Source organism: Catharus ustulatus, chromosome 6 (genome assembly GCF_009819885.2).
Source record: "Catharus ustulatus isolate bCatUst1 chromosome 6, bCatUst1.pri.v2, whole genome shotgun sequence".
NCBI lineage: Eukaryota > Metazoa > Chordata > Aves > Passeriformes > Turdidae > Catharus > Catharus ustulatus.
In genome coordinates, this window is record NC_046226.1 from 58,433,459 (window position 1) to 58,577,637 (window position 144,179).

Sequence of the window (144,179 nt, forward strand, 5' to 3'; positions counted from 1 at the left end):
ATGATGACACTGTAATAGAAGAATGAAAAGGAATGCTGGACTCGAAGCATTCCTTAAGGTATAAGATTGCCTGTTTGAACTGTGAGTTGGAAAAAACGTCCTGGAAAAAAATAGCAATAGAGGTAGTATCTCAACAATAGCTTCTGAGGAAACTTGAAAATTTGGAATGGTGATGGAGAAAGTACAGGGTTAAGGGATAAATGCTGAACAGCTGTATCAGAAGCAGCAGGGAAAAGATTGGAAGAACTGTGAAGGCAGCATGAGAAGAAACTCAGGCTTGCAGAAGCCCAAGTGTGAACCTAATTTTCACCCATAAAGATCATCCTGTCTCTCTTTCTTTATGTTGCTAGCCAGGCAATGAATTTTTAATTTCCTTGTTACAATGGCAGGTTTATTACAAATTACACATTTTGTGACTGTGCATCACTTTGAACAGGGTAGAATTTTTTGCTTCACAGGCGTAGCAATGTGAGAAAAATAGAACTGAACTTGTGAGATAGCCAAAGTATCTTCTGATTTATGGGGCTATGATATGGAAACGGGATCCTAAATTGAACTGAAGAAATTGTTCCAGTGACTAGGGTGGTGTAGTTATATGAAATTGTTTTCATTAGGTAGTCAGTAGGAAAGATAGATATGTTTGTCTCACATAAAATACCTCTGTATGGCACATATTTCCTTTGGGATTGACCTTAGCATTTTCATCTAGAGGTATCAGATCAGTACTTCTCCTACTGAAATACATTTTTCCCCATTCAGTAAAATACTACATCTCTGACAAGTATAGGCTGAAGAAGCCTGGGAAAATATCAGTGTGGTTATGATGAAGGTAGGAAGACTTTGAATTGAGTCCATATACTTCTTGTAAGAAGAGATTTTAAACCACGTCTATAGTTATCTGTGGTTCTCTCAAATTTGGAATAACTGCTGATAATTTTGTTCTTATGAACTAGGCTCAAAAATAAAAGCTTCATCTGATTTTATTAGTGAGAGTTTCACTGTAAGGGATAGAGTTGGGACATGGTTAACCATTATCTTCTTATTGAAAAGATAATGTATGAAGTTTACTCATCCTGCAGAATAGAGAGGGGGAAAGTGGATTTGTGAATCTTGTGCGAATTTGTACAACTGTCATTAGCATACAGAAAAAATTTTCATACATAAATTTTATATCCTATGGTTAACTATAAACAAAACTCAACAAACTATTTTCATAAAGCCCAACAACAAAGGGAATAAGTTAAAGGGAAGGAAAATTGGAGCAATGAATTTTAACGATTAAAAGAAAACCTAGATCCATGTCAAGAGAAGGAAGACATCCAAAGCAAAAAGCAAAAGGAAGGCAGGAATTTGACCAGCCATGGGGGAAGTAGGTGGGCAGGCATTATTTTCTGTTAGAACATTCTCTGTTTAAAATAATTTTTGAGCTCTTGAAAAGCTGATTGGTCTTCTGCTATTCTTGGTCTGGAAATGTTGCGAGTTTCAAGAAACTGCAATGTGGGCATCAGAACTCTTTGTAAATTGCCTCCCAAGCACAGCATTCATCTGTTAATTCCTATGAAAATTAGTTTATTAGTTTTAGTTTAGTTTAGTTTACTAGTTTTGATTCAGCTCCTATAAAAGAAGAAGCTGAAAAAATTATTTCAAAACACTTACAAGAAGACAATGTGACAGTGATAGCTGTTTAGATCCTCTTTTTTTCACTGCTCTTCTTGTCCTGCCAGCAGTTAAAATCTGGTGCTTCTGTGTGACCTCAGATAGCACCCTATTTTAATGATTTGTCCATTTCAACTAGAGACCAACCACAAAATCTAGGTCACTTTTAAAATATAAGGAACAGGAAGAGAGATCATTCGTTTATATTTGGGCTAGTTCTGTCAGATATCTCAGAATAAATTGCTATATGTCTCAATCACTTTCAATTGCTACATTGTCTTGTGAGGAAGACAGCATAGTATGAGCTATAGATAGAAAAGTTTTGAGCTCTGTATGTGAAGGTATCATTGATTTCAGTCCAAGAAAGGAAGGTGTTATGAGCCCTGTCCAATACACATAGGGATTTAAATCATCTTTATCAATGTAGTAACTGGGGTTTTAAGAAAAATTATTTAGGATAAAATTAATAATAACTGTCTGCTTCATTTCTGTTTAAGGCACTGTTTGTTTAGGGACAGATTATTGTGCTTGGTCAAACAGAACATATTTGGCCTGGTAATTTTTGTGTAATTGTGCATATCAACTGCATGCTCTGTGTCCATGGATAAACAATTATGACACTCAGCCAAATAATACCATTCTATATAAATCAGAATTGTGAGAACATGCTATAGACCTAAATCTTCTGAGCAGTCTATGTATGCTGGTGCTCAGTAAATCAATCCAAGCATCTCTGTGATGATAGAAATCTGTGTTATTGAGTCAAATTTCATCCAGGTGTTTTCTGTGACACTAATGAAGATTACTCCAAAAAATTAGAAGAAGGTATGTTTTAGTGAGTATGATGCAGAGGAAACTTGTATTTGGACTTGCAATGACGAAAATTGGCTTCTTTTAGATTACAGCACTCAGTTTCATATTTAAGATTAAAACCAAAGTTTCATAAAAATTGTAAATTTTAGTTATATATATTTATATGGTTTGAAAGTTCAGTTCTTGCCTAATAAATTTACAACATGGAAGGACAAAACATACTACTTTTAAGGTAAAGGAGTTGCCTGAAGTTTGTTCATGGAGCTTTAACATGAGTGTTCCACTGCAGGTTTGAGAGAAGTTCAGTTGACTGTGAAGTCACTGAGTGTGTTGAACAGAATGATAAGAGGATGGAATTAACTTACAGCTTGTCTTACTTTCATAGTAATGAGAATAGTAAATGATGCATAGCTGAAACAATTTTAAATTCCACCCATTTCATTTTTTCCACTATTCTTAAAATTGTCATACAAAGGATGCATTTTAACTGAGATTTATACATTGTATTCCAACACTTTTAGGAAAAAAATAAAATAAGGTGTATCTGACACCAGTTAGTGCAATATATTTTAGCGAGTTCCATCAGGTTGTATTTATTGATCTCAGGCCTGCAAAGCTATTGACTACTCTCCCTTTATTAAAAGTCAAGGAAGACATGGAATTTTTTGGCGAAGTAAGTACTGTAATATTGGGGCAATAGTGGATGATTTATGAAACATGATCTGCACTCATTATGGGTGCTCATATTCTAACAAACTGATTCAAGTACCAGAAATTTTAGTCACCACTGACTCTATTTTTTGAATTTTAACTTCTGTGGCATGTACTGAAAGAAAACAGAACAAATCTATTTCTGTATTCCAAACTTACATGTGGAAGAAGCAGTGTTTGGGAAATTTGGAAAATTATCAGGAAAGTGAGATCAACACATATGACATGACAAATACATGCCTGTATCTCTGCCTGCTGAGAACTTCATCTTCCATTCTATATTGTCTTTCTCTTGTTCTCTTTTCCTCCTCCCATTCAGTGACTGCTGCTGCAGCTCTCTGGGCTTTGAGAAACCTTTGATCTAGGTAATTTTTCTCTCCTATTTGTAAATTACCTGCAAGGTATCGTCATGAGAAAATCCTGATAAAGTCACTCACAAGTCATCAGGTGGTGATTATAAGAGTTTTTATAAAAGGGCTGAGGAATTACACAGATAAAATGGGCCACTGTGGTCATCCTTGCTGACCTTGTGTTCCAGAATTTAGTCTCCAAATATCTATGCATCAAGGTTTACAATGTGCAACCAAGTAAATCTTTCAGAATCTTAAATCCTGAATTTTTGTCCTAGAGCATAGAAAGATTATGACATCTTTGGACAGAATTTGTTGCATCTCAGCCACATACACACATCTATTATGAAAATTAATTGTAACAGTAGGAAAGGAATATTATCTATATGACAAGGTATAGAACCATTTTGTTGTGGTATTAATATTGTTCAGCTTTCCTACATGCACATATGACTTGCAAATATGCTTTATCTTCCTCAGTCACACTAAGTCCTCCCTCTCTGTCTCCCTTCCTGTGTCTGCCTTCAAATAATTGTTTATTCATGTACCCATTCATCCTCTTATTTGTTTGGAAGTAGACTGTCAAAAGTATTATCAGAACATGTGGACACAGAGGATTGAAAGTGTGAGAACCTAAGATTGATTATGTGGAGGACTAATGAAAATGATAGCATTTCACTAGGAAAGTTTTTTGTATTTCCTCTGAAAGGTAAGCAAGACTGTTAATGAAATAACCTTATGTAGAATATGTGTTTCTGTTGGAGTTCCAAAGTTACTGTGTCAAATTTGAAAGCTGAATACTAAAGTGGGGGGGGAAGAAGTGTGACTCTCAGTTTGTTCATAATTGTGATGTTGCTACTGAACTTCCATAGCATTCACATAATGGACATTTCAAATGGATACTTGGCACTGTGTTTCCATCCCTTTTGCTTGAGTAAGACTTGATCTGTCTTTTTTTTTATTTTTCTTAACTCTCGTGCTAGATGTTACATATTGCTTGTCTGCTATCAATCCTCAATAGAAAAAGATACATAGATAAAGTGTATGCATGTATATATGAATACTCTGATGTTATTGGATTATCCTTTGGTACAAACTCACTATATAAAGGAGCACACAACCAACTTCAGCTTCAAATTCTTACAACAGATTTTCTAGTCCTTCCCACTGGTACCTATGCAAATGATCACACAAAATTTATTGTATGGCATCTGGAAAAACCTCAGCTTATTTCCTTACACATAATTGCTCCTAACCTTAGTAGGAATCTTGTGACTTCAAGGGAACCTGAACCATGAGAAGCTTCTAGTCAAGATGTAGCTGTTACTTAGGGGAATGTTTTTCAACTATTCTTGAAATTGTCAAGAATTTTAAGTACAAGGGACATTTTAACAAATTTGTCTTCTCATCTCAAGTTGATTTTTATATTGAGTTGACATAAATTGGATTTAAATTGCTGCTCCTTATTAAGTAACAAATAAAATCTTACTCAAGGTCAGGCAAAAAATTGTAAGATAATCAAGTGCATGCAGGAAGCACCTTATCAGCTCACCATGAGTTCCTACCCAGTGCATTTTTAGGATATATTTTTAAAAGCTTTTTGCTCCTTTTTCTTTTTTCTGAGAAAAAAAATTTGGATGAGCCAATGAGAACAGTCATGCCCAGGGACATTAAGATTTTGCTAACTGGATCAAAACTAGGAAGTAATTTAATTCTGTGCTGTTAGTCACCTAGTACATGGCTAGAGCTCATCATATTTAACTACATCAGCATGCTGATGAATTGCTCTCATTTAAGTAACATCACAGCAGTTAATAGTCCATCAGAAAAGCATAATAACAGTATAAGAATACAATAAATAACAAGAGTGCATTTGATTGGCCAGGAATGAATATCTGCTACTTAGAGAATAGGAATTTGCTTATAGTGCAATTTTTGAGAAATAATCCAGCATTAATTGCACAAATTGGGTTTTCCCAGCAGATCAGAAAAATTAATGTAAATAAAAAATAAGGGTCAGTTTGATAAGTGTTTCACAATCAAGTTAAAACAACTCTTTTGGTATAATTATACATAATCTGTTTTGGCTAGAACAATTTAATTAAGTGACTCTACACTGAAAGAGAAAAATAAGTGCACTGTTCATCTGGAACACTTATTGAAAGTGATAGCATGATACCATTAAGAAACTCAACAAGACAATCTAAAATCATGCATTAAGAGGAGCAGAAGTCTGAACATCTGTTTCCTGCTATTGAATTCACAAAAGGGGCTTTGCTGTGCAGGGAATAAGTGAACAAACAACAGTTGGAGAAGGTTATCTCTGACATTTAACAAAACGTTGAAGTATCACAAAAATGACATAAGGTGAGAATGAAATGTCTGAAATAATAGTGTGCTAAAAGTTAGCTTGGCAAATTAAGCACAGATAACAAGAACAATCCTCTACTTGTCACTCTTTAAAATGTGTAATATGAATGATCAGTTTATGAACAGCATACTTTTTTATTCAAGATGAACAAGGTGGCATGAAATGGTTTTGGGAAAAATATGCAATAAAGAAAGTTCTACAAAATATTTCTTTAGCCAAAAAAAAAAAAAAATAGTGACAATTAAAAGATGTGTCTGTAAATGTTTAAAAATTCCAGAGGTAATAGTCAAACTAAGGAGTTTTATCTTGGATGTGACATAGTCTTTTCTTCCCATTTCTACAACTACGAGTCTTGGAAAGGAGAGCAATAATAAAAGAGAAATTGAACCAAGAATCAACTCGCTGCCAAGGGCTGTAATACAATATCTCAGCATTTCAAGGGTAAATCATGCGTTTGCCGTCCCTCTGAAAAAAACTAAAGTATTAAACTTCCATTCAGTCCAATGCAGACTGCGGAAGGATAGGAAATCAGTGTCAGAGAGGGGAAAAAAAAAAATAAGAAAGGGGGCGGGGGGGAGAGGGGAAGTGTAAAAACAAACAAAAAACCCACCAAAACCAAACAAAATAAGCAAACAAAAATCAAAAGCGGGTTTCCCAAAGAGAGCATCGAGCTGAGCGGACAGAAGTATGAGGAGAGGCAGCGCGGTGCTGCCCGCTCAGCTGTGCTCGGGGGGACGGCGGCGCTGCCGGAGGGAGAGGGCAGCGAGCGCGACCCCGGGAGGCGGCGCCGGGAGCCCTGCCTGCCTGCCCGGGCCAAGGTGGGAGCCCTGCCTGCCTGCTTCCCCCTCCCTGCCAAGGTGGGAGCCCTGCCTGCCTGCTATCCCCTCCCTGCCAAGGTGGGACCCCTGCCTGCCTGCTATCCCCTCCCTGCCAAGGTGGGAGCCCTGCCTGCCTGCCCTCCCCAGCCAAGGTGGGAGCCCTGCCTGCCTGCTATCCCCTCCCTGCCAAGGTGGGACCCCTGCCTGCCTGCCCGGGCCAAGGTGGGAGCCCTGCCTGCCTGCTTCCCCCTCCCTGCCAAGGTGGGAGCCCTGCCTGCCTGCCCGGGCCAAGGTGGGAGCCCTGCCTGCTATCCCCTCCCTGCCAAGGTGGGAGCCCTGCCTGCTATCCCCTCCCTGCCAAGGTGGGAGCCCTGCCTGCCTGCTTCCCCCTCCCTGCCAAGGTGGGAGCCCTGCCTTCCTGCCCTCCCAGCCAAGGTGGGAGCCTTGCCTTCCTGCCCTCCCAGCCAAGGTGGGAGCCCTGCCTGTCTCTACCTTCCTGCCCTGCCCGGCCCAGCAGCGGGGTCGCTGCCGGCCGTACGGCGGAGCTCGCCACGCGGGCTCCTTTAAATTGAGGGCGTTTTGTGTGTCTCGCCGGCTGCTCTCAAGTTTAAAGGGAAAGGGGCCAGAGCGAGGCGGGAAGGTGATCTTTGCCCGGCGGCTCTTCAGTGGGGAGTAGGTGCCTTTTTTTCCTTCCTTCCTCCCTCCTGTCCCGGGGAGGCTGCGGGGTACGTCGGGGGCGCAGCACGGCGGGAGAGGTTGCTGCCGCAGTCTGGGGGGTTTGTGGGGTTTTGGTGAGGATTTTTTTTCCCTCCCGCTCTCTGACCGTGGGAGTTGGAAAGCATGGCGGTGGCGGAATGAGTGTGCGTGGGTGTGTGGCGGAGGTCCACGTGTGGTTCTCCCGGGGCTCAGCGCGGTGAGGCTGCGGGCTGCTGGCGGGCTGCTCCGGGAATCGCGCGGAGGGCCCGGGGGCCGCGGCGGGTTTGCTTGATCCTGCCCCCGAGGGGCAGACCTGCGAGCAGCACTTCCAGCACTCATGGCAAAGCCATTAGTTCAGCCTCACTACGGAGGGGCCTCGAGGAGGACAAACGCATCGGACTCCGCGGCGGCTGAGAGCGGGGCGGGTAAGAGGGGACGGGGGGTGGCTTTTACTCGCTGTGCTCTCACCCCTAGCCCCAACCTCTGGTTGATTTTTGTGGCTTCTCTAGGCAGCCCTGGCGTGGTGGTAGTGCGAGAGGAGGAGGAGGGCGGGTTTGTTTGTCCGCAGCGCCCGCGGGAAATGCGAGAGCATCCGTGTGAGGCTGCGGCAGCCGCGGGCGGGAGGCGCCGAGCTCCGCTGCAGCCCCGGCGCTTCCAGCTCCCCCTCCGCCGCCCCCAGAGACAGCGGGACCAGACCCCACTTGTACCAAAAGCCGCCCTTTCAGGGCTCTTCGATTCCTCTTCAAGCTCTAGATTTAAATCTGCGAGGACAGAGTTTCACTTTTAAGAAGGCTCTGTTTCTTCACTACCGCTGTACGTGTAAGGAATTAAGGTTGCCATCCTTATCTAGGATTGTTATGTGCGTCCTGGTGCAAGTGGTGTCATCTGAGCCTGCTGTCTCTGCGCGCTCCTAGGGGAGTTCCTGGGACACCAGGATGGATGCATTGCAGGCTCCCCAGTGCGGTTTCAACATACTTCTGGCATTACTTTGCAATGAAAAATGAACGAAGTATTATTGGTTTTCCATGTACATTAAATTATGGATTTTTTGTTTCATTGTGAAGTAGATGCTGTGCCAAGTGTAACAGTTTTATGAGGGTTTTGTGACGTGGATTGTGATTTAATAGGAAGTTTCTAAATAGGACATTAATAAATTCATATTGTATGGTGCCATAGCCATCTGATCAGGATTATTCTGTCCTTGTTGGAACCATGATCAAACCTATATGAAGGTGGTGAAGTGCTGAAGAGTCAATACTATCCTCAAGTTCTAGCTTAATTTAGTCACTTTATTTTTTTTGGTCTATCCTTAATTTGGTCACTTTATTTATTTTGCCTACAGTTTTATTTAAATTGGCACACTTACTATTCACAGTACCTCTTCAACTTCACTTTACACCTCTCAGTTAAACTTAATACTAATTTCAGGACTGGATTTAGAAATTAATATCGTAATTAAAAGCAAAGCTGATGATTGGAAGTCAGCTTGTAGTACTGTCTGCATAGTGTCCTTACAGCAAGAGACACTTCTACTCCTTGTGAGTTGTGATATGTCATTTTAAATATGTGTTTCTTTTTCTAACTGGTGGGGGCTGAAACTTCTTTTGTACTAATTTTTAATGGCTATTTTGCTTAGACAAGCAGAAAAACATATACTAAGAGCCAGGCAGAGAAGAATCAACTTCAAAGGTTTTGGACAGTGTTAGGAATTAGGCTCAGTTTCCAGAAGTTACAATTTTATGAACTAGTAGATAATGAATGTTCCTAAAGTTTTGTTTTTGTCTGTGTAAGAAAGACTTTCTGCTTTCCTTTTGGTAAGGGAGACATTATCAAGGCAATAAAATTGTTTCCACTAGTCATAGTCCTGAAAATGTGTAGGTTTCCAATGATTAGAACAGATTTTTAAGTGCAGTTAGCTTTGTTCTGGTCTGGCCTCAGACCAAAGGCGTTACAGGTATAAAGTATCGATAAGTTGTTGTGCCAGGTTCTCCATCCTCCTCTCACAGTACTGCACACATTTGTAATGTATACTCATAATGTAAAAGGCAAAGGCTTCTTGTGATTAAAACTTACTCTATCCACTGATAGATCCCATTTTGATGTAAGCCACGAAAAATTCTAATTGATTAATGAGTTTCAGATGGTGGTTCCCCTTCAGTGCCCCTCCCCCTGCTCCTAATGTACAGTATGCTCCAAGTTAATCTGGGAAAACTCCAGAAACTTTGGACTAAATTGGTTGTGGTATAGTTTATAAGGATAATAAAATATCTAGAAAAATGAAATTTTCTTGTAAAGATATGCTTGCTGCATTTGTCAGCTTATGCTTTACCTGCTTGTTTATAGTAGTGAGAGAAGTTAAGATTACATGTGAGGTACCTGTACGATAATGCAGACAAGAATGACCTGTTTCTTACAGAACAGAAAGCTCTGCAAATAGTTCTTGAAGAGAAAATATGCAAGGTAGTAGCAGAACGACTTTAAAAATTACTGTGTTTCTTTTTACCTATGTAAAAGGGCAAAATAAGAGTGGTTACTCTTCTGTAATAAACTGGAAATTGAAGATGGTAAAGATTGACTAACATGTAACAGTAACAACTCTGGTTTTTTTTCTTACTGCTTCTTTTAGTCCATTTTTAGGATTTCAAGAAAGGGAGCTTTCACAGTTTCATTTGGGAAAGTCATTCCACTGTCTAGCAGATCTCACCACAGGGAACAGTTTCCTGACTTTAAAAAATCAGAATTGTTGTGTTATTTTTGTGACTCTCAAAGGAAGGCATTCATATATCTTTTTTCCTTCTTTCTGCATATATGTGTGTGTATACACACATGTATATATATGAGTGTAGGTGTAGAAAAGCAAGAGTAGCCTTTAGTCTGTGAACTGATGTTACTCTATCTGAATCTGAAAAATATGTCAACACTGATACAGGAAAACTGTAAAAAGTTTTAAAATGCTAATGTATTTATCCTTGTTTGTGTGATATCTGTAAAACTGGCACTTGATGATGTGATGGTGGTGATTGTAATATGGGTCCCAAATTGTGGGCAGCTTCATTTCTACTTGCACAATTATGCATTTTATTCTGCAACTTAATCTGTTTATGAACATTGAAACTTACGCCTTTTGTGCACTCAACTTGCTTTTACAGTTAGTGAATGCTTCACACAGTCCACTTAAACTCTAGTAAAATTTCAAAAGTTCTGTTCTTTTCCATCTGCTTGAGGTGATTAGAACTAGCAGGGAGATCCAGCAGAGACCCTTGCCAGATGTACTCATGAGCTCTGTTCTGGCTTTTGATTCTCTGTCTCCTCTCCTTCCAGGCTGGCTGCTTTCCAATAGCATTACCTTCTCTCTAAGACAGCAGGAGATTGTCTGCATTTGTAGCTGATACCCCTCTGTCAAAGCCATTGTACAGTCTAGTGTTCAAGTTCCAGTTCCTTCAGAGAAAAACTTGCTGATCTTGTCTAAGTTGCTGTCTATTTTCTCTATCACTGACAGTAAAGCAGTTACACAGTTGTGTGTATGAGGTTTAGTTTCTTCTACAATTTGTGACTAATATGCTTCCTCAGTTACAACAGATCTCACTGCAGAAGCTTAAAGCCTGTGTATTTAATCCTGTGAAGATTTATGAAAAAGAGTCTTTGAACCAGGGTCTGAAGCAGAGTTATGCCATCTTCTGTTCCAGTTGTTCCAGCTCTGTAGAGCAGCTGGGCGACTGAACTGGCATATGTGCAGTCCTGGATGGTTCTGGCTTGGCTGCCAACTGCACAGAGCCAGTCAACACACCTCCTGGCTAGGCAATAGTGCCTGGGTGGGCCAAACCTGATGTTTGTGCACAGTGTCCCTGTCAAGCTGTTGTGGTGCAAAGGGCACACCATGTAGGACCTTTGCATCAGAGGTGATTTGATTGATCACTGTAGAAAGTTCTGCATTTGGTTTGTGATTTTTTTCCCTCCATAGACACTTTTAACCTATTTTAATTCTTTTCTAACTGAATACAAAGAAAAATGCTTGTTTCACTGGATACTTAATTTCTATATCAATTCTTGAGTCAAGTCATAAAGAGAAAGCGGCTCAGGAAGACTTCTTCATTTCTGACCTGGAAAGACTATATGTAGGAGCAAGCTGAAAGAAACAGTTAAAGACCCTTTTTGTTTGAGAATTAATGCATGGTGTAATTGGGAACCAGGTTGAAGTGGCTGTGAAACTCATGTGGTACAAAGAGCATGGCTTAGACAGCTGCTACTCAGTGTAAGCTGTTATTTATATATGTTGGAACTGGATGGGTAATTTGGAGTGAATATGATTAGGTAGCAGGGTGGAGCACATGTGTTTTCTTTGTATGTATATCTATGCATACATGCAAGCTTTTATATATACTTTTTTTTCTATACAGAATATTTTTTCCTCCCTTTTTATACTTGGTTGAAGAAAATTATCACAATTTTACAGGTAAGGAGAGTGGTTGGAATAGGAAAGGCAATTGAATCTGGGGATCTGCAACTGTGCATCCTGTTTTACTTTCTAGATTAAACAGTCTTTGCCCCCTGTGTTTTTTTAGTACAGTGTATCATTCTCGATTTGTTTTTTCCTACCCATTAACCCCAACAAAAGCCAATAGAAACACAGATGATCACTTGTTTGATTCTCATTGCTTTCACCTGATGATCTGATAACATCAGATAGTGTAAGGTTATGCTGCTGGCCAAACACAAGCAGTGAACTGCAATACACAGATAACTGAATGCACTACTGTAAAGCAAAATAAGAACTTCACTGTTCAGTAGGAGCAAGCAGAAAGAAATAGGACCTTTTAGTGTGTTGAATCTGATACACATTTCTGGGTGTGCTGTAAACCATCCCACACTGAATTCTTCATCTAGACAATAAGGCTAAGAATTTGAGATGCCACCCTCTTATTGAGAGAGGTCGAAAAAAGGGTTGTGCCACATTCATGTGAACTGTAACAAAACAGGATGAAAAGTTGTCAAAGACAGTTCCTTGTCTACGTTCTGAATGGTAGGGGCAAGCAGTTGCTTTAAAGCATTTAGAGGTAAGTTTTGAAAATGCTTCTGCATATCACGTCAGCCTCAACAGTTTATAGGGAAGTGTAACATTCTATAAAATATTTGACATGTTTGTGTTGGCTAGTTTTAGACAACTGTTTATATGATGGTTTGATGTTACTGTTAGAATGTAGTAAGATTAGGAAACCAAATATTTTTTTGGCTACTTCGTTCATACTTTGTCTGCCAAAAGGAAAGGATGAAATAGTTGTTGGAGCGAGAGGCTTGCCTCAGCTGTGGTGATGTATTCTTGAAAGCTGCTGTCTACCTCTGATTCAAGTTAGTCCATTCCTCTGACCACGTTCCTCATTGATAAATTGTCAACAAATTTTTCTTCACTAAAAGTTCACTAAAAAATAAATATATTAAGGCATTTTAAAGAAAATATTTGAAGGTATCTGAGTAATGAAACCAGGGCCTGGCCTTCACCACAGGAATAATCTTCAAACAAATCTTGAAGGTGCTCAGGACTCAGTTGCTGTCACCTTCACATACCTATCTCATTTTGGCTTCTTCATTAAGCCCAGCTAGTATGTAATGAAGTTCTAATATGTATGTTCTAGTACAATTGATGAAGCAGATGAACTTTTCACTGAAATTTGGTTACTTCAGTAATGAAGTATTGCAAAGGCTTGAGTTGAATTTAATAGGTTCAGTAGTGATCAGTATTTACATGAAGAATAATTCAGAGCTTGAAAGTTTCTGATGCTTGTAGTTTGATAACTGCGAGTTTGATCTCCAATATCCCTTATAGAGTCTGTGACAGGAGATGCTCTGCTCCTTGGAAACTGAGTTTTAATGTCTAAGGTAAGTATTTTGTGGATTTTACTGACATTTAGGGCAGTTTTCCAGAAAAGTATTTGATAAGTGAAAAATTTGGGACATTTTTGAAAATTAAATCAAAGAAAACTTACACAGAGGTAATGTTGGCTTGTATGCAATTTAGCTGTAATTCTTCAGGTTCTTCATCAGTATTAACTTTCTCATTCCCCAGTCCTCACTTTGCATGCCCATTTCACAAATTAGTGCATACATTATTTTGATTCAGGGCTACTATTTCAAGCAGACCTAGTCTGAGTATAGAGATGCATGAGTAATTTTCATCTTCTAGAGACTTTTGTCACCTGTCTGTCTGACTTTTTTATCTTTCTAATTTCTCATTCTGAGAATGTGTCTTATGAAAACTACCTTAAACTCAGAATATCCTTCTTGTCTCTTTTTTTCTTACTACCACAGTTACTAAGAAACTGAAGCACCCTTGCATTGTCCAAAAATCTTTGTTTTCTCACTTTTCTTCTCTGAATGAGTCTCAAAGGTTCTTGGCACTTTACACTGCCTGATTGCTGTTAGGTCAGTATGAAATATATTTAAAGACAGTGCTGTATTTTAGAGGTAAACTGAAATAACGTCCCTACTCCCCCAGTTCTCTACTCTGCAGTGCTTCTTCCACGGAGTGATGTGGAAACCCAGACTGCTTCCATGTAGCTGTTAAAGAAACCTTCCTTCTGTTTTGTCTTGTCTTAAATGTAACTTTGAGACCATAGAATTACTTCAACCCCACCAGTGTCAGCAAACTGTATTGTATCTGGCTGACTGTCAGGCATATCATAATGTTGGTGATTAGTTAGCCACAGGTTCCCATAGGGAACTTCATGTACATGGTCTTGGAAGTGATTAAGTAGGGTGGAAGAAAAGGGTATTGCCTGTTGTTTTCTTCTCTACACATCCCAACTCAGTGTATGCGCCAATTTTTACTTTTCTAGCAGGGCTGACCCTGCGTAGAGTTTCATGATTAATATTGCTCTGTGCATCCATGAAATATCAAATAATAATAAATTTAGGTTGGAAGGGACCTCCAAGTGTCATCCAGTCTAACCCCTTCCACGAAACGTGTATGAGCTGTGAAATTACTCCCAGTGAAGAGGTGCAGGGTCTAACTGGTTCCTTTGGTAAAGTAGTTCTACTTCTTCTGTTGTGTTTTTCCAATTTGTAAGTAAAGAGAAACAAATTGCAGGATTTTCCTAAATTTTAAAATATATACACTCAGGAATAAGAACTCTCTCTTCTTTTTTTTTTTTTTTTCTTTTTTTTCCCTTTTTTTTTCTTTTTAATTGAATTTTACCACTACCATTGCAGAGGTAATTCAAGAGAACAAACTAATTTTGGTTCTGACTCTCCTCACTGTGTCATAATCTTTTAGTTATTTAGTTTTAATTATGTCTTGCCTCTCTTTCTATCTAAAATGAAACAGTGATTTGAAAGACTTATTCATGTGGTTCTGAGTGTCTTAGAGGAACTTTAAATATACTGTCATTGAAATTCCTTAGCTGTTGGTAGCTTCTAGTTTGAATCAATCTATTTTGAGAGTGACATTCCAGATTGATTTTTGCAGAGCTTACAGTCCAAGTCCTCTCCCTCCTCTCCGTTGCTGCCTGCCCTAAATGAGCAGGTATGATTTGAATTTAATTAACCAGGAAGCCATAAATCCAAGCTGACATTTTTACAAAGTCAGTTTCACAACAGAGCTGTGCATAAGTTAAGTACTTCAGTCTGGTTTAAACTCTTCTGCTTTCAAAGAAACTTTGACACATAAGGATTTTTTTGGTTAGAAAAATGTGAAATCTACTCATAATACAGAAATGTGTTTGTACAAGAGAATAAGTCTTTATGTGCATTTTACTTCTCCCCAAGTGAAAAAATTGTCTAATTTCAGTAAGAAATGTATTTGTAGTGAAAGCTGTGCCTAAATCAAGGGCAAGCTAAATTTCAGAAGTGAGGTACTGTCAACAAGAGTTTGTGCAGATCTTTTTGCGAACATGAAGTTTACTTACACAGAGTATGGTAAAAAATGCTGGAGTATTTTAATTCAAGTATCCCAAATACCATTACATTCATTTGGAAAAGTCAATTACAGCACAATTTTATGGAAAGGCATTTTTTTTACATTAAGTCAATATTTTCCTTTTTTGACGAAGAAATTGTTTTCAATATTTTTGTTATTCGGACCATAATGTATAGTACAAAAAATCGTTTAGTTTTTCTGCTGCTGTTTTTAAGTCACAAGTATCTCTTACGTCATATGAAAGGTATGCAAAGGACAGAAAGATACTGTTTGCAGATTATCATAAACTGAAGCCACTTGATATGTCTTACTACAACTGGAGAGGATCAGCCAGTTGACAATAGGCAAAGGACTATTCTTTATGGGTCTCACATTCACTTAATGTCTGTCTAGTGCCATCTGAACAACACCTTGTGTCTGCTGATTAGTGTAGGCTACAGCCTACAAGGCAAGGAGGTGTTTCAGCTCATTGCTACAAGTTTCAGAGAGGAAAAGATAACATGCTTTAGCATGCTTCTGCCACAGCTGGGCAACCAGCTCTTCAGATACAGAGATATAGGTCCAGTGGTTCTAACAACAGTGGCTCCTGTGACTGACAACACCTCATGTGTTACACATTGGTTGTCTCACCTGAAACTAACGTTTCAGTAGGTCATCACTGAAGCAGAGGAGAATGTGGGAATTGGCAAGTATGAGTGACCAACACTAGCTGTTCTACTGCTTTCTGAAGAAATAATGGTATTCAGTCTATATATTTGGTGTAGTTTTTCTTTAATAATTTTGAAGCTGTAGACTAGACTGTTTCCATTTGGTTACAGCATTTGTCAATTGTTAATAAGTTTGATATAGGAATGGTACTTGGTTGTTGCCATGTTTTTCCTGGACATGATTCAAAAATCTCTGAAGCTCTTCAATTAATCTGAATGGGTATTGGGTCAGGCACCATAGTGAATTATTAGCTTAGTGTAAGGTGTTTATTTTAATTTGATTTTAATAAATCCTTGCAGAATATTTTTTTGCGTTGACAACATGTAGCCTGGTAAATACAAATGAAGTTAACATTCATCTGTATTATTTAATCACTTGCAAAAAAAAAATTAGCGACACAAAGTTTCAGTCATTGGTGTTTGCAACTATGTGCTAGGTCCACATATGTTTGTCTGATATCTGATTTCTTAGACTCGTAATTTCTGTTGTCATTTTTGCATCACAGAACGGTTCCATTTGGAAGAGATCTTAAATATACCTCATTCCAACCCCTTCCCTTACCATGGCAGAGATACCTTCCCTGGACCAGGTTACTCAAAGACCTGTCCAACCTGGCCTTGAACACTTACAGAGATGGGGATTATATTCTGGATGGGATTATTTTCTACAACTCTAAAACTGGTATAATGAAGAACTTTTTTTTTTTTCTTTTTATGTAATTAAACAGGTACGGCAAGCAGATAAGCAATGTGTACTGCCCTGAGCCCGAAGGCACGTGGGCCCGGCCTCTCCGACATGCATCAGTACAGTCAGTGGCTTGCAAGTAGACATGAGGCCAACTTGCTGCCCATGAAGGAGGATTTGGCCCTGTGGCTCACAAACCTACTGGGTAAGGTACAGTAAGATGGAACGCAGATACTGGGCAGTATGAGAACTCCTTATACTGTTAGCTGGGAATTCAGATTTCTTTGCACTTCAAAAATAAATTTATGATTACATAGCTGCCGCCATATAGCACAAATATTACCAAGGTCAGGAAAGCTAAGGAGTAATTTGCCTCCATTGTATGAGTAGCATAACTGAACATTATACATTCCGTGTTTAGTTTTCTTTCAGATTTCCTTTTAACTTTCTTTTTTTTTTTTTTTTTGCATACATTTTCTGTACTTAAACTGTTAAACTGAATGGTGCTAATTGCTACCTTCACCTATGTCTTCCATTTTTATTGATAGGTCTCCTACAGAGCATGGTGTACTGACTGTCTTGAACAGAAGGAACTATTAAATAGGTTTTCTCTGACCAAGCAGTCTAGCAATTGCTGCCTGTTATAGATAATAAATGAATCAAGCTGAATTAAAAAGATTTAAGATGCAATTTTTATTTTTGCAACCGAAATGTGGTCCTCAATAGCCACAATCAAAAAGGACAGCACTGAGCCTGGGATTGGCGCTGGGTGAACACACATGCTGATCCGACCTCTATTGCATCGGATCCCCCTGTGTTCACAACTGCTGTCCTGGGCATTCTGTTTTTATACAGTTTTTCTGACCTGGAGCAAAAGTGCTCTTTTCCTGTCGTGGATTCCCATATTCATGTAGTCTTCTTTCTCTGCAGTGAACTGGACAAAACCATTTCTGGGCAGCGATGAATTTTGATGTGTGCAGATTTTGGTTTATGGGAACTGGGTATTAAAGTGTAGTTTTTCCTGAAGACCCTGATTATCTTGACTGATGATGATTATTGAGTACTCATGGCTGTGGAGTTTCCTGGACTGTCCCATAAGGAGTCACCTCCGTTGGGGCTGGTTCTATTAACTTGTTAATTGCGGCTTTGTTAGCAACTGCAGCGCTGGAATTCTATGAAGCAATCTTTTCTCCTTGCTGTGGCTCAGTGCTCCTAAACTTACTTTATTAAATTCTTTATTTATACAAACAAGATTCATCTTTCATAAAAACCAAATTACTTTATAACATATATCACACTGCCCAAGGCAATGCTTGCTAGGGCTTGTGGTAGTCTGTTCATAGAGGGGTTTCACCTAGCATAGCTGGGACCTGGGGATTACTGGTTGCTGCTGTACATCTTTGTGTGTGACAACAAACCTTGTTGCTGTCAGAAGAGGACACAAACCAAAATCGAGGAAAAAATATTAGGTACATATAAAAAAGAGCAAATGAGATTGTAACTGGCAGGAAGGAGAGAGACAATACCTTGAGATGTACGAATTATTCAAGAAGGTGGAATTAGAAACTATGAGCTAGGAAATAGTATGTTGTTTACTGAGGACACTCAGGGAAAAATGACTTTTGTGTGATTTCTGTAAATACAGATGATACTACCAAAGAAATAGATGACTTACACCATACCTCATCCTAAGGGTATTACATGCCAGTAATTCCACTCATTAAATAAAGAGAAAAAAAATATTGCAGAAGCTATGTTTACATGAAACTGTAGTTGATGGGATTTTGAAGGAAAATTTGGATGAGTACTTTTAAACTTGGTGTGTATGGTCTTGGAGGATTTATTTAATTGTAAAAAAAATTCTTAAAATCTATTCTACTGAGACATGGGCAGTGTCTTGTCATGGTAAATACTGTAGTTAAACTATCTCAGTGTATTATACACTAAGAGAGTATATTCAGTGTCTTTCATCAGCTCATTCTATATTGCTCTATTTCCTCTTTTTTAAGAGAAAGAAAAGGAAATATCACTTATGTTATGACAGAGATGTTCAATAAGCACAATGCCATCAGAACACAATCTTTTGCAGGTAGACAATATCCATTTTTGAGTTAAGTTATGAATCCACAACTGCAAAAGTGGCAGGTGTTTTAAATTGCATATTTGTGTGGTACTTCCATTTAATTTAATATGCTTTGAATATAAAATTGTCTATGCAAAACCAGAACAAAATTCAAAAACTTTTCTTTCCAATTGCCACAAGACAGTAATCCAAGTGACTGGTTTTCTAATTGGAAGCTGCACATTTCATTAAGGATTCAATATATTGTTTAAACGTTTTAAACAATGAAGTTTTAGTGATCCACTCTAAAACAAATAGAAGCTTGTTTGCGGTTTGTAACAGTGTTGTCTCAGTGATAAGTTTAGGAATGAGGTCACTCTTTGAGCAAGAAAGTAGCAACCAGCAGGAGGTTCCGAAATGCCAACTGTAATTAAATATCTGATTTTTCATATGGACACCAAGTTCTGCACTGCAGATCTAAATGGGCACAACCTTCTTTTAATTAAGCAGTATGTACAGTTGATTTGCTTAATGCATTCCCCCACACCTTCTTGCACCAAGCTCTCCTTTTCTCAGAGTTTGTGCTGATGAATTGAAATTATAGTGATTTGCTAGACTGCTTTGAATTCCTGTGTAGACATTGTTAGTAAAATTAATAATTCGATTAAGTTAAAAATCACATTCAAAATAGTGTGAATTAGAATAACTATTATTCATAAGAGTGTATTAACTCAGAATTCAGATTTTGTTTAATTACTGCATAATTTGGATAAACTTTAAATAGAGAAGGGATGTGTGATATATAGATCTTTATATGCATGGATGTGCAAGTAACAGGGAGCAGATTATACTGAGTGTATCCACATCCTCGTTTGCTCTGTCTGTATCTTGTGTGGTTTCATTGTAAGTGGCCTTATGGCAGTTTTCTTGCAACAAGAGTTCTCAATTTATAAAGGAAATTAATATGCATTTCATTAAACTTTTGCCATTTTGGTTCATGTTTTGTATCATCTATATTTTTGTCATTCATCGGTACTAGCACTCAACAAGGGCACACAATCTTCTCAAAGAAATTTCTGCTGTGGGGTGAGCCTCTGCTCATGAGAACAGCCAATGACCTGGGACCTTATTGACACCTACCTCACTAAAAGAGGGACCCATCCCCATCTGCTCATGTTCCGAGAATCCTGAGCCCCCCTGTCCCTGCCCTGCTTGGAGCTGGGCACTGCTGCCCCAGCCCCGCCGCTCCTCCGGCGCTGCTCTGGGTTTCTCTGTGCTGTAGCCCTGCACCTCCTACCCTGCTGGGACCTCCTGCACTTCCAACTACTGAGTTCTGATACATCTCATCCATCAGCCCAGGAACTTTTTGCTCATTCCTGCAGTTCCAGCTTAGTGCTCCTCAGAGTCCTGCAGGGACCGACTGCCCCAGGGCTGTGTGAAGCAAAGCCTCTCCTCCATCCTTTACGACCTTGGCCAAAAAGGCCGTCATGGGATCCCTGGTTCTGTTTGTTCCATAGTTGTTGTTTGCCTTGTTATACATACAAGTAAAGAACTGGTACTCCTGTCCTCATACCTTTGCCCGAGAACCCTTTAATTTCAAAATTACACTAATTTGGTGGGAGGGGTTTTACATTCCCCAAACTAAGGGAGGCTCCTGCCTTCCCTAGCAGACGCCTGTCTTTCAAACCTAGACAAATGTTACTGGACATGTAAATGGTGATGGTTTTGCAGCAGCATAGCCTGATGTGGGTTCAAATCAAACTGGAAAACATTATTGGGATATTGCACTTTATAATAGAAATTAATATGATATATGTGATATCAGACAGAAAGTAGGCATAGGTAGAATTTGACCTTACCCAATTGATAAATTAGAAAAGTGAGATACAGGGTGCAGCTGGAAAATAATATTGAAAGAATTTTTAATCCTGAGACTTTGGATATTTAATTTAGCATGAACATTGTTGTGGGGGTTATTGTTTAATAATTACTAGCACTTTTGTGTCCACTTTGCTAATTATTTTTGGAACCATGTCAGAGAAGCTCAGAGCTTCTGAGAGGACAGTTTGTCATTACAGCTCCATTGCTGAATAGATTTTAGCTGTCTATACTCTGGGGGATGGAAAAAGGACATTGCAGATGAAATTCATGTGTCAGACAGGATTAACTCATACAATATTGTACATCAGAGCATTTTCAAAGTGGGACATGTCAGTGTTGTGGTTTGTCTGCTGGAAAGGAAGATTATAGCCATAGATGTTGTTTCATGTCCTTGCTTCTCTCTGTTGAGTTTAGATCTCTCAACCAAGAGTGGCAGTGACAAGATGTGTTAACCTAGTTGACTTGCAAATCATAATGAACTGAGCCTTATTTAGGTATAGAACCAATGAAGCATTTGGGAATGCTTTCTCTGCTGACAAACTCCAAATTTTGTATATACTTTACATTAGTACAATGTTCTTGTGGGTACTGCAAAGTTCTATTCCACCCTGAGCAAGCTGCATATGGGAATTAGCACACTTGGGCCACAGAACTCTTCTAGCAGAGGCAAAATGGCAATTTGAAGGGTTTGCATGTCTGATTTACTCTCTAGTATTGTCATGGTTTTTTTGTGTGTCTGCAGAAGGGAAATGGCAGACCTGAGGATGAGTGGACCTCCTCACCAGCCTGTAGTTTAGGACAGCTACAGAGAGATGGTTTCCCTGTTTCCTCTTTGGCAGTTTTGTGGACCTTTAATCTTTTTCCCCATTCCCTGAGTTTATCTACAAGCTGCAGAGGGTTATATTGTCTTTTTATTCCATCTGGCTTCATTTAGCATGTGGGACTGACTACACCTCAGGTGTATGCTGTGCTCCAAGGTTTCAGTCCTGAGACCTCTTCTTAACACGAAGAGGGCTTCAGAAGCTTATAGCTGAGAGGGCAGGGAATGCAAGACGCTGAGGAATTGGACATGTAAACACTGAATATTATTTGATGCATGTAAAAGTTGTTTGGGTGCAAAAGTGAAGGAGGCTTGGAGGAAAGGAACAGGGATGAGGATGTTAGGAGAGGCATCAAGTTGAAGACAAAGCTAGATGTTCGAAAGTTTGCTGAAGGAGGTGTAAAGTTTGAGGTTGGAGAATAGTAAATCTTCTGCAAAGAAAACTGTCTTTGATTCTGAATTAAATCTGTGTCAGCTTAGTACTCTTGCTCACCTTGTTGCCTAAGCATTCTGTAACAGAACATGTATTTTTAACATCAGTTTCTTCAGACTGAGCTAGCAGGAAATACAGTTTTTTAATGTATGAGTACCAAATGAGTATCAAGACATTCTAAGTACTGATACCTCCAGTGATTCTGCTGGCACTGATATAGTTTGTTACTTAGTTGAGTTGGTTTATCATTTTCTTTATCAGCATGTCTTTTGGAATTTTTTATATGTCCCATTTCAAGTAAGTAATAATGTCTCAATGCTCACAAAATTATTTCTCCTACTGTCAACTATTGTAGGGAACAGAGTAACCTTGCCAGAAAAGAACAGTTTTGTATGTGCATAGTCATTGACCTTGGTTTTCTTTATTTTTAATCTCATTTTGTTTTCTTGGGTTTAGGTGCCATGTGAATTGAGAGGGTCAGGAGCAATTGTTTCAGTACTGCGTCAGTATTGTAGATGTCTGAGAGATTCACTTGAGCGAAATATTTCTAGTTATAAACTACTAGTTTTGTGTTACTACGATTAAAATAAGTCCATCAACAAGTTGTGAAGCTGGAGTCAGTCCTGCACTGTAGTAATTACATCAAGAGTAATAGAGGAGTCAACTAGATTTGGGTACTTAGGTCTTTCAGTCCCTCTGTTCTTCTGAAGGCTCTGGTTGTCTGAGACCTGTAAGGAAAGCTGTATATTCAACCCTTTGGGCATACACCCAAGGCATGAACTCTCTTCTGTTATTTTTTCGTGGACCTCCAGTCCGGTTTTATTAGGTCCCGCAGGACTGGGTGATCTTACAGACAGTTGTGCGCAGTTTGCAAGTGGTAGGTGTTCAGGTTCAGCTGTTTGACTTTTAAAACTGGTGGTTGTGGTAAAAGAGAGGTTAGGCAGTACTTGAGAGGTTTCTGAAAACTTTCGTATTTCTGGATTTTCTTCTTATACTTTGTTTTTTTAATTATACTTAATGTTATTGCCATTCTATAAAAACATTGCAACTGCTTTCTTGTACTTATAGGGGGAGTTGCACATTTTTAATGGAGTTTGATGTTTTTTCCATACAAATACAGGTTATGAACATTACTCTTACTTGAATCAATGCATTTCTACTGTTAAATATGTCAGCGTGTCTGTTTTAGCAAAGAAGTGCTACCTTATGAAGCCATAAAATACAGTGAATTGAAAGCTGACACCTAATATACTTTTCATTGGAGACAGATGTTCAATGCAAAACTCATTCTTCGAGATTTCAAAAGGCAAATGGAACTCAAATAATCCAGTTTAGTGAAAAATATGCAGTGACTAAACTGCTAATGCAATTCGGTACTTAAAATAATATAAATGTATTGTTAAATAGCAGAAGGAGGTAATTGAATTTTTCTATATCTTTGTAAAAAAATCCCCTTAAATAAGTTTTATAACATTCTATTATTATGAAGTTATGCGTATATAAATCATAGGACAGAAGAGATACATAGAATGTGGGGGGAGGTTTTATTTGCCTTTGTGAAAAATTTTGTCGCAATTTAAAATAAAAAATTTTAGTCTGTTAAAGATATTTGAAATAAATTTTTTAGAAAAGAAGGAGTGTATTATAAACAGTAATACTCAAGCAGTTCCTGTAGCATAGGTTTTTTTAAAATTTAGTTATCTAGTGGTTTTAGAGCATTTTATAAAAATGTTGATGGGGAAAGTGGGAGAATATGTAGGCTAGAACGGTGGCAAAGTCTTTTGAGATGCTGAGCTGTTCAGGTTTTCTTATGTCTGGGCTATTATAGTTTCATTCCTGGCTTGGTTTGATCTGGAGATATGGCAAAAGTATTATCAGTTAAGCATAAGCTAACTCTGCATGTCTGCAGTGCTACTACTGTTCTTTTGCCTGGAGAAATCATTTATGTATACAGGAGCTATAAAGTGGGCTGCATAGCAAATAGAATTAAGTGGGAATGAAAAATGGAAAAACTTCACGTTAAAAAGATATTTCTGAAGTAAATGTGTGTTAGGAAAAACAAGTTTAGCTTCAATGAAAAATAGAAGTCAGCTCTATCTGAAGATGATTTACTGCAACAAGCTATCTTACCAAACTGAAAAGACTTCACATTTTGGGTTTTGCCCAAAAGATGCTAAAGTATCTCAAAGTTTTCAGACAAGGACCTAGAGAAATCAGCTTTCCTATAACATTTTTAAAGTCATACTGCTTTATAATTCTGCTAACTTCAGTATTGTGACATGGAGTATCAGGTCACAATGTGTCAGCAAGAAGTTCAGAACTAATTTATATACTTAATTTTTTGTTACTTTTAAATGTTATTTTCCCCTTCTTAGCCAAAAGATACAGGAGAGCTTTACTTTTCCTATTTAGTTTGACAAAAAACTGCAATGAACCTGTTCTAAACAGATTAGTATTTTCAGTTTCAAGACATTTAATGGAAGCAGGAGTGGACCTGGATGGGATGAGGAAACAGTCTCACTTCAATTTTTAAATTTTTTTTTTTGTTTGGTTGGTTGTGGGTTTTGTTGTTGGGTTTTTTGGGGTGTTTTTTGTTTGTTTTTGTTGTTGTTTTGGCACATTAGACTATTGTTGCTAATGCATGCTGTGTAACAATCTATGAAAAATGAGTTAATAGTGCTATTTCCTAAATGGCATATGAAAATACTGGGGGGGGGAAAATTTTATCTTAATTGGAAGAATAAGAATTATTCTTTGATGTTCTCTTGATATGAGTGGAAGTTAAAAGGGCTGAAAAATACAACTGCTTGTCAACATAGTGTTCAAAGTAAAGGCAAATTTTTCAACCAAAATGTGAAAATGAGAAACATTCAATAAGAAATTGGAATATTTTTACTGAAATTTATGTTAAGATCCTGGAAGTTTAGTCTAGGATGGTAAATAATTCCCTTCTCATCTAGGGTCAGCATGCAATCTCATCATGGAACACGTAATCCCCTCTTCCAGAGGGATGTAATTACACTGTTATGGAAGCTTGTCTGGCGTGATGTAGAAGGGAACTGAAGTGCTGTGTCATATAGTGTGATATAAAAATTGAAATATTTTGAAAGCAGAATATTTTAGTTTTGTTCTTTTAGTGAAAATTTCAATCTGTGTGGTAAGTAGATACATAACATGAAATTTTACTTTATTTTGTTATGTACCTAACTTTACTTCTGAAAAAGAATTTTCATAGGAGCATTGCAGTCTCTCTTGTCTACTTCTTTCAGGATCAAGATTTAAGTCTTCTGAAAATATACCACCCTTTCCTTTTTGACATGGTTTTTATGTCTGTTAGAAAATAAACTCTTAGCAATTCATGCTATAACTACACATACACACTGGTGTAAACCATTTACCTGCAGTACTCTCTCTTTTAAAACATTATGTTAAAACACTGCATCTTCATAAGTAAAGTGAAATATCTGGAGTTGGATATACTAGAACTATTTTTCAAATATCACATACCTTCTGAAAGAAAGCGGGTTTTTTTTCATAATTTGCTGTATATCTAGCAGTAAAGAAGTATTAAGGTTATTCACAAAGTAGTCAAAGTAATGCAAGTTTTTGAATTAAAGCTTATTTCAAAATGTTGTCCAGATTTCTTTGGATTTCTCTTTTTACACAAATGCAGTCCATAGCATTGCATGCTTTCTGCCACATTAACTTTCTTTTTGATGTTCAGGTAGAGAAATAACAGCAGAAACCTTTATGGAGAAATTGGATAATGGCGCCTTGCTTTGCCGGTTAGCTGAGACCCTGCAGGAGAAATTTAAGGAAAACAGCTTTGATGCAAACAAGCCTGGCAAAGTAAGTGTTTGTCAACACTCTAGCATTTAATATCAGTATCTGATGTATCCGACCGTTTTTGTGCTGAGGGTTTTTTTGGACAGTTAAGGGATTTCATATGTGGAGATTCTGCAAATGGGTGGGGAGGTAATTGTTCTTTGTAGAAAAATTACAATATGAAATTGGGGGAATAATGCTTAATTGGTATTTATTAAAGTATCTATGCAAAGCAGTTACTCAAAAAAGTACAGTAATTTCACGACTATAAGGCGCATCAGATTATAAGGCGCACTTCCAGGTGTCGGCAAATTTCCCAACTTTGTCCATATATAAGGAACACCGGACTATAAGGCACGCTTTTTTTTTTTTTTGCAGTGAGGATCCGCATGCAACAAAGTAACGAATTAGTAACAGAATCGCGCGATTGCGAGGTTTACTGGCAGGTGCTCAATTTGCAAACATTTTTCACAGATTAGTGTAGCCTTTAAACGCAGCCCCAGGCGCCCTCCCCGTTCTGCGGGCCCCGGCACTCCTGCCTGCCCCCGGCACAGGCTGGAGCGGCTCAGCTCATGGCTCGGCTCCCGCGGCTGCCGTGCCTCATGTCTTGCACTTCTGGGTTGGCAAATTTCCCAATTTTGTAAGGCGTACTTCTGGGTTTAGATCAAAATTTTAGTCAAAAGGGTGCGCCTTATAGTTGTGAAATTACTGTATTTGTAATATGTGGGGCATAAGAATAAACCATATCTAGCTGTGGGATGTGGTAGGTAAGAGCGAAAATATGATCCTTGTATTTGTTTTCAAGGGGAGTATTAAGTATCTGTGGGGAGGTGTCTTTTCCTCCAAAAACAGCTCTAGGGAGACCAGTAATAAAACTCTATAGTTAGTTTTGGTGCCTTGAGTTTAAAGACCCTGTTGCTGTAACTGGAAGTGGTTTCAGTAAAGAGTTAAGGGAATGATATGGAAAATGTGAAACTTAGAAGATACCTAGGAGTTTTGGAAGGACCACTTTAAACACTTGTTTGAACACAACCTTGCTTTAATTTAAACTATTCTCATGGGACAATCTTACTGGGAAACATTCAAGAGCACAACAAGCTCATTTCTTGGAGAAGTAGAATTAGATGGTTGTCACATTTAACACATTCAATGTGAAACTGTTCTTAATTTTCTAGTTGCATTCAGGTACATCTTCCTTGAAAGCTAAAATAGGAAAATGAAGAGCAGGTTAAAAAGAGACCAAGAACAGAAATCACATAATGCATCTTCTATTCTTGATGTTTCATAATTTGTCTGTAGCAGAAATTAGGGCATGGTATAAATTTTATCAGAAGATTGTCACTTCTCAGACCACCTGTCAGTTACACCTGTGTAAGTTGTTTTTCTTGGTTCCAAGTTCATAATTGTTGTTGTAGATGAAATTGTCATGTTTCCTAGTTCAAATTGCAATCAGGTCTTCTTTAGTAAAAGTATTGGGTGACTTTGGAGTTCCTCTTTATAATATTGTCTTGCTTGTCTTCACCTAAGTGTCATGGTAGTTTTCAAGTGAGAAAACAGGGCAGTCTTTTTGATTGAGCCTAGGAACTAGGTAGGCAGAAGGAAGGGTTATTTGTACTGTTTTTTGTGTTCTAAGTTACATTAGAAGCAAATTAGACATTTGGAGTCCCATATGTGGTCATTATTTAGATTTGTTGGTCTTTATTTGTCAGGCTGGCACAACTGACAATACGTTTAAAGGGAAAAAATCTACCTCACTGGTATTTTCTCAATGTATGTTATTTCGTACTTAGTACAGTAAGAATTCAAAGTAGTGGCAAAATAGATTTGTATCACTGTATATTATTAGGGAACTATTCATCCTTTCAGATTTTAATTCCCTGTGTAGCACTCTTGGGCAATAGGATTAGTCTTCATGGTGAAAAATCTGACTTTGGGATACCAAGAACATTTTTGAGGCGATAACTGTATAAAATTTAGCATAGAAAGAATTCTACCATCTTCCCCTGAAAATTTTTTAATATATTTCATTAATAATATATGTGGAATTTTGAAGCCATTTGGCTCTTGCTCTGCACAGGAAAACAAACACATTCTTTCACTGAGATGCCCTGATGACTTCATTGGCAGCTGGGAGAAGCCACTGATTTTTATTGAGTTCAGCCTATTATCTATCAAAATAGATAAACTTTTCTATCCATATATGTAACTTCTAATTGTTTTAGGTAGAAGCAGCTGATATAAAATGAGCCAGAAGGATCAGAAGGATTGCTTGCTATGCCAGCTTGCATCTGAGTGAGGAAGACAGGATAAAGATATGGTTAATGGAGGGAGTGTGTGTAACCTTACTAAGGCCTTCCACAAGCTTGAAGATCTGGTCTGTTTTCGTAAGCAAAGCTTTTCCTTGTATGTGAACTTGTTCCTGTGGATCCATGGGTTTAGTTTTGTCTTAAAGAAAGATGATATATTCTGCTGTGATTGAGATGTGCTACTAATCACAAAGTCATCGTGCAGCTCTTTGGGGCTGTGTGCCCCGTTTAGCAACTATAGCAACAGATTAAAGAAGGCATTAAAAACTAATATTGCATGCACTGACTCATCAGGTTTTTTACCATGATTCCCTAAATTCATATTGCAATACTCTACAAAATAGCAAAGGTTAAATCCTAATCCTTGCTGATTTAATAACTTGTACAATAAGTTTCAAGTCAATGTCAGTTTTGCAGTTGGTTTGTTAACTAAACTGTATCATTCCCTTTCTTATTAGTGAGCATTGAACTTCAGATTTCAGGAACCCCCTAGGTGACCATCAGCTATTTTGAGTGTGGAGTAAATTGAGAAAACAGAGGTCAAAAAGTTCCCAAAATACTGTGTTTTCCAGATCTGGAAGGAAGATTGTCATGTTGATATCAACACTTCTTTTTGTGTCGTGTGGAAACACTTGTGGATACCGGTGAAATTTTCAAAATACATAGGAAACTACTGGTAATGTGACTTGGGAATAGAGTTTTAAGAGACTGAAAAGGACATTAAATTGTGTGTGATGCAAAAGTAGTATTCTTTCCTTTAAAGTCAGAGGCAGGCCAAAAATGCATAACTTTTTATGCATGAAGGAGATAATGGAGTGTCTTTTCATGAGTGACTGGATAGGTTATGATGCTTGAGTGTGGAAAGAGGGATGTATGATGGAACTTGCAAAATCAGGAATGATGTGATGAATGGTCAGTTTCTATACAAAAACCAAGGGATATTGAATGCAGCTGGTGGAAGCCAAACAAGAGAAAGGGAGGCCTTGTTTTACAAACAAGCTGAAAAATTCTAATCAAGGAGTGTTTAAATTGACCTGGGTTCAAGTAAATACTGAACAAGGTACTGCAAGAGAGATCTCTTGGAAGGCTGAATACATCCTTCCTCACAGATGAGGAAGTCCTCATAGCTGAAAATTATTAGAACTTGAGAAAACGTAAGAGTCACTCATGTTCTGTGCGTTACTGTTTCTTGGGAATGAATAAGCTTCTGGCTGTGCCAGTGGACAAAGGGAAATCTATCACTAGAGTCAAACTTCAAAGAAATTATTTTAAATTATATTTGTGGTTTTTGTTTCTGCATAAAGCCTTTTTAGGACTGAATCCCTGCATCTAAAAATGCCACCTGGGCCACACTCTGCTTTGGTATTTGTTTTTTAGGAGAATGATGTGGAATCTAGAGTACAGGAGTTTGGCAGCCTCTGGTGCCCTTTATGCAGTCTCTGCATGTTGCTGTTGTGACCTTAATGCCATAATAAGTGCCTTTGGATATCATAATAGGCACTCTGTGTCTGCCATGACTCTAGCTACTTTGCTGTTTGATTGGTTAATCATTCAGTAATAAGATATGAAAAGCATTTCAGTTTCTAAATAGAAAGCATTTAAATTTTTTTCATTTCAGAAGATGTTAGATTCTAGGAATCTTTAGCAAGTCCCAGAAGACAATGTTCTTTATTGCTAAGCAGCTAAACCACGCTTCAAAACCTGATTGTTCTGAAGGCATTGATGTTGTATCTGATCCTTTGCTAAAAACAGAAAATTTTTGAGTTTTAGATGAAAATGGATTTTTTAAACAGGGAGGGTAGTGTGACTATATATTATATTTTCTAAGAAGTAATTTTTTCTTCTTTCTGGAGAATTTTTGAGTCATAAATCTTATAACGTACATTTACAAAATGACAAGGAGATGACTGGTATCAATTTTAATAAATGTTCAATATTTGTATGGTAGTAAATTGTTGAAACTACCTGTGCTGCTGCCAATGGATTATTGTCTTGAAACTACAGATTTATTGCTATAGCAGCACTTATTCCATAAAAGTAATTAGTGTTGCACGATGCCATTTTGTAATTTTCTCCCATTGAGTTGCATTTCTTCTCCATGGTCTCCTGTCAGTATTTTACCTTTCCTGACAGATATTTAATTTGAGAATTTCACAGCTGTACAAACAAATCCAGGACATCAAGACATGTGCGATATGCACAGAGCCCATGTTTGATTTGATTTGGCTTAGTTTAGAAAAATTATTAATAAAGATTTTTAAATAAACATAAATAAATTGTGTTAATTGTTGTTACCATTTTTGTTGGCAGGGCACAGTCTGCCCACCATCCTTGAAGCTGCTGATATATTTACGAACACTCCATTTAAAACAATGTCCTCATGAAGCAGGTTGAAGTTGAATTGTCTTTGAGAGTCATGTTATGCATTTTAAGAGTTACAATTAAAAGAATCTGTACCAATTATTCAGAATTAGATCTGGAATCTGGATCGTGCTCATAGGCCCCACATGGCCAAGCTGTAAGTCTGATTTAATCAACATGGTGGTTTTAATTATACTGTAGGCTTCAGTTTCTCAGGATTATCTGTGTCCTATAGATGGGATGAATGTATGGTATTCTGCAAACTTGGTGCCTTGAACCCATCTGCCTAGTGTAAAGAGATGTCAACTGCATTGAAGCCATGTTCAGGTGTCCTCTGTAAGTTATAAATCTACCTCTCCAGTTGAGAATTTCATGATTGAGGCTGCATGAGTTGTTAAGCTATGAACAGATCCTTTGTGGTCTGGAGCAGAAATTTGCTTCTCTACACACTTGTACTTTCTTTACTTTTCTTTTACAATAAAAGCTTATGGAGCCTATTTCTAATCATACATGTTATAGATATGGCTCTTGGTTACTTGGAAGGATAAAAAAACTACAGCATTGTCTTTTTGTGTATTACTCTTTCTGGTGGAAGACTGATGTGGATGTGAGAGGAGAAGAATGATCTTGCAAAAAAATTCACAAGGGCTAATTCATCTAGAAGGAATAATTTCCATACGACTGTAAAGCTGCTTGTTAGAGAACTCTTTGTATGTTTCTCAGACATGTCAATAGCTTGCTCATTCACTTGGGTTGCTACCAGGTTTCTTGCATATACCGTTGGATTTGTCTGCAACAGGTAACATACAAAAACCTTCTATGTCTCAACAAACACTCCTACAACTGAAGTTTATGCTTGCAGGATTGCATGGTAGGATAGAGTGCTGTTGCATTAGACTATGAAAGCAGATTTCTGAACAATTATAGAATATTATGCGTTTGTCTGCTTGGCATGTTCCAGGTGAATGCATTGAAGAACTGGTTAAAAAGGTCTTAAATGCACTTTAAGCTATGCACTGTGTTGTAAGCAGAGTGTGCAGTCCTGGAGGGAGCACCAAGACACCATGTGTCTCTGGATTGTTCTTCTTATTGATACTTCTTGTCCTTGGGAAGGCGTGGTTTGTTCCCTTGTTCCGCTGAAGCACCATGTGTGTGAACTGACCTTGCTCTTTTCAGTGAACCCGAGGCAGGGATTCTCCAACTCTCTCTGCTCCTGTTTAACATTGCAGAAATAACCAGAATTTGCATCACAAGTCAGGGCAGATTTAAATATTTAACTACTTGGTTGCTCCAACTTTGGAAAACATAATGATTCAGACTGCAAATCAGGTCATGAGGACCTGATCATTCCTATTACTTATTTTGTTAAGTACTTGAAACAAACTATAGACATCTTTGTAACAGATCTTCCTATTTGGCTTTTTATTTAGACTACCAGGAATAGACTGGAACAGAAATGTAACAGAGACTTGCATGGAAATTACCTTATAACTTGAAAAAAACAATATAATTTAGACCAACTGTCTTCAGCATACTGTGCAATTCTTAGGTCTAAGTTATTTGTAGTAGTTCTTTGGGAGTAATGAATAAGGAGGAGCTACAGATTTAGATGCTATTACCAAAAGTGAGTCTTGAATTTAAATATAAGCCAGAATTTCTGAAACAATGAGACTGGTGAACATAAGGGATGATTGCAATGCAGAAGGAGAAAACAAAAGTCTCTTTGAGGCATAGACATAAATTTATAGGTATAATTATGTTTGTTTATTTAAATATATGTTCCAATTTGTGCTTGTTTATAAAAATCAGTTCCAAATGTGTCAAGTATGCAGTAGAGCTTTGCTCTTAACTTGAGGCTGATTTCAGGCTGATTTAGAAATTTGGCTGTATAGATAAACACTCCACCATGTTTTTCAAATCATGAAAGTTTTAAAGTTCTGCACCTGTTTATAATTCCCTGTGTTCTAGAAATTTCTGTGTGGTTTTTAATTGGAAAATGTACAGAAATTCACATTCTTTATCACAAAGACAAAGATACAATTTTTTCTTAAAAATTAACATCCAGAACTTTGGAGCATCAGATTTACCTTCAGTGAGGTACATGCTAAATTCTTCCTGAATGTTTTCAGCATCTGCATAAAAATTTTCTCTGTTAAACATCTGGAAACTCAAAAAGCAAACAGATAAAGCATCTCAAAAAGTTCTGTACTTCTTTAGATGTTTAGTTACTTCAGTCTTCTTTGGCAATTGTCTCATGGGAGGCAAAGCACTGTTTGGAGCTAATCTTACAGAAAGGTTTGGAAAACTCTCACCTTACCTTGTACTTCAGAAGGCCACAAAATGTGAGGTTGATCACTGGGAGAAAACCAGGTGGAAGAGGAGGTATAATGGTAATACAGTTGTATACTCATCATTATTTTTTAAATAGCTTTTTGAATAGCTTCTTACATTTGTTATTTAGACTGACAGTGAAAGGCTATTTACTATAATTCCATAAATGAAACTAATATGTTATTTGACCACACTATGAGTGAAATTAGGGAACCACTTTTCTATATGAAATTTTAGGACCTGTATCACAGCATCAAAGTATAACTAGGTTGGAAGAGACCTCTAAGATCATCAAGTCCAACCCATGCCCTAACATCTCAATTAGACCATGGCATGAAGTGCCACATCCAATCTTTTTTTAAATCCATCTACAGATGGTGACTCCACCACCTCCCCAGGCAAAGCATTCCAATACTTTATTATTCTTTCTGTAAAAAACTTCTTCCTAGTATCCAACCTATAGCTCCCCTGGCGCAGCTTAAGACTGTGTGCTCTCATTCTGTCGGTTGCTGCCTGGTGAAAGAGACCAACCCCCAGCTGACCACAGCCACCTTTCAGGGAACTGTAGAGAGTGATGACGTCACCCCTGAGTCTCCTTTTCTCCAGTCTAAACAACTCCCAGCTCCATCAGCCATTCCTCACAGGGCTTGAGTTCCAAGCCCCTCACCAGCCTTATTGCTCTCCTCTAGACGAGCTCAAGCATCTCAACATCCTTCCTAAACTGAGAGCCCAGAACTGGACACAGCACTCAAGGTCTGACCTCACCAGTGCCAAGTACAGGGGAACAATGACCTCCCTGCTCCTGCTAGCAACACTTTGCCTGATACAGGCCATGTGCCATTGGCCTTCTTGGCCACCAGGGCACACTGCTGGCTCATGCTCAGTTGGTTGTATCAGCATCCCCAGGTCCCTTTCCACCTGGGCGCTGTCCAGCCACACCATCCCCAGCCTATAACACTGCAGGGGGTTATTGTGGCCAAAATGCAGGACTTGGCACCTGGAGTTATTAATGTCATCCTATTGGATTCCATCCATCCATCCATCCATCCAACCATTCCGGGTCTCTTTGCAGAGCCCTCCTGCCTTCCAGCAGATCAACACATGCTCCCAGCTTAGTGTCATCTACAAATTTATTAATGAAGGACTCTATGCCCTCGTCTAGGTCATCAATGAAATTATTGAACAGAACAGGCCCCAGCACTGACCCCTGAGGGACACCACTGGTGACAGATTCCCAGCTGGATGCAGCACCATTCACCACCACTCTCTGGGCCTGGCCATCCATCCAGTTCTTAACCCAGCAAAGAGTGCTCCTGTCCAAGCCATGGGCTACCAGCTTTTTCTGGAGTATTCTGTGGGAGACAGTGTCAAAGGCCTTGCTGAAGTTCAAATAGACAATGTCCACAGCCTTTCCTGCATCTACCAGGCAGGTCACCTTGTCTTAAAAGGAGATCAGGTTGGTCAAACATGACCTACCCTATCTAAATGAATGTTGGCTGGGTCTTGACCATCCTGTCAATATAAACTGCTCTATAACCTTACCAGGTACTGAGGTCAGGCTAACTGGTCTATAATTACCAGGATCCTCCTTCCTACCCTTTTCATCAATGAGTGTCACATTGACGAGCTTCCAGTCATCTACAACTCACCAGTGAGCCAGGACTATTGGTAAATGATGAAGAGCGGCTTCGCAAGCTCATCTGGCAGCTCCCTCATCAGCCTAGGATGGATCGCATTTGGTCCCATAGATTTATAAACATCCAAGCAGCTCAGCAGTTCTCTGACTGCCTCCTCCCAAATCCATGCTCCCTGACACCATCTTCCAACCCAGGAGGACAGCTGTCCTGAGGACAAACTATCTTCACACTAAACACTGAGGCAAAGAAGACGTTAAGCAGTTCTGCCTTCTCCTCATCTGCAGTTACTTAGTTCCTTCAAGTCTTAAGTTAGAATTTTTTTAAGCATTGTCCTTAGCTTCACTTTTTCTGGAATAATTAGGGGGTAAGGTGATTTTGAAATTGCTGTGTCTAGAATTAGTTGCTTTTGCGAAAATTTAGTATTTTTTACACTTTATTTTGATAATCATGTCCCCTTTAAGAATGTGAGGTTTGATAAAAAATAATTGTGGGGTTAATAAAATGCTTTTCAAAATACGTCCCATGAAAATCCACCCAGATTTCACCAGTATCTCATGGAAATACTTTAATATCTCATGGAATTGTTGCTGATAATTGGCATGTTTATTCACAAATCATACTGTGTGACAATGCCACAAAAAAATTGCAATTCTCCTGTTAATTGCCTCCCCCTAATTTTTTTTCTCATTCAATTGTAATAAAAATTAGGGAAATTCAGAAACTAGGATTCTTTTGTCTTCTTCAACTCACTCTTTGCTAATTCAGCTCTGAGTTCTGAGGTTGTGTTGGGGAAAAGCTCAGGATAATCTACCAAGGATAAAGTGTAATTCCTCTCTGAAAGAGCAACTGTGAGAAATACCCCATTCTGTTCTAAGCAATTATTGAAGAAACCTGTTATAAAATGCCAATTTAAAAATTCCCCATCTAAATGTTTATTCTGAAACCCAGAGATTTAAGGAAAAAACACAGACTGTGTATTGGAAGTGAATGAGTTCCTGAAGGTAGGCTGAAGTCAGTTAGCCTGACCTCAGTACCTGGTAAGGTTATAAAACAGTTTATACTGAGCGCCATCACACAGCACTTACAGGATGGCCAGAGTATCAGACCCAGCCAGCACGGGTTTCGGTGGGGTAGGTCATGTTTGACCAACCTGATCTCCTTTTAAGACAAGGTGACCCACCTGGCAAATGCAGGAAAGGCTGTGGATGTTGTGTACCTGGACTTCAGCAAAGCCTTTGGCACTGTCTCCCACAGCAAACTCCTGGAAAAGCTGGTAGCCCATGGCTTGGATAGGAGCACTCTTTGCTGGGTTAAGAACTGGCTGGGTGGCCGGGCCCAGAGAGTGGTGGTGAACGGTGCTGCATCCAGCTGGGAATCTGTCACCAGTGGTGTCCCTCAGGGGTCTGTGCTGGGGCTTGTTCTGTTCAATATTTTCATTGATGACATGGATGAGGGTATAGTAAATTTGCAGATGACACTAAGCTGGGAGCATGTGTTGATCTGCTGGAAGGTAGGAGGGCTCTGCAGAGAGACCTGGAACAGTTGGATGGATGGGCAGAATCCAATAGGATGACATTAATAACTCCAAGTTTCGAGTCCTGCATTTTGGCCACAATAACCCCTGCAGTGTTATAGGCTGGGGAGGGTGTGGCTGGACAGTGCCCAGGCAGAAAGGGACCTGGGGGTGCTGATACAGCCAACTGAACGTGAACCAGCAGTGTGCCCTGGTGGCCAAGAAGGCCAATGGCATCCTGGCCTGTGTCAGGAATGGTGTGGCCAGCAGGAGCAGGGAGGTCACTCTGCCCCTCTACTCAGCACTGGTGAGGCCACACCTCGAGTGCTGTGTCCAGTTCTGTCCCCCTCAGTTTAGGAAGGACTTTGAGATGCTTGAGCACGTCCTGAGGAGGGCAACAAGGCTGGTGAGGGGCTTGGAACATAAGTCCTATGAGGAATGGCTGATGGAGCTGGGAGTTGTTTAACCTGGAGAAAAGGAGACTCAGAGGTGACCTTATCACTCTACAACTTCCTGAAAGGTGGCTGTATTCAGGTGGAGGTTGGTCGCTTTCACCAGGCAGCAACTGACAGAATGAGAGCACACAGTCTTAAGCTGTGCCAGAGGAGCTATAGGTTGGATACCAGGAAGAAGTTTTTTACAGAAAGAATAATAAAGTATTGGAATACTTTGCCTGGGGAGGTGGTGGAGTCACCATCTGTAGATGGATTTAAAGAAAGATTGGATGTGGCACTTCGTGCCATGGTCTAATTGAGGTGTTAGGGCATTGTCCTGTTTTCAAGAACAGGTGTCTGCTAAGAAAGGCAGGAGCCTCTCTTTGAAATGGAGAATGTAAACCCCCTCCCTCCAAATTATTAGAATTTTGAAATTCGAAGATATGGGAATAGGAATAACAGTTTTTTACTACAAAAATTAAAATAGAAATACAGTACTACAAAGAAATAAACTCCAAACCCTGACAAAGTCAGAGTACAACCTGACACCCTGTCAGGCAGGGTGTTGGTGGCAGTCCCATTCCATGGTGACTGCATCCTCCTGCAGTGACAGATGTGGCTCAGTTGGAGCAGTGCTCCTGTACAAGGTGCAGTTTCCCTCTGGAGGTCCAGTGGGGATGTGGAAAGGTCTGGTTTTCCTCTGGGATCCAGTGGAAAAATGGTCTACCTTGGTGTTGCAAATCTCAGTTTTTATCTTGGTAGGACTGGCTTGGCTCCTCCCCCTTTGCTGGAGCATCTCCCAAAGGGATGAAGTCATTTTATCAGTCATGCAGTGAGACTCCATTGGCCATTAGCAGAAAATGACTCCCTGGAGGAAGGATGGGTTGTGAAAAGATAAAGAACACTGCCCCACCTGGTTTTAACAGATGGTGATAGAATAGATACTTGTGGTCACATCCTGTATTGCAACCCAAAACAGGCATGGGTTGGACTAGATGATCTTGGAGGTCTCTTCCAACCTAGTTATTCTGTGATTCTGCGAATCCCTGTTTTCATGGGTGCTGTAGGGAGGTCTTTGCCTTCACTTACCCTAGTGTCTCTCTCTTATTGTCTCGGTTGATAAAATCTTAATACGCTTGAAAGAAATTTAATTGAAGTGTCCTCTTGAATGCACTCTATTTGTAGTCACTCTATTTAATGCTATTATAGCATTAGAAAAAAACAAATCACCATTGATATTTGCATTTGGCCTGCTAGCATTTTCACAGATTAGAATTAATGGCTTCTAATTTTTGGTGCATACATGCCTGGAGTTTGCAAGTTACTACTTCAGGATTTTGAAAGACTGTTGATAAAAGTGAACTTGTTAGTAGGCATGAATATGTTACAGACATAAATGTCTAGAAGTTTTAAAAGACATAGACCTTCCCAAGTCTCTGGACTACAGTGACCTAATCCCACCCTCTATTATACAAATTGAGCAGGAAGGAATAGCATCTGTTTAGGTCTCTGTTGTGATACTCCATGAGTTTTGCTCTTGAGTGCAAAATTTCTAGTTGTAGATCTCTGTGTTTTACCCAGAGTTGGCCTCTCAGAGATGAACTTCTAGCTCTGATAGACATTGGGGTTTTACCTCCACGAGTTGAAATGCACATGTCCCTTGACTACATTTAAATTGCTTATTAGTCAAATAATGAAATGTGCTTAAGGTGGTGAATGAAGCTTCTGCCTTGCTGCTTTCTGACAATATTTACTTCTGGGTATCACAGTTGCACAGTGTACTGTCTGTGGATTGAATAGTCTCTTATATTCCTTGGCTTTCTGCCACACTACTAGAAGTAAAAGCTGCATTGTTTCTGTGAAACCAGTTTTTCATTACTATTAACACTGTCTTTTTTAGAATACCAATCTTGCTGTATGATGAGTAAGCTGTGTCTTGGACAGAGCACCTAGAAGAAAAAAGACATGAAAAAATGCTTAACTTTTTGAATTATATTGTTAAATTAAATTTATTTTCTATATATGTTTACTGTTAAGAAGCTACAGCTAATACCACATGGGAGAATATGTTCTACTTTGTAACTTAATAAGATGGTTAAAACATTCATTTTGTCCTGTGTTTATTTGAATGTTGTAGTCTGTATATTTCTATAAAGCCTTTAGGGTGCTAATTATTTTATTGGCATATTGTAAATCTGTTAGGGATTCCAAAGTATTCACAAATGCTTTCTTAGAATCTAGGAAGTTAATAATGAGTGATTTTTGGCTTTTGATGATCTCTGCCGTTATTATATAGGGTAAAAATCTGGTCAACACATGATCTGTAAACATGAATTACAATCTCCTATTCAATTAAAATGCCATGATTTGACAAGGTAAAGTCTGTATTTCACTGAAGGACATTGTTTTGCTACTTGTTAAGTGAATTGCTTAGGGGTGCTTTCTTTCTTGTAAGTTCAATGTTATTTTTCGTTAATCTAGAAGCTGTTTTTAGTTCTATGTCTGTGGAAAAGTTTGACCTCTTTTGGTGTCTCCTAAGCCTTCAAAACTTTCTTGTTGAGTTTTTGTATTCTAAATTTTCCTTGGGATTTAACTTCTATTTTGCAACTTTAGGAAGTCTGAGGGGTTCTATTTCTTTTCTTAGTTTTTTTTGGTTTTGGTTTTGTTTTTCAGTGGGAAAAGCTTAATTTTAAACTCTATGTATGTATTTCCATATTCTGTTTTTGCATGTGCGTTTAGCACATTCTTTTGACCATTGACCAGTTAAGAACACTTGAGCAAAATGAGGAAAGAATTGAAGGGGGAAAAGGATTGGTACTGGCCACAGAGCTAAGTTAAAAAGCAAATGGTAGAAAGTTTTGAAATAGATACATGTTCTATCTAGCCGATATAATCACATTTCAATATGAATTTATGCTCACATAACGCTAAATGGCCTAGAAAGACACCACTGCAGTTACTGCATAGCATAATTTCCCCCATGCACCTCCCATTTTGGTTAATGTAGGTCATAAGGAGATAAAAGCAAATTTTTCCTAACTGTACCTAGCTAACTGTAACTCTCCTTCATAGCAGACAAATTGCTTATTTTTTTCATCTTATTTAAGAATAAGTGACAGTTCAAAATATCCTGAAATCATCCTTTCAAAGAGGGAAATATGACGAACAATCTTCAAAATGTGACTCAAGTCTAAGTCTACTATAAATAAATGGGGATTTTTGCATGTGTTCATGAACTCATTTTGAAAAAGCAGTACAAAAAATACATTTTTCCGTGTGATTTCAGAACATCAATGTAAGAGAGTCCCTTTTGGATTTAGAAGTGAACCTGACAGCATTTTTCCAGGATTGAATCATATGTTTCACTAGCACTTTCACATCCTGTATTAATCCACATGCATGCACGTCAACAAGACAAGATGGTAAAAGGAGTGTGACTGGGGAATTGTTTTCCTGATACTTGATAGGAGTAATTGCAGCCACTGCTGCTTCAAAGCAACTGTGGTTATACTATACTATGTCAACAAAAGTCAGTTTTGCCATGTGGAAACCTAATTATTTCAGAATGATCTGTTAGAAAGCACTTTTGAAATAATCAGGCCATTTATACAACTCAGTAAAAAATATTTGTGCAAGAAACCTTTCTTGAATAAAAGCTTTCATGTGTTATAGTTTGAGCAGTAAAGTGAAAGTTTTGGAAATATTAAAAAAAAAAGTAGACTTCTGTTTAAGAGGTGGTAGGAAAATTTAGTAGGTGATCAGAAAATATGAGTATTTCCCCATGATTTGTGTGATAAACCTGGCAGGGCTATTACTGAATAGAAAAGAGGGTGGGGATTTTTGCTGTTCTCTTCAGTAAGAGCCTAAAATTGTGGGAAATGGGATGAAACTTTAATATATTTTAGTGAGATCATGTGATGTCATGGATATTTGTCTGTGTAGTATTTGCTCCAGAAAACAACTCGAAGCTTTTGTGGTCTTTTTAGTCATTAAATTATGTAGTTGTTGTTTGCAATGATGTCTTGTTTTCACATATGACTGTTGGTCACTTCTGAGCTGTTTAGGACGTCTGTTGTTCAAACATTTTTTCTGTCACTCTGAAATTAAAGAACATCACAAATTTGCCTAGTTAAGTATGACATTCTTTACCTAGACTCTTACTATTTGCTGTGTAGCTCTTACTACCAAATTGTGCTTTTGACAGACACTGTAATCCTTATAACTGTAAAGGAATGTTGTAAGTTCCATGAACGTATAAGCTTCGTAGTGAAGCTAGGTTAAATGATGTGTTTAAAAGTCTTAGTTGTCAAGACATAGAATTGTAATTTATGGATGGTCATGTGTATGAAATTTCAGGTGATTACTGACACATAAACCATCTGTTCTGAATTGCACTTCTTGAAAGAAATTCTACATTCGGTCACTGCAATATTCATAAATCAAAAGATACAAAATATTTGGAACCAGAGTTATTAATGTGTTGTTAGTACCAGGGACCTAGTACACAAGGGTCACTAGAGGTTTTCTGCATTCCTGCCAGGTATTGCAATGCCTTCCCAATGGCTCCTTAAAAGAGAGGCTGTGCAGGTTCTCCTGGCTATCTCCTCACTGCTAGCTGCTTTTGTACTGCTGCAGGTTCTGTGCCACACAACAGGTCTTGGTCCCCAGGACAAATGCTGGAGGCTTACTCGTGCTGCTGGGCTCAGGGCCAAGAAGAGCAGATGGGTTGTGCCCACACTGAGCCCAAATCTCCACTGATTGCCAGATGGCAGCCACCAGTCATACACACAATAAATTTTTTTGTGTGTTGTTTGGTTTGGGTTTTTGTTTGGTGGTGGTTTTTTTGTTGTTTTGGGTTTTTTTGTAGTTCAGTAAGTGTAATCTAAGTGGTTTATTACAGACTTCCAGAACAGTGTTCAATATTCTCAGCAAGATTTGAAAGAATATTGGCTATTTATTATGGTTGTGTCAGCACAAAGCAGTTTAAAGGTACAGAATTGTCCAGAGCTGGAGAGCTGTGTGGAAGCAAACAAACCCAGTATGATGTCACCAGCCCTTCTGAGCTGTTCCTGGCATCAGAAACAGGTGGGTTTTTTTTCTTGGAGAAGACTCAATAGTTTTCTGCAAAGGCAAGCCTGAGAGCAAAGTAACACGTGGACACTGTGGAAAAATCCAGAGATGAGAACTGAAGAGGGAACTGAGAGATAACATTTGATTTGACACTGCAGGTCTGCTCTTACACATGAAGTAACTGTATCCATATCTCCTTTCCATTCTCACTGGAGTTTTTGTGCACAAGTCTGCAAATGCCAGGAATACTGGAGCTGACTTCTTAGCATCTTGTTTCTGTCACAGTGCTGTTCATCCATAATAGATCATCCAGAATTTGTGCTTTTAATTTGACATAATAAATCAAAAATTGCAAAGAGTATAGTAGTGTCAGATATAGTTTATTTGGTCCCCTTATGCTGACTATTAACTCAGTTGATTCAACATCCATGTATCACTTCAGATAATCTGGTCCAATCAGATATGATATGGGAAACGAATTTCATTCTGTTTGATTTTCATGTTGTTAAAACAATTTAAAGCTACTGGTAATTTGATTCACTGAGATTATGATCAAGTATGATGTATGTATAATGGATGTTTTATGTAAATAGATTGACAGAATGCTATGAAATTACACCTTTTTGCACCTATCAACAAGACAGAGTTAATTATAATCTACTGAGTGTTTCTGATTCCACTGAAACGCTAAAAAACACAGATAAGTTATCAAGACTTGAGGGAATCAAAATACCTTCATAATTGTGACCAGCCTCCCCTGGGACCCTGACCTGCACTCTCTGTCCATGGCCCAGAACCTCCCTTTTACCCCAGCCCTTTTTCTTGCCAGAGCTGTGCTGTGAACAGATCATCTCTAGCCTGGCTGCCTGCTTTCTGGTTTTCATGGCTAGGGCCTCAGTCAGTGTCTGTTTGAAGCCCTGAGTCCAGCCTTGTCTTTGGGTGTTTCTGACTTGCCTTCCCTGGGCATGCTACACCTGACATGGCTCTTCCTCCTCTAACACAGCAATTGTCTAAAGCTCATATGTTTTATTGGGTGCTCTGGGACTGCACCACTGTCAGTGAGGCCTGCCACTGCCTGTGCTGGGGTCACCCTTTGATCCTGAATTATCTTCCCTCGCAGAGCAGCCCAGCTCTTGCTGCTCTCTGCCAGTCCTGTATCCCTGCCCACATTGCATGCTTCTCTTTTGCACTGAAAGAGGTAAGGTTGGGTTGAACCTTCTCTTGGGAATAATTTTGAAGAAGGGACTTCTTTAAGGTTTCTGCAATGTTTTGTATAAGATTTTCATGAAAAATCACGAAACAGAAGTCCTGTTATGACAGCTTTCCTCTGCGGCCTGGACTAGCTGACCTTCTTCAACAGGCTTCCAGAAGTTTGTATGACTCCTTTTAAAAGAAGTGGGTGTACTTTTAAGACTATTAGATTTGTCTAGTTAAAATCTCCTGGGAAAGGGTATAGGGAGAGATCTGTGAGGAACTGAGCATTTTCCCCACTTTTTTCCCCTTTTTTTCCCCTCCAGAGGAATAGAAAGGGGGCAGAAATAATAACAAGGAAACATAAATTGTGTAATTAGAGTAAGAATCATGGGGGAATGAAAGCTAGATGGTGACTTGAGGATTTAAATGCATAAATCTATGAGACATATTTATGTGTCTAAGACAATCCATTAGTCCCCACTGTCACATTGATAAGTACCATGGTGTTTATGCCTGCAGTTGTTCTATTTTCAGTTTATTTGGCTTATTGATTAGATAACAGTGAGTAGCTCTGTGCACATAGACGTATTCTGCCATTACATTGCTCCCTCTAATCTGTGCTCAAAACTGATATTATTATGTTGCTAGAAACTGTGGTTAAGGGGTAGCCTACTCCGTGTCTTTTTTCCCCCTCTCCCCATTTCCAGAAATTTTAAGGTAGGAATGAAAATTAGTATTTTCAGTTTTTTACCTCACAGCTCACTTTTGATTGACTAACTACTGACTCCAGAACAGAGGTAAACATTTCATAAAACAGTATTGGCAAAACAGTGCATTCAAATCAACATAAAGTTTGAATTCCTCCATGATTTAGAGATTTGTAAAGTTACACAGCAACAATGTTTTGTTTCTGTCCTCACTTGGCCACTATTTTTTATTTGAGGAAAAGAAGCCTTAAGTGAGAATTAAATGCTAAAGGGCTTCTTTTTAATGTGTCTCAGTAAATGTACCAATGCAGGCAGGAGGATTGCTGTGGTAGTTACTCTTTTTGGTACAGATATTGATGATGTATCAGTATCATCCAGTCTGATATTGAGATCACGCAAATAGAGCTACTTTGGTACAGTGAGAGCCTGTCTCTATAGACCTTGACTTTGCACCTATTTGATTTACACTTCTGTGTTGTACACTGGGGACTTCTGGGTGTTGTTAAATAGGAGAGAGTGACCTTGCTGAAGTGTTGTACTCTTTGGGCCTCAAGACCCATTCCTTTATGCTATGATTACCTCCTAACATAGAACTGAATGCAATTCACCCTTAATTGTGAGAAAGTTCATTTCCTAGTTTAAAGTCTGTCTTTATAGTTTTTTAGGTTTTTTTAGTTCAGTGAACTGGACAAAGCACTAAATCCAAAGCCTGTAGTTATTAATACTTCTAAGAAGTAGCTAATGTTGGTTCAGCTCTGAACTTCATTGAGTGGACTTTTGGAAAGACTTTTTGGCTGGGAACTTCATGCTGTTAAATTTACTTCACGTGCTTCTTTGCTTGGAATTCTTTAATGACCAAGGAAATAAGTTGGTGAGAGTTAACCATCTGTGTAAAACTTGTCGTAATACTCAAGTATTATGCTAACATGTATCATTTAGCTAAACAAAGAATTCCTGTTTTTCAGACCTTACCAGTTCGGAAAATTCCATGCAAAGCCAATGCTCCTTCTGGGTCTTTTTTTGCACGGGACAACACAGCAAATTTCTTATCCTGGTGCAGAGATGTAGGTGTGGATGATACCTGCCTGTTTGAATCAGAAGGTTTGGGTATGTATTTCTTTATTCTTTATGTAGTAGTTGGTAATTTAAAATAACTTTTCCTTTGTGTTTAGCCTTGAAAGACAGAAAGGCTCTAAATCTGACCTGTGTTTGTGTTAATTCTGCCACTAGAATGAACAAATAAGTTACACATCACATAATACTCATTTAAGTTAATTTTAAGAGGAACTTAAATGAGAGGAAAATCTTGCTATGTTTTCTTGCACACAAATTATTTTTCACCCTACACATACTTTTCTGAGCACGGCATGCTGTTCCTTAGTTCAATGTATAAGATGGTGTTTTCTGTTTGGAAGAGTAGGATACAAGTGCATGCACAGTTCTGTCTGCAGACATTTGGCTATTTGTGGAGAGTTAACAAATTGCACAGGAGGTAAGAAGATACAAAAAATTTCTCTTTCCTATGCTGACCATTTTTTCCAGATGGTTCCCTTGTGCAGTTCTGAACAAAAATTATCCAATACTACTGCTTCAGGATGTTTAATGAAAAGAATTGTACTGCTTAGGAAATCACTGTTCGAATACCACATATTCTGCATTGTTCTAACTCTTCACTCTTCCAAGGAAAACTTACGAATCTCAACTTCAGAGTTTTAAGCCAAATCTCATGAAATTATGGGAGTCCAATGTTTGTTATCTGAAATCAGATGAAAGTGTAAAAAATCAGCCATGATGGCAGATCAGTTTCTGTGGAAGACAAATGAACACACAGTGCTGAATGAAGAAGCCTCTTTGTTCTGTTGCTCAGAAAACCTTTGCCCTGCTGAAGCTCTTACATGTACTGTGACTGATCTATTCCCATTCTTTTACAGTCTTGTTCTACTTCTGTTTGGGGTTTTTTTTCATTTTTCTGGGAGTTTTTTTAATTGCATTATTTTATATGTCTGGGAGAAAATGCTTGGCAGAGGACAGATTAGTATCTAAAAGGTGACAAACAGTAAGTTGAATATATGTATTGACTCTATTATGTAAATTAAATCTTTAAGATTAAATTCTTATTTGATATGGTAAATCATGTGGAAGATGAACAACAATTGTAGTTTCAATTATTTGAAATGGTGAAGAAGTTCGACATTTATCTAGGACCAAGAAGCTTGTAAACACCAGGAGATGCAGACCTCCAGTGCCTGAGGCAGAAGAACCTCTGGTTAACAGAATATTTCAAGGTATTTGAAGTTAGTGTTGCTATGGTAAGCCCAGCCATTTGCCATTGTTCCACAGATTTGCTGTGCAGTTTTAAGAAACTAGATCTTGTTAGGAGATGGAATTGACATAACTGGAATACTGGTGTTTCCTGATAAGTTAATTTTCACACATACACACTGCCTTGCCTGCCATAGTAAAACACAGAGTGCAAATACACCTTGAAAGGTGTTTTCCAGAGGACTTCCTCACTCAGAAAACTGAAGTGAAATATGACTGACTGCGCAAACCTGTGCTCTATTTTGTTTGATTAGTGACTGATTTTCTTCACTGATTAAAAACTAGGTCCTGTTTTTTTTCTTCCCTTATCATATTATGTACTAGTACAAAAGATTTATGGTGCTTGAAATAGGATTAGGACTTGATAATATTTTGATCCATTTTTATGAACTTGAGGGTGTGGTAATCATGCCATTTAAAAAAAATAGATAAAATCAGTAGCTATAATTCTTCCTCAGTTCAAGCATGAACTCAAAGTTTTGCTTTCTTTTGAGATTTTCCTAATGCATTAAAAATAATGATAAATCTTAACACTTGCCAATCTAAAGCTTTTATGTTCCTCTCTCTCCCACAAATCACTTCACCAATGCATAGGAAGCAAAAATTCAACAAAGGTAAGTAACATCAAAGGTTCTTTTCAAAGTAATGAGAAATGTGTGTGAATGACATTGTCTTTGCACTGCCTCATTGAATTCTTCATTTATTATGATTATTTATGGTGAAATTATGGTTATATGGTGTAAATTGTTAGTGATAAAGCAGGTTTTTTCTGTCTGTATTGGAGAACCTTATTGTATCAATGTTCTAAATCAACTGGATTTTTATCCTCATATTTTTACTCTTATTATGCCTGCTTTATGGTATGCAAATACTGTGTTATTTAATTAAAGAAACGTAGTGATATTTTCCTCATGCTACTATATCATATTAAACATTCCTGAGGTCTTTTTATAAGAGTGATTTTAAAGATTCACTGCATTAAAATACTCAAACCATGGATTTGTGGCAGTACTGACTTAAAAAAAAAGTACCAAGTATATTAGAGATCTGCAAAATGAAATCTTTACTAGCTGAGAAATTATTCATTGCTATTATTTCTCATTACTTGAAAATACTATCTCATCGTTATGAGTTCTGAAGAAGTCTTTGAAATCATGCAAGTATAATTGCACACAAATGCATCCAGCACTCCCAACTTTTTATCACTGAGACTGAAGTGATACAAAGGTATTCCTCACTGGAAGTGGAACTGTCTCAGATCGGATAGGGGCAGCCCATGCCTGATAAACATGCAGGTAAGTGATGTTAATGGGAATGTTGAGTATTCTTAGAGCCTTCCTTCTACAAAGGGTTAACATTTCAGGGCTGATCCAGACAAGCAGGTGAGCAGACCTATTGATTTTGGTACTGTTCTTCACTTGTGCACTAATTTAGCAATTTATGTAATTATTTAAAGTTAAGCACAGTTCCAATTGCTTTATTGGATTTGGGCTATTCAGCTGAGCTAAACAAGGAAACAAGATTGAAGTCTTCAAAATAAATAGAAGGAAAAGTAAATAGAATTAAAACTAGAGGTGCTTGACATACTAGTAGATATGATTACGCTGTCTCATCACTAATTACTTTAATATCATTGGAAGAGGACATTAGAGAGCTCAAAAGTTTGAAGACTTGTACTCCTATTTTGTTAGTAGTCTGTAATATACTAACTGAATAATACTAATACTTACTGAATGTTGTAATGTTTTAACAGGTTAAAATGAAAAAAAATTGAAAATATAGTTAAATCCTGTTAAGATTTTTAACACAGCCAGAGCTGTCTGTTAGCAATTTATCTCTAAGTGCAGAGACATGACAGGAAAGTCTCCAAGTCAATGCCTTTGCAAAGAAAAAGAGGCTGGGGTACCTCATGTATAAGCTACAGCTCATACATGAGCATCTATAAAAATTATAGCAACACAGTACATAGGGATAATCTTGAGTGCTTCAAAATAGAGGGACACCATGTGTGCTCCCTGCACTGGTTACCAAATCTAGCATGCTTGTCATATTTTTTTTTTAAAGTTAGTGTATTTAAAGGAGGAGGAATTAGCTTTGTTACTACCAAACAATCCAAATTTTGATCATCTATGCAAATCTTGAGGTACAGTGTCATTGAATGGTCATCCTAGATGTATCAGACAATGTAGGAGTCTGAACATGATGCACTGACTCTTTGTAGTGTAAGGATATTAATACTGCCTTTAACTCCTCTGTTCCTATAAGTACACTTTGTAAATTTCCCTGCACAGGTTTTAGCGCAGCAGATCCCCATAGTTATGGTAATTTTATATATGGAAGCATTCTAGGTGGAGATATTTGTAATTTTGCTCATGCCTGAGGGGTATAATACTCAAAGACAGCTTTTGGACAAATAAGAATGGTAAGATTTCCTATGATTGCTTTAGTTAAGTGAACATAAGTTAAATGAACATGGTTAAGTGAGTAAAAGTTCTGAACTCTTCATGGTAATGGAGTGTTGTTGGATGATTATAGGATTTGGAACCAATGAATATTCTGCACCTCTTCCATGATAAAATCTACCCAGCAAGAAAATGGTTTGCCACTGAGTGTGCCAGCATGCTGATATGTCGTTAGTTTTGGCAGTTGTTGGATGCTGTTGATGATAAATGTTTTGTGCTTGTGTATTCTATGCTCCTGTACACACAGTATGACGTGGACTTCTTTTGATGCAACTGATTGATTAGAGTTTCATGGACACGTTTCCTAAATAAAAGCATTTAGTATTTTAGTGGAAATAGTAAACTGAAACACTAATACTTCTGATCTATCTTCTAACATTGTAGGTTTAAAGGTTATTTTAAAAAATACTCCAATGTTGCTTGCTTAAAATATTTTATACATGTAGAAAAATATTTGTAGTTAATCTGATTTCGAGATGCAAGTTTTTTCTGTTCTTTTATATTGACACATCTAGATGTTGTAACACCATGTTAAAATTTACATGAAGTTGCATCAGAATAAGGTTTTGTCCCATCTTTCACAACTCTTTACTAAACTACTCATAATATTACTGAATATGTCTCATTTTGAGGACTATAGAAGCATCCTGGACTTTTTGTTACCACTGGATTTGCATGTTAAACTAATGAATTTCATTAAAATATTAGTGTTTAGATGATCTTTATAATCCTTCCAGATGAATTCTTTACTATCCTTAGCTCTAGTATGTTTGACATCCTAATTGTTTTGAAACTCCCATAAGTGATTGAGCTGAAATGGGGCAGGGAGTGTGGGGGAAGCACAAGTGTGTCATAGCATAACTCTGATGCAGAAGCAAGGGTAAGTTTGGGAGAAGTTAACAGTGTGTTGACAAGGCAATGTTGGGGTTTTTTTAAGAACAAAAAGCTTTCTGTAGGATCAGAATAAAAATTGAAGGAAAAAGTGAGAGACAATAGAAAGTATCAAAGGACCAACCTTTTGGAATACTTTCCCTAAACTAGTGTGAGTTCTGATGGCATTTAGAAGTCTGTGATGATAAATACTAAGGCACTTGGTAAAACTCTGCTTCTAGTTGGCTAAGGAATGCTTTAGAAACATAAATCATATTTGCTTTTTATGATTCAGCTATGCCTGATATCTTAATCTTAAAAAAAAAGTTTATGTTAGAATGAGGACTGACTTCTTTAAAAATGGTTTATAAAAGTGTTAGGAGCCAAGATTCGAAACTTGGCAGGAAGTTGAGAGAAGTTTATTTCTGTATTGCGATTGGATATTCTACTAATTTAAAAAAAAAAAAAAACAAAAAACCAACCCACAAAACCACAAACAAAACAAAAAACCTGAATGTTATTGTGAACTCTCAGTTTAAATGTGTTCAATAAACACATGGACTCCATGTGCAATATGTGTTATGTCTCCTCACAGTCCCAGGTTCTAACAGTGCTGAAAGCAGAGGCTCTTCCCCTCTGCTTCTCCTGGTAGCATCCAGGCACTAAGGGAAGGATATGAAAAAGTATGGTGAACAGTAGGTAGGAAAGAAATGGAAGTGCATGGAAGAAGTAGAAAGGTTGAGTGAACAAAAGAGGAATACCTGTAAAAAGAGAATGGGACAGCAACAAGATGGGAGCAGTGCAAAGAAATGTTATTGCCAGAGAGAAGCAAGGATAAAAACTACCAGGAACTGAAAAGGAATTATTATTAACAAGGAGTGGCTGGATGTAGCATGTAAAGATGAAGGCAATGAGGACAGCAAATAAGAAGCATTTAGAGAGATGAGATGCAAAGCAAAAAGGCAGGACACCTAAAATAAGCCAGACTTGTTTGCACTATTTCTCTATCCTCCCATCGCATTCTGGTCAAGCAAATGCCATCAGTGAGATTCTCTGGAAAGATGGCTATTTCCATTCATTTTATGCAGGAGATCTGCATAACATTTATTGGTCTCTGAAGTCCCCAAATGCATATGCTGTATAGTCCTCAGGAATGCTAATATTTTCTTGTTAGAAGCACTGTCTTATGAGATGACCTGATGTTTGTTTTTGTGGTGGTTATTGCCTGCACACGTCTTCATCATCTTACAATGATTTCATATTCCACATTTTCAGTGTGAAATGCATGAAATGTATTATGTTGAGTCAGACTTGATAAAGGTCTATGAATTTTATTTGAGTAGATAATGTTTTTACTTTTTAAATAAAATTTTCTTCTAGCTGTATTTATGGATCTTTTTTGCAAATAGTAATAGTTGAACATCTCTTTTTCCTCCATTCCAAAGTCATTCAGATGTCCTTATTTATGAATTACAATTGAGTCTTTTTGACTATTCCAAACCCAGTTTACTCCATTTATATTTTGGGGTGTGCCTTACTTCTTAAAATCAAGTTTCATTTTGGGGCTGTCACAACCAGCTTAAAACCAGAATAGCAGAATACACTTCCAGGGTATGAATGTAACACTTCAAAAATACTGATTACTAGTAAAGGTAAATATTTGATGTCATTACTGTTTGTAGGAAGGAAGAATATTGAAAATAGCTGAATATCCAAGTGTTCTTCAGTTATATTCTCAGTAACAGATGGCTGAAGAATAAATATATTTTTCCTAGTGCAGTGTTTGTTTAGTTTTCATGCTCTGCAGTTTCACTTCTGGAAATATATTTGGATCAGGTTAGAGGACAAATTCATACCTCTCAAAGGGCTGCACAGACACTAGGAAAAGATATTGGGATGAGTATTCAACTCTCATCACTTACACTTATTCCTGTCAGTGGAGCTGCAAACTGAAGTCTCAGAAGCTGGAGGTCTACCCAGGGTGTTAGTTACCTAGAGATGTTCATGTCTGTGGCTTCCCCTTTTCAGTCTCATACATGCATAGAACAAAGTAATTGCTTTCAGAGTTTAACTAGACATTAAAATATCTTTTTCAGGGAATGGCATTTTTTCTTCATGCATTTGAGTTAGGTGAGTTTAGATTACCAAAAGTTTATATAGCTGATGTCTTGACCTTAACTCATTAAAAACAAATTTATTTTGATGTTGTTCATTTTTTTTTCTGATTTATACAAATAGTCATACAATTATTTTTTGGTCTCAATTTAACCTAAAGTGTAAGGTGCAATTTTTTTTATTGTGGAAATTTTAAAAACCTGATTTTTACCCACACCATGAGGGCTTTACTCTAGTAGGTGTTTCTGAAGAGTACATCACAATGTATTCATAATTACTTTTTTCTTCTATTTTTCTTTTCTTGGAGGTTTTGGGAGGTTGATTATGCAAACAGCCACAGACCTTTCTTCATTTATTGATTTTGGATTTTGCTTATATGCTTTGCTGGACTTCTTTACAGAACATTACTTATTCTGAATCGTGGGGGGGAAACCATGTTGGTTTATGCTGGTATTTCATAATTGTTTTAACTTGCCCCTGTAAGCAAGGGTAGCTGAGGTTCTTGCTAATAGATTCCTTTGAGTAGGAATGAGAGTGAAATCACACTGAATGACTGGTATTTATATATATATATATATGGCAGGTTTATTTTAAATCAATTTGGTTACAATGGAAAGGAGGTATGTAGCCATGTTGGTTATTATCACCTATAGAAATGCAACAAAGTATGAGGATATCACTTAAGAAAACACAGAGGAAAAAGAGAGAAAGGAGAAGAATAGAGAGTGAAGTAAGACTTAATTGTTGCAATTTCAGTGTCTCTTGTTTGAGCTGATGGTCACAGTCTTGATCCATCGAGGGTGGGGTAAGCCCATGAAGCACCAACTTCAATAACATACAGTCAGGTTCAGGTGAGAACATCCAGGTACTGCCCCTGAGACAAGGGATTTTATGGTTTGTTTCAACACTGCAGATCTCTGATGGAAGGCCTCAGAAATTTGTCTGGGCACACTTTGGGGGGCTTTGATGGTTTATGACACTTTGCTCATGACAGGTGCCTGTCACATCCATGTAGCTGAACCAGTTACCCCCATCAGAAGGGATGTATGCCTTCAGGCCCATGTGGAAGTGTGAGTGTCCCAATACCTTCCACGGTGGGGAATTTTACACCTGAGCCAGTTAGGTAGGACATTGCCATGATAAAAAGCACAATTCCACTTTGCAGAATCTGCTTCTTATGAGCCTTTTCCCTCACTTGGCTCAAAACCCAGCTTGCTGCTAAACAGGAGTTGGTTTGTCGTGGTCATCCTCCAGTGGTGGGTGCACACCCCCTGTGTGCCTGGACTGCTCTTACACAGTTGAGACATTTCACCACCACACACCCAAAAACTCTCCCCTCTCCTTCCAATAGGGAGTGCAAACCTTCCCATAGCAAAGCACCTGCTGCTTTTGCAAATGGGTGGTTGGGGCATTAACCTCTAACATTTCAGTCTCTCAAAATAATGAGAAGACCATGCTATGTCACAGGTACTTCTGAATCAGCAAAAAACTATTCTCTGTGGAATGCAGGCATGCAGACTTGCATTATATGTATGTATGTATAAAGAAGAAACTTCTTAGTCTGTTTGGGATTTTTATACTGTGAAGAACTGATTCCTAAAGCATTCTAATTTCATATTGACTGTAAGAGTAGATTTCAAAAAAATTCGGGACCAAATTTATAGTGAGGTATATCTTTGTTAATGCAACTTTGTTGTTTCTTAAATTTAAATTGGCTAAGAAAAATAGTGTAATTCTCTTAGTTTGAAGAAAGAAAAGGATCACTCTAATGTTATTTTTTACTTTCTACTAATCGAAGTGTTGTGCCAGATCTCTTGATTATTTTTAAATAGTTATTAACTGCTTGCAGATTGCCAATTACCCCAGATCATTGTTTAGTAATTTAGATAACTAAATGAAATTTCTGAACTGCCTGAACTCTGAGAACCACTCATCAATCCCATCCTTTTTATTCCAGTAAAATTCTACTGCAAGCCAAAGAAAACAAACTTTTATTGGAGTCAAGAATTACAGTTGTTGATGGTTAGGTTCCATTCCATCACTAAGATCTTTAAAATACCTTTTATTTATCAATGTTTTCCATCTTCATTTTGCTTTTCTAGTACTTCATAAGCAGCCAAGAGAAGTGTGTCTTTGTTTGCTGGAACTTGGAAGAATTGCAGCAAGGTAGGTGAAAATACTTGAAGACTGATGAAATATTTGCGTTCTTGACAGCAGGGGCTCTTGACAGACATATTAAATCAGCACATCTCAAGCTAACTTTTGGACTCATTAGGTTTGAATAGAATGTCTTGATGTCATTCTTGAGGGCAGGTGTTAACAAATATTACAAAATCTCTGTACCTCAATGAAGATATTTTTGGCTATCCTTGTATTAGCAGAGGAAGGGTTTGATTTTTTTTTTCTATAAAGCTGTGAGCCATTTCTCCTTCTAAAGTCAGATCTCTATAAACAACTGCAATTTAATTAAGTTTAGTGGTAATAAGCTGATCTTCACGTAACCTAAATCTGACCAAGGTGCTTCTAGCTGTGCTTGACCTTGATGTCTTTGACATCAAGACAAAGGCTTTTGCTAAACAATCAAAATTACAGTAACTAGAATGTGATTTTTCCCCCTTTTTGCAGATGCAGATTTAACCAGCATAGTGCATAAGATTTACTGAAAAATACATGAGTCACAGCGCTGCTGCCCAGTCTTGTATGTAAAGTGCAGTTACATTCATCTATATGTGTCAAATTGGAGTGCCTTGCTGTTCAGATAGTTTCATTAATTTCAGAGGAATTCCTTGTAGTAACAATTAAGGTGAAGGAGACCCCTATTTATTCCTAGTTTAAGAACTAGTATTGACTGTGTTAAAATTGCATCAAGTGTATTCATGTTTTGCAAACGAACTCACATGGAAAACTAGAAATTTGTCTCATGGTCAAGTTTCAGAAAAACCCTTACTGTCAGTGGAAGCTTACATAGGAACAGTAATGACCAAAAAAATAGTGATTTCAGGTTTTCAATTATTTTGTTATCTCTAGAACTTGGGCTCAAATGGCAGATTGTTTTAACTTCCCACAAAGAAGAGAGCAATTTGATCTGCAGGTGCATAAAGAAATTAATTCTAATGAATCGTAATTTACCTGAGCAAACAAACTCTGCTTTCAAGACAGCTTGGAGATAGACCTACCAGCACCCAAAGACTATGCCTGGGGCATAACTGTCAGGGTATCTGCCCCAGCTGGCTACTTTGTAGTATCCAACTTCCTCAGGTATGCATGTTTGTGGTTAGGCAACGTTGGATTCTGCTAAAGTTGGTGGAGTTAGATTAACCTAATTTTGCAGTGAGATTTGATGTCTCAATAGATTTATAGGAGAATGAAAATAAAATCTTATCCTTTATATTTGTCTTAAGCTTCCATGTCTCAGATGCTTTCTGTTCCAGACATGAAAAGAAGTACTGAACAAGTAAATAACCCATGTTTTCATTTATTATGCATTCTATCCCTTTACCCTTAAAATATTTGTATTTTATTTTTTATTTATATTACATAAATATTACCATGTATCATTCATGATTATTTTATATATTGTGTTTCTGTTTCTGTTTTTATATTCTTTTATTTTAATTTTATGTATAGTCTAGGAGTCAAATAACACATCTGTCAACTTTTCCCTGCTCTAGTATCTCTTCAAAAACAAACAAACACCCATTTATGATCTTGTACACTTCCAAGGTACACAAAAACTGAAGTAGAATTTCAGGTTAATACAAACCTAAACTTTTTTATTTAATGCAAATAGACTTGTGATCGAGGCACAAGTAAGGAACAATGAGGATTGCTTGAGGAGGCGTTAAACTGAGCTCTGTTCTTGAACTTGTATTCAACAAGTAGTCTCTGGAAGAGGGGAGACAGGTGATAATTTACCTCTGCTTTAGTAATTCTTTTAGCAGGTTATCTCATAATGTCCTCTTAGACAAATTAGGGACAGATGGTCTTCATGGATGGACTGCACAGTGAGTGGGAAACTGGTGTAGCCACTCGGCTCAAAGAGTGGCGGTTCAAAGATACTAGTAAAAATATAATTGCCTGATAAAGTATCCTGAATTTCATTTTTTTATGAAAACAAAGTTCTGGGATCATCTGCAAAACTTGAGTAGTTAAAATGAGCCCTTCTGTCACTGGCAGATGTTATGTTGATACAGTGAGATTTATGAAAGAGGGAAGTCTCCTAGAGAGTGGAATTGACCATTGATAATGTACAGGACTATTGCAGTGGGTTGCATAGGTCCAACATCCTCCCTAAGTATTTGAAGGTCAGAGATTTTACAATGGAAAATGGCTAAATTATTTTTTCTGCACAAAGAATGAAGTTCTTGGGTTACTGTTAAACTCTGCAGGGTTTAAACAACCCTTACTGGTCTTTTGGAATTACTGTTGAGCAATTTCAAGGTCTTTCTGCTATTGTATTCAATTTTACCTTGATAAAAATGGAAAATAGTGCTCTTAGAAGTCTAACAGAGATCATGTTACAGTCCAGTGCTGCTTCATGGGTAGTTGTGAGAAGCCAGGCTAAAAAGAAGCAGAAGAGGAAATGCTCAGCATACCTTCCCAGAATTTGCACCTCTACTCCTCTCAGAAAAGATGTGGTTTTTACAGTTTCAGCTTTCCAGCAACCTTGCTTCAGGTTCATACAGCATTTGGGAAAAAGCGTGTGTGTGTGTGTATGTGTGTGTGTGTGTGTGCGCACGTGTGTGTTTGTTGTTGGTTTTATTTTTCAACTCTTCATCAGAGGGATTCAGAATACTGGAAATACAGGAAACTTTAAAAATCTGTCACAAAGACAGAATGTAGAAACTATGAAAAGTAGTAGAAGCAAAGGAGCAACATTTCTTACAGTGGAAGAGTTTTATTTGATGAGTAAGGCTGTATGCAGGAGTAGGCTTAGAGCCCAGTGGGAACTAAGTGATTTGCAGCCTGTCAGCATCTGCAGACAGACAGGAAGTAAACAGATTGTATGTAAGTGCTTGCTTCAATGTTGGCTGACTTTTCATTAGGCAGACTGCACCAGTTAGAAGCCAATACAAGCACAGATTTGATTCTTAGTTTACTTTCTATTAATTTACTAGGCAGTAGTGTGACTAAATTAAATATTACCAGAAAAAAATAAAAGCTAGTATATGCGCTTATATATTTTCTGTGCACATTTGTAAGACAATAAGGTATTTAGCTTGAATTTTCATTACATGTATTTGCTACTACTCAATATTTTAGTGTCCAGATCTTTACCTAGATAAGTCAGTATAGTTCTGCATCTGAATTATGGACTTTTCTGCTGCAGAAGAAAATATTATTTCATTTGTGCAAGTAGTTTGTTATGAGAAGTCTACCTGGCATGATAACTTTTCCAAGCTGAAGTCATTCTCTGAAAAAGGAACTCCAGGTGTTTTTCTGGGGTTTGTTCAGTGTTGGCAGATAAAAAAACCCCAAAAAGCCAGAAGGAGATTATCAGAAATTAGGAAAATTACTGTGCTTTTAGACTTCTGACTTCTGTCCAAGCTCTGCTGCTTGCTGTGAGATACTGACTCAACCACTTGCATAAAGCTTTCAAAAGATCTTTCAAAAGGACCTCGCTCTTCAAGTACTCTCTTTTGAGTTTATCCATGCTGAAGTTGCATGTATTTTTTTCTAGCTATTGCTACAAGCGTGTTGCCACTGTAAACAGAGATCTGATGACTGACTGTCAAAAATCAATTAGTAAAAACACTAACCACTTCTGAAGAGTAGTGGTCATTTCTCAGTTTACTAATCTATAAATTCAGTACAAGAGCTGAGACCACAAAACCCCTTAATCACTTTTCATTTGGATTTCTTTGAAAAATTCTAACACAAAATATAAGTTGTCAAGTAATTTGAAAAAGTGCTGTTTGGAAAGAAAAAAAAAATTTTAAAAAGTGCAAATGTACTAAACTTGACTCTATACTGCATGGTATAGCAATTTTTGGGTCTAGTGTTCATAAATTATTCACCAATAGATATGCTATCAGACAGAGAAGCTGAAAAAATACCTGTATTTCCTGTAAATCTGATTGACTGAGAGACTGCATCTAAATAATTTTTTTCTAACAATTTGAAATTATGGCAATAATGGTTGGTGTATTTTATACATGTTTATTAATGCGTTCATCATTCTGTTATTGCACACAACATAGAAATTCTTTCCAATGTTTTGTTTTGAAATACATAATACTTTATATGGACCAGTAATTTATTATTTGCATGTTTCCAAAAGGTTTGGTGTGGAACCTCCTGGATTAATAAAATTGGAAAAAGAGATTGAACAAGAGGAAACACTTTCAGCTCCCCTTCCATCTCCTTCACCATCACCCACAAAGTCTCCTGCGAAAAAGAGCACAGGGAAACTGTTGGATGATGCTGTAAGTTGTGGGAGGAAGCCTCTTCCTATCTCATTGATTCTGATATTCATTTACTTGCAAAACACTCAAGATTGAGTTTAACATCTCACTCTATTAAACAACTATAGACTTACAGAGTTATTTGTTTTTTGACCACAATTATTTATGTCTGAAGCTTGGGGAAAAAAAGTCACACTGTGTAGGAGCTCTGCAGCTAGCTTTCTGCTTAGGGCCACATTCCCTTCTTATTACTCTTTTACTCCTTATTCACCGACTCCCACTCGGTGCTTTGTCTGAGGAAGGACTGAGTCAGGACAAGATTTGGCTCATACTGACTTGTATTGAATGTTAACAAACTGTTCTAAATATTTCAGCCTAATTTTTAAGCTCTTCTGCATGATTCTCACAAAGTAAAAAAACAAGCATTGTTTTCCTCATTGTTAGAATCTTGCTTTGAATTTCATTAAACTTGTTGCAGCATACTGAGTATTCATGTTTCTGGTGCAAACCTATAGGGGTTCATTTGAAATAGCTGGAATCAGATGAAAAGGATACGTTTTGAGACTATGAAGAGGTTAAACTGGAAAAGTACAAATCCAGCCTGTAAAAAGAACCAGTTACCATAGTAACTACTACATTGCAAGGTAGATGTGCCACCTGGGAGTTACAAAGCACTTCTTGAAAAATCCATGTGCCACTTTCCTTTTACAAAGAGCAGATGGAATATAATGTTCATTCCTTTTATTAAAACACTTTTATTTGATGCATATAATTACATTTAAAATTTTCTGGTTTGTATTTCTTCCTTAACTTTGCAAAAGCACTTGTGTTTCAACAGAATTGAGAAAGAGCAGTTACATGTAGAAGGAGGCTGGCAAAATGCGTATCATGTGGAAATTGAACAGAGAGTATGTAGGTTTTCTCTAACCGCCTGCTTTAATTTAGAAAGCAGTACTGATAGAAACAGAATGGAATTCATTCAACTGGATTCCTGACCCGCACTGCCCCAGACACTCACACCATAAAATAGCAGCAGTTGCTCATATGGTCCAGACACAAAATAAAATATAATACAATTCCTCCCTCTGCTTTCTTATTTGATTTCCAAATTCCACTCAATACTTCTGTGTCCTTTGGGACAGTAAGGCAATGGAACCCTCAATAGCAGGATCAGCAGTGAGGATCTTATTATTCTCTGTTTTACACCAGAATAAATCTGTTGGCTTTCATTCCCCACAAGTTGAAGATGGGTCTATTTTGCTTACACACTTCACAACAACCTTGAACTTGTTTAGGCCCAGCTACTCTAGGTTTTTTGTTCCTTACATGAACTCTGGTGGACAAAGCATTATGTTCCTACTACCCATTTTCAGCTATTAGGGTGATAAATGCCATAGGATATTATGTCAGGAATCCCTGATTATTGAAAGTATTCAGACAACCATTGCCAAAAAGCTCCCTAAGCACAATTCCAGTCTTGGTACCACATTCCAAGAAATACAGGAATGTATCTTTTTCATCCCCAGCACCTGCACTTGGATTTAAGTCATCAACCACAAATTTAATGTAAGTTATTCCTATTATACATTGACTATCTAAATAGTTTATTCACCAGAAATGGAGGTTCTCATCCATGTTGATAAAAATCACTTGAGTAATTGATCTTTAAATTCCAAATGTCATTCATTCAAACTGAGGACACCTCATCTGATACTTGAGAAACACTTTTTGTGTTTAAAACACATGTAGAGTTCCTCTGTTAAGTGTTGTTTTAATTATTTTTCTTCATAAAAATATTATGCCCTGATTAAAAAAAAATAGAAATCTTAAGAATACTTATAAAAAACCCTCCACAAGGTAATAAAATTATTCAGATAAAGGCATTGAACCATTTCAGAAATAATTGTAAAGCTTTTAAATCACTCAACAGGGCTAGTTTCAAAAGTATAGAGACAATAATTGGTTACCTTGTAAGTTCTTTTTGGTGTATTAACATACTGTAACTTAATCCTTAAAAGAGATCTGAAAAACGTTAATGCTTCAGAAGCCTTATCTATTCATGATAAACAAAACACTTTATTAGAATGCTACAGCTTTGGCCAGGCATTTTTTTCTTTTTATTAAACAATTTAAGACCTTAATTTGTTAGCTATTCTGAAAAATATCCTTTCCTGGGCCTCAGACCATTTTTACAGGCCTTGGTTTACAAACTGGATATGAAAATGTCTTTGGAATATTGCTTGGAATATTGATTGTTTGACAAACATCTTCAAGTTCCTCTGGCATTTTTGCATTGTTTGATGCTGACATACAAGGTACGTACTTTGTCCAAGAAAACCACAGTGTATGAAAATGCTGCACCTATTCTTGCTGCTCCTATATAGAAGTGCAATTTGAATGTCAAGTAAGAGTTTCACAGCCAGATCTGCTTTTTTGATATTGATGCCTTTGCTAGTTTGCCATCATTGAAGAGTACAAAATATACTTTTACTAAATGTCACTGCCTTTGGTAGCACATGCCAGACCAAAGAGGCCGAAGTCAAGCTGATGCAGCTAATAACAAGCAGGAAAGTGGTTTTCATCTGTTTTTTCTTAGTCCTTGTTTTTGGGACTGTTAGTTAGATTTGGCAATGATAGTGTACAAAGGTCGCTTTAAATAAACTTTCATTGAACTAGCCCTAACAAGGACATCATCAAAGGGCAGTTGAAACTACTGGGGAGTGTCTTGGCATGAATTTTTAATCATGTCACAGTATTTTCTGTATGCTTTTTTCCTCAGGTGTTAGTGCACAATTTTAAGGAAGATACCTCCATATTTATGTATATTTAGAAGGCAGGATGCATCTTATGACATCTTCATTTTGCCTGTAAGCTGTATTAGCACTTTGAGCTGATTCATCATAAAATACTGAAAATACATTTACAGACTCCATGTAACAAACTACTTTACTTCAGATAGAGTGCAAATTTGGTATTCAACTGTGTGACATTTTTAACTCAGCTACTAAATCATTGCTATTGGAATCACCATAGGATGTTTTCTGGTGTTACAGAAATGTTAAGAAAAACTAAGAAAAATACCATCAATTAAGACATATTAAATGATACATTATGACAAGTGTCTTATTGAATGTTTTGCCAGCCATACTATTTTAAACAGTTCCTATTAATAACTTCTTGTTTTATAGGTTAAACACATTTCTGAAGATCCACCTTGTAAATGCCCTAATAAGTTCTGTGTGGAGCGTCTTTCACAGGGAAGATACAGAGTTGGAGAGAAGATCCTTTTTATAAGGGTAAAGATTTTATCTTCACTTCTTTATCTTTACCTTTTTTTTTTACTTTACTACTACCTTTCACTTTGAAAATTGCATCACTGATTAACAGGAAAAAATATTTTCTGGTTAACCAGCACTGACTCATTTATGACACAGTTGGAGAATAAATAACCTACAGTGTGTTAACTGACCCAAGCAATTGTTAGTATGTGATAAATATCCTCCTGACTTTGGGTCATTGAATTTGCTCGCACTTTAATCAATTGCAACCAAAATAAAAGTCTTCAGAAATGGATCTGCTGACCTCTCAGTTTGGCTTGAAAGAATATCCCCAGCATTAAAACAACCTTTCTCCAACTCTGTTTTGACTGATGCTATTTAACAGGCCGGGAAACAGATCAAAGACTTCATGATCATTGAATTGCCAAGTCATGACTAAAATACATTGCTAAAGCAGCATGAGCAAACCATTAAAATCCATAGTACTTTATTTGATTAACAGATATTTCCAAACACAGAGCTGTATTTCAGACTTTGTATGTAGAGTAATAACTCCCATAGCACAAAGTTAATCAGTATCAATATTTGCTAGCATTATTATATAGCTGAATTTAGCACATCTATACGTTCAAAGCATAATTCTTCTGATCCCTCTATATATGTCTATGGTAATAATAATTGAAAATATGCTAATCTTGTTATTCTGTAGTTGTATGTTAAAAATATGATTCATACTATGCTTCTTTCCATCATCTTCTCCACACGCACTATTCTTGAGCCATGACTTGACAAAATGATAGGTCTTGCTCTCAAATAACTGTTATACCTATTTTGCTAAAGGCACATAACTGTGACCTGATAAAACTGAGCACTTGTAAACAGAAGTCAGAGGGATTCCTTCTTATCTGCAGAAGTCATGTTCCTTGTTCAACAAAATACCAGAGTGCTTATGCAGTCATAAACTTCTGCTTAACATAACTTACAATGAAGTCAATGAAACCAGATAAGGTTTTTGGTTTTCTCAGGAGTGTGAAGTTGGGAACATGTTTAAGTACTGTGCTGAATAAGTATTGATAACTTCTAATTAATTCAGTAATAGGCCAAAAAGAAGAAGAAATAAGGGATTTGTTAAATCTCACAGAGAGTTTGAGATTTAACATGCTAGTATAAAGGATTAATGGCTTTACTGGTTTGTAGACAGTGATACTTTTTTTTTTTTAATTCTGCAGTATATTTAGGTAATAGCTTTATTACGAGTTTCAAACCACTTTGAAGAAGGTAGTCATTATTAACCAAAGACCTCAGTAATATGGCACAGTTTAACATTCACAGTTTCTTCCTTTTGATTTCAATTTTAAAAACAGTATAGAAGTATTTTTAATCTTTTATTTTTAATAAACTTGAGTTCTGCCAGAATGGTGAATATCAAATTCCCTTTTGCTGGCTTCTTTATTATGCAATGTAGTCCAAGCCAGATTTCATTCCAAGTTTGCAAACAAAACACCCTTTTCATATCACACTACTGCATTCCAAGTCGAATTGTGCAAAAAAATAGCAGTAATATAGACTAGGAATTAAACAGCAGTATTAAAGATCATTCCTACAAAACATATCAATGGAAACCTACCATGCATTTCAATGGGAACAAGTTCATGTTCCTAGGTTTTAAAAGTCAGCTGTCTTTTGGTTTTGCTTGTTTTGAACTTCATTTTGGAACACTTCACTGGATCACAGTAAGTTTTCACTCTTCACTCTACATGTTCTTCTGCACATGACTAGATTTATTAGCCTTCCTTTGGAATCCTTTGGACACTTGTGGAAAAGCACATTTAATTTTATCACTATTTGATGCCACTGAGGTAGTTCCTCTATGCTGTATGTTCTTTATACAGCACAACACAGCCAAATACATGCCATTTGTTTACAACCCAATGTGTTCAATTTGAATTGAGATCAACAGTTTCATTGTTTTAAGCTCAATGTATCCATTTAGTGTATCCACTACTGTATTAGCCTATTAGCTTTTTCCAGTAACCTCTACAAAATTTAAAACTTCTATCATTTCAGTGATGCTACAAGTATGCCATGTGGTAGGAGTTAAGTCTCATTAATTGATGGTTAAGATTATTTATTTGGAAATTATTAAATGATATAATATCTGTAATTTTCTTTTCCTAATTCTACAAGTTCCGTTAGGAAAAAAAAAGCAAAACCAACTTACAAAGCAGAAGAGAAAGTGTCCCAAGTTCCTCTTTTTATTAGTTTATATCCATATATGAAATAAGTGAACGAGACAGAGCAAAGCAGACTAAAACATGGCAGAGCATAGATTTCTTGCAAAAAATCACAGAAACAAATTACATGTGTCAATTTAAAGTAATTCTAAGGAAAAGAAACCCTTTGGAATATGCAGCAGAAAGCACAGGGGTAATGATCCCATTAAAATTAAAGTACAGTAATTTCGTGAGTATAAGGCGCATGCTTTTGATTAAAACTTTGGTCCGAACCTGGAAGTGCGCCTTATACCCCAGTGTGCCTTATACTAGTGAAGTGAAGTTTTTTTTTTTAAACATGGGAAAATATTTTAATTCCTAATAGAAGTTTTAAGTCTGTGAATTAAGGGAAATTATGAAACTTCATGTAAACATTAAGATACTTAAATCTTCTGATAAAATTGCATGTCCCAAATGCAGTTTTTTATGCATGAGGTGATTCTATAACGCATAAACTGAATATGATTAGCATAATGCTGTGGTGGCTTAGATGATAAATAAAAATGTATCTGCTTGTAGATTCTTTCTCCTTCCTTCCAAATAGGAATGATTCTAAATTCCACTTACACAGAAAACATGGAAGACATGGTTTATAGTAATGGATTATGTTAATAAGTTGAAATAAATCACCAGCTCATTTAAAACTGAAACATTTGTTTACAATTAGTGGGATCACTGTATGTGTGCAACACACAATTAATCATCTGCATTTTCACTCTCCTACCATCCTACCATTATGCCTTAATCTTTCAGAATGGATAAGCCTGTTTTTGAAAATAAAGAATAACAAGTCGTGAAAACTTGTACAAATGTTTGGTTTATAAATTGGGAAAGAGAGTCACAAAGATTGAAGTGTTTGCTTCTTGCAGAAGGCAGAAAAGTAGTTATTAAGAGAGATTTTTATAGTAAGAAAAGTCAGTCACCTTTACAAAAAGTACTTTTTTAACAGTTTCAGTGACAAGAATTCTGTTTTCAAGTTACCTCATGTTGCATTGTATATGCATTAGCATAAACATTTCCCACAAACTAACCAGCTTCTCTCAGAAATTTCTGTCATTTTGGTCCATACTCATGATGACATTCAAATTATCTTTATGCAGCTGGAGTCACATTAGATGATATAATGGGTCCTGGGTTTAAAGCTTCTGATTTTTGCTGTGACGTATCGATGTTCTCTATCTTGCAGACCAGTTGATAAGTATGTGATTGCTCTTAAATGATTGACCTTATATTCTTAATAAGTAATATATATATTTTGGTATAGTAATAATAAAACTTTTATTTAATACTTTTTTCTTCTAAATCCCAGGAAAGGAAAGATGTTATTTAGCTGCTACAGCACCTGTGTAGAAACTTTATTTTCAATTTCACCAACACAATAAATGTGTAATAGGCATGTTTTTCTCAGCATATATATATATATAAAAATCACTCTGCAGACAGTCTAATATGCACTAATGCCTCTTCTTGGTGAGAAAAATGTATTTGTGTATAAATATAGAAGTACATTTTACTCCAAACCATCCAAGAAGAGATGATGTACCATATACCATATAACAACTGGAAATATGGAGAAATAGAAAGCAGATTGGTTATACAGATCTCAAGACTCAAATGCTTTGTTCTGCCTTTCAAATTCAAATGCAGAAGTTGTACACATGGTTTTTTCATAGTGTGTTTCTGTCTTTTGTCTTTCCTTCAGCATCATTTTCCTAGCTTTTTGTCTTTCTTATTCCAAAGATTTTCACAGTTGTTCTGTGTTTCCCAGGCCTATTCACTTCCAATCTGCAAAAGAGTTCATGTTTTTAATAGTGAAAATCCTTTCCTAAGATTTATCTATAAGAAATAACTTTCCAGAGTGTTTAAAATGTCAAAATCATGGGCAGATCAGGAGTTTTAATTAACCTAACTCCAAAGGAGATGTAGTGGAATGCCTGGGATCTTGTGAGTGAATTCTGAAAACACATCTTGGGCCTTAGGGCAGCAAGAGTCATTGGTCGCTTTGGGCTTCTAATCTCAGTCTTCTTATGTTTGTAGACAACTGCAGTAATTCTCAACTTGAGACTGCAAAAGACCTGGGGAAAGGCATGTCTGAAGTCCAGCCCCAGTTTATGCCCAGATGCAAGGTGATTTTGGAGATTTTTCAGCTGGACACTTCTTTACTCTGTGCCAATTCCTCTCCAATAGCTTTACAATCAGAGAGTAGATGACATTTCAGTCTTACTTGTGCTGGAGACAATTGTTCTCAACCTTCTCAGGTTTCCTATATTGTTAAAAAAAAAAAAAGCGCACTTAAAGAGCCAGTTAAATTCACTCCACAAGACTCAAAAACTCTTGGACAAACAGTGATACTGAATGTGTCAGTGGGGTGACTGGAGTTGAGTGCTTCCTGTAGAACTGTCAGGAAATCTGTTTTGTTCTACACTCCATCACTAATCTGTTGATACTAGGAGAAACCTGCCCTGCCCCAGCTTAAGTTGCAACTTACTTGTTCTTTTAGTTACCCTTTCTCTCTTGCCTCTCCCTTTTTTCTTCTTTTTTTTTTTTCCCTTCCTGCTTTCGGCTTTTCTTATTTAGGCCTAGATATCTCCATGGAGCCAGATGCCCATGGACACCTCTCTCTCTTCGCTTTGTACCTGATTATGCTGGTTTTGCCCTCAATAAAAAAGCAGCTACAGCTCCACTATCTGGTCCTTTGAAAAACTGACATTTCTACTTAAATAATTGACTGATTTGCACTAAGGGTTATCCAAACCTATAAAGTGTGAGAAATTTTTTTTTTTTTTTTTTTGCTCCTCTTGATTTAATCTTTTACATTTTTTTCACTGACATACTGCATTTGTGCAACCATTCATGTTAATTTAGTGTCTGGAACTTTGAAAGGATTCATCAGAAACTTCTTTACAAGAAAACCCTTTGTAAGTCAAATTATTAGCTCCTAATTTAATGAAAACTGTCGAAGTTATGTCTTTTTACTTTCACCCAAAGAAGTTCTTGTTATATTTAGTGGAATTTCTTTTTTTACAGAATATATCTTTGTGCAATATTCAGATTCAGTGGAACTGACAGGCTATGCAATAGCTCTGCCGTTTTTCTCACTAGTTTAGACTTGTTTGCCTCAAGTGACCTCCTTCTGTGGACAATCAAATACTGTGTCTTCTATAATTCCCAGTGTATCCCTCTATACATTAATGTGCAATGACAACTCCACTTGGGGATGAGAAAAACTTTTAGCAAATCATATGGTGCTTTTTTAGAGTGTAATGTATCTTCAAGGAGTGTAACATTCTAGTTCTTGAAATTACTTATACACATACGGTAATTTTCTTCCATGATATTTATAATTTAGGCTTCTAGAACTGAAGTTATAACAATATTACATTACCTGAAATCAGTAGAATGAGAATTCTTCTCAGGAGGAGGCTAGGGTAGAGTATTCTGAAGCTTTATGTCTAAAACCATCCCCTAAAATTCAGCTGATTTCCTTAACAAGGGTTAAAGATGGCAATGCAAGACATTCCCCAGGTGCCTGAGTTTCCTCTCTGATAGGAATAAATTAGGGATATTACCCTGCACACCAGCATGGGCAGTATTTTCTGTGTAGTAATTAATCATACAAAAAATTGTTGATCCTTTAGAGGTAAATAAAGATGAGTAACAAATCTAGAAAAATATGTATTCTTGATCTCATTATTTTAGACTTTTTTTCCCCACAATATCGAGAATACAAAAATAGACCAAATTATGTAACTCCCCTCCTCTCCTTTTTTTGCTTATCTTACTCCTTTTGTATGAAAGGTACTGGACCAGCATCTCCACAGCTAAGAGCACACATACACTGCTAATCAAGTCCACCATTAATCTGCAGACAAGAATTTTCAAAACAAAAAGACCTTTATTTATAGTGTATTGCTGAGAACTAAGGATTGGGTTCCATAAGTTTATACTGAAAATGTTAAGGGGGAAAGTATTTCCTTTCTCTCTGTTATTTTCTGGTGTTTTTGTTAAATAGATGAATCATTTTGTAAGAATCCATTTGACATTTACATTTGACAATAATATATTCTACATTAATGATGAGACGGCAGCATGTGCTCGCATTTTAGAAAACAGTTTATTAAACCTGATACTTTAAGAAATGGAGATGCTATTTGTGTGTTTCTCTTAAAGGATAGCACTGAGCCTTACATTTCTTCTTTAAACTTTTTCTTTAATGAGTTGACTAGGTATGACACTAATGGGAAAGATATTTAACAGAGTCAAGGTAAGTACGTCTATCTTTTATAGAAGAATGCTAAAATATTTTTGAATTAAAGTGAATTTAATTTAAGTGAATTTAAGTTAACATTCTTCACAGTAGGTTTAGCTAATTAATATACAAAGCTAATTTAAAAGGAAAAAAACCATCTGATCCTTTTGATATACATTGTGTACAGTATAATTTTATACTGTAAACACAACTCATGTTGCCCTCTGGAGAAAAGAATAAATGTGCCTGATGTGGTGTCCTCAGTTAATCAAAGCTTCTCCACGGCTCATAAGGGATTGTAATCGGACATTTAGGATTCAGGCATGAAAGTATATTGATTATTTATTGGCATATTCCTTAGCATTAGTGTAATACTTTTAGAGAAATATTAACCTACATGGGAAATTCCAGTTGGGCTTTACGTCTTGATTCAGGAATGATGTTTCTGCAGAGAACTGGGCTGGCCATGACTAAATAAAAATGGTATATAGGCTTTTAAAATATTTAATACAGTGTGATTTTACCTTTCTATTCCTATAATAACAGGAGGAAGTAAGAGTGCATTTTTTTAAATATTTTATTTCTTTGTCATTCTCATGTCAGTGTGAAAGCAAGTTTTTTTCCTTGTGTTATACCTTGTTACACTTCGTAGGCATTCATGTTGTTCGTCAAATATCTACTATATTTCATTTTCAAACTTCACTGCACCTCTGGCAACATGCATGTAAAGGCATAAAGTACTTTTTGCAATATATCAACCCAACAGGATTTTATCCCGTGTGTTTATTCATGACTTTGTCCTCTGTGATGCCTTCTAGTTCTGACCAGAGGAAAAATAGTAAATATTTCCAAATCCTTTCTCATGTTAAAATACAGAACATTGTATTTTAATGAGAATAGTTATGATTTGTGAGGCAGAGAATTTATCAATTAGTATGTTACACTGGGATTTTGTCTTTCCTAGCAGAAGTTGTCAGATGCCCAATCTTTCTAGAGAGATGGGGGAAGTTGAATTTTTATTTTTGGTATTTATTCCCTTTAAGAAGTTTTTTTGTATTTTTTTTTTTTTTTTTTAGAATCAGAGACATACCTTCATCTCACCTACAGGGTTCTTTCAGTGGGGAGGAGCAAGAAATTCCTTTCTATTTCCTATGATGAGTAATGGGATTGATAATCAAACTACAGAGTTACCTAGCATTTCATATTATTCATCTTTCAGATTAAAAATGTAAAAATTAAATTGTCAGTTTGATACACTATTTGTTATAAATAGTGGGGATTTTTTTATATTGATTTATTAAGATTCTACTTTGAGATATGTTCCAATCCTAAAAGAAAAAAACCCCAAACAAAACTTTAGCTCCATCTGTGTCAGTCAGTAGGAAAAAATTTATCTTTCAAAAAGTAAAAAGAATTATTTACCAAGAAAATCTCATGGTAGCAAAGGAATAAAGCAATGAGACCTTTATCCATAACAGTTATATCTTTTTAATTATTTATTAGTCTAGGAGTCAAAGACTATGAGACAGTCATGATAAATTCAGTGTATCTCTCTTATATTGCAATAACATAGAAATAATACTCTTAAGATATACTGAATGATGCTTTTTCAGTGCAGGTTTTTAGATTTTTATCTGACTACACATAAAAAAAATAGTTTTAAATATAATTTGCTTTTAATAATTTAGGATAGTATTAATAGCTATTTTTACTTCATATTTTAAATTCCATTTCCATAAATAATTAAAGAAAAATGACTGGCAAATATCCTTGCTATGGGCCAACCCATAGCTGCCGATATCTTGCTAACATCAAATCCTGCCGAGGCATCCTCAGCCACCACCCGCACAGCCCAGGGAGGCCAGGCCAGGCCCCAGCAGCTGCCAGGCAGAGACAGGGAAGGCCACAAACCCCACGGAATTGAACGCAGCAAAAGCCAATATACAATTGTGCAGCCAAGGAGGCCATCTCTGTTCTGGCCCTCCCAGCTCGGCTGTCAAAAAATTCTCCACCATGAATAATTCCAACTGCCACCCAGCAGGGATTATATGAGTATCTGCAAACCCCAAGAAAAACATTAACGCTTTCACTACACAAATGAGATTTGCAGATCTTCAAATGAGAGAAAAAAGATAAAGACACATGGAGAAACAACATGAAGACACCAAAGTCAATTTTTTAAAGGTCAAGTCCCAAATGGGAAGAGAAATGAAGACATGCCTTAGGCTTAAGCTGAAATTCTCTTGAAAGCCATAGTAATAGACTATTTATATATTAAATATCCCTATAAATCATAAAAACAGGATGGGGTGAAGTATTGTTTACATTGTAAGCATAAGCAAAAGCATCCATGCTAAATAAGCAGATGTTGAAGTAGCTATGATCCCATAAAAAGTTTGAACAGAGAAAAAAAAAAGTAATAAAGACCCTTCTTCCGCCAAGAAAGAAGAAAATCTCTGTTCCCAAAAATGAAGATTATCTCAAAAATAAATGAAGAAAACCTTTGCTTCTAAACAACTAATCCTTAAAAGTGTACCCCATTAACTAAAAAATTAGCCCTCAAAAACAATTGTGGGGAAAGCTGTAAATCAAAGAGAGAGACTTTTACACAATAATCAAATTTCCATTCTCCCAAACAGTTGATTTGCTGTAACAATAAAGCCACAAAAAATCTATTTTCTTGCAAAGAAGCCTCCATGACTTGACAAAAAAAACCTCCTCTTACCAAGTGAACTGAAGAAAAACTATTCTAGAAATAATAAACTAAATAAATAATTCTTACATGTTTTCAATAAAATAGGAAAAAAAGTGTAGAGGGAGAAGAAAAGTACAGTAATTTCACGACTATAAGGCACATCCTTTTGACTGAAATTTTGATTGAAAGCCGAAGTGCGCCTTATAAACCTTATATATGGACAAAGTTCGGAAATTTGCCGACACCCAGAAGTGCGCCTAATAATCCAGTATGCCTTATAGTCGTGAAATTACTGTATTCTAACGGTTTTGTTGTGATTGTTATTATTTAGTTCTATTAATAAAGTTTTTCTTTATAGCCATTAAAATTTCATCCTACTTTGCCTTCCTCCTAATCCTATCTCACAATCTAAAGTAAGTAAGTAGTTCTAGTAAGGTCACTAACAATTTAGCCAACCCTATACCCAGCACATAAATTAGTACATTAGCCAAAAAATTTCTAATTAGCAAACCAAATCCACTACAATCACAAATGGAAATAGTCGTATCAAGTGTCTATGCCAGTTCACATGGCACCAGAATTATGCTTTCCTGGCAAATCCATCAGCAGATATCACAAATACCCAACAAAGGTCACCATTTGATCCTGAATTTATTTTCTTTGGTTTTGTTTATTTTCTTCTTGGTATTAGAAATTTGAGTCCAAGACCACTTACACTTTGTGCTTCAAATAATGGATTTTCACTGAAGTTTGCTGTGTAGTTTTTCTCCTTTAGCAACAGAACGTTAAGATAATTGCAATTACTGCGTTTTTGCCTTAATGAAAAGTTTATTAATTATCATATGAATGCTACAAAGTACCAACCTAGAGATGGGTTCAAGTTGCTAGAAATACCCTGAAGTCAGTAGCAACCCACACAAGCCAAGGGATAAAACTTCTATCCTAATGTGGAATTTGGAGTTAAATCTGAATACGCAGTTGCCATTATTTATCCCCTTCTGAAAACAATATAGCTCAACATACTTCCAGAAATGCTTGTTTTGTGATTCTCTTCTAGTAATGACCTATTTCATTGAGGGTTAGCTGTATATGAAAACAAATTTTCCCCTATATTTTGATTTTTTAAATGGTGAATGCTCAAATTTATAAATTTTTAATACTTTTTTTTAAAACTGTTTTAGAAATCTCATTGGGATCTTAACAGATATTAAACTGCTCTGACACTTAAACATTGTTTTGCATGTTTTAATGGAAGTTTAGAAGCATTCCTTTTACTCTTTTTGTTGGCATTGATTTTTGAAACTCAGAACAAAACAAGAATATGTACTATAAGGAAGTTTTAAACGCAGAAAACATTTTCTTTGCCAAAGATTAGTAAACTTGGGAGATCCAAGAGTCAATTGTTATCTTAAGTGTATTTACCAAAAATCAGCAACTACTAAAGTGAAGATCAGCTATAGATCACTCATCAAATCAGTATCACTTGATACAGATTGCTTTGTGGAGTGCTATCATGCCTTACTTTCAACTTATCAGAAAAGGATTTACCTTAGGGTTTAAAATACAACTCAAGCTTCCCCCCCACCCAGATTCCACATCCAGGACACTAAAATTGTCTTGATTTTATTAAGGTAGTATTTCAGTCATGGCAACAGATGCTGAAGTGCTTTAGTTGTTATAAACACTCCATTTAGATTAATACATTCTATGGAATTTATTAGATATTTTACTAGATATTTTATGTTTTGCAGTCCTAAGAGTACACCTCTAACCAACTAGATGCAACTCTGTCTGGAGCTTTTAAAATTCAGAAGGGAGCCAGAACTGTTACCCAAAACATGCCATTTATGTTATTTAATAGGTTGTGATTGCTTTTGTAAATAATACTGTAATTACATAAAGTTATTTTTAAATTTGTATTAAGGTTTTATCATACATAGAATCATAGAATGGTTCGGTTTGGAAGGGACCCTTAGAGGTCATCTGGTCCAACCCCCTCCTATAAGCAGGGTTATCTTCAACTAGACTAAGTTGCTCACCCATCTAATCTGGTCTTAAATATTTCCAAGGATGGGACATCCGCAATCTCTCTAGGAAACCTGGGCCATGGCCTCACCATCCTCATTGTAAAATACTTCTTCCTTATAGCTAATCTAAATCAACTGTCCCATTAGTTTAAAACCATTACCCCTTGCCCTGTCTTGTCACAACACAGGATAAGAAAATTGCTGCTTCCTCTGCTGTGTTTACTGCCTTCAACAGTCTTCTTTTCTCATATAATCTTTAACATATTACCATGTTAGCTTACTGCATTTAAGAGTAGTTATTAATTAATAGGGGGACATGTTTATAGCAATTTGGCAAATTCATAACCATGATAATTTCCTGTCTCATTTTAAGTAAGTTTTAATAATCTCAAAGACTTTTTAAATATGAAGGAAGTGAGTTTCTGCCTCTGTGTCAGTTTTTCATGTGTTACAGTACCTGTCAAGGAACTGCTTTCTACCTCATCTATGTCCTGCTCCTGCAACCCCCCGTCTTAAACCCTTCCTTTTCCTGAATTTTTATTTTTTCCTTTTGAATTAAGATCTCGAGGAGTACATGAGGTCTACACTCTGAATTTCCATCCAGAACCAGACACAATTTTAAGTCTTTCCATCAGTATAATGATGGGTATGTGCTGGTGCAAGTGGCTCTGGTGTGGGAGTGAGATTCAAAGACAAGTGTAGCCAGGGCCTTTTGGTTTGGCAACCAACTGATGGCTTCCTGGCCCTGTTTTACTGGCATGGTTTTACATGGAACATATCAATAGATCACTTAAAGATGACCCAGCTAAGTCACAAAATGGGTTTCTGTTTTTTTGTTCAGTTTTTGTTTGTTTTTTTTTTTAACTGACAGATATTTAATCTTTTGATACCATTTTTCTCTATCATATTGATTTCCCTAGAAGATACTTGAGCTCAACTAAACTGGTATTGTTTCAGGTTCTAAAATACCTCCTGGTTTCCATCAAGAGAACAGATAAAAAAAAATTTGAAGCACTTATTCTTTTTACAGCTCAGGTTTTGCTTTCCTTATCAGATCTGAGAAACATGTTGCCATTAGCTAACCTATTAGCTAGCCCAATTAAACTAATATAGCTCACTTATTTTCAGAGAGTGCAGTTGAAGATATTACTTCAATATTGTTTTGAACAATAAATTGAATTCTTTATATGGTAGGGTTTAAAAATTCCTAATCTAAAATGTTTCCCAGTCAAAATGTCTGTATTTAAAATATATTTTAGTTATTTTTAAATTATGATTTAAAATTTTCTTTTAAATATATTTCTGCTGTGTCTAAGGTGTAGAACTATAATAATATTCAGAATTCTGTGTAGAACCTTCAAAGTCAACTCACATAAATCAAGTGAAATGGTAGGCTGCAAAAAACTCAGTTTTTCATAAATTTCAGTGGTGCTTATGCAAATTTCTTTTACTTAACAACTTCCTCACGATTTACAGACAGGCAAGAGGAAGAAGGAAAATTCAGCATTTCATAAGGGTACAAAGAGTTCTGTTTCTGTTTCATTCTCTCCTCTCCACCTCAGTTTCTCAAAATTTTGGCAAGCAAAAGAATGATATCACAGCGATTTAATGGTGAAAGTGTGTATTTTTCTCAAGTCTCCTTCCTTCTCTTTGGTCTTTGCTAGAATTATGGGGTTTTGGTTATTTGTTTTTATTTTCTGGGTTTTTTTGTTTAAATTTAATATAGTGTTTGCAAAAGATGCTATAGACTTAAGGCAATTCTGGACATAAGCCCAGATTTTGAAGGAGCCCATGAAAACCTAGTCTGCATGTATTGATGATTGTGTATAATTTTGTTACAAATTCAAGTATAATTAGCTAATTTACTCAGGGTTACAGTCTTATGGGTCTAATTTTAGAACACATTTCCAACTGTGTAAAAGTAATAGCAAAGGGAATATGGTTTTGTTCAGGGGCTTTTTTATTATCTATTATCTTTTTAGTTTTCAGTCTTGCCCTAGCCTTGAGTCCCTTGCAAACAGCAGCAAAAAAACTAAATCTCTGAGAAGTAAAGCTAGTTCTCAGTGCTCCAGGAAATGCCATCAGTACAAAAAAAAACTAATGAGGACAAGTAAGCCACCAGTGCTTTTGGAGTACCTCAGTATATATGGAATAGTAGGACAAAGGCTTTTTGTTAGATGTGCAAGGCATCCACATCCCTTCTTTCAGATTAGTGAAAACCAATATGTCTGTAGCATACTGACTAGGCTTGTGATGGTGCCTCTCTAACTCTGTCTGTCTTCTACTGTTGTTTCCATTTAGTCCAAAAACTGGACTGAGGTTTGAGCCAGAGGAGATGCTTTAAAGTTCAAAGCTTTATGCTATACACCATGGTGTTTATGGCATGAAATCTTTGCTGTAGGAAATATGGAGATCAAGTGTTTGATTCAGGTCTGGCAATGTGTATATATGTATATCTAAAAGGTACGTCAATTACTATTTTTTGAAGCCAAGACTCTGGCTGTATTTGACTTCAAGCCATCAAGTAATTTTTTGCAGATTGTAGTGAATATGAATATATTGGCATTTAATACTTCAAGAATTTTTATGTAATATCCTCTTTTTGCTAATACTGAAGTAGAGAGTCCAATTCAAAAACTAAGAGTATCCTGATGATGAAAGATTATGTTGATGTGAAAACAGACATAATTACATTTTACACTATGATATTCACATTCATGTCTCTTTAACTGTTCAGAATTCATGGTAACTGCTTAGGAGATACTTTGAGAAGAATGTTATGTGGAAAGAATTTCTCAGCACTGGTGCTTAGCATTAGCAAGGCTTGTCTAAAGGAGAGATTTCTGTAGCTTTGTCTCTGTTTAGAGCTACTGCTTGGGCCTATCCATGATGCAATTAGAACTAAAATTCTTTCCCTAATAATTAGTTTTGACTTTCAAGATTAACATAATAACAAAAACTGTTTAAAAAGCGAAGTTTTTTAGAACAAAAGCTAGCACTAACTTAAAAGACAAGTCTGAAGAAGCTTTGTTTTACAACACACATTCATTTTGCTTTATTCATAATACAGAAGTGGGAAAAGTGTTATGAAGTTGTGTTATGATGTACCACTTTAACCCATATGTTTGCATTTAGGAGCTCTTGTCAGCATTATACCCCATCTTACCTGGGCACAGGGTATTTAATGTATTTTATGTGTGTACACAGTTACACATGGGTGTGTACAAATGCACATATGCCCACATGACTGTCTGTGAAACCACAGTCCTTTGGCTAAAAATTTAGGTGATGTCAATTCAAAACGTATCAAGGAGAGCTGATATGTTAACTTGGTAGTTTTTAGACATCCAGGTGAATTAAAAGAGACTACCATATCCTTCAAGTATGGCAAATGCAAGAAGGAAATGTGGATTTTACCTTCTATGTTTTGGCCCTGAGCTTGAAATATTTATGTCTGCATGCTAATTTTTAATCAAGTCAAATATTTTGCAGAACATATGCACTATAACGAAAAATATTAAACTGCATATAGGGAGAGATACTGTGAAGACAAAGATCAGTGCACAAAGATTCTGTAGAAATTACTTGCCTCAGTGCCTGTTGGAAAACAGGTTCCTCAATTAAAATAGAATAAAGCTTTAAAGATTTAACAGACCTGTTGACAGTCAATTGAAATTTTTAGAAACTGCAACAGGTCTATGTTTAGAATATGAAGTAGATACAATTCTGGGCACACTGGGTTTCTTAAATGTTCAGATGGAATGTGCAGCTGGAGTTGTTATGGTGTGTCTTCTGTGATAACCTGAAAATAGGAGGAGAAGTAAAGTTAAAGAAAAACCTTGCCTTTTCTTGGATTAAGACATGGTCAGGGCACACCATACAGGTGTGGAACATAGGAAGCACTGTCTACCCCATAGTTCAGATGTAGATGTAGCAGCAATGAATGAGAGAAAATATCTGAGAAGGCATTTCAATCAATAATGTTTCCATTGCTTCTTCAGGCTTGACCAAAACATCACCTGATGCCCTCAACAGAAAAAGAAATCCCAAAACCACCAAAAACCAAACCTCACAAAAAAAAAAAAAAAAAAAAAAAAAAAGCCCAAGCCAAACAAACACAACCCAAAAAACCCTCCAAACTCTAACCCCCCCAAACCACCTCAAAACTATGTCATCATAGCGTGAAATCATCTTGTAGCTATTGATTAAATTGTCTATCACTCTGTTGGAATATTATCAAAGGAAAATCTATTATTCTGACAATAAGTAAAAAGTGCATCCCTGAAGGAAGTGAAGCCTAAGGATGAAGCATTGAAGTATGCAAGGATACTTGCATACTTTATGGTTGCATACTGGATTTGTCTAAATGTAGCTCTTCCTTTTGTTACACTTCTTAAAATGAGTTTTACATAATTCCTGCTATTGCAATCATGATTTAAAAGCATGCATGCAATAGAAGTACTGCTTCTGTTACTATTATGTGTGCTTACTCTACCTTCCTGTCCTGAAATACAGTACTATATCTTAAAAAAATTATTCATGCTTCTGAGTAAGTGGAAAGTGGTTTGTGTTCTCTAAGAGAGTCAGTATAGAGCCTAGCTATACACAAATGAGCACTGAGAAAAACACCTTTGCCAGGAATCAGTTCTAAATCAGAAACAAGTTTATTTATTAAAAGGGAAAGGATAGAAGCTCTGGACTACTCTGTTAGAGTAATCAGCGTCTTTCTGGCAACTAGTACATTTTCCCTTTCCAAGATCTTTGCCAGAACCTAGAACGATCTTTCTTCTGGTATTTGCAAAAAGATATAAAACTGATGAGTGCAAAGAGATCCAGCATACTAGAATATATACAACGGGAATTTCCATGGGACTGAATTGAAGTGCTGTCAGGTTACAGCTAGCAGCTATCAAATCTAAACTGAATTACTAATACTAACTTTAAACGATTCATTTCTGTGTCAAGAGAGTTACCAGAGTCATAAAATTATTAAATACCTCACAGAAATATAGAACAATATGAAAAATCTGTGCATTCTTTAAGTCTGGTTGCTTCTCCTTTTAACCCCATCCATTTTTTATCTTTAAAATTTCATGCCAAGGAAGTGTGGTTTTTCGGGTAACATTCATTGCATTTTAAATGGGTTTCAGGGCTTGGCACTTGGTCAGCCACTCACAAGTGTCATGAAAGTACAGTAAACTCCTGGAAAGCATTCCAAAGATAAACTTGGAATTCCACAGAACAAAAGTGATGGTATTACCATGATTTTTCCTGGATCTGTCTCACGGAAAAGTGAGGATTATGAACAAAGTTAGTATCAGATGTGCTGTCAAAGTAGGACTGTGGAGAGCAAGAACATCAGTATTTTGTCTTTTACTGCCCACATTTACCTAATTGGTAAATTCTGGCAGTTTCATGTCCAATACAATATCTTGTCTTGAGTCAAAGCAATTAAAAATTCAACATTAATACATCAAACTAGATGAGATTGGTTTCAGCTGAAATTTATTATGTGCTAAAGCATTTAGAAGAAAAACCTGAATAAAAAAAACTTCTGAAGTGATTTATATGTGTACAGTTTAGGACATTTAGTAAGATGTATTAATGTGGCTGAGAAATAAAATACTTCTGATTTTCATGTTTAGGATATTCAGTATCAATGGAGTAATAGTGTAAGGATATACACATAGTGCTGGCAAGGAGATTCAAAAAGTAGGTGTAATGGCTGTGGTGAAGTAGTGATGTGTATGAAATTAAATAGTTAACTTCATTATGTAAAATTCATACGTTTTTTAAGCTGAAATGCAGATCCTTAATTTCTCCATGACAATACAATTACAGAGCAAATCCATTTTAAATTCAAGTATATTAGAAATTTGTTTCAAGATGATGGCAAGCGCTAATCTGGGCCCAGAAAGAAAAGAAAAAGGTGTTGCAAGAAAATTTGGTGTCATTGAAATATCATGCAACCGTGTTGTCATATATTAACTTCTGCCCATGCTCTCCTCATAAATGCAACTAATTCACCTCTGACTTACATTTGAATGGCTATTTTTAGAAGCTGGGAGAGCGACCAGTTCTGGATCCTGCTTTGCACTCTACAGCAAGAGTAAATTTTGTTCACTTAGCATACTAGTTTAAATTTTCCAGCTATTTGTACTCTTCTCCAGTTGATATACTTGATATGTAATTCACAGTATTACTTATACTCTTGTCAAATTTGGTCCAAAAACTTCCATGATAATCAAGTCACTTGAGATATGGTAGATTTGAAATATGTAAAATACTGCAGATTGGCATTGAACTAGATTTGACTCTGCAGCCAGATCTATGTGTGTATTTCGATCTATAGTCAAAACCAATGACTGCATTCTTGGATAAATAGTTTGCAATCTGCACTATTTTTTTTTTATTTAAAGTTTTTCATTCCATTCAGATGACTTTCACAATTTTTTAACACATAAGCATAGCTTTGGTTCATTACTGACAATGCTGGTTTCATAGATTTGCAGTGATGTAATTTCATTCCAACTTTGTAACATCATGCCCCATGGACTCAGACTGACATAATTTTGAAAACTTTGAGAGAATGCTTTGTACTAATTAAAGGAAATTAAAGCTAAGGATAAACTTTATTGAAATTATGCTACCCTTTTTCTCCCCTCATTGCCCCAGTGCAAATTAGAAGGTATTTTAATGAAACCCATGGAGTTCAATAAATCCATTTCATGCCTGTTCATTTAAAAGAATAACCTCTAATCTAAGTTCAAGCAAGAGCTAATAAAACAATCTGCCTCTAGATACTTTCTAAATGTAATTTTCTTGCTTATGCATGTAGCTTTCTTGATTTAAAAACCAGGGAATAGAGGTAGGAGACAGTTTCCAGATTTCTGTCTCCTACTGTGTGACTGTTTTCACCATTTTGGTGTTACCCCTAACTGTTCGTATATAAGACTGGAAAATATATATTGAGACTTTTTTGTTCTCTGTCTATTAGATTTTATCTAAAAGCACATGGACTAAGGTTTCCAGCATAACTAGGAGTCATAAAAGAGAAGGAATCAGGCACTCTGTAGGCAGCCAACCAGAATCACAGTTTATCTGTGCTTTGCATAGGTTTTCTGAAGTACCTTACAGAGTTCTGACAATTCTTATTCATATAATAGGTATTGGTTGAAGGAAAATTATCTGAGTATTGCCAGCTCACTGATATTTTTATTAAAAACCCTTTATCTGTGTTAAAGGTGCTAGTAACCAAAATATTCTTCTCTGAAATAATTTTCCCACGAAAGCTATAGCTGCTTCTCTTCCAGTAATAGGTCAATGGAAGCAGTGATACGGCAGGGTAGAGTTGGCTGGCAGTGTACTCACTTCTTGGGACCTTGGGTTTCTTAGATATTTCCTTCAATTTACATGACACCATAAAGAATGCTTCCATTTATAATGTACCCTATATGTAAAGGCAAATTGAGCTGGGAATTTGCCACAGAGAGTACATAGTGTTGTTAAGAGACATAATGGTCAAATTATTTTTTGTGAATTGACATTAGAGTGAGGCCAAAGGACAAGGACAGCAGAGATTTACTAGCAGGACAATGACGAGGAGCTAGTGTGAAAAAGAGTGAAATAAAATATATGAGTGATGCATTTTTCAAAGATAACTGCTCTACAAGTAAAAAAAGCCATATGGAATCATAGATTGGCTTTGGTTGGAAGGGACCTTAAAGATAATCTAGTTCCAACTTCCTGCCATGGGCAAGAAAAACCTGGAATTAATAAAATAATAGCTTTAGAATTAGTGTATAATGTACTGATATTCAGCAAAATTACTGTAAAGTATCAATTGTTAATTCTTTCTGTCCATGAGATATACAACAAATAATGGAGCAGATACAGACATATACACATTATTACCTTTAATCTTAAATGTTGATCAGCTCATGTTTTTAATCTTACCATGTCCACCTACAGGCTTATGAATCTAGGAGGGCATTTTTCAAAAGAAGAAAAGGACATCTAGTTGAATGAAGCTATAGAAGTGGAATTGTATAAATATGAGTGGGGGGAAAAAAAAAGTCTTTTTCTTTCCCAAAGTCTTCTGCCCATTATTTGTTCTTCTGTCCATGTACTCTTCCTTCTTTTAAAGTATAAATTGTATAGTCCAAGATAAAGAAGGAGCAGCATTGGTCCAGCATCCAGAGTTCCTTACTGCTTGTGATAAGTAGTGAAGGTGGTAAATGAAACCTCATCAAGAGAAGGAGATGGAGTCCGGAGTGGTGGAAACCTAGGAACTCAGAACAGTCTTAGTGGGAGGAGGTGGGATTGCAGCTGAACTACATGAGGAGAAGCAACCGAAGGCCAAGCCTTCACACCATGGTCCAAAACTTTTTGGAAGAGAGTGAGACTAGAAAATCTCTTTCAGTATATTGAGAATTAATTTACATTTCTGTAGAACTAGACCGTGTAACTTAGGTTTTTGGGCAAATTAACCAAATGAGTTTTAGGAATGTGAGTTAGCAGCTACTGCTACTCCACAATGAATGTTCATATGCAGTATTTCACCTTAATGTAAATGTTAAGCAATAGTTCCTACTGGACTGGTATTTGAATTGTACTGCATCTCTTTGAAGAGTATTCTGGCCTCAGAATACAAGACAGCTAGGAGATTGAAACAAGAATAGCTACCTCCTTGCCATTCTGGGGTATACTGGATTGTCATAGCGCACTTGTAAAGATAAGGTTTGCGCTCCTCTCTGTTTCCCTGCTCATTCCTTTGTGCTTCTGTTCTTTAGGAGGTTTTAATTTTTTTTCACCTGTAGTGCAGGGAGCAGACTTCCATTGAAGCTTGTGGGTTGGGTTATGGAAAGTACAGGAAATAAGCATCCTGCAGAGGAAAGATGGAGGAAAAGTAGATAGATTAAATTACTGAAGTGTAACCCATCCATAAAAACAATAAATGTATCTCAGTTTTATTTATTAATTGCTGATGTTATTAGAAGAGATTCTTGTAAGCAATATCATCAATATAGCCACATTTTAATGAGTCTTTTTGTAGAGGATAGTATAAATAATAGTTTCCTTCTGAAGGAGCATATTGTTGAGTATATTTACAATGACTAGACAATAGAATGTAATTTTGAATTAGTCAGAAATAAAGGCTGGATGAATTTATTTACATCTCTATTCTAGTATTGCTAAGCAACCAAGGACAAATGGCTTTATGTCTGGCTAGTATATTGTATTGCTTTAAAAAGCTTTTTAAAAGAACATTCGTTCTTGAACACATGGATAAACTGATTGTAAGCATATTACAGCTTCTCTTGGATAATTTCTGGATTTTAGTACATGATCTCCACAGGCCAGTGTAGTCATATGGCAGAAACTTCCCCAGTTTTACATGTCTCACTGTAATTGAACTTCATAACTCATCATTGCCATGCATCATTTTGGTGGTGTTCTTTCATATTTGTTTCTTTATTTTTATATGTTTATTTTAATGAGCTGCAGTCACAGTAAGGTGACTAGTGCACATTGAAATTGTGCATTATAGGTTCTTCATCCTCAGGAACATATAGACAGCTCAATAATTTTGAGCACAGACCAATTTCATCTGCAAGCATTCCGTGAGGAGTTATGTTATGCATGTTAAATCTTAAAAAACTCCTAATTTCAACCATAGCTATCCTCTGACTGGTTTTATCTCAGTTATTGGAAACTTTACTTTTTAATGTTGATATTTTATCCACATATATTCACAGTTCCCACCTTTGACTAGCCAGCAAGCCTGTACACAGATGAAATGGAAGAAGTCTTATTATGCCAAGCCTAGAGACTTGAAGTATAGAATTGCAGTATATTTACTTGCTGAAGGACATGTGAAAAATATGTCTTTAGAGCTTATAATTAAACCTATATCTTTCAAAAATTTAAGGAAGTGAAATAGTGCTATAGTCATTGCATATTATTTTCTGTCATGTGTTGGATTAGACACCTCAACACTTGCCATTCCTGAAAGTAATGCCATGAAGAAGTAAAAAGCCTGAATAATAAAGGAATTATTGAACTTTTCATTGAAAAATATGTAGGCAGTTTCTGAATCTGAAAGTGTAAGGACTATTCTGAGAATGTCCAGCAAAATGCAAATATTTCTGGTATTCTTTTTTTGGGACCCTCACTTTAAAACTATTGAATTTCTTTTTGCTTATTTGATAGTGTCTAACCAAATGAGGCAGCTGCTAATCCTGAATAAATTCATAGAAGGCAGAAAATCATCTAAAGTCAAAGTATTCGTGACACTGACTAGTAGCAGAAGATCTCAACAGTGTAATTTATTTTTTAGTTCTTCCCAAAGATAAATCTGCAAACATAAAATGCATGTCATTCAATACCTTTTCAGTCATACATACCTTTTTAAGGTATATGGATTTTTAAATTTTTTAATTTTATTTGTTTTTTATTGCACAAGGAAATTAAGAATTACTACCTGTCCTTTTTGAGATCTTAATTTCTTTGGAATATACTTATTTCTGCTTCTCATGCTTTTAATTGATTGTGGTGTTTGCCTGCCTCCTTGTGATTTTTGTTACAATTGCAGTCCTGACATGATGTGTTTGACAGTTTTGACTATGTGGGGTTTTTTTTAATTTTTTGCTTGGTTGGTTTAGTTTGGGGTTGGATTTTTTATTGTTGTTTGTTTGGGTTTTTTTAATATGCCATACTAAGCTACTGAATTGAATTGTGATGGCTCTTGACAAGCCATTTATTTATTTATTTATTTGTTTATTTATTTATTTTGGATTTCACATATCAAACTGAAATGATAATGGTCAATTTGAGGATCTTACCATACCTATCTCAACTAACTTTAAATATTGGGCAAATCAAAACACCTTAAACATAATTTTAAAGTTTATGGGTCATGATTTTTACCCTTGAAGGACTGGCAGGCTCTTTATTTCAACAGGAGGCAAAAGATGTGATCTGGGGAAAATGGCCAACAGTCACTTTTGTGACAAATATTACAAAGATCACAACAATATAGGGAAAGTATTGTTGGTTTTGCTGGACTGGTATCCCAGAGGATGGGGATGCACAATAAAAGAAACAAGGATTTTAACTCCAGCTTCTGCATTGATATTGCATATATTTGAAAGTAGCTGTTTAAAGCATTTTGGAAGGTAAAATATTTAAAAAATAAATAAATTAATTAAAATCCAGACAAGGAAACACATAGGTTGCAGTGAGAAGAAATCTGTAGATGAATATGTGTGGTTTTTTGTTTAGTTGCAGGAAGTACTTTCTTTTATTTGGCTATTTTGAGTCTGGAAATTAGAAGAGATAGAATGAGTCTTGAGAAAATAGGTAGAAAACAGATGGCACTTCAGGATTCATAAGAACAGTTTCATGTCCTTCTGCAATCCTATAACACGAACATGTTCACATGCAACCCACGCACATTTGCCTGATGAAATCCCAGATAAGCTGAATTCAGTGGCAAAATCTAAATAGATGATCAGTCTGCATGAATATACTCTGTAAGTGACTCAATATCCTTAAAGGAATGTAACTTTGGATAATCTTGATAGTCTGGGTAAAATTAATTCCTTTTTGTATTTAGTGGGGTTTGTGTTTGAAATTTGTGCACTCTTTACAAATAGAACTCACATTTTTATTTCTTATTACATTCTGCTTCTAACTTATTCTGCATAGTACCTCACTACTCTAATACACTATTTTAGAGGCATTTCTTGAGGAGTAAAAACTTAGTTGACATTAGAAAGTGAGAGAGAATTGTCTCTAGCTATTTGGGGTTTTTTAAGATAAACTTTTCAGGGTCCCAAATGCTAATAGAAAAATTAATCATTGCAATTAAGAAAATTAGTTGTTTGTTTGAGTTTTTATTCAAAGATAAGAGTAAAGTCTTTTTCTTCTTTTTGAGAAATCTCTCATGAATTCATTTTAGCAGCCTCATGCTAAAGTTTTTGATTTTTTTTTCTTAAATGCTGTCTTCCCCTAGTCCCGTTATTTGATTTTAGTACACATGGTTTTCCATAACTCCATCCAGACATACCATTTGTGAGTTGACGCTTTCACTTACTCTCATAAACTCTGGTTGCTTTTTATGTATTTCATCTGTTAGCCATATCATCACTTCTGTGGAGTGTTGCATAAAATATTTCTTATGAATCAGTGTAGATAGGAGCAATTAGATTTCTGCTCCATATCACACATTTCAGTTGATAGGGACTAGGTCCTCCTTGTGGCTGGCCCAGACATATGTGTCTAGAGGGTAAGAAACAAATAAGTGTCACCTTAATTGCCCTCAGACCTCAACTAGGTGCACCAGACATCAGCCAAAGTACCTGGAAATGCACGGTCCCTTTACCTACAAATACCATTCTGAACATGAATCCATGTCTAAATAATTTTCCTTTGGCCCTATTAATTTTTTTCCGAGACATTAATGCCTTCATTTGTCAGAAATTCACTTGGTCTTAATGAACAGGAATTGTGTTTGCTTCTGCATCTGTGTTATTTCTTGCACACAAAGTGCTCACCTATGCAGGATGTTGTTTTCAAACAGTAAAGCTAGATCTAGTGCTAGACATGGAACATATGCTGTTTCCAAATTCTATTAAATGGTATCAGACAGAAAGTAAATATAAGGTTTGAGGGAAAATTAAATCAAGAAGAATTTCAAATGTCCAAACTGTCATGTTATTTTTACTGGTACAAAAATGTATCTTGATTTTTGTTAGTTAGGAAGGAATACTTGGACTGATTATTTTAATGAGTCTGCTATTGTCTGAAAACAGAAATAAGCAGTTTCACTGAGTGTAGTACTTTTGCTATAGTCAATCCAAATGCCTTCCCTTTGTAGAAATGTTTAACACAACTGTTAACTCCAGAGGTCAATAGCTATCAGGATTTACCTGGCTGCTTCAGGTATACAAAGAGCTGAACTCCTGTGCATTGGTGTTTTATGCCGTTATACCATGGATATTGACTTCATCTCTTGCCATGCATAAATAGACGAAAGATGTTTCATTTTGCAATGTGAAAAGGGAAAAATTTTCATTTCCTCACTTGATTATTTCTTTTTCAGAATGCAAGATGTTATTTCATGGCCCCTAAGTATCTTTAATGATACACATGACTGCAGAAATGCTCACCCTTAAACTGGGACCATTACACTAATCAAATTATTGTTCTTCAGTGTCTCAGGCTTCATGAGATCTTTCCATTCACTTCACTGTGATCTTTTCTTTGTTCCTATCCCATTCCTATAAAATTCTCAGTTTTCCCAGCACTGCTTTCCATATGTGTCTTTGTAAATATCTCAGGTCCTGAGGTCAGGCATCATGTGCAATTTTCTTTATCATTGAAACTATGGAACAATCTCTACTATCGGCAGACTATATATCAGCTAAAAATCACCGCTGTGCTGGATCCCATAATTTATGGGACACTGCTGACAGTCCCACTTCCAGTTGTGTTTTCAGTCTTCTAAGTTGTAATTATTGTGAGTTGCCCTGAGATTTCTCTCTCTATCCTTCATTATTCCATGTGCTATATCAGTTCGAGATTTCAGTAGCAGCATCAGTGGGCTGCTAGATTCTTGCTTATTCTTAGATGCCTGCTGAAAACAAACTTTCTTTCCCTAGTCTCTTGGTTTGAGACAATTTAATGAAGAACATTATGGAATGAGTTGTCTCCCTGTAAGAGTTCATATGATCCCTTTCCACTAATAAGGGATGAATACGAATAGATGGGAGTAGAAAAAAAAAAAAAACAACCCAAAAACTTTTTAACAAACAGAATGCCAACAGGAAGGAGGAAAAAAAGTAAATAACTGCTAGACCTCACAACCCACATGTACAGAGAGGCCCAAAATGCCATTCCCAAAATGGCATCTCCCAGCAGCGGCTGTGTGGCTGAAAGACACAGGGGAGATGACGTCTCACCCTTCCCTTCTAAAATGGTGCTTCCCAGGCACCCACATAGCCCCAGGAACAAAGATGGAATGGTGATAGCCCCTACCAGGAAGGCAAGAGCTACAGAGCAGTTCTAGAGGCAGATGGAAACTTGCCAGCTCATTTGAGGTCTGCACCACTGCTTCCTCCTGCTGCTGCCGTACTCTGCACTGCGGTGGTGGGTGGCGGGGTGGTGACTAGGTGACCCCAGCACCTCACCTGGCTTTTTTTTCTCCCACTGCCAGCAGAGTTTGCAAGGTTCACTTCTAAACGCTTTCTAATTGTGAAATACACTTTCTACCAATGGCTTACAATTGCAAACCCAAAGCTGCCACAAAAAATCAAGAGCTCTGCTCACATCCTCTCTCCTGGAGTGGGTGGCAAAAAACAAAGTTTCCCTGAGCAAAGACCAAGCAGCCCAGGAGCAGCCACATGGCAAAAAGCAGCAAACCACCTGGGCGGGGAGGTTTTGAAGATGCTCATGGTCACAGCCCCACATACACAAGGGGCTGATGCAGGGTCTGAAAGAGACAGTAACAATTTTTTTGGCACAGATAGATATGGAATACAATAACATCATTAATCACCCCAGGACACCTTGGCTCTCAAGCACTGTTGTCTCTAACATTCCAGTGGGTACTTCTAGGCCATCTGTTCGCTTTCGTTTTACTCATCCCCACATCCTGTTTTCTACTTCCTTACTGTGTCACCACCCTGCCATTGCTGTACTTCTCACAATGGCTGATCTCCAGTGATACCCCCTGTGTGTTATTAGATTTATCAGAGCACTGTTATATTTATCAGAGTACTGTTTTCAGCATTTGCTGTTGCCCCTTCTGGGAGGCTGTGGTGCTGTCCTAGTATGATGTTCTGCTGATACATCAAATGGAAGATTTTTCTGGTACGTTGTTCCCGGTACTACTGCAGACATGCCATTTACCTGCTCTCTGCTATAATTGAAGGCTTGCAAAAGTACTTACTTCTTTTACATCACATAGGGCTTTAATAATTTAGCATCCTATTTATTTTTAGACACCCTGTGTCTTCACGGTCAAATATGAGTTTCCTAGCTTCTTTCAGATCTTTATAAATCCAGATGCAAGTAAAAAGCAATCTCAGCTTTTCCACATCCCCTTTTCTAGGGGAACTCTCTAGGAACAATTTACAAACTTATTTCCCTTGGTATTGGGTTTCTAACCTGATTAGATGCTAGTTTCCAGATCTGTGACTTAAATCTAAGTCAAATTTTGTTTTAATTTCATATTACTGTGAGGTTTGGTGGAGATTTGCTTTCTGCACAAACTGTAAGAGTGGAGCGGGATTTAGCTCTCTGTGAGGGTGAAAAGCACAAAGTTAAGATACTTGGGAGCACTGTTACCAGATTTTTAAATGGTTTTACAAGTTGCACTTGCCTTCCTGCTAGGAGTAATTTGCAATCATGTATGAATTATAAATTACTTAAGCAGTGTTTTAACATAATGTAGGTCATACCAACAAGATATAGTAATGTATGAAGTGTTTGTTTTTTAGTTATAGCAGTCTGATTTCAGTGGAATCACCAGCCAGTTACCTTTGTGCCTGTCTTCAGCAGAGATGTTTTCTATTCCCAGTTGCATTACCAGCTGCACTGAAAACATGACATCCTATTGTAGCATTCCATAAGCACTGTAAAAAACAAGTTTTTTTACTTGATATGGTAGTTTAACAACTTGGGTAATTAATGCAAAAATAAATTGGAAAGTCATGAGGTAGAAATCTGAAAGGAGGTCCAAAGGCACTTACAAATGGAATATAAAAGGCTTGAAAAGAAACTGAATTCCAAGAGATAAAGGCTCTCTCATTTTAACTCAGCTTAACTTACCCTTGTTTGCTTAAGTTTTTCACAGAAAGGAGTGGTTTTTGAAAATGGAGGCAGTTGCCAAATTGCCAATTACCAGTTTAGAAAAAGAAGAAATCTAAACAAGCAAAATGACTAATCAATTAAGTAAAGATGTGTTGGGTGGAAGCAATTCCCTTCCTATTCTAAATGGCAAGAGCTTTCTGATATGTGTTTTAGTGAAATAAAACAGGTGATGTTATTATGCATCTTTTCATAGAAATACCTGTGAAATGACAAGGAGAACGAGAAGGCTACTTTGAAAGGAGGAGATTTAATTAACAAAGGATACAGTGATTAGGGTTTTTAAACCTTTATCCTAGGGACCTTTTCATAAAAGAAAAAAAATAGTATTTTAGCAAAAGGATCTGATTCAGATTTCTGAAAAACATGACCCAAAATATATTTTGAAGAATTGGACTTCCCATTGGCTTCGTAGGAGCTACATCACTCACTTCTTGAAAATGTGTGACTGGTTTCATTAGGTATAAAAGTGTATTTGTAAGCTTCCAGGAAGGAGTAGATCTTCACTTTATTTATATATTTAAACATTTCCATCTCTACTTAATTTCAAAATGTATTACTAGATTAAAGTGTGAATACCTATTTAATAATATAATACAATATTACAGTAACAAGTTATAGTACCTAATAATGTATTTTATAATTATACTATGAGCTGCTATCACTTTGCAAATCCTGAAGACTCAACTGTGTAATAGAAAAATGACAAAAATATGGGTAGGGAAGAAAATTCAATGAAAACACAGTTATAATTAAAAATTTTGTCTTAGAATAGTGACTGTTAGAGGTGTCTGTTGCCCACTAAATCTTACGAGTCTCTCATTATGTCTTAATTGAAGAGAGATGGCTTTTTTTCAAGAGTGAGTCTTTTTTGAAGATACAGTAGTATCTGTGATAGATCACAATAATAATACTATCTCATTCTTACTGCTGAAAAAAAAGCTGTGTCTGTGTGTGTCTGCTGCTGGCATCTGAAGCAGTTTGGAGTTGAATATGGAAAATTATACAAAAATATGTAATTGAACCCTAAATTCTTCTTTGCTGTGTGATGATGCCATTGGACAGATGAGGGATCTTGCCATGTATTAAGAAAAAGATAGTGTTTGTCTTAAAGATGACACTATATGTAGTGTACTGCTCTGTTGCCATTCCTTCTTTTATTTTTGGTACTCTTATTATTGTTGTAGTTTTTTCATACTTTTTAATACTCAGTACAAAACCTCACTTAACTTTGAAAAGACAAGGGTATGCTTAAAACCACTGTCTTTACTGGCTGACCTCCTCAATGTCCTGTCTGCAGAGAGATGTCTACAATCCTCTTTGAATTTTGTTTGCAGAGTGAAATGACAGCCAAATTTTGAGAATAAGAAAAGTGGATAATTGCACCTGCTATTTTCTGTTTCATACTTTCAATGTTTAAATAGCCCGTTGGGTCTTTACATATCGGAATGATTATTTAGATGCCTATTGTATTTGCATACACAAAGTCTCCTTGATCTTTTGATTTGAAACAGAGATTCACGCAATAAATTAAGTGGATACCTGTTGATGTGTTTGATACAGCCAAGATGTAACATTAAAGAAAATTCTTTATAGTTCAGAAAGTATGTTAATTCTAAAAACCAAACTGTAGCATAGCTAGAAATACTGTGACAAACAATCAACATATGCTCTTGACATCTTTTTTTCAGACCAAGCTTTTTTATGACTTTTTTTTTCCCACTAAGTGAGATTTGTTTAGTGTGTTTTATAACATATAACTCCCCAAAAATGAGAGGGAAATGTTAATCCAGTGATATGTCTATTTTCCATGTCATTATCATGGTGTCTGAAGAGAGAGGAAGTGCAGGCTACTTTGTTGGGGTTTTAACACAGAAAGTCAGAGCTGGTCCTTAAACAAATTCATATGTAATGGCTGAAGTCACATCATTTGGAACTTTAAAAATTACTAGACAAAACCCAAAACATTTTTGTATAATCCTATATAAAGAGGGGAGCTAGGCAAAATGGGAGTTAATAAGGGGTGACAAGGGAAAATGAGGAGTGTATATTTCCTGGTTTTCAGGTGGAGAAAGACTTACTTCTACTTACTTATTTTTAGAATAATTTCAGTTGGACGGGACTAATAAATTGTTATCTGCCAAAGTATACATTAATAGACATCAAATGGATTACTTCAATGTGGATGAATAATTAGTACCTGGAATTGGCTGCATAATTTGCCCTTTTTCAGATTTATAGAGGTGAGGTTTGATTTGTATCCCTTGGATGTGCACTCAGGCACATAAGTGACTCCTTAAAAGTCTAAAATAAGCTTCATTCTGTTATTAGACTAAAACATCAGACTAAAACTGAGAAGACACTAATTCAATGACAAAAGGGGAATGAAAGCTAAGAAACAGTATGGTTGAAGGGAAGCATTCTAACTTTCCCACTGGAAGCTGATGTTCTTCCATATTCTGTTGTGAATTGCTCCCATGATTCCTTGTGTGTAGGTGAGTCCTCTGTGTGTAAGAGCAGTACTGCCTTTTACAATATTTATGCTACAGTGTCTGTAAACTTTTTTAAATAGGACTGTATCTAAATAGAACCTGGCTCATGATTTAATTAGATCATACTTCAGTATTTTGCTATAAATTTTATGAGGAATTCTAGAGATGAAGCTGCATAATCTTTGCTAACAAGGCATTTTTAATGCCTGTAAATTTGGCTTGCAAGCAAACAATCAGGAGCCTATTACACAGTCTGGTGTTTTCAGGTCACTGAATTTTCAGGGAAGTGGAAAAACTTCATGTAGCAACAAACAATTGCCTATAAATTTCTGAAAATTTAGAAAACTTGTTTTCTATAAATGCCTTCCACCACCTACTAAGATGGTGTCCTCTTCTTGGCCTGCCCCTAGTCGTCCCCTGTTTGAATGGACTGTTAGCATGGACTGCTAGCATGAATTTTTGCATGTTTTGGTGACAGTCAGGGATGTTGAACTACTGTCATTAGAGCTTCTGGGAAGGCATACAGCTGGACAGACTTTTCTGCACACTGCAAGTCTTCTAGAGTCTTTCTTAGGGCTTCACCAATCTAGGTCTCATTCCACATTAAGTGATAAATGTGAGCATTTTCAGTGGCAACCTTCAAGCAGACCTGGGTAACCGCCAAGCATTGGAATCTCTGGGGATTTTGAGGACTAATTTTACTGACTCTGTTTCCTGAAGCAATAGTGTCTCAAGTCTCCAGAAAATACTTCTTCATCTTCCATATAGATATGGGTATCAAATTCCAAGACTTCACCTTTTGCCAACTGCAAATATCAGTTCTTCAGGTCACAACTGGGAAGAGAAAGGCTACAGTCTCTTATATGAAAGAGATGTCCTATTCCATGAAAATGTCCACATGAGCTATGCCCTGCAGAATAATTTGTCATTATTTGACAATAACATATTCTAGATACAGGCCCAGAGACTCACTGGAGCAGGATAAAGGTCTAGATCTGAGTCCCATTCCTGGTCTGAGATTTGTATCCTGCTCTTACTTTTTTTTTTTTTTTTAAACTAAGAATGGTTAGTGAATGCTGAATACTGCTGAGATTTGAGAAAGCAATTTTTTTTTTCATAGACAGGAGGGTAGATCATCAAAAGTGGTATGGACAAGCTGGAGCAAAATGATTCCTAAATAGTATCAGTGGAGGTTGCAGCAGAATCATCACATAGAGGTACCATATCTGAGGGTGCCTTGTATTTGGGTGGGTGGATGTGTTTACCTCTCATTGGTGGCAGCAAATCCTTCAAGCTTGCTGTGGGCAGTGGTCTAATTCAGAAATGCACATAAGTCTTCAAAACAGTGGTATTTCTTTAATGTTGGCCTGCGATGTTTCTGGAGACAGCGTGAAATGTGTTGATCTAGAAGTCCATTTCATGAGGTTGTTCTGAACACTCAAAGAAGTATCCTTAAGTCCTAAGATACAAGCAACAAGCTACATCTATTGATAACAATAAGTCTAAGTGGCTTATAGTCAGTAAAATTTGATTTCTTCTCATTAGCAACCTCATTAATATTTCACTTTTCTGAGTGTGAAATTTGTTTTGCGCAGTCAGTGGTGTGATTCTCTGCATTATTTTGCCAAATACCTTCAGTTTTTATAGTCAATATTCTCCCAGGTATGTAGCCTGCACTGTTTCTGAAGTTGGTCTAAAGTAATACCAACTAACTCTATTTGCCTTAGGTTGCTGCATTTAGCTTCCAGAACCCAGCCCAAGTTCCTTTTGAGTCAGTAGGGGTTTTGTGTTGGCTTTTATAGTACTTGGATCAGATCCATAGTGTGTAATTTCTCCTCCTTCTTCCTCTCACCTCCTGAAATATTATGTAAGAAAGTTATAATCTGAAGTGTAACTGTATTAGGCCAGGTTTTTAGTTCCTATAAAACAGAATAGATTTTTTTTTTCAAGTCAGTAAAACACTACTTATTTAGATAAACTTATTGTCTTTTCATACAGCCTAATATCTCTTTAATAAGGCATCAAACTCACCAAACTTGTAGTATGTGAAAACCATAGCTGCCTAGACTGTATTTTACTCTGATGCCAAAGTCCTATGCAATGACAGCTTAGTGTCACCTAACTTTTATCAGCTCTTTCTCTTGTTATCTCTGGGTACAGCCTTGATGTCTACCAAAACAATCTATCATTTCTTCCTCTGTAATGCAATTTTCTGATCCTCTGGTTTCTAATATGTTTGTTTCACTGAAGATTGAGCTTAAAGACAGATTCAAGAGAGAAGAACTTTACTGACAGCCCTGCTTCAGACACAATTAAAATCACGGAATTTATGGCAATCATCAACATATATTGGATTTTAATTTCAGAAGGGATTTTCTTAGTTTTAGCTGGCTGGATAGCAGTGTGAAAATACATGTAAGGCATGAATATATTTAAATTGATATCAATAAGCTTTATGATTGTAGAATCCAACTTTTTTTCTTCTCAGAGGTCTCATGCAGTTGAAAAGGTGAATTGGATGGATTATGAAACCTCAAATGTTTGATCTTCAGCTGAAGTATTTTGGGGAGAAAACTGCTTTTCCAGTTAGAAAGTAAAGCAAGTTGTTGCTTTGGAATTTTTTTTCCATGCTAAGAAGTCCTTCATACTTCTGTGAAGCTGGAGCAATTCTGAAATTAGCAGCATTATTTTAGATTCATGAGGATGTTACTAACACCAAAATATGACTGTCAGAGTAAAATGGTGCATTTGTGGCACAGCACAGCATAAACAGTTACTACATTTAGGATGTAGGAAAACTCTGTAGAAAGCAAGCACTCAATAAATTTTGAAAGAGTATAATAATATAAAAGATTAAGATCAAGGAGGGGAAATACAAAAAATATGCATTTAACTTAAGCATTTCCTACATCAGGAAATAGTATAGTGTGTTTGCACAGTAGTCAGTAAGGGAAATTGAACCAAATATACTTTTTGCAAAATGTCCATCTTAATCAAAAGTCCAGGTACTAACTGCTCTTGAAACATGAATCCTCCTGTGATAATATAAGGAAACTGAAATTTCAGGCATAGTCAACCCCTCCCCACCTCATGTTGTATTACACTAGTTGGGCTTAAGTTGTTTTAGTGTTAAAAGGTTTTGGGGCAGTTCTCAAAAGCTTTTTAAGGCACTCAAAGAGAAGAAAGTTGCTAAATAAAATTCTCTAGACTGTCTTATGGCTCTATTGCCATTTGAACTTCCAATTTTCAAACTATGTAGAAACCATTTGTTTTTTTCATGATATATTGTCCAGACTAAAGGCATGATTCAAATCTCATACCCTTGTCAGCTCAAATCAGTTTTGAAACTAAAATACAAACCTTGAGAGAAAAAGTCTGATTCTGTTTTCACTCCTATAAGTTTAGAGAAAAACCTCGTTTGTGTACAGCTACTGTAGAAGCTACCTTTCATACAACCCAGAGCAACAGTGCACTCAGTAGCTAGGAGATTAAACTGAGAGTGCTTGAGCATCTCCTTATGATGGATCAGAAGTAACTTTATTTCTCAGTATCCATAATTGATTTCCCATTGTGTTTCACAAAAAAACAAAGCACAGAAACAAGAATTTCCTTGTGTAAAAATGCTTTAAATGAAAACTGTCATATGAGATTTCATCTGCAGCTGTTTATTCTAATGAAGAGTTCCATTCCTTATAAATGTAACCTCCTTTTCAGACTTCAGTAAGTTGTACAGCTGGCCATGCTTTCTTCACTCCAGTTGAATCTGACTCCTTATGTCACAAAATTCAAACAATAGGCAGAGGTAGGGGGGTTTTTGGTTGAGGGTTTTTTTAAGTTAATTTTTTGCCTTCTGTTATCTGTGATTTTTTTTTTTTTTTGATTGAGGATGTTTCCTGTTCTGTTAGCTATGCTGTGTTACAAAAGGTTTATGTGCTGTGTAAGTCTCTATTGCAAATACTGTCAGTTCTCAAGGGGATTTTGGACATGTCCATAAGGGCATCACAGCCATACATTCAAAACCTAGACTGTGTTGAATGTCTTCTAGATGCCTTTTACAGGACCAATTTCTAATTTCTGGTGCTACAGTTAAATGTTTTTAAGCATTTCCTGAGGTATCTTGATCAAAGCATTTTTCAATGTGGTATTTACAGTACTGGTTATAAAATAAACCAATAAAATACATAATGTACTGCTTAAGATACCTCACTGGTATTTATTTGACTGTTCTACATGGAGAAACAAAAGGGAGAAATGGGCAAAATCACCAAATGAACTCAAGGGTAGGCATAGTCCACCGGCATTTGGTGAAAAAATTTATTTGAATTTAGGCAGAAAATTCAGGTGTATCCAAACAGTTCCAGATAAATTACTTCTGATGCACCTCATTGGATTATTTTAATTACAACTACTTTAGACTACTTTATTAGAATGTATTTTCAGCAAGACTTAACTGTTAAAATAAATGGAACTTCATTTTTCTTAAATATTTTTGATAATTTTTCAGAGATAGGAAAAGTTGGTTTGGTTGTTTGTCCTTCACTATTCCTATAAAGAAAAGCTAGTTTCAAGACTATATAAAGTGATGTTTTTGCTAACATATTAAAAAAAAAATAATAATCTAAATGCATTCATGTTCCCGGGCATATTTCTACTAAACACATGAAGAACAGAAAGACTCCATGTTATAGGACTAGAAAAATGTGCAGCATTTATTTACATAGACTATTAAAATTTTCAGTTTAAAACACCAGCTTATTTTCTCACAGTTTTTTAAATTTAGTTTTAAAATGCAAATAAAAACACTCTACTATTTCTTTTCCTTTCCTTTTACTGTAAAGTGGACTACCATCATGTGTTTTTTACTTTCAATTAAAGTAAGCAGGTTTTTTACAGCAGAAAAGTGTGATTTCTTTGTGAATGGTAGCCTCTCAAGAGTGTTTGTGTTTTTTCCTGCCTGTGTAATTTCAGATGCTGCACAACAAACATGTGATGGTTCGTGTTGGAGGAGGTTGGGAGACTTTTGCAGGTTACTTACTGAAGCATGATCCGTGCCGAATGCTTCAGATCTCCCGAGTAGATGGGAAAACTTCTCCAATCCAGAGCAAGTCTCCAAACCTCAGGGACATGAATCCAGACAATTATCTGGTTGTTTCTGCCCATTACAAAACCAAGAAAGAGATTAAGTGAAATAAGCATCTCATATAACTGGGACTTCATGTATGTAGGTCCAAATTATTCTCCCAAGTGTAGTGAATTTAGTTAATGCTTTAAAAGGACTTTGGAAAGCTTAACACCGAATGGAAATGACACCCCATTTTGAAGATCATTGAATTTAGAACTATTTATTTCTAGTACTGTATCTTTTATAGCAAATTACCCTTGATAGGCTAATTACTACAATCGGATAATAAATAGACATATATTTTTAGCCAAATTATTACTCTTTAATATGTGAATGTATACTTAGAGCTACATAAAGGAGTGCATCCTGTTAATGGAAGAAAATAAACAGTGAAATATATTTGTACGAAAATCTTATTACTTTGAATCCCTGACTGTTAGGTTAGTTGAAATATATATATATATATATGCAGGTGGAAAATGGGTATTTAGGGAAATTATTTGGAAATGTCTCTTGAAATGAAATAAAAATTGACTGTTTGTATGTTTTGCAATCTTTTCTTAATTAGTAGAATATAATGGCTTATTGCATGCCAAACAACTTTTCAAAGCCATTTCTTAAAGGAAAAAAAGCCCAAGAAACTCCTTCACACCGTTTTACTATTTAAAGCTGAACACAGTGCTGAGTGTTCGATGTATGTGTAGATCCTTTCTGTTTTTAACAAAGTTGCCCAATATAGAAGCATGGGGAAGGGGAAAGATTGCCCCTTCCTCTGTCAGACAGTGGAGCTGCTCGGTGATACCAGTGAGGTAATGTTCTGCACCCCGTAAGGGAAGCAGTAAGGTGCACAGCCCTCAGGCCCAAGGAGCTTCAGAAGATGCAAGTCCCTCTGGAGTCACAAAACATGGCACTGTTCTTGGATATGAGCTTTTCCTTCCCCTGGTTTTAATGTTGTTGGTCATGTTAAATGTGAAATATTCATTACCCTGTAAACAGAGTGATTCACATTCTCATAAATCATTCACACATCTCTAGTATAACTAAAGGTGTATGTGGGCTTAGTTCATTATTTTGGCTAATTTTCTGTTTATATTTGGTAATTTATGTGCCTTGTAACATCCTAGAAAAATCTTTTTATAGGATTGTTTCACTTATTGTATAAATTTAAAACTGAAATAAATTTTTTTAGATACTCATATCTTTTGAAACTCTTATTATTTGTAATCTCTAATCTCCACTTTGCTGCTACTGACTGGATGTCTACAATACACAGCACTGCTTGATGCCCTAATAAGGAGTTGCACAAAGAAAGGGGCAAACAGATAACACAGAAATACCCAAAGTTTATTGAAAATTACAGTAAATTCATGAATACAAGCCGCACTGAGTATAAGCCACATCTCTGGGTGTTGGCAAATATTTCGGTTTTTGTCCATAAATAAGCCGCACCCGAATATAAGCCGCTCTGTCGTTCGCAGCGAGGACCCGCGTGCAATTAGTAACAGAACCGCGGGAGGGCGGGGTTTACTGGCTGAGCTAAGGTTGTGCAGGCTCGGCCCGCTAGGGGCCGCTGACGGGGCCAGGTGGCCCAGCCCGGTGCTGCCGCTCGGGGCCGGCCGCCGCTGCCACTGGGCTCGGGGCCACCCGCCACTGCCACTGGACTCGGTCACCCCAGGTCGGCACTGCCCCACAGTGGCAGGCAGGGACGGAGCTTCCCCCGCTCCTACGGCAGCGGCGGCGGTGGGGACGGAGCTTTCCCGTGCCCGTGGCGCCGGCAGCGGGTGCGGACAAAGCACCCCACCTCCTCCCCGGGCCGCGGCAATGGCGGCGCGCCCCCCCACCCGTCCTCCCCTGGGCTGTGGCAGAGGAGGGAAGAAGAGAGCTATCCCGCCTCTCTCCCCGCCCCCCGTGCTGCCTGCAGGGAGCCAGGGCAACACAGTAACACTGTAACAATCATGGAATGCCGGCTTTTACTGGCAGGTGCTTGGCTCAGCGCCCTGGCTGGCACGTCTGGGGTTGTAAATGTCAGAAAATTATTCACAGATTAGCCACCCCCGAGTATTAGCCGCACTTCCGGGTTTCCACCAACATTTTTGTCAAATTGCTGCGGCTTGTATTCGTGAAATTACTGTAGTTTTTCTTTGCAGGGAAAAAAATCAAAAACATCCTTGAAATATTTTTTTTTAGTACTGAGTAGTATTTTTCTCTATTTTCTGATGTTAAATTTTTTAAAAATGGTCTTATTATTTACTCCTGCAGGCTTTAAAATTAACAGCAAAATGTCTGTGGGCTAGAAAGGATCAAGATAGTCTTTCATGTTCCATGCCTTATTAAAATCAGCATGTTGTATCTCATTTCTGTGGAGAAGGTCTACCTCACCATCTAAAACTACCTGCTGAATACAAGCAGCTCACAATTGCTTGGTGCAGCAAAGTAGCAGGACATAATTCCAAAGTTGCAGCCTTTTATTCTTGAAACACTTTCTAGAAAGATTAAACACATATTGAAGCAATAAATCTTTTGAAAAGCCATAGGAAGCCTCAGTTGTCATAGAAGTTGTCATATTTCCTTCATAAGGGAGCAGAAAACAGACCACAACATCATTTTATAAAAAATGCAGCGTAGCTTAAAAAAGCCCATTATCTTAATATAAGCACTGAGAGATCTGTTTTCAAATGAAAAGGGAAGGAAAAAAAAACCATTTGTGAAAATGTGACATGTTTATTTAGAAATAATGGTTAGTTATTTAAACATAATTCGTTGGATTTCACAGAATCATTGAGGTTGAAAAGACTTCCAGGATCTTCAAGTTCAACCTTTATTTCCACCATCCAAGACTAAGTTTGTGTTGTTGTTATTATTAGGTTGTTTTTTTAAATATTTGAAGGTGTTTACATATAAATAAATCAGAGCAGATAATTATAAAAAAGGTATTAATAAGTTTATTTTAATAGTAAACTTCAACAGTCACAGTAAATCCAAATCAAGATTTTAAACTAAACATGAACCCCTTTATGTGCTTGGAGTTTACCTACCAAAATAGTCTTTTTTTGTTTCAGGGTCTTTTAAAAAATTACATTAAATCATTTCCTGACTTAAAACTTCAACTTTGCCAGTTCCAGAATGGGAGACTATAGGATTTTATTTTAAAGTATTGCCAGTACCACCTGATGAAAAAAAAAAATGCAGGTGGGACTTACTGCTTTTGACTACATTGGTGTGGATGTGAATAACAGAGGAGGAAATGAAAGCATCAACAAAGCAGTCTGGAAGAAGAGGTTGGAGGTAAGTGTTGCTGATATGATAAATAGTATTTTCATAGTGTATTAGGTCCTGTAGCAATGCAGGAATTGGAAAATTTGTTAGGAACCTATGGCTCAATTATAAAGCTAAAGCTAAGCAGCAGAATCTTGCTCAAAGGCATACAGTCCTTGATGCAGTGATGGGGGCAGAACAGATTTAGGTCATTTTCCATGATGTAGTGATTTTAACGATTTTGCTGTGTAAATTGGCTGGATTTGAATGTTGAGGAGGCTGAAGTGCTAAAACATTTAAGTGATAGGAGCTGCAGCAAAGCCTTTTCTCTAAGTCCTCGAAGACCAAACCCCATGGGAGCTGCCTGTGAATAAATTGTGCTAATCTCAAAATGGATAAATTATGTAAAATTATTTACAAAAAAACATTATTACTGTATAATGTCAAATATGACTCATCATGCTGGAAGCCATTCAAAATGTTTGAAAATGTAACTGCGATATCTGTTATTGCTCATTATAGGAAGTGCATTGTGTCACCATATTATTAGTACATTACCTGGACATGTTTTTCCAAGCAGGATTATTAACGTCACTGATAGAGGACAGGATTTGTTCACATCTTTATTATAGGGATAATTGCTCCTTCCTTTGCAGTACCACCTTTTTTATCTAAAATCTACAGCAGCTAGTTAAAGGATTTTTGGTGGGGATGAGTGAAATAAGAAGGCAATATGTGTGGGAAGGTACAGCAAGTTTCTTGTAACTGAAGACTCAATCCTGAATTCATTACACATGTTCACTTTAGATCTGAAAGACAAGCTGTTTGCCACACCACAGAGTTACAGAAGCATCTCCTAGAGATGCTGACAAGGGTTTGGTTCTTTTTGGGCTTACGCCCAAACATACATTGGCAGCAGCCTGACAGTACCAGACAAGGAGATGCAGTGCTGCTTCTTTGCTCTGCCTCTACTTTCTTAGCCTGTTGCATGGTGACTAAGGTAAGGTGGAACAGACAGGTGGGATCACACTAATGCTGATGAGGCTGGACAGGCTTTCCCAGACTCTGGAAAAACTGCAGGTACTGCTTGTGCCTGATGAGATGTGTCTCAGCTATTTAGTCTTGTCACTGTGCCAAATCCATGTGCTGAAATAATCTGTGTTCCACAGGGCCCACTGTGATGTTGCCCATCCTTGTAGAGACACAGCTTCTGTGTCTTCCCAAATTTCTGCTACAAACACTCTCTTTCTAGCATAATCTATGCATTTTAACCATATGGAAACCATGGCAAATGACTTCACTTTCTTACTGCAACAACGATGATGCTACCACAGTCACGGAGAGTCAGCTTTTCAGTCCAGTTTACCAACACTGGGCTTTGGCCTGTCAGTTTTTGAAGTGCAAGACTATGGTTTCAGAAGACGAAGGAAAAAAAAAAGAGTGGTACTGATGTAAACAAAATATCAACTGTCTAGATATCTACATGAAAAGGTGAATTTTAGCAGCCTCTGAGGTGAAGCAAATCTAGGATTGGGGGAAATACAAAGTCCTGTTGTGGTTCATGTTAACTTAGTGCTGCACTAAGCAATAAGAAAGACAGAAAACACATGTAAGAAGAGAGCAGCTCTAATCTACATGGCTCTCAGCCTTACTGTTTAATGGTACATGTACATGTCAGATAGCCATCAGTTGTACACCACTGATCTTCAATAGTTTCTGCTTTCACTCTCAGTTGAAACAAAACTTAAACCAAGAGTAAGTGTTTTTATTTACCCAAATAATTCCCAGGCAGTTGAGGCCATTTGGACAATTGGATGTGTATGGTACAGGAACATCTTCTAAAACAGCTTTGTAGGTTATTTGTAATCTAGAACTACACACTCCCACATCCTCTGATGTAGTTCCTTAGCTGTAGAATAAATCCTACATTCAAAACTAGGTCTCTTAAGAAGCACAGGAAGCTCTAGCTTTTACATAAAGGATGGAGACAGAGAAGAGTGATTCGTTTCCCTAGGTTCTTTCAATGGCTTTAAATGAAAATGTTTATAGCACTAATGCAAGCATAGGCTTGACAAGAGACATGGTTATTTGTTTCCCTTGCAGTTTTGGGGGAAACAGTATGACAGAGAATAGAGAAAAATGTTTGAAGCTTTAAATAGTCCAAGTGACCAAGTAAGTCTAAGTGCTGCTTAAGTGTCTTGCAGGACACCTACTGTGATCTTAGATTTCAAATTAATGTCTGAGATAATTTTTTATAACTAAATGCATTTTCACTAGACTTTTAAAAAATTATTATGACCAGTTAATACACTGAAGAGAGCAATTGCCAGCAATCAAAGGAAACTGAAGGCAGTCTTCAGCCAAGGATACAGCTTTTTTCAGCCCAAACATTATGTTAATATTGAAAGTTCTCCCTTCTCAACTCAATTCTGAAGGCTAAGCCAGGAAACTGTCAAGACTGCACTCCCAGGACAACACTGGGCAGTACTGAGACATGAAAGACAGAAAATATAGTTCAAGGGGTGAAAAAAAAAGCCTCTATAGTCTTGATTAAGTGAGAAATGAGGCAATTGCAGTACTAAGCCCATGCATAATGTGCATAATGCTCTCTGGGAAAAAAAAATGTTTTTGCACTGTAAGTAGTCCACCTAAATGGATAACACAGAAACTCTTGGAAATGAGTTGGCAAAGAGATGGCATAGTAACGGTTTTCCTGTTTGTTTTTCAAAATCCTGACAAGAGCAGCATTGCCCTCTTGTGGTAATAAATGAAAACAACTAATAACAGGGTTTTTAATTTCATGTTTAACTTTCAGTACTCATTATACTTACAGACTCAAAAGAAATCCACATGAGAAAATGAGAATAATCATTACACACATAATAAAAGAGCATTCTTGATCTAAGAACACAGTATTTATAAAGGTTTCTATTTTTTCTTATAACTAGTCATAAAATTATTCCATTTGTAAGGACCCACCATGACTCTGCTTTTTTTTTTTTTGAAAAAGGCACTAAATTCCTAAGCAGTCCAAGAGTCATTAGGAAACAGAAATAAATGCTCTCATCTGCACATTTAAATACATATATATATATATGAAAAACTTTCTACATGAGGACTTGGAGAAAAGTTTAATTGTAGTGTTTGAAATAAGCATCAAAACCAAGACATGGGCACCTGAGCTTGCTCAGGCCAGTCCCACACAGACAGACATCAATTAACCAAATACTATACATATATTGACTGACTACACATAAGGTGGCCACTTCCAGCTGACAGGAAGTCTTGACACAGAAGTAATAAAACATGCATGGAAAACAAACAAAATTGGCAAAAACCATAGTGTTCAGAATTAGTTCTTAAGTTTCTTTGTGAGTATTTCCACGTCCATCGTCCCACAATGGCAAAGTACTGCTGAGTTTTCAGATGTAAACAGCAAAAGCCGCATGATGAGTAAGTGCCACTTGGCTGCAGAAACGGACAAGTTATTGGCAGTAAACATCAACCATCTTTTCTTCAGAAGTCATGTGTTATCCAACCTGCCACTGAAAAAACAAAACACACCACAGGTTTGTATGAAGAGAAGGAAAAGAAAGCAAAAATCCCAAACAAAACAAAACACCATAAGACTGTCAAACTACAACAAATTCTCCATTCATCTTTAAATTCTAAATTCACCTTTTATCCCAGCAAGTGATGGACATGCAGTGTACCAGTGGCAACTTACACAAACTCATGAGCCATATACGATAATGAAGGCAAAAGATGAAGGTTTACAGAGTCTGAGGTTCAGTGATCAGATACATCTATTGTTTTGGAGAGATTGTAATTCTTCACTAACTCTCTGCCTGGCCTTCTGAGGTAAAGTTCACATCAGAATAGCAATAGTAGTAAACTTCATCCATATTTATGCCAACATGGTATGTTTCTTTTGTAATGAGAGACACATACATAAACCCAAAACCATCACCCCACTTAGTTCAAATGTCTTCTATAAGCTCTGAAGGAAGAGAGACAATCTCAACTGGCACTGAAAAGGGACGCTGAGTACAAGACAACACAGTGATGAGGTCCCCAGTGCTGAAAGACTTGTAAAATTGATGCATCATAGATGTACAAAAGTGGGAAGAAGAGGCAGAGAAAAAGTCCTCTCCCATCCCTGCTTTCTGTCCTAGTGATGAATTCTCATTAAGAACACTGCATGATAATGACACACGCTTCCATTTCTATTTCATTTCCCTTCCTCTTGGTTTTTCCTCAAGTTATTCAATCTTCTACATGACAAAACAGAATTTCCACAGTGAATATATGGACAATTGAATTATATTCTTTTTTTTTTAAACTTACTCTCAGTCCTCCTTCTCCTCCAGGACGTGAATCTGCAAGTCTTCTTTCTATTTCTTCCTGTTTCTTTTTCTTCTGCTCTACAGAGTAAGGATTCTTAATACCTCGAGAGGAAGCCTGGGAGAAAACACATTTGAGTAAGCCCAAGTTAGCTATTTTTCTGGAGAGAAACCAAACTGCAAGTGTCGGCAACACTATTTTATGAACTGTGGTTAAAAGACTGAAGCACTTAGTACTACTTAGGCTACTATTATATCAAGGCAGCCTCTTCAGGATATTTCCTCATTCTGTGAAGGCTTAGTCCCATAGGTGAGCGTGTTTTTGTTTCACTTTACTACATCCAGGTGAAGTTAATCCTCAGATGCAGAACCAGCTCCCTTCCCACAAGTCCACAAATTTTTGATCTGTAGTTTTTTCAGTGTCAGGGACTACTTTTACCCTCACGAACAGTGGACAAAAAGAGCTGTGTTAGGAGTGCTAGCCTAGGCTGTGAAGAAGTTCAACTTTTAAACTCTGATCTGCGAAAAATACCCTGCATGACAAGCTACCTTTTCAAATGTCACAGGATGTGTGGGTAGCAGGAGTACCAAATGAAAAATCTGTCATGAACTGCCTGCTTCACATCCTTGAGGGAACTGTTTAATGATAGATCTAGACTAGACGGCAGGAATATCAGAATTACAGACAGTTAATACCATTAAAAAGAAATGGGAAAAAAAGAGGAAAATGTTTTAAAAATGGATTCTTATCTAAATTTAGGCTTATAATAACACAGCAGAAATTATACAAAAAGATGCTAAAACCTACGAAGGTAAAACAGCAATGTTCTCACCTCAATTTCAAGGTCCTGACAATAAACTCAGTTCTCAGTGGGTTTTAAGACAAATCTTATCACCAAATACCAATCTCCTTAGACCATATGTTCTCTGCCTCTTAGGAAACTGGTCTTCCAAATGAGTCAGGTACCCAAACTGCCTGCAGCACTCCAAAAGGAAGAACAGCTCACATGACATCAGGAGGGATAATGAGCAGCTAACAAGCGTGTACAGGAAAACACTAAGTAGAAAAAGAAGGACATCTGATCTACTCTCTTGTCCCCTCACAAGGGCAAAACTAAATATGGCTGCTTGCAAGACATCTCCATTACCCAACATTCAGAGGATAAAATGACCTCAAAGATAGTCCTGAAAAATCCTGGTAGATGCTTTAGCTCTTTGTCTTCCAAGAAAACAGAAAGTAACAGAGAGTGATACTTCCATTTTTCTTTGTCAGCATATTGGGTCCCACAAAGATTCAAGGACATCCACAACACTAGTTGCTTCATTTCTCCTTCCTCTCAGGAAAGCTGTTTAGCCAGTTAAGAGCTAGCTATTTCCTACAGTTATACTTAAAATTTCTTTGTGACTGAAACATACTTGTGATTGAAAATAACATGTGGATTGCTTTTAGTACATAGAATGACACAAAATCAAAGGTTTTAAGGACTCCAATGCATCACTCAGCTGTTGCTCCAGTTATTTACTAAACTCCATTCAAACCAGGTCAACATGGTCCCCATGCATAACAGTCAATTCCTAAGTCAATATGCAATGTCACTAACATTCACACAAATAACAATCCTTTCTCTTCACAGTTCAGCTGTGGTCTCTAAGACATACCATTCAAAATCTACAATAAGTAAAGAGTATATGCTCTAAGCCTTTTTTAAAGGTGTTTAAGGAAAAAAGAAACAGGCTGGTTGTTCTGCTAGAACATTTGTATCCTTCTTCTAACTTTAAAGGTATTGAAGAAGTTAAAGATTGGCAACCTTAAAAAGACAAAAGACTAAGTTAATACCACATCTCTGTTGGAATCTGATGTGATAAACATTTTCAAAATGTTGCCTTGTTGATAAACAGAACCTGCAAGTGCATACAACCTGCATTTTTAAGGAAAGTCCAGTACCACTTGAAATTGCCACTGCAACAATTGTTTGACCACTCTGGTTCGAATACTTCTCCATGTCTTGTTTTCAAGTGTTAGAACAAGGAAAAAAATAATGTTGAACTTGCTCTTTCAGTTCTTAGGTTGTTTTATAAACTACTGTAAAATATCAAGCTCAGTTATTTGTAATGGTCTTAGAGCACCTACCTAGCTGTGAAATTCTTAACATATATATATAAATATATAAAAAAGGCATAAATGTACAACATTAATAATATTAGGAAAGTACTTAATTCCCACAATACAAACATGATATCCAGGGTTAACAGAGAAGCCACAGCCGTTATCCCCATAAATCAGTTATCTAAAAATAATTTCAATAAATGACATTTTATCAAGCATTACCTCCATCTGCCTCTTTTCAGCGGCTTCTGCTAGTTGTCTTCTTTTTATTTCCTAGATATAATGTTAGAGACAGTGAAATTATACTTCAATATAGTCTTTGCATTCTTTTTAAAGTCTTAATTTTTAAGTACAACTCGAATCTGTGATACTAACTCCCACAAAATGTCAGCTTCAAGTCAATTAGCATCGTCTTCCCCTGCATTGCCAGCCTGCGAGAACGAAGCGTTTTTAATGACTAATATGCCAGAAGAGCAGCTGCTGACATAAATACAGTCAAACGCCACGAGAAATCGCTATTCAGCTGTTCTGCACCTTCACTCAAAAAAATGGCACGCAGTCCTTTTAGAGTCTGGAAAGGGGAATGCTTGCTCTCCCAGGCGAAGCGGGCTCCTTTCCTTCTCCCCATAAAACCCTCAAATGAGGGGTAAAAAGCACAGAGATGGACTATTACTCACCTAGGAAAAATGTCATGCAGCGGAGGGTAGTTAGAAGCGAGCATCACTACATACTGGAGAAATACGCACAGTTTTTTTTTCTTGTAAAAATGGGGGTCATATTGGCCCTAATTATGCACTTACACCTCTCCCGCAAAACCCCCGGTCTCCACAGCACCACGGAGGTGCCCACGCGTGATCCGTGGGGCAGAGCTGCGGGAGGCTCTGGGGCGCCAGGCCCCGAGCGGCGGGATGCCCCGGGCGGCCTCGGCCCAACAGCTTTCCCCAGCCCGGGCCGGGGGCCGAAGGACGGGCTTCCCTTCCCCGGCACAGCCGCTGCCTCCCAGGCACTGTAACAGCCCGCGGCCTGGCCTCCATGTTGAGGAAAGAAGGCCACCGCACCCCGCGCTCGCCCTCACCGCAGCGACGCTCGGCGTCACGATAAACAACGGGGAAATGGAGGGGGCACCGCCCCCGGGGCCGGGGCCGGGGCCGCCACCGCGGCCCCACACTCACCGGGTCGGGCGTCTCCACCACGTCCTTGACGGCGCCCCCCATGCACGGCAAGCACTGCCCCATGGCGAGCCCGACCGCCCACAAGCCCCGCGGAGGAAGCGGCGGCGACCCCGCCCCCGGCCCCGCGGAGCGCCGGCAGGGCCCGCCCTGGCCTGGGACCGCCGGGGGCGGGCGGGGCCGCGGCGGAGGCCGGGACGGGTCGCCGGTAGTGAGTTAGATGGAAGGTGTTCTGTGTTCTGTGACGGCGAAGTGAGAACAGCGCGATTGGCTTCCCGGCCGATGCTGGGTTCGGGGCCTGCTGGCGGCGTGCTCCGCCGGCAGCCAGCATTTCCGAGCCCGTGCCCTGCCCCGGCGCTGCCGGAGCTCTGCCGGCGCAGATCTAGCTCGTTTCGGGTGGGTGGTTAAAGATATCTCTTTCTGGCTCCTCTGCTATTTCTTCCATTTTTTTCTTAAAAGAAAATAAAGAAACCTTCTTTTCCAGTTATTTATAGTAGACTCCAATATTACCGTATTCAACAACATTTCCTGAATTTGAGTGTTGGTGCATACATCAATCCCCAAGGATTGTGTGAGGAGTATAAAATGTATTTTTTCATAAACAATCGTGCAACATCTGCCCAGCTTCTTGTCTTCCTCGGTAATTCTGAGCAAGGTATATCTTTTTTGCCTCCGCGTTCTTGTCCCAGCATTTATTTCATTTATTTCATTAATGTCATACATTATTGTGAAATAAGAATTTAAGTTTTTGTGTTTGTTCCCTGCATCTGTAATTAGATATAAAATCATGTGGCTGGGGTAGAACCAGAGAGTGGGTTGAGTTGGAAGAGATCTTAATGACCACCTAGTTCCAAATGATCTACCATGGTTAGGGACACCTTCCACTAGACCAGGTTGCTCCAAGACCCATCCAGCCTGGGTACCCACATCTTCTCTGGACAGCCTCTGCCACTGCCTCACTACTGTCACAGTAAAGAAGCTCCTCTTAATACCTAATCCAAATCTACCCTCTTTCAGTTTAAAGACATTCCCTCTTCTAAGCCAATCTTACAATTGCGCGTTCTTGACTATATTGCTCTCTTGTATGTATGCACTGAAAAGGGCTTTAAGGTCTCTCTGGGGTCTTCTCTAGGTTGAACAAGCTCAGCTCTCCCAATCTGTCTCTGTACTAGATCTGCTCCAGCTCTATGAGGGTCTTCATGGCCCCCGCTGGACTCCCCAACAGGTCCATGTCCTCCTTGTGCTGGGGGCCCCAGAGCTGTAGACAGTGCTCCTGATGGGGTCTCACAGGGACATGTGAAGGGACAGTCAGCTCCCTCGACCTGCTGGTCACACTGCTTTTCATGCAGCCCAGGATGGGGTTGGCTTTCTTGGCTGCAGGTACACATTGCTGGGTCATGTTGAGCTTCTCATACCCATGGCCTTCTCCTGAGGACTCCTCTCAATCGATTCTTTTCCCAGTTTGTATTTGTGCTTGGGATTGCCCTGACCCATATGCAACACCTTGCATCTGGTATTGAACTTCATGGAGTTCATACAGACCTGCTTCTCAAACCTGTTAGGTCATCAGAGGGGGGGACTGAGTGGCTGAACTAAGTACTTAACACAAGCCTCAGCATGGTCCTGGGCTTTCTAAACTGGCCATCAAAAATCTTACTGTCATAATCAGAGACTGATGAGGTGCATTGGAAGGTGGAGAAAAGGAGGCTTACCTGCTGCCCTTACTGGAGAGTTTGAGATTGTATGCAGGAGAGCTGTCTTGTGCTCCTGGGAGCTGTAGTGGAGGTATTGCAACTTTCCTGCTGCATGGTGTAGTGTGGTAGGAATTAATTTTCTGCTTTGTAATGAAAGCATTTTTTAATTATTTTTTTTTTTTTTTTAGTATCAAGGTGCTATTGATTTGTAGATTAACTGTTCAGTATTTGTCAAGCTTTAGATTAGAATCGAAGGGTTCTCCATTGCTTGCAGTCGCCAGTTGTATCTATCAGATGTTAATCCCTGAAGGTAGCTAAAATAGATTTTGCTGCAAATCTGTTAGGATTTGGAGAAAGATTGAAGTGTGCTTGGACAGAACTCTTCATGGAGAAAGAGAGCACAGCTTTCTGAAGGAAGTATGACCTGGTATAAAATACATAACAGAAAGATGAGTTGTTCTTTTAATGTGCTTATATAACTGTTGTGATTTGACACTGGCCAACAACAGGCACCCACCAGAGTCGTGTGCTCAACCTCTCCTGCTACAGCTGGGCAGCGGAGAGAGGAAAAAAAATTAACAAAGGGTTAGTATGTGAGATAAAAACTGGGAGAAATGTTTCAAGGGACAAAACAGGCTCAGTTTAAAGTTGTGAAGTCAATTTGTTATTAAAAGAATTAGAGGAGGACAATGAGAAGTACAATAAACCCTTAAAACACCTTCTCCCCCATCCCCCCAGCCCCTCCCTCCTTCCCACTGTCAGGTACAGGGAGACCGGGCATTGGAGTTTTGGTAGTTTATCACCAAGAATTTCTTCCACTGTCCTGAGAGAGGAGTCCTTTCACTGTGAGGTTTCTCCCACTTGACACAGGTCTCCATTGACTTCTCCTGTGTGGCTCCTCTCTCATGAGCAGCAGCCCTACTGCACTTGCTGCAACATGAATTCCACCCAGGGGCACACAGTCCTCCCAAAACTGCTGCAATATGGGTTTCCTTTTCTATGGGTCGCAGTCCTCCAAAGACAAGGTGCTCCAGTCTGGAAATAAGTACCTTTCTCTCCACCAGTATGGCAATCCATTCTGGAAAACACAAGCTGGGAAGCAGCCACACAGCAGATAATAGCATTGGACCCTAGGCATTGAGCAGCAAAGACAGATAACCTCCAGCCAAGCTATGGTGAGAAGTAAAGGAGAAGAAAAGGATTATGGCAACTGGGACTGGGCGTGACTCTGCAAATAGAGACTACGCAATGTTTTGTGATTGGCTGGAAGCTTTCTAGAACGTTCCATCGTAGTCTATATAAGTGTTGCTCAACCCCAATTTTTGGGTTTTCTGAAGGAGCTATGTAGACCTGTGAAGACTGGACTTTATTTCTTAGAGGTAGCTGTGAGCAGGTGTTTTGGTTTATGTTTTATGTTGTGCCCTTGTGCACCCTTTTTTATTTCAGCTTATATTAAAGCTTTCAGTTTCAAACTCTTTTGTCATTCCCATCCCTTTATTACTTACCACCTCACCAACACCATCCCAGGGTTGGAGCAGGCCAGACCCTGACACACCGGGTTTCCCACTGGATCACATCCTCCTCCAGGCATCCACCCTCTCCGGCATGGGCATCTCCCTCATGGGCTGCAGGTGGATCTCTGCATCCTCTGTCGATCCCCATGGCTGCAGAGACAAAGCTGCTTCACCATGATCATCACCATACCTGCAGAGGAATCTCAGCTCTGACATCTGGAGCACCTCTTCTCCCTCCTTCTCCACTGACCTTGGTGTTGCCATATTGTTTTCTCTCACATTCTCACCTCCTCCTCCTCCTCCTCCTCCTCCTCCTCCTCCTCCTCCTCCTCCTCCTCCTCCTCTTCTCTAACTAGAAGAAAAACTGCTTGATTTTCTTCTTAAGTGTGTCATCACAGAGATGTCACCAGCCACTCTCACTGTCCCAGCCTTGGCCAGCAGCATGTCCATCCTCAGAGCCATCAGGGATTGGCTCTGCTGGGCATGGTGGAAGCTTCCAGCAGCTTCTCACAGGAGCCACCTCTCTGGCCCTGCTGCTACCAAAAACCAGGCCATGCAAAACCAATACAATAAAATAGTCATAAAACTGTTTATTGAGAAACAATAAAAGAAAAATTGGTAACAATTGAGAAAATTGGTAACAATTTTCTGTCAGAGGGCCTAGATGTTGTAGGATTTCAAGCTGATGATTTTCTTGCTGAAGCTTTAACCTTTCAGTGAAGTCACTTGGATTGAGATCCTTTAATAGCTGCTTACTTTCGGGATTTCACAGTAGCTCAATAGTAGTAGATGAGGAAGTGGAGTGTTTGCTTGTTTCAGTGCTTTGTGGGCATTTTTATCTCCTCCTCCCACCCTACCAAGTAACATTGTAGTGATATAACACATTAGTTGTGTAATCGAGTTTTAAAAATCCATATTTAACATTGTCATTGATAGTAATAGCTTTGCTTTTAAATGAGGTTGCTAGGCTGATCGGTTTGAATTTTTTATTCATCTGATTAATTATATTTAGTGAGTTTTGAATATCTGATTTAACAACAAATACATATTGAAATGTCCGTGACCTTTCTGAAGGATTGTGGGTGTGCATCAGAAGATAGGATAATTTGTTATCAATTCATTTGTAACAGTTTAGTTATGCTGACATTTGTGCAAGACTAGTATTGAGTTGTGCCATAATCTGACTTTCATAAATGTTGATTAGTCTCTACCTCTGGTATCCAGCAGGTGGTACTATTCATACAAAATTATCCTATATTTCCCAAATCAATAAGCATATCTTCAGTTTACTGTTTTGGTTTGCTATTACAGGCAGTTGTATTATTTCTGTTGCATGTAAATCTGGAGAGAGAAACCATTTCTGGCTGATAGTTTATAAAGTTATCATGCCTATTTCATTATTTAAAAATTAAAACTCATTTGTGATTAAATTATAGTTTGATTTTAACTTGAGAGTGTTCAGTCACTTATCATACCTTGCAGTTAATTGAGTTTTAAACTTTAGGGATCTTTATTCAAGAGAAGACAAGTGTCCACGAGAGTGTCCATGACTCAATTATAACTGTGGTTTGGGAATCAGAAGTTCTTGCTTTTGCTGTAGGTAGTTCTTAAAGCAATAAAGACATAGGCTACTTTGCAGGAAAAGCAAAGGAATAGCTTAGTACCAGGCCATCTGCTGAAAAAGTAACTGCATCTGCGGGTGCTTATATACGTCTTTGTGACCATGATGTTACTTATAGTCATTAGCCACCAATTTAAATGTCAGTAGGAAGCAACTGAAGCTTATCAATGCTGTCACTGGTTGCATGGGAGCAGGTGTAGCCCTGATGGATAATGATGTGTGGCTGGTTTCTGTCTGCTTGGGTTAACAAGGCTCTAGGGCTGACACTCTCCACAGCAGTTCCACTCAGTCAGTCCCACTTTGCTGTTCCTTCTCTGGCTGTATGGTTACATGTTGCCATCTTTGCAGAGTGGTAAATTAAAGGGGACAATCAATTCCTATCTGTAGAAGAGTTCTTGTATCTGTGTAAATGCCACTTGAGATACAGGTGAGTATACTTCTGGAGTCCTGTTGGTTTCAGACCAGCAGGTCAGGCTAAAAGGGAGCATTTCCACCTCTGTCCTGGCCTCTTAAGGACCATTTAGGTACTTTTATTGGTTTTGCATTTATTGGCCTGGTTTTTGGTAGCAGGGAACCACAGAGATGGCTCCTGTGAGAAGCTGCTGGAAGCTTCCACCATGTCCAGCAGAGCCAGTCCCTGGTGGCTCTGAAGATGGACATGCTGCTGGCCAAGGCTGGGACAATGAGAGACGTTGGTAACACCTCTGTGATGACGCACTTAAGAAGAAGATCAAACCAAAGTCACGCAGTTTTTCTTCTAGTTAGAGAAGAGGAGGAGGTGAGAATGTGAGAGAAAACAATATGGCAACATCAATGTCAGTGGAGAAGGAGGGGAGAAGAGGTGCTCCAGATGCCAGAGCTGAGATTCCTCCGCAGGTCATGGTGATGATCATGGTGAAGCAACTGTGCCTCTGCAGCCATGGGGATCTACAGAGAATACAGAGATTTGTGCACAGTCCATGGGGATCCATAGAGGATGCAGAGATCCACCCACAGCCCATGGGGGATGTTCCCATGCCGGAGCAGGTGGATGCCTGGAGGAGGCTGGGATCCAGTGGAAGACCCAGTGGAGAAAGGGGGCCCTGCTTCCAGACTGGAGTAGCCTGTCCTTGGAGGACTTCACCCAGGAAAGAGAGACCCACATTGCAGCAGTTTTGGGAGGACTGTGTGCCCCTGGGTGGAATTCATGCTGCAGCAGGTGCAGTAGGGCTGCTGCTCATGAGAGAGGAGCCACACAGGAGAAGTTCGTGGAGAACTGTGTCAAGTGGGAGAAACCTCACAGGGAAAGGACTCCTCTCTCAGAGCAGTGGAAAAAACTCTTCGTGATAAACTACCAAAACTCCAATGCCCTCTCTTCCTGCCCCTGTTGATGGGAAGGAGGGAGGGGTGGGGGAGAAAGTGTTTTAAGGGTTTATTTTACTTCTCATTGTCCTCGTCTGATTCTTTTAACAACAAATTGACTTCACAACTTTAAACTGAGCCTGTTTTGCCCTTGAAACATTTCTCTCGGTCATTTTGTCACCCATAATTTTTTTTCTCCGCTATCTGCTGCCCAACTGTTGAAGGGGAGGATTAGCAAGTAACTCTGGTGGGTGCCTGGCATTGGGCAGTGTCAAACTACGACAGTACTCTATAAAATATGCATAATTGAGCCAACAAATTCTGCTGCACTTCAGGCATGCTGAATAGGTTGAAGTTTGTAAATGTTGTAACTGCACCATTTAATTAGAGGCTTATCTACATTTTCTTCTGTCTTCCCTCAGAGACAGGATTAAAATCACGAAGGACCCAAATTTTCTGGTGTTCAGGCTTGGTTGTTTATTAAATCTTACCTAAAGTGCAGAGAGTTCTGCAACACTTATAGCTACCAGCTAAAAGCAAGCAAAATGGAGCCCATTCTAGTTACTTACAAGGTCTTTTAAAGCTAAGCAGTCCAATAAAGTACTAACTAAAGTACTAACACCTATATTATTATTTATATTTTTAACCCAATAACCACTCCTGTGACCCGCAGTGCAGCACCAACTTTCCAACCAGAAACCACTACCTGAAATCATGAAGAAGATAGAAAAAGACAACACCCCAAATTCTCCATCTTGTCCCATATCTATTACTGTATTCTAAACCCTTCAAATTCAAAACCCTTCACCATGTGAAATCACACACTTTTATTCCAACTGCACACCTGTGACTCTAACTCCATCACCCAAATTTGGAAGCCTTCTCCAAGGCCTCTAGTCAAAAGCAGTGCTTTCCTGGAGGTTGGTGTCAGAAAGCACTGAAAGCTCAAAACTCCCAGTTTTCTGGTTTCCAACAGAAGTGGGCAATTGGTATGAGTTGGTACTCATTTTAGAGCCTCAGCTACTTTGTTCTGGCCCCTTTGTTCTTGAAGGGATCGAGAGCTGCCATTTGTGTGAATTCTTTCATCCAAAGCATGATTACTGGAGTCTCAGGCCCTTAGTATTACTGTAAGGAATCAACAAATAATGTGACTGATTATTTTTATTCATAATATTCTATTTATATATGAGGAGGTTGATTCCCACCACAAAGATCATGGAATCTTAAAACATAAGTTTTATGTTCGGTACCTTATAGTACTTCCACAAGCATTCATGACAGAAAAAAGATAAAGATCTTTTCCTACTGCTTCCATGTTAGGGTCTTTATTATTATAATGAATATATTGTGGGCCAAGAGAAAAGAGATGGTTGCAGAGGATGAGCACAATTTAGTGACTTAGTATTTTGTGTTGTCCTAGAGGAACTTTCCTGAGTTCCTTTTGACAAGGACCTTAGATTTGTACCTGTTTGGAAACATTTGACAAAGATTTCCAGGTAGTAACTGGTTTTATGACATTTTGAAAAACTGTCTTAAATCCCTTACTTTAGACAGAAAATACTATATATATATATCCATAGTAGAATATTAACAGTGAAATAATAATGAACTTTAAATTTTCCCTCTACTTGGATGAGATTCAACCCAAAATGTAGGGAGGAACGTGGTATCTGTAAGGAGCAGTTAGATTAATTTATGCAATTAATAATTCATGGAAGATTAAATGTACTAGTTCTCAATACCTTTGGAAGTTTTTGAGATTTCATTTAAAATATGTTATTTTAAAATTTATTTATTATACAAACTTTCTAACCAGAGGTGAGCAAATATGATGTAGTGCTTAATTCTAGATCACAGGTGCAAATATTCACTGTTCATTTAATGAGTTTCCTCAAATTTCTGTTTGCATTTTAGCATAGAGGTTACTGTGAATGTCAAACTGCAATCCAAGCTCTATAAGGTCTCTGAGAGTACAATTTTTGTTGAGATCCATGAAAACTGAGCCTTTTTTAAAGCTATTAACTTACTTCCCAAGCTTTCAGCTAATCTTCAGTTTTCCTTCATCAGCAATGAATCCCTTTTTATTAGTTTCACATCTTTCTTCATAGATTGTCATAACTGCTCCACAGAAACAAGACAGCTTTACAAGGTTAAGGATGTTACTAGTTGGTGACTAAAAATATGCACACTAAATACAAGCCTTTTGTCTATACCTTTTCCTTATATGCAAAAAAGCATATATATGAAGCACTGAAATATCTGGAAAAATTCAGTGTAAAACTCAGTAGCATCATATCCTTGAATAAAATCTGTAAAAGCATATAATGATAAACTCTGAATCCTTGGGAAACTCCCTCCTCTAACTAAAACAAAAAATGCTTATAGGTACTGTGCTGAGCATGTTCATAAGATGCTTTTGTCAGTCCAGAATATCTGTTAGACAGTAATTAGGGACTGCCAAAAGAACATCTGTTTACAGTTACCATATCTAAACATAAATTTGCTTCATGAAATAGCTTTTGTTTGAGTACAAGGGCAGTTAAAACCAAGAGGAAGATTTCACTGCTTTTCAAGGTTGGTTTGCACTCTGCTTGCCCTTGTGCTGCTACACAGTCTGAAAAATCCCTCTGTGCACTAGACTCCTTTCCAAGACATACAGCAATGTACACACTTCCTCCCTCAAGCATGTTGGCAGAGGTAGACTTGGAGATATTTGGTATAAAATGAATTCTAAAACAGGTAAAATTTTTCCCACATCTGGATGAGAATTGGAGGAAATTATTCTTGGCCTTTGTAGTTTCTGCTTGATCTCTGCAGGCACCTGACATTCTCTAGCCCTGCCTGAGGCACCACTTTCATATCTCAGGTATGGAAAGGAATTGAGCTCTTGCACATCTTGCTTCTGCATGTCAAATAACCCTCACTAGTTTGACATAGGTCTTTACAGTCTATTCCATGCTATGAAGTCTGGATTCCAAGAGACTGGTACAGCTATAAATCACCCCATTAAAAATATATGTTCTTGCTGAAATTTTGTCCTGCTCAAAATTGGCTTGATACTGCTGCTCTAATACTCTCTGGTTCTTCTTCTACTGGTTAACCACTCACCAATATGGGTCACTCTGAAGAGTTCCATCTTTAGACTTGAGAAATGCTTCAGCCCTTGCCAAACAGAGTGGCAAAGGAAAAGTGGGTTGTGAGAGCAGGGACATCTTACTCATTCATTTTCTTATTGGGGAACACTTGGATTCACTCACATATTTTAAATCAGTGTTGCAGGGATGGGGGAACCCAAAAAGGGAAGGACACAGACATGCGTTTCTTTTTCTTTCATCCTGGAAATGTGACTTAATAGTTAGACCTTTACCTTAAGACAAAAGTAATACACACTCTCTCTACCAAAATAAACATCACAATGACTGATGTTGATTGATGTTTGCAGTCAACATGTGCTGGAATGTCTGACAACATACTTGATTAAAATCTACCACTTTTCTCTTTCCTTTTTTATGTAGAGTATTTCCACTGTGACCAGATATGTCAATTTTTCATTCAGTTTGTCTGGGATGTTTTGCTTGCCTCACTTCGGCTCTGATGTTTTTTGGCTTTTTTGGACGTATAGATATTCTACACTGAAACATCAATCAAGCCTCATAGATAGAAGGATCTTCGGTGTCCTTAACTGATTGCCTTTGTGAAGAAGGGTTAAATATTGATTGGTGTAGCAAATAGAGCTGGGAAGATTCTAAGCCCAGTGGGTATGTGGTTAGCTGGGAGATAAGGAAACATGCAACCCCTCGTCTATGCTGTTCAATACTTTCTTTGAATTATGAAGTCAGTGGAGCAGGATAGAAAGCTGTTTCTCTGACAAAGAATCTGATACCCAAAGTAGTAGTCCATTAATTCTTTTTATCCTTTTCTTGGCTCAATAAATATTTAATTCATCCCTGTGGAATTGTTTAGCTTTGGTAGAAAAGATTGAAACCACTGCCTTTTTGACCTCAGACTGTCCTGTATCTGGAGGTCTAAACATTTCCTGTGATAGGTGGCAGCTTCAATAAGAGGAAGAATAGAACTGAGCTCCTCTGGCATATATTCTGTCACTGGTTTAATGCTTGCAATAGAGGGACAAGAAGAGAGAACAGCGCCACTGTCTTCTCTTTCTCTGGCACTCTTCCATCAGATACACTTTCAGATCTGCAAGCATGTTGCAAATATGGATCCTAAGAAGAAGTGTGTTCCAAAGAACCTGGTTTGGCCAGAGCTGAATTTAGAAACCCAGACACTCCCTGTTGAACACTATCAGGACCTGTGTAGCTCTTGGAAATACTTCAAGCAGAACTTTACTTGCATGAAGACTCTTAATATGGAAAATTTAGGTCCTGTGGATTTTTAACTGACTCTGCAATTGAATAGTAGTTGGGCGGGGGAGCATCTGTATGGACCTAGTTTGGGTGTTTGAACCTCATTTCTCTGCTAAGAGAGTTCCTATCTCTGCCTTTTTTAAAGGGAAGAGGAAAGTGAAACAACAGTATCAAGACTGGCTTGGGTTCTACAGTGCACAACACACCGGATTCTAGGTGGGGGTTGGGGGTGGGTGGTGTATACTAAAGTAACTATGTACTTCTTTAGGAGCTATAGTTAAATTTGGTTTTAATCTATTGGCAAATTTCTTAGCCACGGGAGGAGATATTTGAAGCTTCAGACTCGGGATGGAAGTCAGCCTGAACTTAGTTACTAATTGACATGGGAGGGACGTAACAAGTTTGTATGGGCTAGAGTCACTTTGGAGGGAAGACTGAAAGCAGATGTTGTGTATGAAGTAAGGATTTAGGAAAAATGTCTTCACTTGAAGCATTGGTTAAGCATTGGAACAAGTCCCCTAGGGAAGTGGTGGTGTCTTGGAGTGGTGGAGTGCTGGAGTCAGTGAGACAAGAGCCTGCCTGAATCCCTCAGGCAGAGGCCAGAGTCCTGGGATTGAATTAAAGCCCTTAGATGGATTAAAGCATGTCAAACCACCTACACATAGAATGGAAGTTTAAATAAAAGAATAAGCATAAGTTTAAGTTTAGGTGTAAGTTTAAATTTTAGGACAAATAAGTAAGTAAGTTTCAGTGAAAGCTGCAGCACGTTTAGTAAGTAAAAGGTGTAAAAGAGCAAGTTCTAGTAAAGGTTAAAAAACATACTGATGTTTTCAGTAGAGGCTCTAAAAGTTCATTAGGAGACCATGCTTAGACAAAATAGGGCTCCAGTAAGAATATTGCTTGCATTTTTCAGATAGAACAAGACAGATCATATACATAGTTTATACATATTCTAACATGTTAAGAAATTAGAATTCTGATAGGTTAAGAAGTAGTGGTCTAAGTTTATGTGTTAGCTTTTTAGAAAATTCCTGTATAAGATTCTGTCTTAGGGAGAGTTAGGGCTTTTTGCCATCGCTTTGCCATTGCTGTATGCCATTACTTTTCTGCTATTGCTCTTTGCTTTTGCTTTATGCCATTGCTTTAAGCCATTGCTTTATGCCATTGCTTTTCTATTTTGCTTTTGCTCTTACTTAGCTAAATGTCTTTAACTGTGACTTTGCTTTTAAGACTGATGTGCTTTTGAAATAAACAGCCTTTTCGCAACTATTAGCTGCTTTAATCATTTGGAGATAACCTGACAGGAAGGGTGCGTCAAGGGCACCAAAGGTTCTAACCCCACAGTGGAGGTTTGAACCATCCCTAGAATTGTTTAAAAAAAAAAGCTCATGTGACACTTCATGATATGGTTTAGTGGGTGTGGTGGTATTTGGTTGAAGGTTGGATTTGATGCACTTGGAGGCCTTTTAAAGCCTTAGTGGTGTGTGATTCTACAGCTTCAGAAAGGCTATAAAGTTGCAACACAGAGATGAGTCCAGTGTGTACAAACAGTGAAGAAATATTCTTGTTTTTCCTGTCCAGCTTGAGCAAAATCTTCACAAAGTCAGAAGGGCAGGGTCAAACAGAAGAATCCAGAAAGGATAAACTGGAACTTTACTGAGCAAGAATTCCCCTTAGAATTCATTCCACTTCCTTAATGTTAATGCCTCACACTAATGTGTAATATGCATTATCTTAGAAAACCCATTACTCTTGGTGTGAATAATATTCAGGATGTTATAATTAAGTATTTGTTTTGTAAGAGCATCACTAATCAAAGCTCAGAGAAGTAATGGTTTTTAGTTTTCACGTATGGGGGAAAGACGAATTCTGCTTTTGTAGCTGTAAATTTCAAGGATGAAACACATCTACTTCTACTCATTTGACTTATCAAGTAGAGGAATAATTGGAAATATTCGTACTAAACACAGATCTTCTTGTGATCATTTCATTAGATGCTTGTACAATTCAGCAATGAGCAGAATTATCAGTTTTATGATAACACCTATCAAGCATATAGGCAGATTCGGTTTATGTATGAAAGAAAATACTTGAAAATACTTATTTTAAAAAGGGAATTCATTCTCAAAAATTTTTTCTTTTTTTTTTTTTTTTTTTTATTTCTAGTTAGGTTTACATTAGACTGCTTGGGAATGATAAGTTATTTCCATAGTATGAAAAAATTGTTAATGCATTCAATGGCATTGTGGGCTGCCCTCTACTGCCAAGGACGGCCAGGTCTACAGGCACAGGATTCAACCAGGAGGGTCCCACGACCAGTAGCATAGCAGAGATGGATTTTAGAAGTTTCTGAAATATTTGGTAACAAAGGCAAAAGAAAGAAAGTATAAAGGAAAGAAAGAAGGAAGGAGGGAAGGAAGGCAGGAAGGAAGGAGGGAAGGAAGGCAGCAAGGAAGGAAAAAGAAAGAAAGAAAGGAAGAAAGGAAGAAAGGAAGAAAGGAAGAAAGGAAGAAAGGAAGAAAGGAAGAAAGAAAGAAGAAAGAAAGAAAGAAGAAAGAAAGAAAGAAAGAAAGAAAGAAAGAAAGAAAGAAAGAAAGAAAGAAAGAAAGAAAGAAAGAAAGAAAGAAAGAAAGAAAGAAAGAAAGAAAGAAAGAAAGAAAAGAGGTCCTCAGGGCTCTACATGAAGTGACCTTTTGGTGCTTCTGGTTCTCCTCCCAGCTTTGCTAGCAGAGCCTCTGCCCCTGGCAACTGCTGGCCCTGGGAATGCAGCCAGAGGCCTCTCTCCTTTCACTTCAGGAGACAGGGTGTGGGCACATCAGCTTGAAAGGACAGCGGTTGTTTCACTGTTGCATTTCTTGGCTTGTTCAAGGCCCTGCTACCCCTCCGGCCTGTGCTGGAAGACACAAAGTTACCATGCTGAAGGAAAGGCGTGGGAAGCTTGAAGAAGGCTGAGGGCAGCCCTGGGATTATCCAAGAGGTTTCTTTAGCTGAAGCTGCTGACAAGGACCAGACTTTGACAGTCCCAGAATGGGTTTGTGCATGTTTTATTTTTTGGATCCTGCGTGGGACGTGGTTAACTGGGTGCTGCAGAGGTTCGGGCAAGGCATCAGAAACGCCCGCCCCGCACCCAAGGGTGGCACAAGATGTCCTCCAGCTCCGGCCTGTCCGCGGGGTGCTTGGCCAAACACCAGCGGATCAGATCTTCACACGCTGGGGAGAGAAGGCAGAAAGCACCGGTCAGTGGCAGAAGGCTCCTGCCCAGCAGCCCCCGGAGCCCGTGGGACCCGACCCAGTCTGTCCCTGGGAGAGCGGGACAGCGAGACACGGCCGCCTCCTTCAGCCACGCGTGCCGCACTGAGCGAAACTAGGCTGCACGCTGCCGTCACCTGCCAAAGCCTGCCTTCTTGAGGCTGGATACCAACCTGGAGAGACCTGGTGCCCAAAGAAGAGCTGCCCCGACACGATGTCATGGTCCTTGCAGAATGGGAGGTTCCCGCAGACCATGACGTACAGCAGCACGCCCAGGGACCAGATGGTTGCCGAATGGCCGTAGTAGCAGCCACAGGCGATCCACTCGGGTGGGCTGTACACGTGTGTTCCTAGGGGAGACAGGCGGTGCTGTCCAGGCGCAGCCGCTGCCTTGCAGAGCCTGGCGCCAGCCTCCTGGCTGAGGAAGGGGCCAAGCCGGCAGCCTCGACTTCCCCCGCAGGCCACCCCCACCTCCCCCAGACAACTGGCCAAAGCCGGCTCTGGGCACGGCATCTGCCCTGTGCCAAATGCACGGCAGCCGGCTGAAGGCCGCGCCCCGCAGCGCAGGAGGGAATGGGGCCGTGCAGTGCCTGGCACTGGGAGCAGGGCCCGGGCTCTGGGCTCACCGGCAAATTGTGTGTAGGGCCGCTCCTGGAGGAAGGTGCCACAACCGAAGTCGATGAGCTTCAGGTCGCCACTCTCCGGGTTCACGAGGAGATTTTGGGGCTTGATGTCGCGGTGCAGGACGCCGCAGGCGGTGCAGTGCCGCACGGCCTCCAGCACCTGGCGGAAAAGCCAGCGCGCCATCTCCTCGCTCAGGACCTCGTGCTCCAGCAGGAGCTGCAGGAGATCCCGCGATGCCTCCGGACGCTCCATGACCAGCAGGAAGCTGTCAGGCAGCTCAAACCAGTCGAGGAGCTGGATGACGTAGTGGCAACCAGAGCCCACCTTCTCCATCAGCACGACCTCCATGGGCACACGGGTGCCGTCGGGCTGTGAGGAGAAGACAATGCCTCCAGCAGGCCTGATGCTGCCCTGTGGCTGCGCTGCCCCCTCCCTGCCTGGCATGACCCAGTGCCCGACCCCGGGCAGCCTCCTAGCTGCTTGGGCTTCGTGCTTGGGAGGTGCCCCCTGCCCGGCCCCACCACCGGTCTCTGGCACCGCCAGGCCCGCCATGCCCCGGCTGGAACGCTGAGCCCACGCCCGCTCCCCCCGCCATCCCCCGCCTGCCACTGCCCAGGCCCCGGCCTTATCCCTGCCCGCCCCGGCCCTCTCTGTCCCGCTGGCCCCGCTCACGCACCAGCTCGTCCCACTGCAGGACGCTCTCCCGGGCCACGCGTTTGATGGCCACCTGCAAGCCATGGAGAGAGGGGGGTTGAGCTCAAGCCCGGCCCCTCCCCGCCCCTGCCCCTCCTGCCACGCCCGGCCATTGCGGCCACTCACCGGGCTCCCATCGGAGAGGCGCGTGCCCGAGAAAACGGTGCCGAAGCCGCCGCTGCCCAGCTGCGGGCCCAGCTGGTACAGCTCCTGCAGCTGCTTCTTTTGCCCTGCGGCCAAGAGCCAGCCATCAGCCTTGCGTCCAGGGCCCCCCTCCCAAGTGCCCGCCAGTCAGGCAGGCCGAGCCGCCGCGGGCCGCCTTGCTCTCACCTGCTTCCTGCTGCGCGCCGGGCAGTGGCCGCTGCCTGTTAGTGTTCGAGCTGGCCAGCGGCACAGCTGGGGCAGGGCAGGGCCCAGAGATGGCTGCAGGAGCCGCTGAGCAGCGGAGCAGGACGGCACCGTCGCTGTCCCCGGCCTCGTGGTCTGCCCTCTGCTGCTGAGGACGGCCGGGGCTACAGCCCGAGGCTTCGCCCAGGGGGATCCCAGGAGCAGCTGTAAAGCAGACAGGGGCCTTTGAAGCAGCCAGAGACCAGGCTGCTCTCAGGGGCCCTGGCCTGGTCTGGGGATGCCCCTCAAGAGCCCCGGGAAAGCCTAAGACAGCTCCTGGGCAGATCTCACCTGCTATTAGAGAGCCCTTTGTGGTGGTCGAGGGCTCTCTTGGGGCAGCTTCCTGCAGATGGAGGAGACCCCTTGGTGTCTCGAGGGTCATCTCCACCTCCAGGCTGCGGCTGTTGCCAGCTGCAACACCCGGCACAGCATCCTGGCAGCTGTGGGCCGGCAACGGCCGGCTCCAGGACGCTTGCTGCTCCACCAGCTGCTCCTCACAAGGCTCCCCTGGCTCGGGCTGGGCTCCCATTTGGACTTCTGGGCCTTCCCTGGCCACATCAATGGTCAGGGCTGCGCCCGTGAGTCCAAGGGAGCTGGGAGACCTGTCCCCGGGCTCTGCCCCTTCCGCAGGCTGACAGGTCTCCCCGAGCCTCTGCAGGGGATGGCGGCTGTCAGAGAGAGCAGAGGCTGGTGGCGGGATGGAGGGTCTCTGACAGCCTGAGGCCCCTGCATGGATGGCGGGTCTCCGCTGCTGTGCCATCCTTGCAAGGGCTGAGGCTCTCGCAGCAGAGGCGAGAGGCCTCTCACAGGGATGGGGGCCTGCTGGGGAGCCGGATGAGCCACAGCGGCCCAGGTGGCCTCGCTTCACCAGCTCCTCCAGTTCCCTCCACAAGGCCTGCCACATCCCTGAGTAGAGCGGCGCACGTGCCCCATTGCCATCCCTGAGCAGCAGCATCAGATCCTGCAGCTCCTGGGCCACGGCCACCAAGGGGCCGCAGCTGCAGGGGCTGCCCAGGGGGCTCGCGGGAGCACGTGGCCGCTTGCGAGGGGCGGCCCGAGGCCTGGAGGACCTGGGAGCCACCGGGGCTCCTGTCCTTCCTCCGGGAGCCTCTGGGCCAGACCATGGGGCGCTTCCTGCGCTTTGTTGTTGTCTGCTGCCTCCGTGGTTGCCAGCGGCCAAGGGCCCAGCACACAGCCACGGTGGCCAGCAGCAGGACAAGCGCAATCATTGGGACGACACCGTCACTCATGGCTCCGGCACGTCCCATCGCGACTGCACTGGCAGCTGCGGCTGCTGGCCGGGCTTTTATAGCGGCAGCGCGGTGATGTCACAGTGCTGCGGCCAGGACATCACAGCCCCGGCTCATTCCAGCGTTCAGCCCCCTTTGTGCCGTCACAGCCCCGCCCCGCCTCAGGGATCAGCGGAACCGGCTCATGGCTGAAGATGCACGTGGCCAGAGAAAGCCTGGAAGCAAGGAGCCTGGAAATAAGACTGGGAGCTCAGCCCGTGTCGTTTAGGATACTGCTGGGAATGCATAAAGCAGCCTGTTCTCAGGATTCTCAAGGACAAGAAAGGATAACAGTGATTAAACACCTGCTGGAGACGTGATGTTTTTCGTAAAAGCACGTTTTCAAGAGGTGTTGCCTTCCTCAGACCAATCAGATCATGTCTATTTTCGCTTCATGAACCATTGTATATAAAGTGTAGTGCTTCTTTCAATAAAGGGCTTTTTCCTTCTCTATTACATGAAGGAACTTATTGTTGCATTCCTCACGCCACTCGCATAGCCCCAAAATGCGACAAGCCCGTTGGCAATGAATCGTTCCCTGCAGCAAGTGGCATATCAGGAGGAGCGCTGCTGCCAGCAGTGCCGAGCCCAGGGCTCCCAGGACGCTGCAGCGTTCCCAACTGGAAACACCCCAGCACTCTGTGCCTGAGCAGATCCTCCAGAGACAAAGGGAGTTGAAGTTTCTCTGTCTCTGGGGAGCTCTCCTGAGCTGGCTGTCGAGGGCAGGGAGAGAATTTTGCTAGCGGCTCACTGACCTCTGCAGTGCCTCTGCTCTAAATACATCAGGCTTTGCTAAGGAGCGCTCGTGGTGCCCCCACTGCTCTGGTTTTCTCTGCCAGAAGGTTTCTTTCTTCCCAAGAGCTGGCACGTGTTGCGTTTGCGTGGGAATGCTGTGGATCAAACATAGGGGGTGCTTTGCTTTCTGCTGAGCAGGGTTTGCTCTCTTCAAGGGCCTTGCAGTGTCCCTTGGTATAGTGCAATGTTTTCCACTGGGAAGGTGGTGCCTCGGAGAGGCTGCCTGCAACAGGGGCTGGACAGTGTTCAAGGAATCAAGTCGGTGTTTATTCAAAGGCCTTCAAAGGATACACCTTGGCCAGCACAAGAGCCTGGCCGTGGCTCTAGCCAAGATGGACGCAAGATGGATGACCCATCACAGGTTTTCACACTTTTGAAGTTTAGGTCCATTGCCATTCTTGGGGTTAATTGTCCAATTACAGCTTCAGCTTATGAAGTTCCCTCCTCCCAGATTGCTTTCTTCCCTTCGCCGCTGTTTACACTTTTGGGCCAGAAGCTGCAAGGGTGTCCTTGGTTCTCAGGCTGGAAAAGGACTGCTTTGTCTAACAAAACTGCGATGAGAGCTTTAGATGAAGTTCAGAGTTACACACAAAGGCAGTACAGAACTTGAAAAGTATCAAAGCTAAAACTGAAGGCATCCAAGGGAGGGATGAGTGCTGAAGATGGAGGCAAAGAAGGCATGAAACAGCCGTAGCGTGTCTCTGTCCCTGTTTGTCAAGTGACCATCCACATCCTGCAAGGGGACGATGGTCTTTCTACAACGTTTTTTCCCATCAACGTGTTTTAAAACACCCTTTTTGATTGTTCCCCCCCTCTTTTTATTTCTGGCCGCCTGCATCTCCAGTTGAGCTTTCACCACACCAGTTTTCCCCCCACAGTGGCAAGTGGCAAGAAGCATCTGTGTGTTCTTCTCCTGACCTGGATTCTACGGGGCACACAGCTTCCTTTCCCATGCTTTTTCCCAGAGAAGTTGCCTGTTTAGGCAAGGCAGCCTTCTGCCTCGCCTGCTTGCCTTGCCAACATGTAGGGAATGGCCGGCTCGTGTGCCCTCAGGAGGTGATGTTTCAAAGAGAGCAGCACTGATGGAGCCCAGCACCTTCCAACACATTTTCCCCAGGGACCTTGCAACCTGAAGCCTTCTCTCCTCGATGGCCCGAAGCTGAGGTTTTGCTGGCCCTTTTCCTCTTGTCAGAGGTGTGAACCTCGATGGATTTGTTGTCAGCTGTGGCCGGGACGGCTGCCAATCCCCACTTGGCTCAGGGCACGTGGGGCTCAGGCAAGTGGCCTGGCTCTGGTGGGGGCTGAGCTGGTGAGTCCTGGGCTGGGTGGGGGGGAGCTCCCCCCTTACTGTGAGGAGGCTCCCAGGGGAGGAAGAAGGGTCTGCCATGAGCCATGAGGCCTGCAAAGAAAGAAAGGAAGGAAGGAAGGAAGGAAGGAAGGAAGGAAGGAAGGAAGGAACGAAGGAAGGAAGGAAGGAAGGAAGGAAGGAATAAAAGAAAGAAAGAAAGAAAAAAAGAAAGAAAGAAAGAAAGAAAGAAAGAAAGAAAGAAAGAAAGAAAGAAAGAAAGAAAGAAAGAAAGAAAGAAAGAAAGAAAGAAAGAAAGAAAGAAAGAAAGAAAGAAAGAAAGAAAGAAAGAAAGAAAGAAAGAAGAAAGAAAGAAAGAAAGAAAGAAAGAAAGAAAGAAAGAAAGAAAGAAAGAAAGAAAGAAAGAAAGAAAAGAGGTCCTCAGGGCTCTACATGAAGTGACCTTTTGGTGCTTCTGGTTCTTCTCCCAGCTTTGCTAGCAGAGCAAGTGCCTCTGCCCCTGGCAACTGCTGGCCCTGGGAATGCAGCCAGAGACCTCTCTCCTTTCACTTCAGGAGACAGGGTGTGGGCACATCAGCTTGAAAGGACAGTGGTTGTTTCACTGTTGCATTTCTTGGCTTGTTCAAGGCCCTGCTACCCCTCGGCCTGTGCTGGAAGATACAAAGTTCCCATGCTGAAGGAAAGGCGTGGGAAGCTTGAAGAAGGCTGAGGGCAGCCCTGGGATTGTCCAAGAGGTTTCTTTAGCTGAAGCTGCTGACAAGGACCAGATTTGACAGTCCAGAATGGGTTTGTGCATGTTTTATTTTTTGGGTCCTGCGTGGCACCATTTTTCTTTCTCCCAGTGCTCAGTTATGGCCACTATTTAAAATATGTTACTCGACCTCTTATGGTAAGACTGATATAAACCCCTTTGCTAATTTATTAAATTACCATATATGAACTGCCATTAAAGTCTAGATGTTACAAAATACTTTAGTACACAATGAAAAGGGTTTTATGAATAACCATATTTCAAGCTGAAATCTTTCAATAAAATTACTTTGGGATTTTTTGATACAACGCATTACTGCACTTTGCAGGTTCTTAAAAATCTGCAAGAAAAATAGGTGAATTCTGGAGACATTTCAGCAAACAGACTTTACTTAGGTGAACCATATTGGATTATATTAACATTCGTGATAAATTTGCATTAGTTTCTGTTCTCTTGAAATTCTTACTGAAGAGTAGCTAATGGAGAGATCCTCATAGTCATCTAATCTTTATTTGTGCTTCTTTTGAAACATTCTATGCTAAGCATCAATGTCAGGCTTCTTTACTTGGAAATTATTAAAATTTAGTTAAATACGCTGTCAGAGGCAGAAGAAGAACCAGATGGACTTTCCTCTTTCTGGAACCATATCCTCTTTCTGTAAAAGAGCATAGTTGGTAGCAGAAATAATCGACTGTTACTGTCCCCTATCTTTTTAAAATAAAATTCTTAACATGATGATTAATTTCTTGCACAACAAATATAAATTGAGTGGGACCTCAGCAAATGGAGGTAGCTGGACTAGATTCCTTTTACTGTACAACTTGGGATGAACTTTCTTGGCTTTTAACCAAACTTTTGCATCCCAATTTTCTTTGTATTACTACTGTGAGAAGAACATAGTTGTAAGCAATCTGAAGCAGTTCACCAAAGAAAGTGTCATGATGATGAAACATGACAACCTCATGAAAGAAATAGTTCATAACCGGTTTATAATTTGTTCTGTCTTAAATGAGTATTTTCTGGGGATAAAAGATGCTTTTCTGTGAGAAGTTATGAACATCTGGAATTTTTAAGAACCAAATAGTATTTTCCAGATTAGGTTTCTGTCCCAGCACTATCTAATGAAGTAATATTTTTGCAATTTTGGGACACTGAATTACAGAAATTAAAAAATTTAATCAATTGGTGCACTCTGATAAATAGAGACAAGTCAAGGTCTATTTCTGGCAATATGTTGTGAAAGTGTTTATGAATATTCAAAAATCACATAACTTTACTAATACTGGTGACTTTTCCATGTTCCATCTCAAGTGTTCCTTTATTTCATCACTGAGTATTCTTATTTCAAGTTTAATTTACAATAATGAGGCAAAACTAGTTATAGAAATAGGTGCTAGATTTGTTAATATTTTAAAGCCACAACCTTATGGAGAAAGAGTCCTTGTTGTATTTCCAGAAGGAGTGAGTATATGTTTGTAGTCTTCTGTCTATTTACAAATTGTTTACAGTTGGTTTTTTTTTGGTCAGGTTTTTTGTTTGCTTTAAAAAAAAATTAAAAAAAAAAAAACACCCAAAACCACTAAAATCATTGTGAAGTAATTTGTCAAATAATTTGACCAATTTTTGGTATCTTGACATAATTTTAGAATTAGTGTTTTACAGGGAAAATTCCTGTGCACCTAGTTAAAATGTCTTGTTTTGTAAGCATGTATAGTAAGATTTGATATAAAATGCTTCAGAGGAGCAGTTGAGGTGATCCTGATCCAGAAAAGCAGAGGAGTATGTCTAACAGAACTGGTACTGGTAGTTAATATACAGACTTGACTTGGAGTTGAAATGATCATTCTGTTGACCAAAGGTCTATGAGAAAATTTTATAATGCTATTTGTAGCTGAGGGAATATAATCATGTAACGTGTGTGATATGTGAAATGTGTATGAAAACAAATAAGTGGGTATTAGACAGACTGGAGTCCTGTTACTGCTGTGTAATGTATTGGATAATAATTTGCAACTACTTTTGAACAGACAACCCAATCTGGCTATGCCTTTGAAGTATTAACTTGTTTCAAAAAACAATGATTAGAGGTGTCACTGAAAGCCAGGAAATAAACTCTCTAACAAGTTTGTTAGGTTAGAAGGCAAACATTACTTTATTTAGTGCACTGAGTACATGGGGAATCACTCCACAAAAATGCGCACTCAGCAGCCTAATAGACGGGGTTATATTAATGAAACTAATACATTTCCACTACATTTCTATTAGATTTCCTGAATACATGCATGCTGATTATTTCCATGGACTTTTTTGAAGTAGGGGTCTTCTGAGGCTCTTTGGTGGTCATTTGAGGACATTCCATTTCCCAAATTTTGCTGTTGTTCCATATTTTCTAATGAATTTTTTCTCCTGGAGAGTATCTCAAATACGTGATTTGGTCATGATGCACTTCTCTTATCATTCTTTGCTTCAGCACTGTATCTTTGCTCTCAAAACTGGGGCATCTACTAGTACATATTAATCATTGATATAGGCAAATAAGGAAGCATGAGCCTGCACAAGACTATTAGTCACAGATGTGAAAATGACAGGGTATATGTCTTTCCAGTTGTCAAGATCAATGGAAGATGTCACTAAAATCCTTCTTTCAACTGTTTTGTGTATTGAATGAATGAAAAGGTTTTAGAATGACAATGCTTCTGAAAAGCATATAACAGAATTTCCTGCTTAGTCAGAAAAAGTCTGCAATGTTTTGACAGTCCCTGGATATGAAACTTATTGTAGAATTTTAGTAGTGTCAGATGTGACACTGAAATGTAAAACAGTTGTGCTGTCATGATCCTGTGGCTGCCAGGGGTATAGTTCATCAAGTTTACTGGAAGCAATTGATCTGTAAGAGGACATTTAATCAGATCCAATGGAAAACACTGGAAACCACTAAGTATGATTTAGGTTGGACCAGGTACATGCTTTTGAAGGCGATGTCATATTTGTCCTTATCTCTGTGCTGTGGTCTATATCTCAGAGCAGCCCTTGCATGCCCATGCAACAAAAGGGCCATTTATACCAGGCTGTAGCTCAGCTGAATTAATTCCCTAAAATATAAACATTGAGGATGGCAGTCCTCTCATCAGCCTGGCAAACAAAACCCCCAAACAAAATGAAAAGAACAAAATTTACCATGACAGGGAAGCTTTGATTATGGGAGGGGGTATGTTGGGGGGGTTTGGTTTTGTTTTTTTTGGGGGGGCAGGGGGTGTTTGTTTGGATTTTGTTTTCTATGGGGGAGGAATTTTGTGGGGTTTTTTTAAACATTAATGTGCTTAATGTAAGAATTAAAAGCTTTAACTACTCTAACTAAAAATAAGGAGTAGATAAATACTTTAAAATAGTAAATGAAACCAATTGCTTATTTTAAGGTAGTTAAAGATGTGTAAAATCTTCTCTAAGAGTTCTGCATCTACTTAACTTGAAAGAATTTAGGGAATTAATTAAATGAGTCCTTGATCATCAATGCAAGGAGTCTATATTAATCATAAGGCAGCTACTTTAGTCTTTAAATCCCTACTTGATGAAGCTTTGATCCACAGTAATTATTGAGTTAGATATTAATTGTCCAATCCTGAGAAAAATATTAAGTAACTCATGTATAATAGCAAAGCTGGATTACTGTGAGGTTACCTGTAAGCAAATGCCTTTAAACTGGTGTTGTATATAAGGAATAAAGTATCAAAGTGATGCCCACCATAACAGATCCCTTTTCTCCTTCATATCATCTCTGAACACCCCATGATAGAAGTTACCTTGCTAATGAGACTGGGATTCCATAAGATAACTTGAAAAGTTTCATCAAATGAGAAGTTGCCCAGAGAGCAGGGGTTGTTAACCTGTAGAAAGAGAGACTCAGGGGTAATCTTAGCATTCTATGCTACTCCCTGAGATTGTAGAGAGCTAACCAAGGGATTAGGCAAGAGAAAATGGGTACAAGTGTCTCCAGGTGAGGTCTAGATGTTATTAAAAACTTCTTCATGGAAATGGTGGTCAGGCATTGGAACAGACTTCCCAGGGATGTGGTGGAATCCTTATCTCTGGAGCTGCTCACAAAAACCTGCAGATGTGCTGTTTGTGGACATGGTTTAGTTGTGGGTCTAACAGTATTGGGTTAATGGTTGGACTTGATGGTCTTAGCAGTCTTTTTCCAACTTGAATGATTCTATCATGTTGAGAAAGGGAGTTTATTGTATTTACCATACTTCTGTGTGTATGTCTTTCATTAGTTTAACTTAATCAAAGTGATAATCTCTATTCTTGCCTTCTTGTATTTCGACAAGCAAATTTATTTACAAATCCTACATTTTCAAGTTGTTTGTAAAGGTCTAATTAGCTGTCGTAGATTGTCTACAATTCTTGACACATCTCATGCTTTCCTGGTGAGTCCAGGCTTCCTATGTTTTGTGCCCAAACAGCAATTACCTTCAGAGTGAAGGAGCTACTATTAACTTGGCATCTCATTCCAAAGAGATCTCAGTAAACCAAGTCTTTATTTTATTAATCAAGATGGCAAAATGTAAAATGTTTGAAAAGATTTTTTTCTGGCTGAAATAAAGTCCAGCAGTTAATGGAAATACCAAGCTTAGGAAATGGTGGGGTAGCTCATCAAAGGGCTTCTCTTATTCTCAGAGAAGATATAATGTGACTTTGCCACAAGGAGCAGATCAGATGGGATTTGAGCAGTGGAGAAAATCAGCTTAGTATATATAGAAAGATAAGAGTGACTTAGAACAGAAATGATGCTGTTCTGCATAACATCTCTGTCACTTAAAATCCTTTTTATTTAAGTAACTAAATCTGGATACTTCTCATTTCTGGGTAGTATGTCTCAAAATTTTTCTATCATTACCAACTTCAAAGCATGTAAGCTGCTTCTTTTTTGTGCTGTCAACTCTGTAGTTCTCCTTCTAAAGCATCTTTTTCATCAAAACTGTAGGAACAGTTGCAGGGAGGAAAGCCTCTATAAAGCAAAACTACAGTAATTTCATGATTACAAGCCACACCTGATTATAAGCCGCACTTCCGGGGTGTTGGCACTGTTTCGTTCTTCCTCCATATATAAGCCACACGGGATTATAAGCAGCACTTTTGATCGCAGCGAGGATCCGTGTGCAACTTTCACAAAGCTGCCAATTAGTAACAGAATCGCGGGATCACGAGGCTTACTGGCTCGGTTCAGGACAGGGTGGGCTCGGCCCGCTCGGAGCTGCTGAGCTTGGCAATGTCGCTCAGCGGGGCCGCTCGGGACCGGGCGGGTGGTGCTGCTGCTGCCACCGGGCTCACTCGCCCCGGCCTGGCGCTGCACCACGGTGCCAGCAGGAGCCCGCTCCCCTGCCATGCAACAGAGTAACCAATTTGTAACAATCAAGCGATCACGGGTTTTACTGGCAGGTACTCAATTTGCGAGCTTGGCTCGGCCCACGGCTTGCACTTCCGGGTTGGGAAATTTCTAAACTTTGTTCATATATTGGCCACTCCTGAGTGTAAGCTGCACTTCTGGTTTGGGTCCAAAATTTTAGTCAAAATGGTGCGGCTTATAATCGTGAAATTACTGTAATTTTTGCTGACACAAGTATTGATTACCTGCTTTGCTAAACATGCTGTTAGAAGGAATCCTGTGAATTAGACAGGTTCTGTTACATATTTAGTACCTTTACTCCTGTGCCTCATTGAGATACAGCAGACTTCACTCTTTGTTTGGACCTGACTCCTCTAACTGCTGATGCTGACAGAACTCCTTATTCCCCACTTACAGCTTTGAACTCAAATGAATCATAACCAAAGGAGGACCTCTTAGATGGGAATGCAGCTAGAGGAAAGCAAATGTGAAGGAAATAACCAAGAGTGGACTATGTTGTTCCACACAACAAACACACTGAGAGGTTTCTCAAAGTACATATGGTCCCACACTCAGATGAACACATATTACATAGCTCTGAGATAAAAGAGTGTAATATTTATTCTACAGCTAAAACCATTAGAGTCTTGTTATATGTGGGAATCCAAGACATCCCTCTGGCTTCCCTGGATGGTTCAAGACCCAGGCAGGGGGCTCAGGAACCTTGGCACAGTGCGCAAAACCCCTGTGCCTTTGATTTCTCTCCCCAGGAAAAACTACCACCCTTGCATGAAGAATTACAATTCACAAAAAATAAGTAGAGTATAAGTTAGATTATTATAAGGTGAAAAAGTAGATTTTTAAGATTGTTTATAATAAGGGTCTGGAGTCAAGATGGAGGAATTTGGGCGTGTTCTTTCCTTCTTTCTCCTTCTTCCTGCATCCATCTTTTAGGTGATGTTGGCACTTTTAGGTTGGTTTAGAATAGAACCAGACTGTACAATATAAGTGATAGGTATTGGAAAATAATTGTAAATAATGTTTATGTAGTTTATAGTATAAAAAGATAATGCTGTCCCAGGGGCGGGCAGTATGCCTGGGGCTGACCAGCTAGACGGACCTCATCTAGTCAGGGAAAGAACTTTTAGATTAGATAAAATAAACCACCTCTGGAAACAACAAAAGACGTCTCCCGACTCTTTCTCCGGTGCTCGGGCTGGAGCACAAGAGACTCTAAAACATACACAGGTGGTCGGCTCAGGTTCCAGAGGTACTACTGGCCACAGTTATACAAATCTAGCCATGTCCATCTGAACATGTAACATATTGAAAACTTGAGCTTCTAGGCAAAGGAGCTCTGCTTACTTTAGCTTTTTGCTAATAGAAACAGCTAAGGATAATGGAAAAAAAATTGAAATCCTCTATTAAATTTCTCTTTTCCTGATTTTTTTTTTGGTCCTTTCCTGGTTTTAGTTCTGTATTCCAATCAGGCAGGTGAGATAAAAAAAGACATTTCTTGATGCTTGAATTATGTGTCTGACAGTTCTTTGAAGTCTCCAGGGCATTTTCTTGCACCATGATATCAGATCTCATCTGGTAGGTAGAAACTGTACTTCAGTTCTTCACAAGTGTTTCTGAAGAAGGATATTAATAGTGTATAGCAAGTGCTTTGATGCCCTCAAGGATCTGCTGTGTAAGTGCAAAAAAACCTGAGCTGAAATATTTTTCTAGACAAAACTACTTCCTCATGCATTAAAATCAGTTTCTAATTTGTAAGTATTTATATATTTTTCTTTTTTTTTCTTTTTTTCTCAGCCTTGATTTTTTACCCTGGTAAAAAAAAAATTTATTGTGTTTACTGCATTCTCTGGTGGACATAATAGTGACAATAGAAGCTATTGATTTTGGGGTTTCAATTAGTCTGACCACATCAGGAATTTTTCAAGTTGATGCAAGCATTTTGTCATCCTTGCCGATGTATTTATACATTTTCTTTAACTAAAAATGACTACACTGGGCTTTAGTCTTCAAGGGCTTTTCAGTGTCTGCAGCCCAAAACTCATGTATCTTTGTTGGATCAGAAAACTTCATGATATGTCTGGAACAAGATGAAAGTGCTTAAGTAGGTGAAGCATAAATTGTCACTTTAGAGAGAAAAATCAAGTTCTTTTCGCAGGAAAGTTCTTCAAAATATTGTCCTTTGCAATATCAGGCAATTGTCAGTGTCTCGATCCTGATTTCGGTCATTGTCTCAAAAGAGTCAATAGATGAAATTTAGTTCTTCCTTTCATTGACGTGCCTAATCTTAATAGAAGAAGGTCCCTCATTTGTATTATGAAAAAAAAATTTTGTGGTGGAATTCTAGTCATTGAAGTGTTGTAGAAGATGTAAGTTGGTGTATGGATCCAGAGCACCTTTTGCCTGGTAGTTCTGCTCAGAAATGTCTGATATGGATTTGTCGTTAAGCAGAATAAGCACTCTTATGCAGAGTGGCCAAAAGGAAGGTAATTTGAACACTTAAAATTCACAGCTGGCCTTAGCAGAATCCATGCTTAGTAGTTGTTATAGGTGGCAATTTGACCCATGTATTGGAAACAATAAAAGATTTCTAGCAGATAAAGCTGGGAAGACATAATGGAAATTAGTATCTCAGCATTTTGGTGTATGCTTCAGCTAATGTGAAATATACACTAGGATTCATTGATAAGTACTGAGAAGAATACAAAAGCTAAAGTGTTAGTGCCCTTCTGAGTAATAGTTACAGGAAGTAAAAGCACTGAGAAGATATCAGTAAGTCCTTCAACAAGCAATCACACTCATTTTGTTCTCAGTCTGTAGAGGAGGTAACATTGGATTCTTACTTGAATGGAAAGCCTGAAAAAGCTGCAATTGGATAGCTGGCCTTTGAAAAGAGTGGAAGGATGAAGGTCTCTAGGATGGACTAGATCTCCAATCATAGAGCCATGAGTAATGCAGTCCAAATTTTGTAGTCCTTAGGTAAGAAACTACCTCACTTAAAACTTTTAAAGGAGATTTAAATAGAATGTACTTTTACAGAACAATCAAGTTATGTCAGTTTCAACTTTACCAGCACAAAAAATGCTTGTTTCATTAAACAAAACCCTATTGAATCAGGAGAAAGATAAATTGCAATTTGGTTAAGAGTGCATTAATTAATATTTATGAGTGCCTAATAACTATTGTGAAAATTACAGTAATTTCACGAATACAAGCCGCAGTAATTAGACAAAAATTTTGGTGGAAACCCGGAAGTGCGGCTAATATTTGGGTGCGGCTAATCTATGAACAAAAATGTGATATCTGCCCTTACCTAGTATCATACCAGTCCAGTCCCGAGCCGAAACAGTTTGAAATCCATGGTTTCCCGTTGTTCCGACGATGAACCAATCAGAGAACAGTTTATTGCCTGCCTGTGGATGGCGGCGTTACTGAGGGGCCGGGGTTGTTATCGGGGTGAGTTACCTCGGCGAGTTACCTCGGCAGTTCAATAAAAGTGTGTGATATTTCTCTGTACTTTTTAAAGTGTTTTCAGTCTTGTGTGGCTACGGGGCTGGCTGGGCTCTCAGGGAGAGGGCTGGGGGAGCCTCTCTCCCCGCAGGGAGAGGGATGAAGTGGGCAATCGGCTCGCAGGGAGAGGGCTGGGGGAGCCGCTCAGCCCGCAGGGAGAGGGGTAGAACGGCCACTCGGCTCGCAGGGAGAGGGCTACAACGGCCGCTCGCCCCGCGGGGCCGCGAGGGCTACAACGGCTGCTCCCCCCGCGGGGCTGCGAGGGCCAAAGCGGCCGCTCCTGTGCCAGCACGGAGGTGTGGCTCCGCTCGGAGCTCAGTTGCCTGACTGCGTGGCTGAGCGGCTGTTTAAAGGCAACACGGATCCATTGGGAATGCTCACAAAATGACCACACTATTGTTCATGTCTTTTTCAGCTTGTAAATAAAGGGTGTGTCTTTTTTCACTTGGAAACAATGTTTCCGAGGTCGGCAGTAAGCCAGTAAACCCCGGCAATCCCGCGATTGTGTTACTAAATGACGACTTTGTGAAAGTTCGAGGCGAACTAAAGTGCGGCTAATATTCCGGGTGCGGCTTATCTATTGACAAATAGATAATGTTGCCAACACACCGGATATGCGGCTTATACTCTGTGCGGCTTGTATTCGTGAATTTACTGTAGTAAAATTGCCAATACTTCAGAGTTCTTTCTCTGTTTATTTATTTATATGGAACATGTTCCTTTCTGGATGCAAAGCACACCAGTTTTAGGGCTACTAGTAAAGACGGTTATCCCACTTCTATGTGGTATAGAGAAGTTATTACAGTTGTGGTCAATTTAGGCTTATCAGATCTGGAATAAAAGGACTGTGTTTATTCCTGCCTGGCCGAGAGATTTAAAAGTTTGACCTGTTTTTTTTTTTTTTCTCCAGTTTTATTTTAGGTAAAAATCCTTTCTATGATAAATCAGCTAGTTATACTAGACATCTAGATAAACAATGGTAATTTTTAATTACCTGTAGTCTACCCATAAATCTGCTATGGGAAATCATAAATCAAACTTTGGTAGGAGTTAGGTTTCTCCTGGAGGAAAAATACTCACAACTACTTTTCTTGTGTCCAGCAGAAGCAACCTCACTGAGGACTTGGCACCCAGAGCTATTTATCCACCTAAAAGCTGGTACGTGCAAGTTGAAGATCTGAAAATCAGATGTGTGATGTTGATATAAATTCATACAACATGCTATGTAGAATACACTAAAATTGACCACAGCAAATAAAATGAACCAAGAGATTTGCTTCCATGTGAGCTTTAAAGAGCAGCTGTGATGCTGATATAAGTTTATGCCCATGTAGCTATTTCTGCTTCAAGAGGGATGATATTTCCTGTTCACACTCCGTAAAGATAGAATAAGAGCCTGATGCTTGGTTAGTCAGAAGGGGGACAGATTTTCCAAAAAAAGCAAATGTGGCTGAGTCAACACTTCTGAGAGCAGAAGAGTTAGTGAAGCAGAAACAAAGGATGAAGCATGGAATAATGTGTAAGACTAATGGAGACCATTGCTATGTTTCATTTCTATGATCTTGTCTCTTCAGCAGACATTTAAAAGCTGCTAGTGAAATTTTAGTTGGTTCAAACTTTTAAAAAGAAGGAAATATTTATCCTAACAAACTGCTTATACCCCGTAGGTTCTAAAGTGATAGAGATGGGAGTGACATCTGGTCTGCTTCTGACCACTAATAGTAGATGTTACAAATCAGAATAACCTTGCTCATTGATTTTTTTTAATATACTGTGCTAGAAAAAGAATATAATCATTAAAAAATTAGTTGCTTTCCTCATATATACAACTCAGATGTAGACACATTCATTTTTTTTAAAAGGATTCAACAAAATCAAGAGTTGAAAATGTTTTCTAGAGTGTTTCTAGACATTATTTTGGATGTATAAAATTTTCTTGAGCTGTATCTCAAACTTTGACTTCCAATTGTACAGGAGGTATAAAACTTTGTCTTTCTAGCTTTTATTTTATTTTGGGGTTTATTTCCTACTCAGAAATTAGTTATTTTCAGAGTTTATTTTTTTTAATTTTCAAGGGTCCACACTAACAGCATAAAAATATTAAAGTTTATCAGCAACCCACAGAGTACAGAATTATACAGCATGCTCTAAAAAGGTTAATTGAAAAGTGTTTTTTGCAGATAATTTCTCTGAACTCTAGCACCACATGTATCCCAAGCAGCAGGCAGCTGTTGGATTTGAATGACAATACCTTTGCTGGAGAAAGGAAACACCTAGCCCTACTGCTGGTGCTAGAGATAATCATCTGCCCTGGGGGGATAAAGATCAGCAAGACCTTTCAGTCCTGGCATATTTTATGTGAGAACATTCCTTGAACATGGTCAATATTGGAGATGGTATCCAAATTTTGGTGGTGGGCTCTTGGAAGTGAATGATGATGCTTTTAAATGGGAAAGTGTCAAAGTTTAACACCAGTCAACCATCAAGTCCCACACAGCCTCTTGCTCACTCCCCCACCAGTAGGCTTGGGGAGAGAATCAAGAGAGAAAACCCATGGGATGAGATAAAGATAGTTTTATAGGGAAAGCAAAAACCCCTAAACAAGCAAAGCAAAAGGAGGAATTAATTGCTTTCTATGGGAAGGCAGGTATTCAGCTATACAAGGAGAGCAGGACCCCATCCCATATAATGGTTACTTGAGAAGACAAATTACTTTCAGTGGGACAAATTTTCATTATGAAACAGCTTAGAATTGAAAAAACAGTTTTTGCATGTGATACAAATACTTCTGTGGGTCAATGTGGAGGCCCAGGGGCCTGCCAAGGAGATATCAATCTCTGTGTCCTGGAAGGAAAGAGGAGGAGTTGTCTAAGGGGCATTTAAGTCAGAAAGACAAAAAGGGTTTCTCCCCACAGTTCTTTGCTCCTCTGTGTTAATGTACCCCAGTTATGTCATCCCTAATGCCCTCCTCAGTTCTGGAAAGTTCTCCTTTCCTGTTTACCTGTTGGTCCAAATTTGCTGCAGTGTTCCACCCCCGTTTCCTTGCTGGTCGTTGCCCTTTGACCCACTACCCCTGTGCTCTCAGCCCATTGGACCCTCATGTTCCACTCTGCCTTGTACTTAAACCTTGACCCTCCGTTGTTGTGGGTCTTCTGTTCCTGGACCCCTTCGTTGTGTGGCTGCATTAAACCTCATCGGAACCTCATATAGAAGACCCCTCTTGTCTTTTCTCCATTGGCTCCTTTCTGCTGCTTGTGGCTGTGTGTACTCAGTGCATATTCGTGTGCCTGCCTGACTGCCTTCTACAAAGGAACTACTTCTACTTTTCAGGAAGGTAGTGGCAATTCACCTTCTAGTGCACACCACTGCAGGTCAAACTGAAATCCTCACTTCCATCTTGGCCGTTAATGTTTTTTACTTCTAAAAAATCCCTTATTTCAACAGGACTCTGTAAAGTGGGAGTAAGAGTATGAGCAAAAATTGACAGTGCTAAATGAATCTGCAAAGGATGTCTTAATGCCAGAAATTATCTTTCAGATTTGTAATATTAACTGTTTGTCCATAATTATATCTTCTCTATTTTGTGCTTACATGGAAATTTGCTTCTTTTGTGATTTCTAATTTCCCAGGAGGTCTCATTAAGGGTTGATACCATTTGCTGAAACTGCCTTTATTAAATATATCAAAAAGTCATCTACTTTTGGAATAAAATGCAATTTTATAGTTAGAAAATCTTACTTATTTTCTCTGCTGTGTTTCTGCTCTAATTTGTGTATTGTCCCCAAAAGTAAAAATTTATGATGCATAAGTAAAGTTAGAAAGAAACTTATTCCATATGTTTCTTCCAATTTTTTATCCTCTATTGTATATCTTGTATCTTCTTCTGAATTATTGCTAAAATTTGTCTCTGAAGTGAGAATTTTACAGAAGTACCTTTCTTCCACTAGTAAAGATCAAGCAGAGCAGTAATGAAACTAAGCTTCATGCATTTTTTAAGTGTACCTTCACCCTTTCTGTCAACACTTTTGGACAGTTTGAATGTTCTATCTCCTAATTTAATACTTTTGCCACTTGCTATTTATATTCTGGTGTTGTCTGCAAAACCCAGCATAGCCTGTCTATTCTACCGTGCTAATGTTCTGTGTGGAAAGTGATCAACATGTGGAAATTATAGTGAGGGTTATAAATGTAGGTCAAAAAATACATCTTTTTAATTACACATTCATTATGCAATCCACTGAACTGCATTCCCTCCATAGTGGTCTCACTTTAAAGTTTTCTTTTTCTCCCTAATTAAGTACTTGCCTTTAAATCCAAACTCAAGTTTTACAGTTGTCTGTCGGCAGAATTATTTATTCTAGCAATTGCTGTTTCCTCCTTTCCCTCCCCTGTTGCTGCTTTGTGACTTTTCTTATGCAGATCCATGTCCTTTCAGCACTTAAATATATCTGCTTATCTATCAATTGATTGATTCAGGAATGTAAAAGTGGATTTGTATTTATGGACAATTGTGATGTGAAAAAGGGTAAGAATAGAGGAGATGTTGCCCTCTGGTTTAAACCCATAAGAGCAAGGAAAACTAAGCCTCTGTGTATAAAGCAGGAAGAACTTTGAAGGTTCAAAATACACCTAGAAATGAGATTAAACCAAACAAGGTCAGATGTTGGTGCCAAAAATTTGATGCATTTTATTTAATAGTATAAGAGGCAAAGAGAAATTAAGAGAAAAGAAAGAGAGAAAGATAAAGATAGAGAAAGAAGTGTGGGTAGGGGGGACAGGGGGAGAATGTCAGGGTTAGGGGAAGCATATCACCCATCTGGGGGTCCCAATGATGTCTCGTTGCTCCCCTCAATCTGGACTTGGTGGTGAGGGTTCCCTGCTGCTGCTGCCACACTGCCACACACCAAAGAGTACAGAATTCTGTGCATTAATATGTGCTTTGGGCAGGTGGGAATGCCCACGTGCCTCACTTGCAGGAGGCTGGTTTGACACTGTCCCTTGCAACACTGGGGCTTTGTTGCATCATCTCTGGTGCAGGGTCCCCATTTGTGAGGGACCTTGTCACCTCTTTCTGCTGTGGATGAGCTCCTTCCCTGGGCGAAGGGCCCCTCAGCTGGGCTCTTCTGCACATCGGAGAGGGCAATTTAGTGGTGTCAGCATTACTCCAAACAGTCAGAGAGGCACTTCTGACAAATGCAGAAACACAGAGAAACAGATGAGGCTCATATGAAAGAGAGGAAAGTCAAAATTAATAGCCAAAGGAAATTTCCACACCTTTCTGTAGGCAAGAAAATTACACAATTTAATGTTTATGTTTCAGGTATGTGTACATATGTGTGTGTGTGTATGTATTTTAATGGTGGTCATCTTTCTTTTAGAATTATGTTGAGACAACTAATTTTTTTCCAGTGGATATTATGAGTTATTCACACATTTCTTTGTTCTTTTAAGCTCACATAGTCTCCTACCTAGTTGGAGTCATACTGGCAATTGAGATTTGGAGCATATTTTCTTTAACGCCTCTGCATATTAAGTGAATGATATTGCAGCTAAGTACTGAGAATTAGATTTTCTTCTAGTGGTCTAAATTTTAAAGTGGAAGCCAGCTTCACTAAAAAATACAGCTGAAGGTACGTGTATATGGACTGAGAACCTTTTAAATCTCAACTGATTTTTTTGTTCTCCCATTTTGTGCAGAAATTGTATTTGAAAACTGGTTTGTGTGATGTCACATTGCATTCTGCTGTGTCCTACAGGAAGGTTTTTATGATAGCAATGCAGGAACAGGTTGAGCAGCTCCTGGGGTCTGTATTTTGTGTGTAGATGTTAAGCCAGAGATATTTGGTTCAAGCCAAATATCCACTTATTTGTGTGGATGAGCTCTGAGACTTGATACTGCTAAGTGCATGGCATTGCTAAGATAATGTACACTTCCCTGTCATGGGAGAAAAGCTACTTGCACAAATAAATCCTTTAATCAGAACTACCCAAATATGGAAGAAATTCACAGTGGAATTACTAATTCCATGGATGCAAGATGAATGTATATGCTTTTACTCTTGCAGTGTTCATCTTGAGAGCTCAAAACTCCACCAGTTCAGCCTGTTGTTGGTGCTCAGATCAACTGTCTCTAAATATATCTAGTTACATTGGTTTGAACAATCTTTTGGGGGCCATCAGCTTTTGGGAAGACAATTTTGTTCTGATGCCATGAGTGAAGGAAGCATTCCTGTTTATGATAGTGATCACCTGCTTTGTAAGTGGGTTTAACGTGAGCGGTTTTTTTCCCTAATGGGAATATAAATGCAGTATGTCACTTAGCTGAAGGACAGGTGATTTTTGTAGCTTCTGGGAGAATGGATCCCAGTAATTCTTATGTGGCTGTAATGGAGAAATGGAGCCCACTTAAGAATTTTCTCAGAGGGGCTGCTGCTCAACTACCAGTGTTGTACTGCTTCCCATTAATAACGCCTTTTACAAATTAAATAATGAGCACAATATTATCAATTTTAAAACTGTGCCCCAAACTTAATTGAAGAATTGTACCTAAGATGTGCTGTAGAAGGCTGACAAAGTAATCTTTCTTAAGTCCTCTTTCTGTCATTGATTTGTTATCTGGTTTCTTTTTATTAGTCTCATAGCCAAAGATTTTTTTAACACACTTTTCCCTTTTATTCTTTTCCATTCCTAGATTCACTAATAAGGAAAGTGAGTGAAGCCATGAATAGGGAAAAACTTGAGCTCATATTCCTTGTTTTAATTGTTATATGTCAAAGTATGATTAAGTGAGCAGATGAAAACAGAATTGCAGACAAAAATTCATTTGATTGTTCAAACCTTTCAAGTTTACCTTATTGCTTTAACAAGTTGTTATCTTACACTACTTGAGAAAAAATAAACCAGAAGCAGGGGGACTGTGTTTGTGGGAAAGAAAAAGCATCAGAGATTAAATTCAGATTGACTGACAGGTCCTGAGGAGAGCTGCTCTCTGTTCTGTTTTCAATCCCTGGATGCAGGCGCAAGTCTCTACAAAACTAACAAGGAAGAGCCTGGTTTGTGAGCATCTTCTCACAACAAACTATGAAATGAATATGAATAAAAAATTAGAATTTGAACATTCCCCATCATATTTTGCCCTTTTTCCTGTCTCTAAGGCCTGTATGCTGAAAACATTTATCAAAATACTGATTGCTGCTCTAAATCTTTCTGTTAAATACAAGTGTTTTTTTGCATACTTACAGATTAAACCTCGCCTTACTTCTTGTCTATTCTGTTCACTTTCTAAGGGTGTTGGAATTCTTCCCATTAAAAGTAGGTAGTATTGAACGTGGACTTGTGTTTAGACAGAGTAATAAGTGATTCTTTACTTAAATATTTTTTGTTGTTGTTCCACTTCCCTGGTATGATGTCAGGGATCACTCAATCTGAAATATTCCCAGTGATAGGAGCTTCGGGAGGTCCCTCCTTTCAGGTATTTCTAGAGAGGGTAACACCCCCTCTAAGCTTCTTTCGTCTGGGGTGAACACCCCTAGCTCCCTCAGCTACCCTTCATCAGATTCCAAATTCTTACTGCCTGTCAGTGGACATGCCCCACCACCACAATGTCTTTCTTACAGTGTGGAATTCCGCACTGGAAAAAGCAATAAATATAATGGATGTGGGCTAGGACACTGCAAATGTTCCTCACCATCTTCTCCAATTATCTACAACAACTGAAGTCAGACTCAATGGTAATGAATAGTTTAAGTAAGTTTCAACAGCAGATTTAAAAAAAGAAAAAGTAATTTTCTTTTCAGGACCAATAAACAGCTTGTCAGTAAACAGATTTATCTTTATATCTAACATCAAAGATGCATAAATTAATTCAAAAGAATGAGTTATAAATGCACTTTCTGTGTTGACATTTCCTTCTATATCATTGACAATTTTCTTTTTTAATGTATTCATTGGCAAACTTAGCTCAGTCTGCAATACTGCAAATTTGTTCAAAATTCCATCTTAGTTTCAGCTTTCTCTGTACATAAACAAGAAAATGTATGCCATGGGTATTTTTATAAAAACCAGTGAAGTTCCTTGTGGTGGTAGTCCAACTCTGGATCTGATTGACTGAAAAACAAATCTAGACAATTTTTATTCAGAGAAACACAGATCTTCAATAATCAAAGACAATAAAAATTTGTGAAATCTTTGTAGCTGTGGAAGGTCAATGTTGGAAGTAATGGTGCTGATAAAACCGTAGTAACTATGCTTTTGCAAATGAATATTATCTTTTACATTTTCATCTGATTTTAATAACAACATTTTGGAATTAGGAAATGATAATGAAAAATAACAAAGGCAGGTTTCTGTCTGTCTTTAAAAAATAATAGTATAGATCTGCAAAAGCCATTCTGAGTGTTACTGAGTTCTGACCTCTTCTACCCTGTTGTTAGAAATTGCTTCAGTATTGCAGAATGATTTCTCTAAAAGACATATAAAACAAAGTAAATGAATACATCTCAGGTACAGGGAGTTTGAATTGCAAGCAGCAGATTGAGATGCAGGTCAAACTCTGGGTGGGAGTGAGATACACGAGACCATGAACTGCCAACCCTTTTGTTAACAAAGGCTCACAAAGACTGATGGCACCACGACACTGGACAGGTGGATGGACACTGGGAGAGAGAGGTGGAGCAGGAGACTATAAAAGAAGAGCTAGACGTGCATGTAGTTATAATCTGAGGGTATAAAAGATTCTGTTGTTGGTGATCTCTCCCTCAGCGCCAGTTCAAGCTACTTCTGTATTACTGTGCTATGAATAGATTGCTTTATGGAACTAGACATATGAGACTATGCCATGAGAAACCTAGGCTGAACTGGTAAGGAAACCGGTTTGGTCTAGGTCTGACTGCACGTTCACAGAAGCTGACCACTGCGAAGGGACTTCAGTCCCTGAAGCGAAAGTCTCAGGGATTGGCAGTGTGGCTGCCAGAAAATTTCATTGATGGTCAGATTGGCAAGTTTTGTGAACATTAACAAATCAAGGGTGAGTAAAGTAAATTTTTTCATTTAACTGATGTGCATAACTGTTTAACTGTACAGATTTACAATTATATCTCATCAAAAGGAAGGACATGTCCTATTTAACAAAGATCCATATGCAATTTAAAACCGTAGGCTGTTTTCATGTTATAGCAGGGACAGGTTGTTCTCTACCTTATAAAGAATATATGGAGGAGGTGAGGAAAGATTTTCCAGAGATTTGGTGGAATTTCTGTACTGAAATTTAGGCTTTATTACATTGTCACTAGA

At 38.6% G+C, this 144,179-nt stretch overlaps 3 protein-coding genes across 6 annotated transcripts; 1 reads left to right on the top strand and 2 right to left on the bottom strand.

Annotated features, from left to right (window-relative positions):
* The first annotated feature begins 7,218 nt into the window (after window positions 1–7,218).
* GAS2 (growth arrest specific 2) lies at window positions 7,219–96,668 on the top strand. 4 transcript variants are annotated; one of them, XM_033063300.2, is made up of 10 exons: window positions 7,219–7,391; window positions 16,760–16,921; window positions 25,637–25,761; window positions 44,256–44,397; window positions 46,207–46,226; window positions 48,148–48,244; window positions 53,162–53,225; window positions 57,340–57,484; window positions 60,652–60,759; window positions 95,319–96,668. In XM_033063300.2, the coding sequence occupies exons 2-10, from the start codon at window positions 16,780–16,782 to the stop codon at window positions 95,535–95,537; spliced, it is 1,062 nt and encodes a 353-aa protein (XP_032919191.1). In that variant the 5' UTR covers window positions 7,219–7,391; window positions 16,760–16,779; the 3' UTR covers window positions 95,538–96,668. The 4 variants fall into 4 exon arrangements, with proteins under 4 accessions (XP_032919191.1, XP_032919190.1, XP_032919192.1 ...); XM_033063299.2 differs by lacking the exon at window positions 7,219–7,391 and adding an exon at window positions 7,459–7,840; XM_033063301.2 differs by lacking the exons at window positions 7,219–7,391; window positions 48,148–48,244 and adding exons at window positions 7,459–7,840; window positions 51,041–51,074.
* Window positions 96,669–101,508: 4,840 nt separating this feature from the next.
* On the bottom strand, window positions 101,509–106,483 carry LOC116998129 (small VCP interacting protein). The gene is made up of 4 exons (XM_033063543.2): window positions 106,350–106,483; window positions 105,400–105,450; window positions 103,075–103,188; window positions 101,509–102,272 (listed from the first exon to the last, which is right to left on the bottom strand). The coding sequence occupies exons 1-4, from the start codon at window positions 106,410–106,412 to the stop codon at window positions 102,258–102,260; spliced, it is 243 nt and encodes an 80-aa protein (XP_032919434.1). The 5' UTR covers window positions 106,413–106,483; the 3' UTR covers window positions 101,509–102,257.
* Window positions 106,484–119,964: 13,481 nt separating this feature from the next.
* LOC116997814 (serine/threonine-protein kinase pim-1-like) lies at window positions 119,965–121,491 on the bottom strand. The gene is made up of 3 exons (XM_033062926.2): window positions 120,756–121,491; window positions 120,303–120,479; window positions 119,965–120,090 (listed from the first exon to the last, which is right to left on the bottom strand). The coding sequence occupies exons 1-3, from the start codon at window positions 121,489–121,491 to the stop codon at window positions 119,987–119,989; spliced, it is 1,017 nt and encodes a 338-aa protein (XP_032918817.1). The 3' UTR covers window positions 119,965–119,986.
* Between the last annotated feature and the right edge of the window lie 22,688 nt (window positions 121,492–144,179).

What these genes read in the sequence shown, in the direction of transcription:
- GAS2 (XM_033063300.2), top strand. Translation starts at nt 16,780, where the DNA reads ATGTGTACTGCCCTGAGCCCGAAGGCACGTGGGCCCGGCCTCTCCGAC. An exon ending in GTGGCTCACAAACCTACTGG is followed by an intron (nt 16,922 to 25,636) that starts GTAAGGTACAGT and finishes TTTGATGTTCAG; the next exon opens with GTAGAGAAATAACAGCAGAA. An exon ending in ATGCAAACAAGCCTGGCAAA is followed by an intron (nt 25,762 to 44,255) that starts GTAAGTGTTTGT and finishes CCTGTTTTTCAG; the next exon opens with ACCTTACCAGTTCGGAAAAT.
- LOC116998129 (XM_033063543.2), bottom strand. Translation starts at nt 106,412, where the DNA reads ATGGGGCAGTGCTTGCCGTGCATGGGGGGCGCCGTCAAGGACGTGGTG. An exon ending in TGGTGGAGACGCCCGACCCG is followed by an intron (nt 105,451 to 106,349) that starts GTGAGTGTGGGG and finishes CATTATATCTAG; the next exon opens with GAAATAAAAAGAAGACAACT. An exon ending in CTGAAAAGAGGCAGATGGAG is followed by an intron (nt 103,189 to 105,399) that starts GTAATGCTTGAT and finishes GTTTTCTCCCAG; the next exon opens with GCTTCCTCTCGAGGTATTAA.
- LOC116997814 (XM_033062926.2), bottom strand. Translation starts at nt 121,491, where the DNA reads ATGGCTTGCAGGTGGCCATCAAACGCGTGGCCCGGGAGAGCGTCCTGC. An exon ending in GCCCTACACACAATTTGCCG is followed by an intron (nt 120,480 to 120,755) that starts GTGAGCCCAGAG and finishes TGTCTCCCCTAG; the next exon opens with GAACACACGTGTACAGCCCA. An exon ending in TGGGCACCAGGTCTCTCCAG is followed by an intron (nt 120,091 to 120,302) that starts GTTGGTATCCAG and finishes TTCTCTCCCCAG; the next exon opens with CGTGTGAAGATCTGATCCGC.